This window comes from Balaenoptera musculus, chromosome 6 (assembly GCF_009873245.2).
Source record: "Balaenoptera musculus isolate JJ_BM4_2016_0621 chromosome 6, mBalMus1.pri.v3, whole genome shotgun sequence".
In the NCBI taxonomy this organism is placed as follows: Eukaryota; Metazoa; Chordata; class Mammalia; order Artiodactyla; family Balaenopteridae; genus Balaenoptera; species Balaenoptera musculus.
The window spans coordinates 79,433,674-79,554,491 of record NC_045790.1 but is presented as its reverse complement, the minus strand read 5'-3'; the positions used below and the strand labels follow the sequence as shown (position 1 = coordinate 79,554,491).

The window sequence follows — 120,818 nt, the reverse complement described above, 5'->3', positions numbered from 1 at the left end:
CTCCTGAAAACAGGTCAAACCCCCAGTATTGCTCATGTGGCCCCCTCCCCTCCCCCTCCCGACTCCCCTCACCTTCCACACAGCAGCACACAGCATGGTTCTAGACCTTGGGTTCACCTTCTCATCATATTCAATATCCCCAAAGAGCTGCTATTATTGTTTACAGGGTCAAGGGTTTTTACTTTGAATTCACACACAGTTTTCTTGTATAAGTTTAAAAAGTTTTAAAATTTAAAATATTTTCAAATCAAATCCCAGCTTCTAACTTACCTGTCTGGATATGTATTCTAAAAGTTGAAATGATACATACTGTGAGGGCCACAAATATCAGTTTTGTGAAAAGAAGGTCCAGAAGAGCAGTTTTTTTCATGGAAAATGCTTCATGGAGAGCCAACGATTCCTAAGAAGCAATTTAAGAATTGTCAAGAGAAGTCACCATATACGTTTATCTCCATGATGATTCAAACTCCAGGTGAACCCATTTTTTCACCCATCTGCTCCCTCCAAGCCTGGACCAGCACCTCTGTGAGTGTCCAAGAAGGTCCCAGTGGTTCCCATTGCTCTTCCACACTTGACCTGTTCTCCCAGGTTTATATACTGCTTCCCTATGTTCCTGTTCCCACCCTTCACCATTGTTAACATACCCAGTAATGACTTACCACCCCTTGGGAGCATCTGATGCCATAAAGTCTTAAATATAATATTCTCGGTTATATTTCCTTCTCTACTCTACTTAAAATTATACTTTCTTTGCAAAATCTTTCACTGAGAAAAAGTGGCATGTGTTCCCTCACCTTTTAAGTCCTGCTCAATTTACAAATATCTCATAAAAAGAAGCAAAGGAAACATAATCTTCTCGATCTAAACAACAGCTTCTAGAGAACGGAAATGTATTAATCCCTATTTTAATCTTCTGCTCTGCTTAGAATTTTCTAGAGAAGCCAAAGACTGGGACAGGAGGAGAAACCTGAAGCAAGATTTGACAAAACTATATTCTTTTTACGTGGCTGAATTATGTCATAGAAAACAAAAAGAGTAGCTACAGTGGCAATGTAGGATTGGTTGGCAGACAGACTGAAAGCAAGAAGGTAAGTTAAGAGGCTCCTGGAGAAATCTAAGCATGAAATGCTAAGCACCTGGTCTAAGATGATGGAATAGTAATGGAGAGAGAGAAACAAATACAAGATGATTTGAAGGAAAAAACAACAGGACTTGGTGGCAGACTGGATCCACAGGTGAAGAGGAAAGAGTCAAAGATTCCTCTAAGGCTGGGGTCACAAAGGCACAGGCCCTCCAGGGCCACGCAGGAAGTGTAAATGTGAGAGGCAGCTGGATGGGGATTTACAAACCATGAAGGCCTGGCTCCTTCTAAAGTGGATGCTGCCACTCTAGGATGGAGCCCAGAGTCGCCAGTTCTTACAGTTTTTCCTTTGGACTGTTTCAATGCCTCTGTGACAGGTCTCTGGACCTCCAGTCTCACCTCTCTCCAATTCATCCTCTGCGATGACATGTTCAGATGCCAGAATGACCCTTTTGAAACAAAAACCTAATTATGTCACTTCTCTGCTTGAACTTCTTCAATGGTTCCCCATGGAAGCTGTGCTTTTCAAAGTGATATTTTTAGCAGCAAAACCCTTCCTTCAAACAAAAGTTTAAATGTGAAACAGAAAAGAAGCCCAGGTGCTCCAGGAGAAGTAGTAGAAGTGAGCCCAGAAATCCACATCCCCTGCCCTTCGTGCTCTCTCAGAGAGAGCTTCTGAGCCCTGAACTTCTGGGCGGTAGCCTTCAAGCAAGGGGAGTAGAGAAAGATTTTCCAAGGGCTATGTATATACAGATCATTTCAAAGGAATCCATTTCCGGACCCTAGTCTTCCATGTGTACTCTTTCCTAAAATTCATCTTCTGGAGAATGGACTTGGGCTCACACAGTCCTTCCCCCACTCTACAAAAGAAAAGCGTGTCCCTTGCCGCCAAACCTTACTATGATGAATTGTTCCAGAGTGTAAATACTGGGGCACCCAACAAAGGGATATATAAATGAAGATATTGGTCTAGGGAAATGTTTAAAGATTAATCAAGGGGCCTTAAACTAATGGGGCTTCCTGCCTTCCTTACCATATACATACTTCTGTTAAGGGTAAAACTTGGCATTGGAAATGGGGTGTTTAGCCCATGCTGGGATTCTCTACAACTGGCACAGCCAAAGGAAAATACATTAGTGACATACTTTCTTTTAAAAGTAACTGGGGTACACATTTGAGTTTTACCATATATAAATTATACCTCAATAACCTGACTTAAAAAAAAGTGTAATTGGAAAGTCTTACAGGCCACGAAGAAATTCAGATACACTGAAAAAACCCATGGATAAAAAATTCAGTAACTTATTTTGTATTTGGCGTGCTCTATTCAGTAAGATAGTTCAAAGTCTAATTTGTCAAATCATCATGAAATATTTTTTATGATTACAGTCAATCCTCAGCTTATTTCAACTTATAAAATGATTAATATTTTCTATCTCCTGTTAACAATATATAAATGTAAACTTGGATAATAAATGTTAGGTTTCAACTTAAAACTGTGTGAGGGGGTTATTGTTATTTTAGGGATCTCATGAGCAAAACATCTGAGCTCTGTGGCTCCAAACAACACTTTGGAAACCAATGGCTACATAGTGGCTCTCGATCCTATCAGGCCTAAGTCTTCCTTCTTCTAATAAATATTTTAAATAACAGCACCTTTACTAACCTAAAACGAAATTCATAGATAATACAAGCTATCTATACACATAATTTCAAAACACCAATAAAATGTCCTAAATCTAATACAAAAGAGAAATAAAAAACAATAACTTATAATAAAATAATAGGTATTTCAATACATAAATGATTGGACATGACCATCATAGAAGACTTACCGAAGCACTCAGATTCTTGCACCTAATTGTAAGGAATGAGTAAGTTAGGATTTAAGAGAAGTAACATGAGAAGCAGTTCCATTAAAAAAAAAAACAACCAGATTAAACACCAGTGTTAGGATAAGTAACAACAGACCAGATTTATTTATATATGACACCCTACACAAATGTTTGGTGGAACATTCAAAAATCATGCAGAACTCAAGTCATTTGACATCCAAAATGTATTGCCAGTGTTGAAGTACAAAGATTAACAAGATAAAAAGTCCTTCTCAGACTTCCCTTGGTGGTCCAGGGGTTAAGACTCTGCACTTCCACTGCAGGGGGCACGGGTTCAATCTCTGGTCAGGGAACTAAGATCCCAGGTGCTGTGCAGTGCAGCCAAAAAAAAAAAAAAAAAAGGTCCTTCTCTCATAAAATACATGACCTAGTGGGGTAGGCAGGTATCTACTTAAAGACAGTATATTCTTTTTTTTTTTTTTTAATTTATTTTACTTATTTATCTTTGGCTGTGTTGGGTCTTCGTTTCTGCACGGGCTTTCTCTAGTTGCAGCGAGCGGGGACTACTCTTCATTGCGGTGCATGGGCGTCTCATTGCGGTGGCTTCTCTTGTTGCAGAGCAGGGCTCTAGGCGCGCGGGCTTCCGTAGTTGTGGTGCATGGGCTCAGTAGTTGTGGCTCGCGGGCTCTAGAGCTTAGTTGCTCCGCGGCATGTGGGATCTTCCCAGACCAGGGCTCGAACCTGTGTCCCCTGCATTGGCAGGCGGATTCTTTTTTTTTTTTTTTTTTTATAAGTTTAAGCTAACTTTTATTTATTTATTTTTGGCTGTGTTGGGTCTTCGTTTCTGTGCGAGGGCTTTCTCCAGTTACGGCAAGCAGGGGTCACTCTTCATCGCGGTGCGCGGGCCTCTCACTATCGCGGCCTCTCTTGTTGCGGAGAACAGGCTCCAGCCGCGCAGGCTCAGTAGTTGTGGCTCACGGACCCAGTTGCTCCACGGCACGTGGGATCTTCCCAGACCAGGGCTCGAACCCGTGTCCCCTGCATTGGCAGGCAGATTCTCAACCGCTGCGCCACCAGGGAAGCCCGGCAGGCGGATTCTTAACCACTGTGCCACCAGGGAAGCCCTAAAACAATATATTCTTAATTATGTGGAACTGTTCTCACATTGCAGAGTCTAGCACCTGTGGCCCCTAACTACTAAAATGCCAGTAGCACCCACCTTCAATCACTATCACAATGAAAAATGCCCCACAAATGTCCAAAATGCCCCTCCAGGGGCAGTACCACTGCTGTGAAGAACCACTCGCCTACAGAATAGAGAACAAGCACATTAGCCCATCAGGATCTGGCTCCTACCTTTCTCTCCAGCTTCCTCGGCTGCCACATCTGCCTTCCGAACATACAGAACTATCTGTAGTACCCTAAGTGGGCCGCATTAGTCCATGCCCACTGCTTTTCCATCAGCCTGAAATGTCTTCTCTTCTTTTGCCTTCCAACTACTACTCTTCTTTGAAGCCCTCCAGGCCACTTTTTATTACCCTTAAGATGTTGTTTTTAAGGCAGGTAGTTACTTTCTACCCTACCCGGCTAGTTTGTGTATTCTACAAGGGAAAAAATTCTTTCATGTTTAATCTTTGTACCTCAACAGGGGCAATACATTTAAGATGTCAAATAAATGTTTTCTCAATGAATAAACAAGAGTACAGATGAAGGGATTCACTTTACAGAAAAAGAAATATATCCTCTTAGACTGCAGGGGAAGATGGAACAATGAATTCAGGGATGGATTTAGTGATAGATAAATGTAACTATTGGTTGAGCATTGAACTCAGCTAGGTATAAACATTGCCACCCACCCCATCACAGTCTTCATCTGTGCCTTGACATGTCTCCTTCCCACTCCTCACAATAGCACAGACAGATTCCACAGCTCTCCGCTCCTTTTTAGTTATGTGACAATTCAGTACAATCCAATTGATTTAAACTCCAATCTCAGGTCCAACACAGAACTCATCTGCTCCCCTCTTCCAGCCCAAGCCTGAGCCATGGCTGAAGGAACCTGAAGTGGGGAGGAGAGCATGCTCCCTCCTGTGGCTTCTCCTCCTCTTCTACTTCTCTAGAAGGTTCTCTACAAGGGGTCTAGCTCTACAGGGGTTGGGAACCAGGAGGAGAGCAGAGAGGGAAGAGATAACTGTCTCCTCACTTAATAAGGTAGTTGTCATCACAAACCACTGGTGGCTGTGGATGACAGGCCACCCAAGCCTGTTGTTTGACAGATGTCAAAATGCCAGCTCTCTTATAGGGCACTGTGAGGCCTCTCCACTGAGCTGTGCCCTAATGGAAACAATCCCACTCCAGGTCACCTCCTTTAACCCTCCTAGCTTCTGTCCAGCAGGCAGCCTCTTGCATGGACTACCAACAAGATGGCTCAAGCCCAGCTATCTTCCTCAGTATCCCCGGAACCACGAGAAACTCACATGTCCTTGCTAAGCCAAACAGAAGGAATACAGGCTATTCTACCGCTAAGCCCCTGTCTTTCACACCTAATTGCCTTTCTTCTTCTCAGATAAATGCAGAGCTAAACAAGTCCACTGTCCAAACACAGAGTCTAGCCAGGGAATGAGAAATCAGTCTCTCTTTCATGTAGACTCTCTTTGATACCTTCCTGCTTGGTTTGGGGGGCAAAAGGAGGGGGAGGTACTCCCTGGTAGGCTCATGACTCCCTTCCTTGAGTCCTCTTACATCTCACACAGACTGGGAACAAGGTGAGGTGATGAGGGATGGGTAGGGTTAGTGGTTAGAGGTACCAGGGCCAGTTCTGCTATCTCTTTGTAAGCCCTCAAGAGGGTGACTGACCCCAGCCATTAGCAGCTCTCTCCAGAATGTGTGGTGCTTAGTGTTTCTTTGTCCCCATTTTTAGATCCTAGTCACCAATTCCAGGGCAACAGGAAAAATTCGACTCAATATCTTCTACAATATGCTGAAGTGAAGGAAAAATTCTATGAAATAAGGGGCTCCACTGCATGCCTAAATGAAGATGCAAAAGCATCTTCTGAGTGAGGGAAAGAACTAGGAGTTGAAGGTTCAGGCAGAATAAAGAAAGAAGACAGAGATAGGCTGGGGGTAGAACATTGAATGAAAGCCATGGACACGTTCTTTCCCTACCCCCCACCCCCAAAAGGCACATATATATATTACACACAAAAGTTTGCATATCATTTTGGGGACACGTGAACCCAGGATATTCTGAGACCCTTGAAGGCCAAAGGACCCCAGATTAACAATTCTTAGGCTAAGAGAAAGCAAGCAGGAGGTGAGAGTCCAGTGTTCTCTATGTAGGAGGAAGGAGTGGTATTTATGAGAATAAGGCAAATCCTGAACGGTCAGACATTTAGGGACGTGCATACACCCAGAAGCAATCCACACCAGATGCCAGTTTTCTAAATGACATGTTTAGTCCAAACTATTCTGATTGGTTAACACTGTTCAACTTATTTTTCCATATCATGCCATGATACCCACTTATACACAGATTTTTTTTTTCAATTAAATAGGTACTACAGTACTATATGGTTGGTTGAATCCGCAGATGAGGAACCATGTATGGAGGGCCACCTCTACAATTATACATGAAGTTTAGACTGCCTGGAGGGTTGGTGCCCCTAAACCCCACATTACTCAAGGGTCAACTGTACATATATACATATTTGGATGAGAATAGGGCTCTAAAAACAACAGGTGTGCTACAGATGACTACAAAGACCCCGTGTGAGCAGATGAGATGGTCACTGTCTTCAAACACCTGCTAGGTCCCTGAGGGAGAAAAACGGAGCAGTAATGTGATGCCAGTCTCTCCCAACAAACGGCAGCTGAGAACATGTCCATCAGCTACTGAAAGTAACTAAACTGTCTAACAAAAAGGGCCAAGAAGGTTGCCCACTATCTGCGATTCAGAAGAGAACAAGAAAAGAACCCTGATGCTTTTCTTTCAAATCTAAGCTTTATGCTAGTCTGACAGAGGACAAATAAACGGATTCCAGGATCCCCAGATTAAAACCTACTTATGATGAAAATAAATGTAAAAGTACTTTGTAAGTTGTAAGGCATTATATAAATGTTAATTATTATGGTAATTATTACAGATATTTCCTACCCAAAAAGGAACTAGACCCCACCATCAGCAGTTTGAGGTCACAGTCTGGAAAGGTGAAATGTTTGAAGAAAATGAGTCTGCTTGTTTTCACAGCAACTGTGCAAAGATCTTCAAAATTTTCATCTCCTCACTGAAAAGTCTAAGAAGAGGAGCCAGTCAGTGATACATGACCAAAAGAGAGTTTAGAAATTCGGTTAAATTCGGTTCAATATAACAAATATTTATTGAGAGGACTTCAGAGGACACAAAAATAAGTCAGAATATAGTTCCCTGCCTCACCCACCCTGAAGACGTGTACTAACTAGGAAGGGACAAAAGCCATTTTATGTGGCAAAGTGGTGACGTGCTCCTTCCTGCACCCACTGGCCCTACCCACCCATTCAGTCCTTGGCCTGTTTCTTATCAGATCGACGCCACTCCCTCTCCAGCGAGGCTGACATTCACAGACTGAGCCCTTGGCTCCCGGATCCCTGCTGAATGCCGTCAGTGAGGGGCACGGACAGAAGAATGTCACAAGGAAGCCGGAGCCAGTGTTTCCTCCCCTTCTCCCTCTGCCTTGGCCAGCATCTCCCGCAGAAGCTGTGTGTCCCCTGTGGCTGCAGCCGCCCTCAGGCAGGCACTCCCAAGTTCCAGCTTCTAACTCATCCTTGTTCCTTCAGCCCAGGGATGATAGACGATTCCTGCTGTTGCTAATCTCTGGGTTGCCTCGCCTTCCCTTGAATGACTTCCCAGCTCTTTCTTCACTTTTATAGCTAATTTTCTGGATGAAATTCCCTCTGATTTAAATACTTAGAGTGATTTCTGTTTTCCTGGCTGGACTTGAAATGTGGCAGCTAAGCCAAAAATGAACTGACTGCTATTGAGAGCAAAGACCCCGATTCCAACATTGCTAAACTCAAAGCTCACTGCTACTGGTGTGAGTTCAGACTGAGTTACACAGAGGAATGAAGAGAAAGACTTGATTTTCCTCTTCTTCCAAAAGAACACAGGAAATCAGGAGAGAAAAAGAGTTGGGGAAAAGAGAGAGAAAGGAGCATTATGGACTTCCTACTTCTCTGTCCTCAGTATAATTTGGGGAAGGGGCCGCTGACAAGGGCAAGGATAATCCCCCCCTTAAAATTCAGATGAGTCAAAGAGGAGACTAGACCTGCACAGGGCCAAATTAGGGTCTTTAGAAACCCAAAACACCGAAAGATTACGGTATTCCACCTGCCAAAAAAATTAATAAAAATAAAATGAGTCCTTTACACTTACAATATAATACAATGTAAGTATAAAGAAGTACAATAAATTTGATTTTTTTCCCACAGTAACTACTTTCACATTTAAAAAAATATATCAAAATCTTTTCCTCCAAATCTATTTTGTGGCCCTGCTTTGCTGGTGCCCTAAGCACACATCTAGTCTACCCATCGGATCATCCAGTGATGGACCTGGGCAGCCTGCCTTGTCCAGAGCTCCAGTGGCCAGCCTCTCAGGGATGGTGCATGTACTATTAGTGGGGGTGCGGGATGCTGGAGGCTGAGTCTCCTAAGGACCCGGCAGTGGAGAGAAAGGATTCTTAAATTCACATGGGCCCAGAGGGAACTGTAGGCTTTAGAAGGGAAAGTGAGCTGGAGTGCCAACCCTAAGAGTCTCTGAAAGAGCAAGAGGATGTGCAGGGTTCACCTGCTGGTGGTGAGGTAGACAGTGGATGTGTCTCCAAGGAGTTATCTATGCACCATCCATCAAAACCACCACTGGCCATCATCTTCTTAGAACCAGCTATGGGCACTCAGCCATAAAAAAGAATGAAATAATGCCCTTTGCAGCAACATGGATGGACCTAGAGATTTTCATACTGAGTGAATGAAGTCATACAGAGCAAGGCAAATACCATATGATACCGCTTATATGTGGAATCTAAAAAAGTGGTACAAATGAACTTATTTACAAAACAGAAATAGAGTCACAGATGTAGAAAACAAACTTATGGTCACCGGGGGGAAAAAGGGAAGAGGGATAAATTGGGAGACTGGGATTGACATATGCACACACTACTGTATATAAAATAGATAACTAATAAGGACCTACTGTATAGCACAGGGAACTCTTCTCAATACTCTGTAATGACCTGTATGGGAAAAGAATCTAAAAAAGAGTGGATATATGTATATGTATAACTGATCCACTTTGCTGTACACCTGAAACTAATACAACATTGTAAATCAACTAGACTCCAATAAAAATTAAAAAAAGGACCAGCTATGGGGAGAGGAGAACATGACAAGCTGTTGCAGAGGGAGGAAATGACCAAGATGAGACCCATAACAAGGATACAAGCCTCCCTACAAGTGCCTGGCTTGCATCCTTGAATTCAAATTCTGAAGGATAGAACTAAACTGGTAGAATGCCCAGAGATATACACCTGAAATGTACAAGAGTAAGCTTTCCTCTCTCTTGGTGGAGAGGGAGTATACCAGTTCTAAAAACAAAAGTTAAAATCCCTACACCTCCAAGTCTGTGACTTGTGCAATTTATACCAGTTACACATTTATCCACTTCCACGATTTTAGCTAGTGCCAGAGGTTGATAACACCTAGATTTCTATGTCCAGCTTTACTTGCCTTCATGCTCAGGTGATTCCTTCTGCCAAGAAAACCCTCCCCACTCCCATCCCATATTTCACAAATTCAAATCCTAACCCTTCTTCAAGGTCTGGTTCAAATATTGCTGCCATCTGTTAGAGAACTGTCTCTCACCTGAACCCTCATGGTGCTCTATCTGATCTCTTCTGTGAGGCTTTCGCTCTCTGCATCATATTAGAGTAATGAGGGTGCATCTCATCCCTCCTGTGAGGCAGTAAGCTACTTGAAAACAGAAGACATGTTTTATTCATTTTTGGATCCTCTCAGCACCTACAGTATTTGTTGATGGAAAGAACAGTATCCTTCGGAGTCTAGATGATCACTCCCAAGATGATGCCTTTAAAAAACTGTTTCTGAAACTTCACTTTTGATGCTGCCTTCAGCCAGTTTGAGACCACACGAGAAAATCAGGCTCATCAATGACTACTGCTAATATTTATTCTGTGCCGTATGCCAACTACCGGGCCATGCGTTTTGCATCTAGTTGCCTCATTTAATCTGCCTAACAACTCTCTAAGACAGGTACTATTATAGTGCTCATTTGGTAAAGACTCTGAGGCCTAGAGGCGTTAACCAATTGCCCAAGACTATCCAGTTAGTAAGTGACAGAACTGGGATATGGCCACTGCAGGGTCACATCTACATTCAGTCAAAAACTGTACTACCAAGATGGATCATTCACCTTGTTAAAACACTTCTGTTTTAATAAAATTTATCTTCGAAGAATAAGTATTTGCCACCAATAAATATATATATGCATACACACACACACACACACACATAAAATGGCTATAAAACTGAAATAACAATGAAGGACTATTTTTTCACCTATAAAAAAGGTTTTTTGAAGTAATAATACCTGACGCTAGCAAGTGTGTAGGAAAATGGTACTCTCACATACTACTAGTGGGAGTACAATCTGGAACAACTTTAGAGAGCAACTTGGTGATTTCCATCAAAAGCCTTTAAAATATTTTTACCATTAACCCATCAATTCCACTTCAAGAATTTTAGCTAAAGAAAACAATCATAGATTTAGCTTCAAAGATACTCAATACAGCACTGTTTGTAATAATGAAAAATTAGGGGGGCTTCCCTGGTGGCGCGGTGGTTGAGAGTCCGCCTGCCAATGCAGGGGACACGGGTTCGAGCCCTGGTCTGGGAGGATCCCACATGCCGCGGAGCAGCTGGGCCCGTGAGCCACAATTACTGAGCCTGCGCGTCTGGAGCCTGTGCTCCGCGACAAGAGAGGCCGCGATAGTGAGAGGCCTGCGCACTGCGATGAAGAGTGGTCCCCACTTGCCGCAATTGGAGAGAGCCCTCGCACAGAAACGAAGACCCAGGACAGCCATAAATAAATTAAAAAAAAAAAATTAGGAAAGATCTTAAGTTTCTAATAATAGGACATTGTATAATTAAATTATGTTACACTCATACATAAAAATCCAAGCAGCCCACTAAACATTGTTTCAGAGATGTGTGATATCAAAGATTGTTCACGATATATCGTTAAGTGAAAACAGAAAGTTGAAAACTGTATGGAATGAGCCCAGTTTCATTAAACACACACACACACACACACACACACACATATAAATACATAGTAGACACCTGGGATGATATAAATCAAAATGTTAATAATCACTATCTTTTGGGGATGAGTCAGAATTTTATATATAACTGTATTTTCAATGATTACGTATCACTTTTATAATAAGAAAAAATTAGATGAGGATTAAAAAAAAAAAGGTATCACAGGGATGAAAGGATACCAAAAGATGTTTTTTCAAATGTCACTGAAATAGGTCTGTAGTTTCCATTTAACAAATATACCATTCCAAACTGATGGAGCTTTTATGTACAATTAACCAGTATATTTATTTATAAAGACATATTACTTTAAAACATTTTCTACCTCTTTTATACAACCCCACCACAGTTAGTATGCAGCTCAGTAAATACTTGTTGAATAGAATTGAATAGTCTAGTGTAAAATTTTTATAAATAATCGAGATGAGGGGCTTCCCTGGTGGCACAGTGGTTGAGAATCTGCCTGCCAGTGCAGGGGACACAGGTTCGAGCCCTGGTCTGGGAAGATCCCACATGCCGCGGAGCAACTGGGCCCGTGAGCCACAATTACTGAGCCTGCGCGTCTGGAGCCTGTGCTCCGCAACAAGAGAGGCCCGCACACCGCGATGAAGAGCGGCCCCCGCTTGCCGCAACTGGAGAGGGCCCTCACACGGAGGCGAAGACCCAACACAGCCATTAAATAAATAAATAAATAAATAAATAAATAAATAAATAAATAAATAAAATAATTGAGATGAGGAAGAACCCAGTGAAGTTCCTACTTTACAGGGGACGGTAAGTTCCTCCACTGTACTTCGAACACATTTGACACTGTCGGCCAGCACCTTCCTCTTAAATCTCTTACCATGGCTTCCACCACAGCTCATCCTCCTAGTCATCCTTCCATCTCAGTGTCCACTGATCGCTCACTGTGGTGCAGATCCTCTTCCTCCTCTGAACTGTGGCCATCCACCCCCACCCCCATCCCCCACCAACGCTCTGGTCCTCCGCTTTTGGCATTCTTCTTCCCATAGTCATTTCCTCGGAGAGTTCATCCACGATCATGGCATGATCTATCACTTCAATGGAGATAATTTCAGGTGGAATATGACCTTGTTTCCCTGGGTGTGGGCATGTGTGCTGTCATTGCTACATATATAAGGCATTTTGATATTGCACAACAGTAATGATTAGAATTTTACAGTATAACTTACCAAGGAAAAGACTGCTTGGAGGAACTGAGGAAGAGTTGTTGGCATCAATGGCAGTAAACTCCTTCCCCCGTCCCATAAAGTAAACCAAATAAAAATACACAAATAAGGACTTCCCTGGTGGTTCAGTGGGTAAGACTCCACGTTCCCAATGCAGGGAGCCCGGGTTCAAGCCCTGGTTGGGGAACTAGATCCCTCATGCATGCCACAACTATAAGCCCGCATGCTGCAACTAAGATCTGGTGCAGCCTAAATAAATAAATAAATAAATATCTTTTAAAAATACAAACAGAAAAAGTCAGCAAAGCATGTGTTTAAAATTCTCAGGTTAATGGTATCATACTTTGTTTGGGGAAGGAAGAAACTAAGTAAATGAAATAATTGGCCTACAAAATATTTTTTAAAGGCCCTAGATCTTATATTTGTAAAACTCACTTATTGAACAAAGTACATATTTTTATTAATCATATCTCTGTTTTTTATTTTTCTGGTGGTCAGTCTTAGTCAGCTGATCACATTACTCTTATGGACTCAGCTTCAAGATGAATCTTCTAACCGCCTCCCTCCCCTTCCAATCAGATTTCTGCCCTTAAGCTTCTATATAGAAATTACAAGCCACCACTGGGCTTACAAATTCATTATTTAGACCCAGGGTATGTTAATCACGGGTCCTGAAATAAGCTAAGGGCTACAGTCATCCCTCAGACCCAATACATGGAACATAAAGGTTACAGACTTTTGGAATAGGAGGGTAGCAATTTGGGGCTAATTTTTTTACTAATCTTGGCAGGAAAGAAAGCCCATGGTAGAAAGCTCCACAGAATATTACTCCACAGGAAAAGCCATCAAAAGCCTTAAGGCCATGAACAAGACTGGGCCCAGATACTAGCCCAGAATAATAGAGATAAAAGCCAAGTTTCACTGAAAGGTAGAACCACCTTAAAATCTAGCTAATAAATATGCTTCAGCCAAGCAAAACAGAAGAGAAGGAGATGACTGAGAACTGAACTTCCAAGGCTCAGAGCAACTAACACCTCTAGAGGGGGTAAAGGAAGCATCTACACTTATTTAGGCCTATAAAACTGGGCTGTGCTCGGTGGTGACTGCTTATGATAAGCACAAGGAGGCAGCTTCCAGGGCTTGCCAGTCAAGCAGAGGGGTTATTAGAAGTATGTATATATGTACACACTGCTACATTTAAAATAGATAACCAATACTGTAGAGCCAGGGAACTCTGCTCAATATTCTTTAATAACCTAAATGGGAAAAGAACTTGAAAAAGAATAGATACATGGGGGGCTCCCCTGCCCCTGGTGGCGCAGTGGTTAAGAGTCCGCCTGCCAGTGCTGGGGACACGGGTTCGAGCCCTGGTCTGGGGAAGATTCCACATGCCGTGGAGCAACTAAGCCCATGTGCCACAGCTACTAAGCCTGCGCTCTACAGCCTGCAAGCCACAACTACTGAGCCCGCAAGCCACAACTACTGAGCCCGTGTGCCACAACTACTGAAGCCCGTGCACCTAGAGCCCGTGCTCTGCAACAAGAGAAGCTACTGCAATGAGAAGCCTGCACACCGCAACGAAGAGTAGCCCCCGCTCACCCCGCAACTAGAGAAAGCCTGTGCACAGCAACGAAGACCCAGTGCAGCCAAAAATAAAATAAATAAATTAAAAAAAAAATTTTTTTAAATACTTAAAAAAAAAGAATAGATACATGTGTATGTATAACTGAATCACTTTGCTGTATACCTGAAACTAACACATTGTTAATCAACTATACTCCAATATAAAATTAAAATTAAAAAAAAAGAAGTATGTATGTATGAAAGCTACTCCTCAGAAAGGGAGAGCAAGCCAAACTAAATCAAAGATCAAGAACCAAGGGGAACCTACTGGGCATCAGAATCAGAGTGGCAAAGACAGAAAAAAAAAAAAAAGATGAGGATACACTTCTAAGAAGTGATAAGAATGCAACAAAATCTGTGGGAGGGATCAGGTCCATAGACTGGGATTCACTCTGATCCTTCCGAACCTCACCAGGCTAAAGGCAGAGGCTTGATGGTAATACATCTGTGTGAGAACCATTTCCTTCCTCTGAGCCCCTCCTACCTCCTGGAGTCCAGGTTTCTTCAGATTCGACAGGCAGAAGGCTGCCGGGTTATTAAGGTAGGTGGGGAGCTCCAGGTGTGCTCCTCTGGTCCTCTGTAGCCCACCCACCCCAGCAAACATTACAGGTAACTTCAGCACCATCAGGCGTCCACCCAAACGCTCTGACACATCTCTAGAGCAAACCGTAGTGGCACACCTTCTGTGACACCACACTGCCGGTTCCTTCCAACCACCTGGCAGTTCTCTCTCAGTCTCTGACCGACTCTTTCTTCTCTACCTGTCCCTTGGGTTGACTGGTGTTCCTTGAGGCTCTAGATTTTCTCCACCTAACTCTCTTGTCTACAATTATATCTATACCCGTAACTCCAATGACCATTTCTATAGGCCAAGAATGAATCACCAGTCCATTTCTGTCAGCTCTAAACTAATATATCCAATTGCCTACTGGATCTCTTCACTTGATGGCCTTGCAAGCACTTCGAACTCCTGTGTCCAAAACCTGACACGTGATTTTCCCCCCAAATATCTTCCCACCCCATTGTTCTCTTACTCAGTAAATGACCCACCATCCACCCACATGCTCAAGCCAAAACCTGAGTCATCCTTGAATTCTCCATCTCCCTTACTCTCCACATCCATGTCTTGCTGGATATACCTCCAAAATATGCCCTCAAGGCCATCCACTTCTCCATTGCCTCTACCCTATGGAGTCCAAACCACCATCGTCTTTCACCTGGACCAATGTAACAGCCCCTTAACTGGTCTCCCAGCATCTAGTGTTGATCCTCTCCAGTCTTCTGTCCATAGAACAGCCATAATGCAGTGCTGGCAACGTCATTCCTCTGCATAAAAACACTTGAATGGCCTCCATAGTAGGATGAACTATGAACACCTTATTATGGATTTCACAGTGCTCAATGATTTGGTCCCTGCCTATCTCTTCAGCTTCATCTCACATCACATCCCTCCCCTCCCCCTCTAGGCTCCAGATACACTGAACTTCTTTCATTCCTTTCATATCTGTCACCTTTGCACATACTGTTCCCTCTGCCTGAAACATTCTTCCCACCTTTCACCTGATAACCTCAAAATCATTCTAAAGGTCACAGCGTAAACATCACTACTTCCTTTGTAGACGAGGTCTCCCCAAAATGTGTATTCCAATAATGTTCTGTACTTTCTTAGTAATATTTTTCAAACTTAACATTGCTCAAACTTCATTATAGTTATTTGTGTTTATTTCCTTACTGCTACAAAATACTGTATCCTCAGTGCCTAGCACAGTGTATGGCATAACAGACTCAACTGGTATTAGAGTAAATGAGAAAATGAGTAAATGACAAAATCCAAGAAATTTGGATGACTCCCCAAAAAATGGTCTCCTCAGGATGAGTGAGGTCAGATAAAAGGTAGATGCCAATGGAAATAGCAGATCACAGGAATCTGTCCTCACAGGTTTGATCAGGCCAGGTGTAGTGGATGTGTTCCAGTCACATGGTTCTTCCTTGGCCATGGGTCCAGCCAGTGCTGGGACATTGGTGGTGCTAAGGCCGGTACACATGGGTAAGCAGTCCCCCTGAATCTGAGTGCACTAAGCATCCATCCTAACCTACCTCAGATGGGCCCAATTAGCCCCTCTTGGAAACGTGTACACAGGCCTGCATCATTCCTCATTCAGTCCTGCCTTACCTCGTCAAAGGTGGTAGATGAGCTGACTGACACCTTCTACTCACATAAAGGTTTTGTACATCTTCACAGTTGCTGACACCACATCCTTCAGAAGTCCCTGAACCAGTTTAATGTAGTCTGGTCTGATCATTTAAACAGTCTTTAAGGTACTGCTTAGACTCTCTTGAATAAAAATTGCTCAGTCTCTCACATAGCCACCTCTCCCCTGCTTCTCTAGCTGGAGATGGATCTGGATGTATGAGGGGAAGGGGACTTTGTAGCAGCAGGAGAAAGTTGAACTCCTTGAACTGGTGGTCCTCTGGCTTCCTAGATCTCCAGAGCAATGTTCCTTTGCCCCTGTTTGCTGCTTATTCTGCTGGCTGGTATAACTCTAGGGTCTCTCCCAGCCTAGAAACATCCTGAATGGCCCCCTCCAGCAAACTAAACTGCACTGTCTTCCCCGGCACCATCTTTCTTCTTATGATTATTATTTATTTTATTTATTTATTTTTTGGCTGTCAGGTCTTAGTTGCCACACGTGGGATCTTTCATTGCAGTGCGCGGGCTTCTCTCTACTTGTGGCGCTCGGGCTCCAGAGCGCGTGGGCTCAGAAGTTGCAGCACGTGAGCTCTCTAGTTGTGGCACGCGAGCTCCAGAGCGCATAGGCTCAGTAGTTGCGGCGCACGGGCTTAGTTGCCCCACGGCATGTGGGAATTTTAGTTCCCCGACCAGGTATCGAACCCACGTACCCTGCATTGAAAGGCAGGTTCTTAACCACCAGACCACCAGGGAAGTCCCCTGGCACTATCTTTCTGAGCCTGGTTGTGATGCTTATCACACCCCTCAGATGCTTGTATTTTCAGCACAGATGCAACAGAAACCCTTCACAGTCCCTGTACTAAGGACTTCTCGGTTGCACATGGGAGATGCCCCACATCTTAACCTCCAGGGTCAGACATTTTCACTGATACCTCTTTCAAAATATCTCTCCATTTAATGTCTACATTTTTTTTTCCTATTATCTATTTCTAGTCTTACTGGGCTGTGTCCAGGCTCAGTAAGAATGAGTGCCACGATGGACTAATGACATTTGCTATGGCTAGATGATAGGGAAGTTATACCATGAATGGTGTATGGGCTGGTCCTTAATCTCTTCTTCCTCAAATCCATTAATCCAAATTAATCCACCCTCCTTACTTAATCCACCCTCTTTATTATCAACCAAAATCCTACTTATCTTTCAGGACTAATTCAAGCTTTATTTCTTCTTTAGAGGTCAATGTAGGCCACAGTGATCTCATCCTACTCTGAATTAACACCACTTATTATCTGGTTATCTAATGTTAGTACTAGTTTATAAATGTTAATAGTAAATAGCACTTATTACTGATTACTTGAGGTGGCTTGAACAATGGTGGTATAATTAACACAAATAAATTATGACTGGTTTTAAAGAACATACGAATGGTTATTTATAGAAGACACCTGGCATTCTGGCTATCAGGAAAGAGATCGAGAAGTTCTCTGAAGATACAATCAGTGAACTCTTTTTGGCAAAAAGACATTAAAAATAGGATTAGAGACAAAAACAAAATGCTGAGCTTAAACCAAGGAAGAGAGCATTAAGTCCAGTCACTATACCTCAGCAGTAACAGGAGCATGAGACCATTTACTACCATTTTCCATCCTGTACTGCTATACCACTTCCCCTACTGCATTATAGCCGGCTGTATGCAGCCCAAGATTCCCTTTTCTCTACAGATTAGTGACCCTTCGTGGAAAGAGGTTCCTGCTCTACCATACAATAAGATTAAGCAGATTGCCAAGGATCTGAAATACTTCCTTCAATTGAGGAATCACAGATAGAGGCAGTAACATCTTCTTGACTTTGCCATGCATACAATGGATGCTCACTAAAACCCAACCTCTCCCATTAACATGTAAACTCCACAGAGCAAGGACAGTGTCTAGTGTGTTCATTGTTGTATCTCAGTGCCTGACTCACAGTAGCTGATGATACATATTTTACTAATGAATAGTTAATACATAGTATTAGATGAAGATAACAATACACAGAAGAAAAGTTTAATATTTTGTTCTACAATATATCTGTTTTTGAGAGAGGTTATCATCTTTATTTTAGATTCCCCCTTTCCTACTGCCTCTGTTGTGCAGTGAGGACAAAGTTAAGGAAGTGACCAAAATGGATCATAAACATAAATAGACCTAAATGTGAAAGTCAAAACTATAAAACTTCTGGATATAGAAGAAAACACAAGAGAAAATCTTTGTGACTTTGATTTCTTATGCAGGGCACAAAAAGGACTAACTAGACAAGAAAAAAGTAAGAAATCACACTTCACCAAAATTTAATACTTCTGCTCTTCCAAAGACACCGTAGAGAAAATAAAAAGGCAAGCCACTGAATGTGAGGAAATATTTTCAATTCATATACTCACAAAGGACTTGTATCCAGAATATATTAAAACCTTTATAATAACAAGAATATATAAAGAACTCTTACAATGCAATAACAAGAAGCCAAACATTCTAATTCTTTAAATGGGCAAAAGATTTAAAAAGACTTCACCAGATATAAGATACAGGTGGCAACTAAGCACATGAAAAGATGTTCAGTATCACTAATCGTTGAGAAAATGCAAACTAAAACCACAATGAGATATCACTACACACCTACTAGAATGATTTTTTTTTTAACTAACAATACTAAGTGCTGATGGAGATGCAGAACACTGGAGTTTTCATACAATGCTAGTAAATGTAAAATTGAACAGCCACTTTGGAAAAGTTGGGCAGTTTTTTCTTTATCAAGTTAAAAACATTCACTTACCACAGGACCTAAGATTTCACTCCAAGGTATTTATCCAAGAAACATGTGTACATATCTTCAAAGACTTGTATGTGAATGTTCACAGCTCAAAGTGGAAAATAAATGTCCATCACCAGGTGAATGGATAAACTAATTGTGGTATATCCAACAATGAAGTACTACTCAGCAATAAAGGGATGAACTACTGATATACACAAAACCATGGATGGATAGCAAAAACATAATGCTGAATTAAAGAAGCCATACACAGGATACATACCATATGATTCCATTTATACGAAGCTCTACAGTAGGCAAAACATCTACGGTGAAATCTGATCAGTGGATGTCTGGGGTGGGGTGGGGAGAGACTGACTGCAATGGGCAACAGGAGAATTTGGGGAGGGTGAGAGAAATGTTCTACATATTGACTGCAGACATGATTACACGGGTGTAAACATCTGTCAAAACTCAGTGATTACACATTTAAAATGTGTGCATTGGACTTCCCTGGTGGCGCAGTGGTTAAGAATCTGCCTGCCAATGCAGGAGACACAGGTTCGAGCCCTGGTCCAGGAAGATCCCACATGCCGCAGAGCAACTAAGCCCGTGCGCCACAGCTACTGAGCCTGCGCTCTAGAGCCCGCGAGCTACAACTATTGAGCCCATGTGCCACAACTACTGAAGCCCGTGCACCTAGAGCCCATGCTCTGCAACAAGAGAAGCCACCGCAATGAGAAGCCCGCGCACCACAACGAAGAGTAGCCCCTGCTCGCCACAACTAGAGAAAGCCCGCGCGCAGCAACGGAGACCCAACGCAGCCAAAAATAAAATACAATTTTTTAAAAATAAATAAAATGTGTGCATCATCTTGTCATTTCAATAAAGTTGAAAAAATAATTATTCTGCAACAGTTAAGGAGTTATTTAAGTCTTTTTTTGTCATCAATGGTAGCTGGCCAAAAAGTCATTACAGAGGTTAATCAGTCCATTGTGGTATAAGATTATCCTTGATCCATCAGCCTTCTGAAACATACCAGAGGAATGGATTCTCTGACCAGCAGAAATAGAGTAGGTCAGGGAATTTGCTTTCCAATTCACAGAAGTTAGAGTGTGAATTTGCACACTCTCTTGTGATTAACTCAAGTTAATTTTCAAAAAGTCAGGCCTAAGCTATGTTAAGAGGTGAAGAAAGGTATTTTTTATCAGAAGGTTAATGCTTCAAAAGTGAAGAATCCCCACTGTGAGAAAACAAAATGATTTTGGCACATACTCTGATTGGGGTCTGGACCTTCCAAACACGGCAGACAGTCATCTAGTGTGTGTGCTGGCAGGGACACATACACGGGAGAGGGACAGAAATGCCTCCCTGGCCACAGTCTACATGACACAGGGGAAGAACGGCTCCTCCATCAGAGGAGCAGGTTGTTAGAACAGCCAGAGGGATAAGGTTTTTATTTGTAACTGGACTCACAAATGTTTATTATGATCATTTTTTTAACTGTCAGTCACTGAAAAGGCTTTCTGTGCAAGCACAGGAAGGGGAGAAAGCAAAGTAAAACCTGCTAACTGCCCTCTCTACCTGCCCTACCTTACCCTTCTCCTCTGCCCCATCCCCTTAACTCACTGCCCCTCATTCTCTAGCAAAGGTTAAAACCACACCAGAGGGACTTCCCTAGCGGTCCAGTGGTTAAGACTTCCACAGCAGAGGGCATGGGTTCGATCACTGGTCGGGGAACTAAGATCCCACATGCTGTGCGGTGTGGCCAAAAAATCCTCAATACATAATTGAGAGGTAAACGCTTCCATCTTAAAAAAACAAAAAACAAAAAAACAAACCACACCAGAGGTCTTGGCTGAGCCAAAAGAAAAGGCAGGCCTGGGATCCAGATGCAGATAGGTGGGGGAGGGGTGATGAAGTCAATGGACATTTGTCATTTCTAGCCCCCAGCATCCTAAGACTACTCTGATGTCCTTTCAGGCAATTGACTCTCCAGCTCTGTGTACAGCCCTGTTGGGAGAGTTAAAATCCAATGTTTGCCCTCCCTCGAGAGAAACCAAGGAGCTTCCCTAGGGGGTCCTTCCCCCAGATCCTTTCTCTCTATATCCTGATAGGGCCATAGATGGCCCTTGACTTAAGCTTGACCAATCAAATAATCTCATGCAACTTTATTTCTTTCAAAGAGTGATGCAAGAGGCAAAGAAATGCCTTGCAGTGGAGCCAGGCAAGACAACTGAGCAGTTCTTTCTCTTGTCAGTTCCAAGCCTGGTTCCTTAGGTTTCCCTTCCACCCTGTGAGGCTTTCCTCAGTGGAGAAATACATATTTTAAGTTCTCACCTTCCTCCCCTACTCCCCAACTTTTCTTAATCCCCCTCATCAGAGTTAATGTCTGTCACCAGTTTGGTGTGTTTTTTTCCAGTTTCTATATATCTCATTTTTGTTTTTAAAAAATGCATGTGTCATATAAATTGGATTATATTATACGTATTGTTACACAACTTGCTTTTTATTAGCTGTGATCTTCTATTTCTTTTGTATCTTATCATCATCCCTGATTAAAAATGTACATAAAAATCCTACCAAAGTTGGAGTCTAGGGATAGGGTGGGACTTAGTTAATCTCACTATTACACAGCCCATAAGAGAATGGGCTCAAGTTCAGCTGGCTGAACAACAAGGATCCTAAGGAATGCTAACATGTGCCAGGCTGTAAAGTTCTCACAGGCGACATAAAGGTTCTTGAGCAGGGAAATCTCATGATGAAGACAATGTTTCATGAAGAGTAACTTGGCAACAGTGAAGATAATATAGACAAGAAGAAGGAGAGATTGGACAGCAGGGAGACTAGTTCAGTGGCTAATAGAGAAGAGTAGATCTGAAGAAATAAAATTCTGGATTACTGCAGTGGTCAGAAAAATGGAGAGAAAATTTCCTGAATTATAATAAGGTAGACTAGTAGAGTGGAAGAAACAAATGATTGGAATTAGAAGAGTTAGATTTGAATTCCAGCTCTGAAATTTATTAGCTGTGTGACATTTGGTAAGACACGTCCCTGCTCCATATCTTTTTCCCTGTCAGTAAGATGAAGAAACTGGAATATCAGGGCCTTTAAGTTTTGGGGTTTTTGCCAGCAGAACCCCCGCTCCCCGCATAGGTAAAGGGCTCAGAGCCCCAGCTCTCCTTCATTACACCTCTCAGGCACCTCTGAGGCATTCCTGAGGAATCAACAGAGGACTAGTGCACAGCATTAGAGAAGTCTCTAAACACTCTACTACCAAATCTAATATTCAATGACTTGAGTAAACTTGGCAGAAGTATCTAGGAAAATCGTACTGACCACGATAGTTGCTACATAATCATATTAGAAAGGGTGAATTGACTTCTGATAAATCTGCCTGTTTCTCTTTATAGGTCAAATCCAATTAAATGTCCAAAATCTCATCCAAAGCTTCTGCAAATGGTAATCTGACCTATATATAAACAATACAGTCACAAATAATTCACTGCCTAACAATTCAGCTCATTCCAATCTGAGGTCCTCTAACTATTCAACTGTTCTTCCTTATTAAGTCAAAATTTGTCCGCCATCACTGCCATCTGAAATAAAGGTCCTTATTCCACCTTGTGAAGCTAAACCAAGTAAATCTAACCCCTCTTCCATAGGACAGTCCTGCAATTGTTTGAGAAGAGCTCTCAAGTCTACCTTATCCCCCCTTATTCTCTCTTGCTCTAGCCTACCAGGAATGTTCCACAGAAGTGGCCTGCTCCAGTTTTGGATCAGTTCAACATTCTCTGAGCATCTAAGTACAAGTAGATCTGCACTTATTCACGGCTTTAAAGACTTAATCAAATCAGATGGTCTTCCTTGAAACAAATGACTAGCTTTAAAATAAAGTGTAAATAGAACCTAAATTCATTATCTGGTAACCATTATTTTCTTACTAAACATTAGCTGGTGCCAGTGTATCAGAAGTAGATTGCTATATCTTTTAACCCAAAGCAAATTGTGAAAACATCTACTCAGGGATCCAAAAAGATCCAAGACTCAAGGTCCAGTGTAGCAAGTATAAATAACATAAATAAAGCTTATACTCTCATCAGCTCTCAGGGGAATGTAATTCTCACTGGTACAAAAGTTAATTATCACCAAGGTGACTTGGAATATCAGTGTTAGTAAGAAAGCTTCATTCACCATTCCTCATCCCACCCATTCCATATTCCACCACCAGGTCTACAAAATCAGGGGTCTGTGACTTAGGCCTGGGTATCCTCCAGTCTGGGTAATTTGGGGATGGGGATTAGGAAGTGTGACTGAGTCCCTAAGGAGAAAGCGAGCTGGCACAGCCAGTCTGTGATGCCTGTGGGAGTGCTGGGCCTTTACGGTTTCCTGTGCCCTGGTTGTCCTAGTAACCTGAGGCCTCCCTATTTGTGTTGGCATCGTGGGGTCAAGAGCGGAAGCAAAGCTGAAACACCAGGAAGACTTGCAGGGAAAAAATGCGGGTAATGCAGCAGTTATGCCACAGGAAGGTCAAGCCTAGGGCATAAGAATTACCTCTCCCTAAGGGGAGCTAGAGGAAGAGGAGCACACCCAAGAACCCTTCTCCAAGGGGAAGGGGGCAGAGGTGTGCTCAAAGAGTGTGGAGGAGGAAGGCTCAAGGAAGAGGGGGAAAGATGTTTCTGAGAAGGAAGGGAAGAGAAGGGAGAGGGACCTTAGGGACTCTCAGGGAGAGAGATTAAATGAGGGATTTTTTTTAAGTGTTGCTTTTGAGATATGGGAGATGAGATATAACCTTCATCTTCTACCCCTTCTAAGAAACTTCCAACAAAAACTGACATTACTCATCAGGGCTTTGGGGGTTGGAGTTGTGTTTTCTTCTAGTCGTGACAACATGTAAGACTGGCCTCCAGACAGATCAAGAGCCCAGTTACATATGTTTTTACCAGGTCTGAGGTGACCATAAGATTTCTGGAGCAGCCAAAAGACAGCCATGTGACAGGGTACTAACTCCCAGAGTTTAGAGCTATGCTAACACAAGACTCACTCACCTCATCCAGCTATTTAAATTTAAATTAACTAAAATTTAAAATTCCATTCCTCAGTCACACTAGCCACATTTCAAGTGCTCAATAGCCACATGTGGCTAGTGGCTACTGTTTAGACAGGACAGGTAGAGAACATTTCCATCATCATAGTAAGTTCTATTGAACAGTGTTGGAGTAAAGAAAAAAGCTTAGATAAATAGCTAACAAAATACAAACCTTTTCAAATCTTTAAAGAGCTGCCACATTGAAAAACAAGTAGACTTTTCCCATATGTTTCAAGGAGCAGAACTACGGGGAAAAAAATGAGATGCTATAGCAAGGCAGATTTAGCTGAACAACCCTCTAGTACCTAAAGCTAGACGACAATAGAATGGGCCACCTTCACCACAGGTGGCAGTAATCCATTGCATTCAGTAGAGACAGTTAAGCAAAGACCTCCTTGGTCATATTTCAGAGATAACAAAGAACTAGATGCCTTCTCAGTATCTAGTTTTGAGTCTACAATTTTAAGAAAAGAGCAATTTACAAATGAGATAAAAGTGAGAGTCATAAACACCATTTTAAAAGTCACTACTACCACAAGTAGACTGTGGGGCAGACAGGCAAAATTAAAGCACATAAGTAGATAAGGAATTTAGTCAAAATTAATGATGGTTAGCTGGGGGTTAATTATTAGCGGTGGGGCTATCATTTATGTACCGATTTATAAGCAGAAAAAAATTAAAAAGAAAAAATTGGTAAGAACGGTTCTAATGGTGCAGAGACAAGGCCGGAAAACTTCAACACAGGTTATCAAGAGAAACTTGACTATAGTTGAAACCGGTACCACAACCAAAGAATCTTTTATATTCTCTGCCAGAGAGAATATGAGCTGTTTGGGTACAGCAACTGTCTGTTCTTGGGACTCTGGCCCCTTCATCCCATCCTCCTGCCATTCACCACAGCCTTACAAGTCATCTCTCTCAACTCCTGAAACTCAGCCACCTTCAAACAGTCTCTTGATCTCCACAGGCAAGACTCTCTCCTCTCCTTCTCATCTGAATACAGAATGCCAAAGGATACTGTCTCTTAACCTTCTATCCTAGCTATGAATCTACTCATCCTCATCTTCCACCCCAAAATGTATTTGGCTTGATTATAATGTAATATACTGAATATACATATTCATAGTCATTTACTGACTTATGGTTCTATTATCTGTGTACTTTGGTGTGTATACATATATGAGAACATTCACGCACACACATGTGATAACATCCATTATTGGTAAGCATTTAGGAATCTGGCACCAGGATTATGAAATGCACTATACAGTGCCTAGCACGACACCAAGCTTAAGTGGTCACTCAATGGACTTTACAATAATAGCCACGTCATGATTCTGGATGCAAAATGTTGGAAGATGAGACTGAAGTAGATGTGAATTTGATGACTTTTTTTTCTTGTAGAAAACAGGATGGAAGCATAAGCATCTTGTGCTGTATCTAGAGGAAGAATGTTTAATCACAAGGAGAAGGTTGAAGCCTTGCTGAAAGCAAGCATAATAGAGTGTACAAAGAGTCCAGAATAAGAAAAAAGTGATAGAAGAGGAAGCAAGACAGAAGTGGATCATGCAGAGTAAATAAAGCCTAACCTTTTAAAAATCTGAGGTCTTACCAAAGAGAAAGGAAGAAAAAGAGATTTCAACATAAGAGAGTTTAAGATGGAAAAGAGCCAGAAAGGGCTGTAGGCTTAATAAAAACAAAATCAATGAAGAAGCAGTGGTGTATGTTGGCAAAGAGAAGTGTAGAGTTGAGGGGAGGGAGAGAATTTATGGTAGAGGAAGTTGGTGTGAAGTTTTCCTCTAAAGATGCCCAGCAGAGCAAAGAAGGAATGAAGGCAAAGGCCACTAGGAATAAAGTAGGGCTGGGGCTGAAACAGCACAGGAGAAAACAACAGGGCCCAGAGTGGGAAATTATATTCTTTTTAAAAAATTAACTGACCCAGATTTTCTTGCTTGAGGCCAAAGGTAACTGGAATTTAAGGATCTTTAAAATAAATTATAACAACCCTAATCCTTGCAATTGCCTTTGGCCCAAGATAACATCAATTTAAAAGATCATGATAGAATTAGTGTCAGTTTCTGACACTGTAGAGTTGATTTTAGAAAAGAAATAAGACTAATAAATTGCTCTGTTTATAGAAATACTATCCTGAATAACAACTTTAGCTGTATCTATCAGCCACAGGGTAAATATAGAAACTTTATAGTTACATACATGTCCACAGAAAATAATAAGTAACCTAACATATATGGTAAAGCTGAGTTACTTATCTTTCTATACTGTAGCCCAATGAAATGTTTTACTGGATTTAGGATACATAGTGCAAGTTAAAGGGCTGCACAGACAAAAGTTAAGGTTAAAAGTAAAGACCATAAGATGAGGGAGAGGAAAACTAGAACTGCTATGCTACTGACATAGAACTGAAGCAGTAACAACACAAGAACTCCCACGCATCAGTGAGGGGAAAATGGCACAAAAGCAAGACAAAGGAAAAGACTCGATGCCATATAACTAATCTTGGTAGCCTCACTTTTGGGTTTTAAATCAAATACTGAATCAGATTCTTCAACTTTTCTATTTTTAAAAATTCAACGAAATTACTTAAATCGTTTGATAAATGTAGTCATGCAATTTTAAATGACTAAAAAATTAGAGGATCAATGCCTAATCCTTTGGCAAAGACTGAAGGCGACAGTAGTGCTAGACACAGATAACCTTGCGTTTAAGCTCCTCACTACTGCTTAGAGACCATCGATTCTGCCTGCGAGGCCAATCCGAATTCCTCATCTCGGAATTCAAAGCCTTTAGTGACCTCGCCACAACTGTACCCAAAGAGCCCTAACTCCCGCTACTCCCTAACCTACCTCTCACTCTCGGAGCGCACCGGCCTCTGGACAGACCTGATCTCTGGGGGGATGGCCATTTCCCCTTTCCCGCCTGGGTGGAAGTCTCCTTCCATCTAAGGCTCTGGCTGGCCCAGGCCTATCCAGCACTCCAGCCAACAGCACTCTCGCTCCGCAGCCCCGCACTCCTCCCGGCCCTTTCCGGGCCTCTCCTCCCCGACTCTCTCGATGTTGCCCCGGGGCCCCTCTCCCTCGGCTCCAGTGTTCCCCCGGGGACTCGCCCGCCTCCCCGGGCAGTCACAAGCTCTGCGGGTCGGTGGGTGTCTGTTAGGTGCTTCGTGCCTGGGCGAAACCCAGACCCGGACCCCTCGGGGCCCTCCCCCCAACTCTCTCGGGCGCTTCCACGACCCTCCCCGGGCTCCCCACGCCGGCCCAGCTGTTCCTCGGGGCTCCAGCCCCCAGACCTCCCCGCCGCCGCTGCCAGTCCTTCCTATCCTATCCGGCGGGGGTCGGCGGTGACTCACCGAAGGGCCAGCGGCTGGGGGGTCGGAATGCGCTCACTTCCTCCCCGCGCGCACCTGCCCGGAGCTGTTGGAGCGCCGCCCAGCCGAGCCTCCGGCGGATGTTTTTCTGTCCCCGCGTGGGCAGCGCTCGCCAGCCGCCCCCTCCCGGCCCAAGAGCCAGCCGCCGCGCCCCCCACCAACTGGCATCGCGGAGTTGAGCCCTGACCACAGAACCCCCAGCCCCCAACACACGCGGCAACCACAAGCGTGGCCTCTGGCCCCGAGAAGCTAGGCAGATGCACACGCGAGCGCGCACACCAGCAGGCGTGCAAGAAGCGGGTTCAACCAACACCTCCCCGCCGCCCTCTCCCCCAACCAACTTATGGGAAAGGGCTCCTGGCTCTGCCCCGGCCTTCCTTTCCAGAAGCCCCCTACTCCTGCCCCTATATGCCTACCTCATCTTCATTACAGGCGGCTCTCACCTCTCCTGTCCCATGACCTCACACACGCCAATCCCCATCAGGCCCCCTCTGCCTACAGCATGACCACCACCACCACCTTCAAGCTCCCTAGCTCCCCCCCTAGTGTCCGCCCCCTATTGGTTTGGCTCCAGGATGCAGGAGCAGAAGGTAGTCTATGGTCCAAACATCAAGGGTGCCAGCTGGTGCCCCACAAAGGCACCAGCAGGGCTATAGACCACTGACAAGACTTCTGGGCCCTTCTATTAGTCAGGCCTTCTAATCCACCTGCTCCGGCGCAGAGCAATCCAAGGCCATGCCTCCCACACGCCAGCCTACATCAGGGCACCTTGCTCCTCTGTGAGTTTTCTTTTTTTCTCTTGGTGCTCCTCTGAAATGGAAAGGATATCAGACCTGACTGGGGTGAAGGTGCGGTGCAGTCCGCATCTCCAGCCACTTAAGCTGTCTTCTTGGAAAAAAACAGATAGGGAGTTTGGGGTGGACTGGCGAAGTTGTTTCTGAATGGTGAGGAGGTGAGAGGCAGGGTAGCCCTCTAGAAAAGTCAGCCAGAAGTAGTTGGATCTGAACCACTGAGTGGCAGGGAGTAGGAGTCTTGGGGTAAATGGAACTAGAGACTTACAAGGAAAAATAGAATAAATGCCAAAGTGATTGGCCCTGTGGGTAGGAGGGGAATAGCTGGAACAGGGGTCTTTTAAGTGTGAAAAAGTGAAAGAAATCCAGCTTGATTGGGGCAATTAGTACCAATGAGATGGCCAGCATTAGACTGGTCAGAAAGGAGAACCTGAGAGTTCACTTGAGTGGGGATGGGAGGAAGTGGATCAGAATCCTTACCAGAAAAAGCAGGAGTCCTAAAGTTAGCTGGAAGGATGGAAAAAGGATACCTCTCCCCAGGGTAGAAGTGAGGGTAATGACCTAGGAAAAGTAGGCTTATTAGCAACACTGTTTCTCAAAGCAGACATTTAGAATTTCAAGGATACAGGAACCAAAAGCAAAATGTTGCTGAAGGCAGGTTTTGAAGGTGGCAGGGATGACAAGAAGCATAAGTGTGAAAGGGGCAGAAGTCTGTGCCAGGAGATAGCAGCCCCAGCAGAAGCTTTCAGCTGTGCACACAGAGCTGCTCACCATCATTCAAAGAAAGGAACGTCTAGCACCAGCCACAGTAGTTACTCTTTTCGGAGGGCTATGTGCCAGGGACAGTACTAGGAGCATTACACGCATTATCTCATTTCATCCTCTTGACAACCCTATGAGTTGATATTGCTATCCCAATTTATAGATAAGAAAACAGGTTTAGAGAGGTGAACTAACTTGCCCAATGTCACACAGCTCTTAAGTAGAATCAGGATCTAAATCCAGAGTCTGACTCTATAACCTATACTCTTAATCACCCATCTTTAGGTTCTCCAGAACCTGCAGGAGACCCAAAAAAGGATGTCAGAGGATAAGTTCCTAAATTCTCATTCCATAATGTACAGGAGATAAGAGGGGTATCTCTGTGAAACTGGAGTGACCCATACCATTAGGGCATTTAGAGATGTTCTTCTTTGAAAGAACCATCCCCAGACATGGGGAGAACCTTTATTTGCACTATGTTTGGGGGTGATGAACAATGGATAATCTCTGGGATGCCTGTAAAAAAGAGACACCCGCCCCCCAGCCCCCCAGCCCTAACCTCTGAGGGGCAGCCATATCTCTAGGACACTGCAGGGAGACCCTGCCCTAGGGTCTGAGAGAAACATTCTCCACTCCAGGTGCCTGTTCGCTCTCCTGGAGCCTCTGGCTGTCGCACCCTACTGCATCTCCTCGGTTTGGCTGGGGCACAGGATTAGCCATCCCCAGGAAATGCCTCCCTCCGGTCCAGGCAGGGATCCCAGCATACACACCCCTGGAGTGTGTGAGTGAGTGAGTGTGTGTGTGTGTGTGTGTGTGTGTTACAGGGCGGGGGGAGATGGTGGAATGCTTCCTCTCCAGGCCAGGGAAGAGTTCTGGAGACCACCTGGGGGCCCTCACCCCTCCCACCTCCTTGCTGGGGAAGTGCCCAGGCCAGTGCCCCTTCCATGGCCACCTCCCTCCCCCTAGCTGTGTGGGGCATGAATCAGCTCTCACAGCTTGTTAAAGCTAGACCTCTTGTTTTCATGCCCTCACCTCAGGAAACAGAGTTACAGCTTTTCCAGCTCTACTCAGCAGGGGGCCAGGGTCCTCACTTTATAAACATCCCCAAGCCTGTGAGAGGGCACGGAGATGGTGCGAGACAGGAGCCCAGGGGAGAAAGACAGAAACTAAGACTCGAGGAGAGAAACAAAGAAAAGCCAAGGAGACAAGACCAGAGCAGCCTGAACAGACGCCAAGAACGGTCCGAAAAGGCCGTACTGCAGGAATGGCCTTATGGATGCTCTGGGCTGGACAGGCTAAGGGGACCCTGGGTGGCTGGGGGATCACCTGCTTGGTGATATCTCTGCTCCTCCAGCACCCAGGAGTCCACAGCAAGTGCTACTTCCAAGCTCAAGGTAAAGCTGGGTGAGGCGTTAAGGAAGGACAGGAGCAGAGGGCACTGGGAGGAAGGGGGCTCAGGGGTGATCCTGTCAGAAGACCCAGACTCCCCGAGCTGGGAAACAGGAGAGGGTAAACGCGGGGGCGGCAGCACTTACTCCCTCCACTCTAGCACACTAACATTTCCTGCTCTTCCCTAGCGCCCTGCCACCATGAAGGGAAATATTTCACCCTGGGCGAGTCTTGGCTCCGCAAGGACTGTTTCCACTGCACCTGTCTGCATCCCGTCGGTGTGGGCTGCTGTGACACGTGAGTGACCACTGAGGGCGAGAGAGAATGGCTCTGATGTGAGTGACTAAGAGATGGCCAGGGCATGACTAGATTGCTGCGGTGTGAGAATGAACAAAGTAGCAGTATGAAGCTGGCCGAACCTGAAGGTACCAACAAAAATGTGAGAGAGAAGGCTTCAGGCTACAAAGTAAGGGGAGTTGGGGTGGATCTGGAGGGAAAATATTCCTGCTATGAAACGAAAAAAATCCATATATGGCAGGCAAGAGCTCGGTTAGGGGGGACAGGGGCACTGGGGGAAGATATGGGAGGAATGCTGGGAGGGGGGATGCGAGACAGGGATAAAGGCGGACCTTCACTGTCCTGACTCCTTCCCCGTCCTTTGGTTCCCCAGGTCCCAGCATCCTATCGACTTCCCCGCTGGGTGTGAGGTACGTCAGGAGGCAGGAACGTGCCAGTTCTCCCTGGTGCAAAAATCTGACCCTCAGCTGCCCTGCAAAGGGGGAGGGCCCGACTCAGAGTGGGGCTCAGCTAACACCCCTATTCCTGCGGCTCCTGCTCCCCACTCCAGCTAAACTCAACTGACCGCCCTTTTGCTGACTGCCCACTGCTGCTGCCACTTCCAGGGAAACCACTAGCAGCTGCCGATTTATTCTGAATAAATAAATTAATGCTACAGCCGAAAGCCTGCCTCTCATTATCTGTGCCACTGGACCCCAGGTGGAAAAAATGGGTCCTACTAGAGTCCAGGTGCTGAGTTCTCAGGATCCCGAAGAAAGTAGTGCCACGTGGGCCAGTTTCAGATGGTTGTGGTACTGGTGCTGGGGCCTGGGGCCGCATATGAGGCCAGGGTAGGGCTTGTAGGCAGCACCTTGATGGGGAGGTCCCAGCTGAAGGTGTCCACGGGCACTTGCTCAGGCCCTGTCCAGGTGACAGGCTCGGGCTGTTCCATGGGAGGTAGAAGCACCAAACCTGGTTCTCGGGATGTTACAAATTCAAAATGCAAACGCCACTTCAGGGATACTGTGGGAAAAAAGATAAAGGTAGAAGCATTAGAAGCCAGAAGTAAAACCCAATGACAGGATGTGGTTAGCAAATGAGAAAAAAAAAACATCCCTGTATTCAGGAAGAGCGGGGAGGTGTGGGGCAGGGAGCTAGGATCGAGAGTTTGGCTGAAGAAATCTAGTGTGTAAACTGGAACCGTGACAGTAAGGACAACAGCATCAACTACCTAATAACCCAAGTGTGGGACAGTCAAGACTTGGTAGCTTGAAGTAAATGCAATGGCGAGTCAGAGATCAGTGCATCACAGGGTCCCAGTGGGTAGGGGGAGTGAAGATGTGCAAAGCTGTTAAGAATTTAGGGGTCAGTGCACCCAGGAAACAGGTTGAAGGTCTGAGAAAGTGTTGAGGGTCAGAGGCTGGATGTGAGTATGTCTGGGAGTTTGTTAGGAATCAGGATTCATTATACGCTACCTAAGCGCAGCATCTTACTGTGCCCCCCACCCCTGGTAATAGTCAGGGTCTCACCAACGGCTGTGCAGAAGCCTGGTGTGGAGCTGAGAGGGATGGGGAGGGAGAAGCTCGTTCTGGTTGTATGTAGGCAGGACTCCTGGTGCCGGGCATGAGTGACATGAGACACAGAGGGGGCACCCCCTGCCCCGCGGCGCCGCTGGTACTCAGGCTGCACACGCTCCTCCGTCTGTAAGCTCACTGAAAACTGGGAGCAAGAAGAGAAGTGCATGTTGGCAGGCGCTGGGATGCGCTGACTCCGGGTGGGAGGGCAGCCCAACCTCACGCTGTTTTACCAGAGGGACCCTGGCTGACCTCACTGCCCATTTCTACCTGCCACCCCTCTTTATGCAGGCCCTCTCTTTCCACCCTAGACCTTCAGACCCAGTTCCCCCAAAGTCCTCTCCTTTCTCACCTGCAAACAAGCTACAGTTCCTTCCCCTAAGTTTAAGGTCCCCACCACGTCCTCGCCAAGTCTGTATACAGATTTGAAGATGCCAAATGTCCCAACTTTTCCTCGGCCATCACTGATGTTGTACAGATCTGGGGAGAATGGGACACAGTAAGCCTGGGGTCCACACTGGGGAACGTCTAGGGCTGGAAGCCAGAGGCCAAAAGGTGGGGCTTTTCCTTTAGAATCTGGGGTGAGGTATCACTGGATCCTCAGGAGAATGTGGCAGTTAGGAGACTCCGTCTCTGAGACAGGAATGCTATGAGGGGAGGATGGGGTGCGTCAACTGTGAAGGGCTTCTCACGGAGGCTGCGGCAGGATGTGGCAGCCATGAGGCGCTCCCCAGCCAGCTCAGCGAGCCATGAGTCCTTCTTGCCACATTCATCCTCTTCCAAGAATGGACTGGATGGGGCTACTGCCTCCTCCTGGGGAAAGCGGACATCTTGAAGGCCTGGAGAGAAAATGAGTGGAGAAGTGGTGGGAGAGAACAGAGAGAAGAGTAGTGGTTAGGGTTTTAGACTCCAATCTGAGAGGGCTGTAGGTTAAGGTGTGCCACGGCTGAGGTACACATCTCACCTATGCTCCAGAACCTTCTCTCCCCAACCCCCTCACACCTTCACTAAGACCAGGAAGCTTCCCTCCAGCCCCTCTCACAAACCCTCTAAGGATCATTTTGGTGAGGCTCTTCTCCAGCCCTTCCCTCCAGGAACCCTTACTTACCAGTCAGCACAAGAACCCTCAGAGGGACCCTGAGTAAAGTGATGGGTGAGTTGACACGCTGGCAGCCAATGGTCAGTTTGTAGACATACTTGACTGACTGACCCCGAAAGGAGGGTGGTCCCTCTATAGGCAGCACTTCGCTGTAGGAGTCTGGTTGGGAGGTAGTAGTCAGGGCAGCCAGAAGCAGCCAGAGAGGTCCTCCCTCCAGGAGCCTTAGAAGGCAATCGAGGGGTCAGGGGGCAGTCACTCACATGATTTCGACTCTCCAGGGTCTAGCCTCAGGTCACAGAATAGGATTTTTGGTGGAGTGGAAAGGATACACTGACCCCTCTCACCTAGAAAAGATAAGACTGCAACTTAATAACCCCATTGTCTAGTACTGGAGAAGGCTAGCACAGCAAGTGGGGGCAGTAAGCACTGCCAACAAAGGGCAACCCAAACCAAGCCACTCCTCTTTTCTCGTGAGACAGGAACAGTTTTACGCCACCAAAGCAATAATTACACTCTCCCACATCCCCAGTGCGACAGAGACTATAATGACCCACCAGAACAATCTGACAATTTCACCCTTGGGTAACAGTGATTCCATCCCCCTCCAAAGGCAAATGCCCCATCACTAACCTCGGTGTGGTAGAAAGACAGTCTGGCTCTCAGGCTGGACCTCTGGCTGACTGGAGTCAGGGGGAGGCAGTGCTACTCGACTCTCACTGGCATGGAACTGGCAGTGGATTTGGGCACTGGCCCATGCCAGAGCCTCACTGTGGGAGGAGGAAAAGAGGATATCAGAGGGCAGTTCCTGACCTCACAAATGCTCCCCCAAACTCCCTACCACACTGAGAAGACCAACACCGTGAGGCGGCTGTCCTCTGGATCAGAGAATCCAGAACCCCAAAGAGAAACCATTAAACAAAGAAAAGTATACTGGGTAAAAGGGGGAGTGGGGGAGGAGAGAGGAAAGGAGAGTGGAGGGCTATGTCACCCACATCTTCTGTTAAATAGCCTTTCCTACAATGAGAGCACAATGAGCAAGAAGGTGGTGCTGTAGTCACAGGACAACCTGAGCTCTGGCTCAGCACTATAGATACCAGGCTTCCTTCCAGAAGGACCACCTTCTTCAGTACCAGCATCCCCACCTGGATGCGGAAGTGGCCGTGGGGGGCAGGGGGTTGGTGACGGTCACCACACACTCCAGCGCCTCCCCTGCCAGAAACACAGGACCTCTGCTCAGCTCTGCTACCACTTCAATCATGGCAGCTCCGGAATCGGATCTAGAAGGAAACAAGGGGTATCAGAGGTCAGTACCACGGCCCGGAGGGGCGTCTCAGGTGAGCTTGGGGGTGAGGACCCGGGGAATGGGCGTTCAGCACCAGGGTGTCAGAGGGAAGCGCCCAGATTTGGGATGTGGGAAGGCGGAAGGGAGGTATGGCGGCAGCTGACTCGGCACTGCGGAGGGAGAGGGAGTCGCTCTGGATCCCAGCCTCCCGCCCCTCTCAGCGCCGAATATTCCCCCTACCCCGCCGGGACCCCCCAGGCCGCCTCCGCCCCCTTCCCTCGAGGTTCCACGTCCCAGCCCAGGGCCGCGGCCGCCCGGCATCTCGCGCCCCTAGCCCGGACACCTCGCACGGTCAAAACTGGGGGCTCGGTGCACCGAGGCCCTCGGTCGCCCGCCCCTCCGGGCCGGGACCTTAGTGCGTGGCTGCGGCCGCGGCAGAGGCGGGACTTCCCTCGGCCCCCCACACCTCTTCCCCCTCGGAGCCCCTTCCGGCCGGAAGCGTCCGGCCGGCAGGGCCGGAAGGGGCTCGAGTGGTCCCGCCGCCCTGGGTCACCTTCCCACAGCCTGGCACCCGGGTGCGAGCGCCGTCCCGGACACTGGCCGGCGGGACCCGGCGCCCACCCCTGGGGGGCCTGGTGCCACGGCCCAGGGACTGGGCCGGGGCTTCCGCGAGCTCCCAGGCCGGCCCCGGGGGCGGTGCCTGGCGGGCTGGTCCCGGGGGCTCCTCCCCTCTCCGCGGGCCCAGTCGCCCTTTGGCAGGGCCAGCTAATCACCGCGGCCCAATGACGTCGAGGCCCGATCCTTCCCGCCCAGGACCCAGAGAGACGACCGAGGGGGAGACCGTGGCGGCTTTATTGCTGTCGCCGCCACCGCAGCAGCAGCAACAGTTACCCGGCTCCACGGAGACACCAGCTCACCTCAGCTTTCCCCAGAGGCCGGCCCTCCGAGAGAACACCTAACAATAATCCGCGCCCACATCTGGGCTTGGCTGGCCAGATACTTTGTACCAGAAAGCTCGGGAACCGAGACCACCGAGGTCGTGGGGACCCAGAATCCAGGGAATATGAGAACCGGAGTCCCAGCCTCGGAACAGACCAGCTGTGCCAAAGGGGATCCACAGGCTTACTGCCCTGAAAATACTGGAGGCACTGAGGCTGTGCAGGTTACAGACTGCCAGAACCCTGAGGACAGTCAACCCCAGAATGAGCAGGGCTACAGCAATCCGCAGGACTTTGGGCAGCTGATGGCTTCCTATGAGGGTAAAGCCAAGGGCTACCAGGTGCCTCCCTTTGGCTGGCGCATCTGCCTGGCTCACGAGTTTGCAGAGAAGAGGAAACCCTTTAATGCCAACAATGTCTCACTAAGCAACCTAATGAAGCATTTGGGTATGGGCTTGAGGTGAGTAGATCCCATTGCCTAGACTACCTTATACCTCACTTTGTTCCAGCAGAGGCAGGAAAGGGTGAGAAAGTAGGTGGATACCTTGTCCTAGTCAGGTGGCCCCCATTCCCAACATAATTCTTAAGCCCATGGTTTTGGAGGGGGAGACCAGGTCACATCTCTTTGCAACCCCCTTCCTTCCAGTACCTTGTCTTTTTAGCAAGAAAGAGCAGGAGCGTTTGCGCCTTGTAGTCATTTGGGCTCCCTCTCACATGCACCCTCTCTTCCAGAGTTTGTTCTTTGGGGTTAGCTATACTTTGTGACAGGTAGGAAGGGATACTCTGGCAGCTGTGGTACTGATACAATGTTGTTTTCTGGGGAGGGGGCGGGATTCTTAGCCCCAGATTCTCCTGAGCAGCTGGAGTATTCATTGAACCTTTTTTAGGCACAGCATTTAATAGTCCCAACACCCATCAGCTTCTTTCCTCAAGCTTTGGCTCCAGGGAGAGGGTGAGAGCCTTCCTGCTCTCAACCCTAAGGAGAGAGCGATAAGAGGTGCTGTTCACTCTATTCCGGAATAGACGGCCCGTTATATAAAAAGCAAAGACCTTTGACCAGAGAGGCACTGCCTTAGGTGTCCCCAGAGCTTAGTAATAATCTTCCAGAGCATTTCCTGGTCTCCCCCCACACAAGGCTGGCAGACACTCCAAGAGCTTATCCTGGGCTGTAGAACTCCTCCAGATCCCTCCAGATCCCCACTGAGTTCAAAGACTAGTGATGGGGCCAAGACCTATTAACAGGAACAGGTGGATGTGAGAACAGAAAGCATCACCCAGAGGTCATCCTGAGTCAGTCCACACAGTAAACACAGAGCTGGGGAGGGAGGCTTAAAGTTCGGGAAACCCAGCCCTGGCAACCTCTTAAATAGGGGCTCCTTCTCTTCTGCAGTCAGTGCTCTGGGGCTGGGGTGGGGAGCCCATGTACCTAACCCAAGCCCTAGGCAGTGGGAAGGGCCTGTCGCTGCTTGGGTATCTGACTCCTTTGCCAGTTCCCCTGGGTGGCCTGTACCAGACAAAAATAATCCCTCCAGGCTGCTTCTGAAATTGACCCAGCCTAGTTTTGACCCCCAAAGGCTTTGGGTCAAAAGAGGATCTAGGGCTGGGGTACTGAGAGCAGCACATTGGGGTGCATGTGGTGGGGACATTGAGGTCAAGAGCCCATCTGTAGGCATCCTAGCCCCCCAGTCCCTAAGTATGAGCCGAATCACAGAGGCCTGAAGCTGTGCTCAGCTCCTGGACTTGGCTCTGCATCCCAGGACAGGGTGGGGATCACTGACACAGGGGTTTTGGAATGAGATGAGGTCCTGCATTGAGGAGAAAGCAGGGGTGAGACAAGGAAGAATTCTGAATGATTATTCTTAAGTGGGGGCTGAAATAATGGAAAAGGCCAAATAGGTCAGGAATGGCCAGCAGCTAAGTTGAGTGAGAGAAAGGTGGGCTCTGAGAGGGAGCTGAACTGGGGGTAGGTACTGTGGTCAGGAGCTCCAGCAAGACAGAGTTCTCTTGGCCTTAGAGCGGTAAGAACTCAATTTTGGTTGCTCTCCCTTTCAGCCAGAATCCATTCATTCAGTAAATATGTATTGAGTGCTTGTTCTGCGCCTGATACTCCTTTGTTCTGCCTATCTTCATATCTTGCATTTCTCCCTCACTGCCCTAATCCGCGCTGTGCCCTCCCTCCCTTCACCAATCCTTTGTGGCCTCTAGTTTCAAAGTCCAGTTTCCTCTAAGCTGGCAAAGAAGATCTGCCTTCCCATCATCCCATCCTTCGTCTTCCCTCCCTCTCCTCTCACCCCCAGAATGTACCCTCCCTGTTCTTTAGTCAGATTTTCCCTCCCCTTGCTCCTGTCCCTGTTCATTTCTCTTATGCCCCATTGTCTGTACATACGTTCTTTGTAAATTCAGCAAATAGTTACTGAATGCAGACCATGTGCCCTGCCCTGTGCTTGAAGCTGTGGGTAATAATCAACTAGGCTGTCACTGTCCCTTTCCCCAAGAAACTTAAAAGTATGTCAGACTCACATGAGGAACACTAAAATAACAGGACAGTGTCTGATTGGGAGTTGAGACAGTGCATGCATGGATATTCCACTTTGTGGCTTTCCTATCTACTGTGCCATTTACCCTTCCAACCATTCCTTGAGGTAGGAAGGGCAAGAGGTATCCCCATTTTGTAGATGAGGAAACTAAGCCTCAGCAGGGTTACCCAATTACATGGTTACAAGTGGTGTGCTTGAACAATGTGTATAAACTAGCTGGTGAGGGAGAAGAGTGGAATTGGGAGAGAGTTTGGCAGGGCAGGGGTTGCTTAACGAGGACCCACTCTGAATGGGAATTTGTACGAAGGAAGATTAGAAAATAGACTGAGAGAGATGTCAAAGCCTTGAATCCCAAACAGAATCATTTGCCTATTGGATACAGAGCTGTGATAAGACCAGGAAAATGTTGGGGTTTTTAGAAGGCTTTACTGGGATATTATGAGAGAGCAAAATTAGAAAGCTTACAGTTTAAATGCTGAACTTAAAAGAAAAAGAAAAAAAAAGAGAAAAAGACTTAAAAGGAAATGCCCCAAAATGTAAACACTGGTTGTATATGGGTGGGATTTTTTTCACCTTCCACCTAGTGCATTCTCCAGATTTTCACCTTTCATAATCAGGAAGAAAAATCATCATTTTAAAAAGAAGAAAGTTATCACAGCAGCCTATGCCTGTATGTGGGGTGGGAGTGATTATAAATCAGGAAACCATAACTGGCCCTTTCAGCACCTCAGACGAAAGTTCCTGGAGCAAATTAAAGCAGTGGTGGTGGAGTTAGTGGTGTGGAAAGATCAGAAAGCTCCTTCTAAGGAGAGTAGAGAGGAGAAACAAAGACAGTCTCATACTGTGACCCGGGGTGACTGGGAAGATGAGAGGACCTTGAATTGTAGAGATGTTGAGAGTAGGAGAGGTTTGGAAGTGAAGGCAATGGGTCCTCGGGACATTTAATGGGAAGTCACAGCTGGGTGTCCAAAGAGAGGCCGGTGACTGCCGCCCGCCACCCCTCCGCTCACACTGCCCCTTGCTCCTTAGGTACTTGCAGTGGTGGTACCGGAAGACCCAGGTGGAGAAGAAGACACCTTTCATCGACCTCATCAACTCTGTGCCCCTGAGACAGATCTATGGTGAGCCTCACTCCAGCTCCCCCCAGTCAGAGAGGGCCCAGCGTCCAGGCCTACTGCAGAGCTAGGCAAAGAGGCTTTCAGCTTATTTAAGTTGCACTGACCCATCCCCTAGGGTTTTTTCCCCAGCTTTATTGAGATATAACTGACATATAACATCGTGTAAGTTTAAAATGTACAATGTGTCGATTTGATATCCCCATGGTGTTTAGAGGAACCCATCTTTATAGTCTAGAAAGTGAGAAATGGGCTCGTTTTCCTCTCCCATGCCCCACTAACCATCCTGATTCTTTCTCTAGGTTGTCCCTTGGGTGGCATTGGGGGAGGCACTATCACCCGAGGCTGGAGAGGCCAGTTCTGTCGTTGGCAGCTTAATCCTGGAATGTACCAGCACCAAACAGTCATTGCTGATCAAGTAAGAGCCAGGAGGTGGAGGAGAGGTCCAGGCAGTACTTCCCAGGCCAGGAAGGGTCTCTTCGCTAGTGTAGGATGTGGCAATTAGAGATGTACATGATTCAGTCCAGTAAGTACTTTCAGGATGCTTTCCGTGTGCCCAGCCCTGTGCTAGGATGTACTATAGGAACGAGACACTCAGAGCACACGTTCCCTGAAAGAAAAAAGGTACCCCTGTGCCCTTCATTTTTCTAGTAAATGCCTCCTACCTACTTCGCTGCCCCAGTTTCACTAGCTGAGCCAGAACCCAGCCACAGAGAGTCAGAGAATTCCAGGATCACTTAACCTGGTTGAAAGATCAGAAGGGAAAACAAACCAGCAGTCTACAAATGCACAGGAAGACAGGATGCACAGAGCGCCCACTGCTCGCCCTGATTTGCCAGGCTTCAGCCAGAGGCCAGCTTCTCTGCTGGTGGTCACTCCTCTGGAGGTCTCTCTGGCTGGGGGCCTGGGAAGCCCCTCTCCCAGGCATAGGTCTCCAGACTTCTTCCCTTTTCTGAAGCTTCATTTCTTTTCCCTGTGTTCCTTCATCAAGGAGTGATGAAGGCCTTTGATTGCCAGAGGCATGTGGTCTACCTTTCATCATATCTCTCTAGTGCCCTCCCATGTTGAGTTGTCCACCAAGTTCCTATTTCCTGTCTGAGGGAGGCCTCCAGCTTTCAGCTTACCTTCAAAGGAGAAATGACTAGCAGACCTTGAGTCCTGTTAATGATAGTGCCCTTCCTAGTTCAGGTTTACCAGCCTTGCCCAATGCCCCAAGGGTCCTCTGTGGCTCATCCCTGAGGTATCCCGGGGGAATGTCTTCCAACCTTGTGACTCTTTCGTATAATATTTAATATTTAAAGACAGTCCTACAAGGGAAGTACCATTATTAGGCCCATTTTACACATGAGGAAACTAAGATTCAAAGAGATTTAGTAGCGTGCCCAAGGTCACATGGTTGGTAAATGGAAGCACAGGGATTCAGAAACAGTTTTCTCTGCGGTTAAAAGCCCGTGGTCTTAACCATTACCTACTATTCCAACAACATAAAAGAATTATTTGATATATACATTATAGATAACAGGCATATAAACATTAAAGATATGAGGCATACTTTGAACCAAGGAAGAGATATTAATCCCTCATAGCCCTCCCTTCCAGGGGAGTCAGGGCGTCAGAATGTGAGCACATTATAACATGCTAGACTAGAGGGGTAGGGGGACACGCAGGAGAATGACTCACTGCTTGAGGAGAGGAGAGGGCATTTGTCCTAGGCCTTGAAGGATGAGGGGTTTTACCAAATGGAGAATGAACATGAGCAAAAGCGTGGAGGAGGAAATGTAGTGTTCTCAAGGAACAGTATTTGATATGAGCAGAATATAAGGGCTCGAACAGGTAATGAGTCTGATGGGCGGGGAGAGGCCCCATCAAGAAGGGTCTTGAAAGCCAGGTAGATTTTAGCCTGAGGGCCACGGGGAGTCACTGAAACATTGTAAACACAGACTAACATATCTTGATTTCTCTGTAAGAAAGAGCAGTCTGAAATCCAAATGAGAAGAGGCAGAGGGTAAAAGCAGAGATGGTGAGGGCCTGGCTTAGGGCACTAAGACCGCAGTAGTGAGAAGGGAGCTAGATGGGGGAGGCACGACTCGGTGGTTACCCCGAGCTTGGGGGGAAGGCCTGGGGGATGAGTGAGGCTGCGGTGCGTTGGTCGCCACTGCGGGCTCTGGCAGGGCAGGAGCTACTCTGAGGAGAGGGAGACTTGTTTGAGGTACCTGTGGGTTACCCCGTTCCAGCCCATGTACCTTCTTGGTTTAGTTCACAGTGTGTTTGCGCCGGAAAGGGCAGACTGTGTACCAGCAAGTCCTGTCTGTGGAGCGCCCGAGTGTCCTGCACAGCTGGAACTGGGGCCTGTGTGGGTACTTTGCATTCTACCACGCCCTGTATCCCCGAGCCTGGACTGTCTATCAGCTTCCTGGCCAAAATGTCACCCTCACCTGCCGCCAGATCACACCCATCTTGCCCCATGACTACCAGGTGAGGCTCCCCTTCTGTGTTTCTTCCATTGCTCTCCCTTCCCCAGGATCTGTCTCTCCTGGAAGTTCCATGACCTATGCAAGAGGGGGTGGAGAGTGAACATCATGCTGGTTTCCCAGGACCACCGCCCAATTGGTCTTCTGTCTCCTGGCAGACAGCCTGCCAGGCAATATGGGGAGATGCAAGTGGAAGACAGAGTATATTGCTGGGTATTTGAGTCAGATCCTCGGTGCCAAGGACTGATCCTGGGGAGTGGGGCCAGAAGGGATACGCTGGGACCATCTGAGTCTGATCTTCTGCTCCCAGGACAGCAGCCTGCCTGTAGGAGTCTTTGTGTGGGATGTGGAAAATGAAGGGGATGAAGCCCTGGATGTGTCCATCATGTTCTCCATGCGGAATGGACTGGGGGGTGAAGACGATGCCCCAGGGGGGTTGTGGAATGAGCCCTTCTGTCTGGAGCGTGATGGGGAGACTGTACAGGGGCTGCTTCTGCATCATCCAACCCCTCCAAACCCCTACACGATGGCTGTGGCAGCACGACTCACGGTATGGAGGGGCCTGCCCCATACCATAGCCTCTGAACCCCTACTCTCAGCCTGGCCCGAGCCCACCCCCATGCCACCATGGTCTCTTCACTTCCTCAACTCCTGAGTCCCACCCTCACCACCCTAGCCTCTGGAACTTGGAGGCGGGAATATATTCAGGAGAGTTAGTCAGGAGCCGGCATACCTGTGGAGTTTCTCCTCACAGAGTCTTTGGCCCTTTAACAGGCAGATACCATGGTAACCCACCTCACAGCCTTTGACCCTGACAGCGCTGGGCAGCAGGTGTGGCAGGATCTACTTCAGGATGGACAGCTGGACTCCCTTGCTGGTGATGGGGGTTCTGACAGGGAGGTGGTGGGAAGAGGTTGTCCCTGCCTTGGGAGCAGGGGTGGGAGGCCTGGTAATAAGCAGGCTTTATTCCCATGTTAGGGACCCCTGCGGCTGAAGGGGGTGCCTGTGCTGATTCATCTTGCGCTTCTCTCAGGCCAAAGCCTCCCCTCGCAGAAAGGAGTAGGCATCGCTGGGGCTGTGTGTGTTATGGGCAAGCTGCCACCTCGAGGCCAGCGCCGCTTGGAGTTCTCACTGGCTTGGGACATGCCCAGAATCATGTTCGGAGCAAAGGGCCAGGTCTACTACAGGTGATGGGAATGAGAGAGCACACGGTCCATGGTGCTGGGGCTCTGAGCTGGAGCCCACACCCTCATCCCTCCCCTTTCTCTCCACCGCAGGCGGTACACAAGGTTCTTTGGCCCAGATGGTGACGCAGCACCCACCCTTAGCCACTATGCACTGTGCCGATATGCAGACTGGGAAGAGAGGATCTCGGCTTGGCAGAGCCCGGTATTGGATGACAGGTGCCAATGGGGCCCATCTCTTGCCTTTCTCCCAGGCACTCACACCTCAACTGGGACTCCTTGATTCAGTCTCCACCCACCAAAGTCAGCAGAGTTGGGCTGGGATTCACTTGGGACCCCTACTCTGCTGAACCCCAGAATCCGTCCTTTCCTGGGAGGTCCACACTCATTAGACCATTCCCTCCTCCTGACTCCCCAGATCCTTGCCTGCCTGGTACAAATCTGCGCTGTTCAATGAACTATACTTCCTGGCTGATGGGGGCACAGTATGGCTGGAAGTTCCTGAGGACTGCCTACGAGAGGAGCCGGTGGAGAGCATGTGTCAGCTCCGCCCCCTCCTACGAGAGTACGGTCGATTCGGCTACCTTGAAGGTATGGGCTGCTGGTGCGCGCAGTATGGCAGGCCACATCCATGAGGCCAGTTGGTGCCCTGCCCCCAGGCGGGATGATGGGTTTTGCCTATCCCAGGGTGCTGGTTGGGATGAGGGGGTAAGTGCCAGGTATGGAGTGTGACGGTGCCCCACCCCCAATGCTAGAGGAGCAGCTAGGCAGGGCAATATGAAGGAGCAGCAGGAATCCTGGCAACAGTGTGTCTCCCTCATTCCTCCAGGCCAGGAATATCGCATGTACAACACATATGATGTCCACTTTTACGCTTCCTTTGCCCTCGTCATGCTCTGGCCCAAACTCGAGCTCAGCCTGCAGTATGACATGGGTAAGGGTCCCTTTTGTGCCTCTTCTGCCCTCTTAGCTCCCCACGCCCCTGAACCTTTGTGGTCCCTCACACTGTCTCTTCCACCCAAACATAATGTGGATCCTGCTTATTGGTTCCCCTCTGGAATCACACACACACAGTTCTGTGCCCTACCCCAAGCCTACCCATTCCCTGCCCCGCCGCCCCCGCTTGTGTATCTGCTCCCCCAGCTCTGGCCACTCTCAGGGAGGACCTGGCACAGCAACGGTACCTGATGAGTGGGATAATAGCACCTGTGAAAAGGAGGAACGTCGTGCCTCATGATGTTGGGGATCCAGGTAAAAGTCCCTCCACCACAAGTGAGCTTCTCTTCCTCAATTTTTGCACCCTCTACCCTACCCTGCAGTGCAGATGAACCAGGTTTTCTCCCCTGCCCAGATGACGAGCCATGGCTCCGGGTCAATGCATATGTGGTCCATGATACTGCGGACTGGAAGGACCTGAACCTGAAGTTTGTGCTGCAGGTTTATCGGGACTATTACCTGACGGGTGACCACTGCTTCCTGAGGGACATGTGGCCTGTGTGTCTGGTAAGGGATGCATGTGCAGTGGTCATGCCAGGGGCATGCTGCCTGGTGTTTGGGGAGAGCCCAGCTGGCTACTGTTGTCTTTTCTTAGCATCTAGGTCTTCAGTATCTTGGTCCCTCTCTAGGCCGTGATGGAGTCTGAAATGAAGTTTGACAAGGACCAAGATGGACTCATTGAGAATGGAGGCTATGCAGACCAAACCTATGATGGATGGGTCACCACAGGCCCCAGGTTGGGGGGTAGGGATTTCCAGGGGCCTGAGGTGGGGAACTGGGCATCAAGAGATTGTGGGCTAAAGGAAGAGTGACTGCCTATTATTTGTACGTGGGAGCGGCTAGAGCTGCCAGGCTAATTCCCTGAACCTGTGTCTCTGATCAGTGCTTACTGTGGAGGACTGTGGCTGGCAGCTGTGGCTGTGATGGTCAAGATGGCTGCTCTGTGTGGGGCACAGGAGGTCCAGGATAAATTTTCTTCCATCCTTAGCCGGGGCCAAGAAGCCTATGAGAGACTGCTGTGGAATGGTGAGTTGGGGGACCCTAAGGAATCTTAAGGAAGCTCTGGGGAGGCAAGGAGCCTTACTTTGTCCTTCCCCTCCTCCAGGCCGCTATTACAACTATGACTGCAGCTCTCAGCCTCAGTCCCATAGCATCATGTCTGACCAGTGTGCTGGCCAGTGGTTCCTGAGGGCCAGTGGCCTAGGAGAAGGAGACAGTGAGGTGAGAGACTAGGAGGAGGAACCGGAGAGAAAGGTAAGGGTTTTTCCTGGAGGTGGGAACCAAGTTTAAGAGACTGTGTTTCTTCCCTTGCCCCACTAGGTATTTCCTACCCCACATGTGGTCCGTGCTCTCCAAACTATCTTTGAGTTCAATGTCCAGGGCTTTGCAGGAGGGGCCATGGGGGCTGTGAATGGAATGCAGCCCCACGGTGTTCCTGACAGATCCAGTGTCCAGTCTGATGAAGTCTGGGTGGGTGTGGTCTACGGGCTGGCAGCCACCATGATCCAAGAGGTAACTCACTCCCTTCCCCATCTCTCTGCCATCTGTACCTTGGCCTAGCAAACTTCCTCAGCCATCAAACTTCTGTACAGCCTAATTCAATGTCATCTTATCCATCCAGAGAGCCTCCCCCTTTTCCCTGGCATGCATTCTATCTCCTGCCTTCAGGCCTGCCTGTGAGTCAAGTTTATCTCCCCCACTGGCTGGGAACTCCCTGAGGGCACAGACCCTATTCTCTCCGTCTGTCCAGCTGAAATAGCTACTCAGGGGTTGCCAAGTTATATGACTGCCATGTCTCCCGACAGGGCCTGACTTGGGAGGGCTTCCGGACAGCTGAAGGCTGCTACCGTACCGTGTGGGAGCGCCTGGGCCTGGCCTTCCAGACGCCGGAGGCGTACTGCCAGCAGCAGGTGTTCCGCTCGCTGGCCTACATGCGGCCGCTGAGCATCTGGGCCATGCAGCTGGCCCTGCAGCAGCAGCAGCAGCAGCAGCATAAAAAGGCCCCTGGGCCAATCGCCAAACAGGACACGGGACTAAGCACCAGGCCCAAACTTGGACCAAAGGAAGCCGTGGCAAACCCAAGCCCAGAGTGCGCCTCGTGAACTGTGGAAGGAGGCGCTAACAGCCCAGCCTTCAGCCTGGCCCTTCCTCCTCCTCCACACCCGCCCCCACTCTCCTGCAGCCCTGAGCCACCAGGACAATCATGCCCTCCCTTCTCCCCACCCAACCGCGCCAGTAAAGAGGGGTTGAGGGTGACCCATGCATCAGAATCACTTATTTATTTCTTTCTTCACCCTACCCCCTCACTGCATGAAGTGTTCAAGGAGGTCAGTTGATACCCCCAGGCCCATTCATGGGGTGACAGACATACTTGGGTACAAATAAAAGACCCAGAAAGCCAGTAAGTGTGGTGTGTTTGAGTCCTCAGGCTTCCTGACAGGGCACCAGGACCTGAGGCGAGCCTCCTCCCGCCCCTTTTCCTCTGAACACAGACTGGGGGCAGCAGACCATGACTGAGGCCCCCACATCCTCACACCTAGCCTGAATATCTGCCCAGCAAGATAACAGACGTGGAGCTGTGGGTAGAGAGCCATCCTCCCTCACTTGTGAGATTTGCATGCAGGGGAGAGATGGGACCTGGGCAGGAGGACGTTGAGAAACTGTCAGGCAGTGGCAACTTCAGGGGAGGCTGTGCGCTAGGAGCTTGAGGCATGTGATAGAAGAGGCAGCAAGAATTGCTAAGAGCCTGGAGCTCATGGTCCAAGCTGTCCTTTGGTACCTCTGACTGCAGGGCAGGCAGCTCCAGCTGGGGAGGGTCCTTGCTGGGGAGGGCACGAAGCTGGCGGGACAACACTGAGGAGACAAATGCTGTTCAGGGCAGGCCGGGCTTCTCCCCTAGTCCTTCCTTAATGGTATCCTCAAGGCTCTCACCTCCATGCTCAGCTGGCAGGCTCCCCCTTGTGTCCGACGAGTACATCACAGGTACGAAAAGGAGACAGAAAGAGAACAGCAGGACCTAGAACACAGGAGAAAAGAGATGAAGAAGGGCTTTGCATTGCACCCCTATCCCTGCCACCTGAGAAGAGAATGTCTCCTTCCATCACCATCCTCACCAAGACACAGGTGCTGCCGCTGCTGGCTTTGTTTGCTGTCTGAATCATGATGGCCTGGAGTCTCCTCAACTGATCCAAAAGGGACCTAGAGGAAGAGAGGGGACAGACAGCAGCCCCTGGCCTGGCACCCTGACATACAACAAAACCCTCCTGTTAAGTTCATCCCCTCCATCTGTGCACTGGATCCTCTCTTACTTTTGGACCTATTTTTGCAAGTGATCTCTTCCTCTCTCTGCACAAAATGCCTGACCTCACTAAAACAAACATACACGTCTCTGCCCGGATTTAAACTCCTTTTGCAAACCCCTTCAGTGGTTCTACACTGCCTGATCAGCTCTGCACACAATCCTCACCAGGGATTATACGTTCTCTACCTTCCAGCCCAACTCACCCGTGTTAGGGTTCCAGCCAGACTGGACTATGCTGTGTTCTCTCTGCCTAGAATGCTCCCCACACCTCCACCCCAGAATCCTATCTGCTATCAAATGCCATCCACCACATGAGGTCTTTCTTATTCCTTCCTTTCTCCTTCTTGATACTTATCCATAGTTACTTGTAAATTTATTCCCCGCTACTATGAGCTTCTTAGAATCAGAGACCCACTAAAGGCCAAGCACCAGACCTTACACGTGGGAGCTGCCTAGTTAGAAATCAAGTGTGGAGCAGGAGAAAGACTGAGACAGTATTAAATGGGAGGGATGAGAAAGGACTGATGTCGAAGAGCTGCTTACAGATTCTCTTCCTCCAGGAGCTGTACTTTGTTCTGTAGCTCCAGATTCTGGGCTGTGTACTTCAGGACCCTGGAGGAATAACAGGGATGTGGGGGCATGGCCTGTATCCTCCCTTCAAAAACCTAACACTTCCAATTACCTCTGTTCTCCCCACCCCCGAGTCCCACTCCCTTTTATACCTGCTCTCTAAACGCCCCACATACACCTTCTTCTTCCTGCGGCTCTCCTGAGCAGACTTTTTGTTTCGAATCTTCCTCCGCACTCGTTTCAGAACTTGTTCCTCCATCTGAGAGAAGACAGGAAAAGGGGTATCATCCGAGGAACATTAGACCAAAGAGTTAGAAGGCAACTGAATTCGATCTTCCCAATGCGGAAATTCCTTCTACAGCTTCCCTGACCAACAGGCACTCTGCTTCTGTCTGAGTGCCTCCGAGGACCAGTTGTTAATGCCCTCACAAGCCAAACCACTGTAACAATTTTATTAACTAAAAAAAAAACTTCCTTATCGTGAGCCAACATCTGCCTCTATTATTTCTACCTATTGGACTTACCTAGCACCTGATCTCTGGGGCCGTAATAGAACAAAGGTCTTTAGCTATTTCAAAGCACTTGACATTTCTTCAGAATTTAAAAAAAACTGGACAAAAAACTCATCATCTTATCTACTCTTCTCAGGATGGACTGCATCCTCTTAATATCTGTCAAAGATCTGGGCTCAAAACTGGACACTAAGATGCTTTCTGGCCAGTAAAAAGGAGAGCAAGATGGTTACTGCCCTTCTAGCAGCAACGCTGTTAGATAACTGGTATCCGACGATACAGCTTCCAAACCCCATTCACTTTCTTAGTAGCCATATCACACTATTGACTCAACCTGTACTTTTTTTTTTCGCAGCTTGTGGAATCTTAGTTCCCCAACCAGGGATTGAACCCTGGCCCTCGGCAGTGAAAGCACAGAGTCCTAACCACTGGACTGCCAGGGAATTCCCTCAATTTGTACTTTTAAGAACTTAAAATTCTTTTAACCTTTCTGTTAATGAACATTGATTTCATCACAGTATCACAATGCTGTGCATGTGAAGCCGCCACTCACTGCTTGAAAATCGGGATTTTACACTTATTCTTGTTATACTACTCAATCCAGCCTTGATGAACCCTAATACTTAATTCTACTATTCAGCTATAGGTAGATTAGCGCGAAACCAGTGAAATATAAGTGTCAGGGCCCCATGCTTGCACAGTACTTTCCAAATTCCTTTACTAATATTACCCTGATAATTTTGAATTCTTACTTAAAAAGAACACCAAAATTTGTACAAGCCCTACAAAACCACCATCTGCCCTTGCACCCAGCACACTAACTACATGCTCCAGCTTCCTAGTAACAACAAATGTGCTAATCTCTCACCTCAGCTCTTTTTCAAGTTACTGATATAAAATTAACAGAACTGGCCTACTTGGGACTCACAACCCTCCTCCAATGGGAGTCTTACCTTAGTGAGAGGAAGCGTCCCAGGCAGGGTAAGCCCCTCCTTCTCCAAGAGCCTCTTCTCCTCCTCAGTCAGTATTAGCCTAGCAGTCTCCTGGGGTTCCTGAGAGATGGGCAGCAGAGTTGCAAAGGGATGTCAGAAAGGAATGGGGAATCCGGCCCCAATCCGTGCAATGCGGGAATAATCCTCCTGTAAATCAAGTCAAGTACCTGCTCTGCCGGCTCCTCCACATGCAATGGAGTCATCTGAGCCCCCTCTTCTCCATATCTCTCATTATCTGCAAAAGGGAAAGTATGAATAGCCAGGCCCGTGAGTCCTCTCCTCCCCCAAAACTTCACTTATTTCAGACTTACCTAGATCTATGGAGACATGCTCCTGTGAGAGAGAATAGGTGTGATCATGGTGGACAAAACAGGGGTTAGAGTTGCTGAAAACGTTCAACGATGCTGGGGGACTCGGCAAGCAGCTCAGGAAATCCTCTACGTCCCAATTGCTCAGAGCCTGCACAGGGTTCAGATTAACAGGCTTTAACCTATCACCACCCACTGCCTCAGGGACACACCCCACAACCGGCCCCGGGCCTCCCCGACTCAGACCCCTACCCACCTCAAAAAGTGGCAGCTCCCAACCCAGCGGAGCCTCCAAGGCCTCATCGGGCGCCGCCCCCAAACCTCCGCTTTCCTCTAGCAGGAAGCCCAGCAGGTCATGGTCACCCGGGTCCAACGCCAGCTCCATATGAGACATCTACGGAAAAGATGTGCAGAAACGCAGGAGTTCACCCCTCCACCCGGCCCCAATCCCCAACCCTATGCGCGACCCGGACCGTCAGTCGACCCCACCTATAGGCTCCTCAGCGGGGTTTTCCTCCTAGCTGCTAGCAGGGTCTCTGAAAACGGACCCGCATCCCAGACTCGATTCCCCGCAACTTCCAACACAACACAAGTGACGCACCTACCCGAGAGGCATTCCGGGACTTGGAGTTTCCCCCGACGCGGAAGCGGCGTCGGTGCGCGCCACGTCCCGGGCGCTATGCAAATAGAGGGTACGTGCCTGCCGCCCCCTCACTCCCTGAGGGCGGGCATTCTGGGGAACCGCCCTCGCCTTCTCCCCGGGCTAGAAGAAGGAAGGATTAGAGCCTAAAAGGGAACTCCGGCGCAGTTTGGGCGCTTTCTCTGACTGCGCCGCACCCTCGCTTCCTGCCGAGGAGGGGCTGCCGGTAGTCGGCGGGCTCCTGAGCATCGAGAGCTGGAGCCAGAGCAGCTTCCTGCAGCCCCCGCGACCATAGAGCGCGGGCCCAGGGCGCCGCCCGCGGGTGGGGGACGTTCCCGGGACGGAAGTGGCCGAGTGAGTGTCGAAGAGAGGGCGAGGCCGGAGCCTGAGAGCCACCGGGAGAACGAGCGGGTTAGCGGACCAGCGGGCGGGGCACAGAGCCGGGCAGCGCAGGTAGGGAGGACCGGGCGAGCTGGGGCTTCAGGGTGGGGCTGCGAGGCCAGGTCTGGGAGGCGGGTGGGCGGGCGGGGCCGCTGACTCTTCTGTGTCTGTTTCGGATCCTGTTGGAGAGGTCAGCGTCCAGTGTATCTCCGCTTGTGCTCGGAGTTAAATAGGCCGTTTTTCGGGAGCCAGGCCCTTCCTGGGAGCAGATAGGTTTGGGGGAGGGTGAGGAGTGGGTGGCAGTGTGGCGCAGGGCGGGGATCGGCTTTGAGGTTAGTTGATAGCGGGTGAGTAGGAACACATTGGGTGAGTTGCGGATTAGGTGGAGTTGGGTTTAGGAGTTAAGGTTAGCTTTTGGAGTTATAAAACTGGGGTTAAAATTTAGACTTATTAGTGTGAGTCAGGTGCGTTTTGTGTAGGTGAAGTTTGGATTAAGGGCATTATTTTGTTTTCTAGGATAGCCAACATAAGTCAAAGTTAGAGTTCAGGGTCAGGTTAAGGGTCACCAACAGGAACTAGGTTAGAAGTCCAGTTTTAGGGATTAGAGAAGGTTGGCATAGTCAGTATTAGGGATAAACAGGGAAGGGGTGAATCAGGAATCAAGTGACAAATGAGCTTTAGGTTTAGGGGTCAAGATTTAGGGTTAAGGTCGGGATTTGGTGCTAAAGGTAAAAATTAGATCAAAATTAGGGATCAGGGATTGGGTTCAGGTGTGTGCTAAGACAGGGATGAGTGTCAAAGCCAGTACTGGGAATCAGGAGACAGATTAGGGTCAGGGTTAATGTTAGGAATTTCAGGCAGTTTTCGGTGTTGTAGTTGAGGTCGGGGTGGTTGACCTCGGGCAGGTAAAATTTAAGAGATTGGCAGTAAGTAGATGCCCTTGTTTTGCGGGGAGGGCTCTTATGCCTGTGTAGTCACGGGGGCTTCTTTGGCCCAGAGAAATGACAAACTAATTTCAGGCAGGGGTTCTGGGCTTCAGCTAGAATTGCAAGCATCTGGGATTCCAGCTTCATTCTACTGTCTAAGCCTAGGGCTCTTGCTGTGACCACCACAGTTGAGGGGCAGGGGTTTCTGGACCATGTTGTTTACAAGATAGGAGGTGGGAAAGGGTTAGGGACTCAGGAGGTGTACAAGGCTTAGTAACAAGTGGGGGACTGCCTAGGGGAGAAGGGATGGTGATTAAGGGGGAAGCAGACCAAGGAAACTGCTCCCATGGGAGAAGGGGATGGCTTAATCCTCTGAAAGTTCAGCCCTACTGCCTCCCTCTTCCCTCATTCCCTGGATATTAAGCCTTCCCCTCCAACTCTCCTCCCTGGCCCTGCATTTCACACCCTTCAGGCCTACCCACTTACAGAATACTTCCCTTGCCTTTAATGCTCCCATGTTGTTCACCTTACCATCCGTTCTCAGTGTGAATTCTGCCTCCCTTCCCACCCCTGAATCCGCACATCCTACTCTCGTGCAAATCTGAGCTTTCCCATCATTTTAAAGCACTCTCCCACCATTTTCACCCACTCATTCAAGTGCATACCTCCTGGTCATCTGCTGAATACCCCACCACCAGTCCAACACTACTGCCAAGTCCTTATGGTCCCTGCTATGTGCCATTCCCTGATTCTAAGCCTCCTTAATTTCTTGGTCCAGTTATAGATCCCCTTCCCCCACTCCCCCAAGAGAAAAGAGGAAATGAGACCCAAAGAGGAAACTGGATCTTGCTGATCCCACGCCCAGCCAGGCCACTGACCACACCCCCATTTCACTCCCAGCCTGACCCTGCCACTGACCACAACACTATCCCCTACCCAGCCTGACCCGGCCACTGGCTGCACCCCATTCCCCTCAACTCCATCTTTACTTAGACACTGCCAACGTCCCTTCGCTCTCCCCCCACATCCCACTAATGTAGCCTAATTTAGCCACTTACCACATCTCTTCTCGACGTCCTGCAGCCTGACTTGGCCTCTGACCTCACTCCATCATTCCCTGTCTTAGCCACCATCCACATAATTATTCTTCCTCTTCCCCCAGCCTGATCCAGTGACTAACTATAGACGTATTTTTCCTACTGTTATCTTCCCCAGTCTTTCTTTACACTTTGTCTTCCCCATTTCCAGGCTGATACAGTCACTAACCCCATCCCTTCTGCCCCTACCTGGCTGCTAACCACATCCCCTAACTGCAGCCTCATCTTCACATTCTCAGCTCCACCTGCTCCTTTCTTTCCCCCTTTCCCAGTTCCTTGCCTAAACTCAAGCTCTCCCAGCCACTCTGAGTGCCTACTGATGACGTGAAGCAATGGGACCCCAGCCTGACTTCGGGCCTTGGTTTCTGAGGACAGACTGTCATCAGGTCCTGTCAGTTCTACCTCTTAAAATTTCTAATGAGTGACGTCCTGCTCTCCACTATTCTAACTCTGGCTTCATTACCTCCCACTTGTGCTAATGCAGTGTCTTTATAACCAATCTCCAAGGTAGATGCCAGAGTTATTTTCCTAAAGTTTAGTTCTGATTATGCCCCTTCTCTGATCAAAGCCTCCCTTTGCCTCCTGTTGCCCTCCGGTAGGTGAAATTCCGCATACTCCTGCTGAGTTCTCCCCTGCCTTTCCGCCCTAACCGTGACTTCCCCATCACTGCTCACTTGCAGGTACCCTGTGCTTCAACCAGACTGCCTCCTCACTTCCCTGAATGCCCCTCCGTGATTTCCTGCTTCTCCACCTTTGCTTATGCTATTCTCTCTGCCTGGAATGCCACCCCTGACTCATCTCCGGCTGGCTGGAATAGTGGAGAGAGCTTGGGCTTCGGAGTCAGAGACCTGGGTTTGGATCCTGGCTTCACAACTTATTAGTTTGTGTGACTTATTAGCTGTGTGACTTGTTCAAGTTAAACACTTGAACAAGTGTTTAACTTCTTTGAGCCTCAGTTTCCTAATCTGTAAAAATGGAAATAACGACACCTACCTTGCAGGGTTGCTGTAAGGATTAAATGAAATTATGTACACAAAGCAATTGACATATAGTCAATAAAAGATAGATCATTGTTATTTTTTATTATTTTTATTTTTTTTAATTCTAACTTCAAATGACACTCTTCGTGAAGACATTTTAGTCCCCGTTCCCTGACCTAAAGGGATCTCTCCCATGAGCACATACCACCTGGTTCTTACCACATCCTGCCTTCTGTAACTTTGTATGTAGCTCATCCACTCTGCTGACTGGGAGCCCATTGAGGGCATAGGCTAGGGCTTACCCGCCACTGAGAGTTTGGCCCAGGGCCTTCCCATAACACGCCCTCGAAAATGCTCGCTGGATGGATGGAAGGAGAATGTCTGTATAACGGGAGGAGAGGTGTTGGGGCCGAGTGCTGTGTGCTTGCCGATAGAGGTGTATTTGTACGTCCCAGCTGTGTGCGTGGGGTGGAGTCCATAGGAAGATGACGTGGTTGTGATGGATCTGTGTAGGGCTGTGTGTTTGAGATAATGCGTATGTAGAGACTGTGTAAGTAGCTTTGTGGGAAAGAGCTCTGTGCATAGGCTGGGGTACATAGGCTCTGTGCATAGGGAGAATGAATATGCATGGATCTGGATGTAGGTGGGGAAGGGTTGTGCTGGGGGAAGTCAGGTCCAGCCCTTCAGCTGCCCAGTCCAGCCCTAAATGAGCCTCCAGCAGCCTGAGGCCGGATATGTCAGTCTCACCCACAACCCTCCCCTCCCTCTCAGCGGTTACAGACTCAGAGGCCAAATTTGGTAACAGACTGAGTGTTACTCCCCCAGCCCTCTTACATTCTGACTCTGTCTTCAGCTTTCTGTCTCCCTTTGTCCCTCTCTGTAACTCCCTGTCTTTCTGCAGCTCCCTTTGTGGGTACCTGCTCTGACTGTATTCTCTATGTACCCCAAATTCCTTACCCCCAGTACATTTACATTCCATTCCTTGCTGGGGATTTGACCTCCTGTCCTCTATCCCCCCCCCCCCCCCCCCCCCCCCCCCCCCCCGCTCCAATTGCCCAACTCCTCTGGAATGCATCTCAGGAATGTCTTGAGGGAGGAGGAGTTCTCTGGGAGGGGGACACAGAGGGGGGGGGCATTGTTGCTGTTCCATAAAACATGATAGAAAGGGGAGCAAAGTTCTCAGTCCGGAACAGGAATTGGACAGCTTCTCCCCATACTTCCAGGGGCCTGGTTCTGTGCTATCATCGCCCCCAACTCGCTCAATTCCCTTTCCTCCCTCACCCTCTTGTAGCCATGTGGATGTCCACTGAGGACCAGCCTGAAAGTGAGGGTAGCCATGACTCAACTCCCTTATCGGGGTCTCACCAGAGGTTTCCGTGCTTGAGGAAGAAGGGGGTGTCCATATGTCCGGAGGAAATGGGGGGAGACATGCAATTTCAGCTTAGGGTCTAAGGTCTTTTCAGTGTGCCCTCAGCTTCGCAGACCTTCCAGCGACCCAACAGCCAGGTCTGTCCAGCTATGGGGAGAGGTGCTCCAGGAATGGGGAGGGGAGTAGAGACCTAGTAGTGGGGAGACTGGGAGAGTCCGCTCTTGGGAGTAAAGATAGAGGACGAGCTATGACTGCTTCTTTTTTGAGACTCTGTACTATTTATAAGGTTAGAAATTGTCTATCAGATCCCTGGTCCAGACCTTTCCCACATCTGCCTCCCGCCTCCTGTTTCTACCTAGATTTTCAATCCCTCCTAATCTCTTCACCCTCCAAAAACATACCCCTTGCCAAGTTCCCTGGTCCCCAGCTGCTGTTTCCTAACACCCCCACCTCTGCTTCCAGCCTTCTCTCTAGTCTGCTTTCTCCCCTTTGGGGCTAGCAGTTTGCAGAGAGGGCAATGGGCAGCCTGGATTTGCTCACTCTCTTAGGTAAGAGGCACCAATCTCTGTGCAGAGCTGGGTCACATCATCAGCTGTCAGGCAGACTTGTGGTCTGGTACACTCTGCACTGCCTGCCGCCTCCACTGAGAGGTGGTGCCGGGAGGGCTGGGTGAGACTGGTGTCCCTGGCCGCAATGAAAATACTGTCAGGAGAGGCAGCTGAGATGGAGGGCAGAGTTTCAGAAGGACTAACTGAAGATGAGAGAGCATAGGAGGAGTTACGGTGAGAACTGGGTAGTAACTTGGTGACTTAGAAGGAGCAAGGACTGAGTTAGAAGGACTGGGCTCTTTCTCTGACCTGCTTTGAAACACACACACACACACACACACACACACACACACACACACACACACACACACACACACACACACACACACACACACACACACACACACACACACACACACACACACACACACACACACACACACACACACACACACACACACACACTCTGATTCCCCTTCAGCAAAATTAAAGAGTTGATTAGATCACTTCGGAGATCCCTACGGATTAGAAAATCATGATTCTAGCTTGACTGCTGGGGAACCAAACATGGGCCAAGCTCCTCCGGGAGGCCCCTAGCACGTCAGGTTAGAGGAAAGCTGAGACAAGTGGGCCTGGATGGATTGAACAGCAAGTGTTTGGCCTCCCTGCTGGACTAGCTAGAGACAGTGTTTGCAGGTCTCAAGAGCCCTTGGGGATTATCTAATATAACGTCTTCATTCTGCAGAGGAGGAGGCTAAAGCTGTGAGAGGGAAGATCATATGATGAGTCAGGGCAGAGCTCTGAAAATTCCAGACAGGATGAAGCCAGCAGGGTATAGTAAGAGACAAAGAGAGAAGAAGACTGAACCAGGAAGGATGAAAACAGGGCAGAGGCGGGGCTGGGAAAGGAGGTGAGCAGGGACAAGGGTAAGAGAGAAACACTTGGAAGAAAAAAGGGAGGCACAGATTCCAGTGCTGGGGGCGGGGCGGTGTCCTCGCGTAACACTGCGTTTCAGACCTGCTTTTGTACCTTGCAGACCAGCCTCTCCTTCAGATGTCTTAGACACCTTAGACATCCATCTGATGCAACTCATCTTTCATTCTTTAAAATTATTATATAAAACAAAAACAACTTCACTGCTATCTGTTTTGGTGACTCCCTTTCCTGGGGCTCCATCTGGGGGGCCTCCTCTCCTCCAACAAGGGTGTATTCTAATGCCCTGATGCCATAGGTCAGGTATAGCCAGGCTGGAGAGGAGAAGCCGCCACCATGGTTGCACTTTCGCTGAAGATCAGCATTGGGAATGTGGTGAAGACGATGCAGTTCGAGCCGTCTACCATGGTGTATGACGCCTGTCGCATCATCCGTGAGCGGATCCCAGAGGCCCTGGCTGGCCCTCGTGAGTCTGACTACCCAGATGGCTGGGGCAGGAGTCCTTGATCCCTTCTCATTCCCAGGCTCTTGGCCTTGGGGGATGACTTTGTTGTCCCCCAAGGCTTCTCATCGCTCAGGTCTGTGCTCCTTGGTTCCCTCCCTCCCCTTTAGGCCCCGGATCACTGAGAAAATAATAAGGGGCAATGGTGCAGCCATTCAGCCACACTGGGGTCCTTATAAGTCTGAGGTGATCCATCCTCTCTTTTAGCCAGCGACTTTGGGCTATTTCTGTCAGACGATGACCCCAAAAAGGGTATATGGCTGGAGGCCGGGAAAGCTTTGGATTACTACATGCTCCGAAATGGGGTGAGTATGACTTCATCAAGGACCACCAATATCCTCTTCCATCACTTCCCTCCTTCCACTTCCTATTTTCAACACCCGCGTCTGTTGTCTCTGACCTCCCCCATGCTTTTTTTCTATTACAGGCAGTCATAATACCCTGCTTTCGAGCGAGCCACCATAGTCTTCCTTTTAGTAATCTACTTTCCTCCTGCCTCTGGCTGCCTAAAAAGGAAGTAATACCTTTAGCTTAAAGTGGGCCCCTGCCTCCTATTCCTGCCCCAATAGGACACCATGGAGTACAGGAAGAAACAGAGGCCCTTGAAGATCCGTATGCTGGATGGCACTGTGAAGACTGTCATGGTGGACGACTCTAAGACCGTCACTGACATGCTCATGACCATCTGTGCCCGCATTGGTAAGGGGCTCGTGGGGCCGGAGGCTCAGGGGGAGGCCCCAGCTCTGCCGGAAGACCTGGCTGCAGTGCCTGGGATGCTGCCAACCCACCCCCTCCCCCAGGCATCACCAACCATGATGAATATTCACTGGTTCGAGAGCTCATGGAAGAGAAGAAGGAGGAGGTGACAGGGACCTTACGAAAGGACAAGACACTGCTGCGAGATGAAAAGAAGATGGAGAAACTAAAGCAGAAGTTGCACACAGATGACGAGCGTAAGCAGAAAGGGACAGAAGAGGGCATTCGAAACAAGCAGGGTGGCAGGGGCAGCCGTTTCTGTGTTATTTACTGAATACTTGCTTTTGCAAGGCACTGTTTAAACACTGGGGATGCATCTGTAGTAAAACAGAGTCCTACACTCACGGAACTTAACATATTAGTGAGAGAGGGTAGGAAATGAAGAAACAAACAGCCAGAGATTAGATGGCACAGGGGCTCTAGGGGCTTGACATTGAGGGGACTCTCCGTGTCCCAGTGAACTGGCTGGACCATGGCCGGACGCTGAGGGAACAGGGAGTGGAGGAGCACGAGACGCTTCTGCTCCGGAGGAAGTTCTTCTACTCAGACCAGAATGTGGACTCCCGGGACCCTGTCCAGCTGAACCTTCTCTATGTGCAGGTAGGGAGAGGACTTGCCTGGCATGGGGTGGTAGGGAGAGAGGCAGAAGCGCAGTGGGGGTATCTCTGTACCCCAGACAACATTCGCCTCCTTTCGCTGTGCTCTGCAGGCACGAGATGACATCCTGAATGGCTCCCACCCTGTCTCCTTCGACAAGGCCTGTGAGTTCGCTGGCTTCCAATGCCAGATCCAGTTTGGGCCCCACAATGAGCAGAAGCACAAGGCTGGTTTCCTCGAGTGAGTGACCCTCATCCCATACCCTGTCAGGGCCCAGGACTCCCTCCCACTGTGGCCCCAGCACAATGGGCCTGTCTCCATCCCAGACCTTCTCCCCTATTTCCTCTTCTCAGGTCCCAGGGTCTGACCCATATGGGTACCTTTGCAGCCTCCATCGTCCATTTGTCTCCTCCCTGGCCTCATGTGGAATATAAATGTAGTCCAGAATCTCTGCCCCTGCCCCCTACCTCTGAAGTAAGCATGTAACTTTTCTGAGATGCTCTGAAGAATTGTACTGCAATAGCCAGAGGGAAACTACATTTTCGTCACAGGGAACATCAGATTTCAAAAGTCTCACAGGTCTCATCCACTGGTATTTCTCAGAATATACACAGTTTGGTGTGGCTTTCTCAGCTTCCTACAAGCATGGTCATCCTTCTAGTGAACTCCTTCTGCTCTTGGTTCCCTAAAATTGTGCTCTCGACCCTCTTTTCCTGAAGGAATGAGCCTCCAACTCAAGTTGCCTTAGTCTCTTTCTCTGTAAGGAGGGACACAGGCTGTATTCAAGAGTTAGTACTAAGTCATCTCGATTTCAGGGACGATCCAGACTCTAGTCCCTTGAGTCTTCCTTCTCCCCAAAGATAATACTCTCCTAGACATTTCCTTACAACCCTAGGCCCACAGTCCATGGCCCACATAGCCCTGATGCTGTCCACTACATGCTGACCCTCCCTTTTCTGGTGTAGCCTGAAGGACTTCCTGCCCAAGGAATATGTGAAGCAGAAGGGAGAGCGTAAGATCTTCCAGGTGAATGGGGATGGGGAAAGTGTTTGGGATGACCCGGGAGCTTTGCTGCTTAATCCTACTAACTAAATGGACCCCCGCCCCCTCCTCATCACCCCTACCCTGCTTCCACCCTCCAAGCTGTTCTCCCACCCCTCCTGCACCAAGAAAGCAGAAGACCTGGGCTTCTGGTCTCCACCTGCACACTGCATCTGCTGTGGAACTCAGTTCAGTAATCTTGTTTTCTTTTCTTTACCTCTAACATGGGATAACTATCTTTCCTGAGTAGGATTGATAGGGGAATCAAACGAGATAGTATGCCCAGATTACTGTGAAGAGTATATATCTTCGTACAGACGGAAGGTGTTATCCCCACTCTTTGAATCCCCAGCCCAAAAGGCCTTGTGTTTGACCTTCTACTTCCTAACCATCCATTCACTTCTACAGAATGTCTGCAAGTTCCTTAACTGTATCCCTGGCTTCTTGAATAATCGCTTCTGCATATCCTTTATCAGCCCCATCCCCTCACCTTCTAATTTTTTATAGCCTGCATCCCCTAACCTTTCCTCTGTTCCCATAATGCTCTCCCATCATAGTTCACATCCCAACTTAACTCCTCATCTGCGATATCATCCTCCCCACATTTTGCTAAATGTTTCCCCATTTCATACTCGAAGGCACACAAGAACTGTGGACAGATGAGTGAGATCGAGGCCAAGGTACGCTACGTGAAGCTAGCCCGTTCCCTCAAGACGTACGGCGTCTCCTTCTTCCTGGTCAAGGTGGGTTACGGATTCTTCTCTCTGCCTGCCCTTATTTCCACTCTTACCCTTTCCTCTCTGAGTCTCTAACCCTGCCCCCAGTCACATTTCCCGTTGTTCCCCAAGAATCCCATTCTCTTCCTTGTGAAAACTTGCCCCTTTGTCAGTTCTCCACCATCACTTCCCTCCTTACCCTGCATTTTCCTTCCCTTTCCCTTTATCCTAACATAGCCTTGTCCCGGGTCCATCCATAGACACCCTGGTTTAGCTCTCCTGCCCACCTCAGCACCCCACTGTGGTCTGGATCTGATCCCCTGACCAACAACACCAATGACAACCTCTGCCCCACAGGAAAAGATGAAAGGAAAAAACAAGTTGGTGCCCAGGCTTCTGGGCATCACTAAGGAGTGTGTGATGCGAGTGGACGAGAAGACTAAAGAGGTGATCCAGGAATGGAACCTCACCAACATCAAACGCTGGGCTGCCTCTCCCAAGAGCTTCACCCTGGTGAGCTGGGGTCTCGGGGGAGAAAGGGCTTTGGAGTTTTCAGAGAAGGGACAGCCACAGAGGTCTCCCCCACGCCCCTGCTCAGGGATAGGTGCACTGAATGCAACTCCAGAAAAAAGGAAAACTTTGGAACTATTGCAGGAACGTGGAGATTAGAATAGAGGGGAAACTCTCCTGGAGAATGAGGGAAGCTTAAATGAAACAATTTTTTAAAAATCAACAGAACAAAACCGTAACCAGCAAGCTGAGATCACAGGAAACTTGGGGAGAGGGAAGAAAAAGGTGACAGAAAGAAAAATAAGCCTCCCCTCTTTCAGCAACAGCTACTTATAGTAGTTTCCTCCTCTAGCTTTATGTTTTGGCATTATGAATTGAAAACTGATCCCACCTTGAGGAAGTGGCCCACTGAGAAGGGAAATTAGTAAAGGTGGTTTTTCCATTTTGGATACTAGTACTAATCCTTAACTATGGTCACTTAATGATAAATGATAAATGTGTCCTCCCAATTCAGAGTGAGAGAAGAGAGATTTCCTAAATGCCACACATCTGAAACTATGCAGCATAAAGAGCACTCCTCGGAAATAAAATATTTCCCTCCAAGGAAAATGAAATAGGAGGTTGAAGAAAGGCTGTTGTCCTAGAGGCTGTTGGCACGGGGTGGGGAAGCGCCCCTCATCAGCTCGACCTTGGGCTTCCGCCCCACCCTTTCCCATCCTGGGTGGATTCAGGCTTTCCCACTGAGTCCCCACCTTGTCCCCCTAGGATTTCGGGGACTACCAAGATGGCTACTACTCGGTGCAGACAACCGAGGGGGAGCAGATCGCACAGCTCATTGCTGGCTACATCGATATCATCCTTAAGAAGGTGAGCACTGCCTGACCCCCACCTTCTCCTTCTCCTCCCTTACCTTGTCCCCAAGCCGATCCTTTAGAAATGGGGACCCAGGTTCCGGAAGATGGCTGACTGCAGAATGAGAAGGCTGCCTTTTCCACTTCCCTCTTCTTTAACTCTTGTTCTTTTTTTCTCCCTACAGAAAAAAAGCAAGGATCACTTTGGGCTGGAGGGAGACGAGGAGTCTACTATGCTGGAGGACTCGGTGTCCCCCAAGAAGTACGAGGGGAACTGGGCTGACCCCATCCCTCGGGCAGGGAAGGCAAGGCATGACCCCAAGGACTGTGGGAGGTGGGGAGTCCTTAGGATGCCTCTGACCAGTCGCAGGCTGTGGTGAGACCTCACGCACCGCCCAGACCATAGGACGTGCGGAGGCGGTAGAGCGGGGCGGGAAGGGATGACAGGAGGGGGTCCTCGGAGTGCTCCCCGTACGTCCCCTCTCTAGGTCAACAGTCCTTCAGCAGCAGTGTAACCGGGTGGGGAAGGTGGAGCATGGCTCCGTGGCCCTGCCTGCCATCATGCGCTCCGGAGCCTCTGGTCCTGAAAATTTCCAGGTGGGCAGCATGCCACCTGCCCAGCAGCAGATTACCAGTGGCCAGATGCACCGAGGACACATGCCTCCTTTGGTAAGAGTGCCCCCACTGCCGCCGTGATTCCGGGCCTAGCCCCCCTTGGCTGGGCCTAGCCAGGGGTTCGGCAGTCTTTCCCATGTCCCTATTTGTCTCCTTCTCGGCCTCAGGCTCTCTTTTACCTTCTCTCTCCTCTAAATGTTCCCTGTTACTTCTCTCTTTGTCTCGTAGACGTCAGCCCAGCAGGCGCTCACTGGAACCATCAACTCCAGCATGCAGGCTGTGCAGGCTGCCCAGGCCACTCTGGATGACTTTGACACTCTGCCCCCTCTGGGCCAGGATGCTGTGAGTATGGGATGGAGGAGAGGCCGATGGCGCTGAAGCTGGGACTCCAAGGAACAGGGTTGGGGTTAACTGCAGCAGAGCAGATCCTGAGGTTTTCTTCTCTTTCCTCTCAGGCCTCGAAAGCCTGGCGTAAGAACAAGATGGATGAATCAAAGCATGAAATCCACTCCCAGGTAGACGCCATCACAGCCGGTACTGCCTCCGTGGTGAACCTGACAGCAGGTAGACCGGATGCCCAGCCCTCTGTGTGCGGTGGTGGAGGGGAGGGCGAGCACGTGCAAGCATGAGTGTGACTGGCTCGGTGTGACCGCACCTTGACTCATGGAAGGGACTTTGTGTGTACGTCTCTCTCAGGACGTGTGTGTGACTAACTGCCTGTGACTGGCCTCCTCTTCTTCCTTCTCCCGCCAGGGGACCCTGCCGAGACAGACTACACCGCAGTGGGCTGTGCAGTCACCACAATCTCCTCCAACCTGACGGAGATGTCCCGTGGCGTGAAGCTGCTGGCTGCCCTGCTGGAGGACGAAGGTGGCAGTGGCCGGCCCCTGCTGCAGGCAGCAAAGGGCCTGGCGGGGGCGGTGTCAGAACTGCTGCGCAGTGCCCAGCCGGCCAGTGCCGAGGTCAGGGGCCAGGGGTTGGCTCTAGGGAGAGGGGAGGGTTCGAGCCCAAGGAGAAGGGGGCGGTCCAGGTTGCAGGATGGAAGTGTGAGACCCATGGGTGTGTAGGACGCGTGGACATGTGGGCAGGGATTAGGCAGCTTCTGACCGGTGTTCACTCTCCACAGCCCCGTCAGAACCTGCTGCAAGCAGCTGGGAACGTGGGCCAGGCCAGTGGGGAGCTGTTGCAGCAAATTGGGGAAAGTGATACTGACCCCCACTTCCAGGTTGGTGACTTACCCAAGCCCCAGAACCCCAGCTTCTAGGAGGCAACCTCTGGTCCTGAATCCAGCTCCAGTCCTGCTACTGTAAATTGACCCCTCAGAGCCAACCTGAACCTCTGTTTCCAGGGATGACCCTGGGAACCCCCAGTCCCTTTTTTGGGGATAAGAATTCAGAACCCCTGAATCCAAACTTAACCTGTTAGTTCACCCTTGGCCCTTATTGGTGATATGTTTTTGGCCACCTGTCATCTTTCCCGGTCTTCCCCATATGTAGCCCTCACCCCAACTTGAGGGCATCTTGAAGCCCCACTTCCAGTCCTTTAGACCACACACCCGGAGGATGCTGTCCTCTCGCTCCCCCTTCCCACCCCATGCCCATCTCCTCAGCTGACTTGTCATCCTGGATTTCCCATGCAGATCTGTGCGCCCAGAGGGGCTGGGGTTCCATCTCCCCCCGATCCCCCCACGGTAACGGCCTCTGGCCTGGGCCTTCCCAGCTTTGTCCTCTCTGAGCCGCATACACTCGCTCTGCCCCCTCCCCTGGCCTCCTGGGGGAGCAGAACATGACGGGAGCTGGGGAGGCACAGCACAGGCAGGACTTGAGAAAATGGGGTCCGAAGGGTAGTACAGGGACTTGTTCCCAAGACTCCAGGGTGACTGCTTCCGACCAAGATTGAGAAGAAATGGAGAAAAGACGCTGCGGGTGGGAGGGACCCCTCCCTCCACCCCATTGTAACAGTGCGGCCCACCCTCCCTCCCCATTGCCGTCCGAGTGTATCCGCCTCATGCGTTTCTCCCTTTGGTGTAGACACTGTTTCTCTCGGTGTGGGTTTGTTCCTTGGTGGGGGTTCTGTCCCACTTGGTGCTCGAGGCAGGGGCTTGGGGTAGGTTCTGGTTGCTTCTGCACACACTGTTCTGTGATTGGAGTCGGTGGGACTAATGAAACAGCTTATGCCTCTGAGAAGCGTCCGTGGATCCCAAGCTGGATCTCAGGCCATGCTGACTGCTGTTTTCTCACAGGAGGTGCTCATGCAACTAGCCAAGGCCGTGGCAAGTGCTGCAGCTGCCTTGGTCCTCAAGGCCAAGAGTGTGGCCCAGCGAACAGAGGACTCAGGGCTTCAGACCCAGGTTATTGCTGCAGCAACACAGTGTGCCCTGTCCACCTCCCAGCTGGTGGCCTGTACCAAGGTGAGCCCCGAAGGTTGCTGCAGCCTGTGCCTAGGGGTGATGCTACCACACACACAGAGCCTCTCATTTTATCTCTTTGGCCCCCAAGGCCTCACTACCCAACCTAATAACTATTGTGAATACCACAGACACCCCTACCTCACGACCCCTTTCCCTCCCCTCCATCTCTGACACTCACTGTGCCCACAGGTGGTGGCTCCTACTATCAGCTCCCCTGTCTGCCAAGAGCAGCTGGTGGAGGCCGGACGGCTAGTGGCCAAAGCCGTGGAGGGCTGCGTGTCCGCCTCCCAGGCCGCCACAGAGGACGGGCAGCTATTGCGGGGAGTGGGAGCAGCGGCTACAGCTGTCACCCAGGCCCTGAATGAGCTGCTGCAGCACGTGAGGGCCCACGCCACAGGGGCTGGGCCTGCTGGCCGCTATGACCAGGCCACTGACACCATCCTCACTGTCACCGAGAACATCTTTAGCTCCATGGGTGATGCTGGTAAGGACAGCCCCCTGGGAAGACAGAGAATCCATCCCAGTGAGGTTCCCCGAGTCCACTGGAAATTCCCTTGTAGACCCATCACCCCCCCCACCAAGGACTCAGCACAGTGGGCTGGGTGTTTAATCTCTGAAATCTCCAGTTCCCCATCTGTAAAGCAGGAATATGATATCTGCTCTGCCTTCCTTGGTGTATTTAAAGAACATACCAAAGTATACACAAAAATAGATGGAAAATGGTATTAAGAGATAGCATCCCCATTCTACTCCCTAACCCCCAAAATCCTTCACAAGGAGTCTCATCCTCTCAAGACTACTTGTGGAAAATACCCATTGGAGACTGCCCCCCCGCCCCTCCCCCCATCAAAATGCACCAGGAAATCCGTTCCTTTCCAAGATCCTAAACCCAGGAAACAGTAACTCCAGGGAAATCACCTCAAGAACTTTTGTGTCTCCTTACTGTCCCTAAAAGCCCTACCTACCTTGTCTGCACCACTTTCCTCCACCACGACACCCTCTCAGTGTCTCTGGCTCCCTTCGCTGACTGTGCCTTCGCTCTCAGGTGAGATGGTGCGACAGGCCCGCATCCTAGCCCAAGCCACCTCTGACTTGGTCAATGCCATCAAGGCGGATGCCGAGGGGGAGAGTGATCTGGAGAATTCCCGCAAGCTCTTAAGCGCCGCTAAGATCCTGGCCGATGCCACAGCCAAGATGGTGGAGGCTGCCAAGGTAGAGAGCCTTCTGTGCAGACCCCCAGACTGGGCCCTGTAGGGAAGTAGAAGGGTCCAGATAGTCACCCTCATTTATGGGAAGTGAAAAGTAGAAGATACAAGAGAACAAAAAACAGGAGCACTGAGGAAATAAATACACCCCTAGGCGGTGAGTGGATGGCGCCAGGCTTCCAGCCAGTGTGACTCCCAGAGTCCTTGCTGACTGACAGGAAACTGTACCCTTTTTCTTCCTCTAAGTCCAAGGCCTGCGGTTCCTACTTTGCTGCCACCACCTGTCTGCTTCCTGGATCCCTCTGCTTCCTGGTCTCCTGTGAATGCACGCGGGCATTCAGTCCCAGGGGATCCGCTGCTAGCAGCACAGAGAAAGACAAGGCAGCGGGACACAGGGACACAAGGGTGCAGAGGACTGTCAGGAAGAAGCCAATAGATTCCCAGGCTCCCTGGGCTCTGGGGCTCTTCATTTTGCAGGAGTAACCAGGGCCCCTGCTTTGGTATCCCTGAGGTCCCTGCTCTAAACTGCATCCTTCTTGTCCCAGAGAGCCCTGCTCACCCCCATTTGCTAGTGGTATTTTGTGGGGAGGGGGGGGAAGAAATACGGCCGCTTCCCCAGAGAGGGGAAGCAGAAACAATTCTACCTAAGGAAGGGATTTCAGCATCCCAGACGGAAGCCAGAACCCCTTTAGGCTCCCCTTTTGCCTGCCTGAGGTAGCTCATCTCAACTATGATTACCTTTCAGTGGGGGTGGTTAGAAATGACTTCAGGAAAATACCTCTGAGTTTGGAGGGGTCAGGGAAGAGCTTATTTCGGGTCCACAGGGACGCAGGGTGGTAACTGTCCCCTGGCCACTTCTCAGGGGGCAGCCGCCCACCCTGACAGTGAGGAGCAGCAGCAGCGGCTGCGGGAGGCAGCTGAGGGTCTCCGCATGGCGACCAACGCAGCCGCACAGAACGCCATCAAGAAAAAGCTGGTGCAGCGCCTGGAGGTGAGGCTGGGAACCAAGCCAGTGTAGGTGCTGTGGGAGGAGTGAAACTAGGAGGGATGTGCGGGGACGCTGATGTTTCCTTGGGGGATAGCACGGGCAGGGTAAGCCAGGGACAGGGTATAGGAATGTCTGGGCCTCGTCCTCACTATTCTGTCCTTAAAGCACGCAGCCAAGCAGGCTGCAGCCTCAGCTACACAGACCATCGCTGCGGCCCAACATGCAGCCTCCACCCCCAAGGCCTCTGCCGGCCCCCAGCCACAGCTGATGCAGAGCTGCAAGGTGAGACTCCAGGAAGCGCCTGGGGGCGGGAGGAGGCGTGGGAGATGGGGGACTTTTCCCCCAGCTTGCGGAGAGGTGACTCTGATGACATTTTCACCTACAGGCTGTGGCAGAGCAGATTCCACTGCTGGTGCAGGGCGTCCGAGGGAGCCAAGCCCAGCCTGACAGTCCCAGTGCGCAGCTAGCCCTCATCGCTGCCAGCCAGAGCTTCCTGCAGGCAAGGCACCTTCCACTCACCACTCAGACCAGACCCTTCCCACTCCTCAATAAGACCTTATATTTAATCAATTTCAATCTCTGCCAATAGCCTCTCTCCCAGTACTGAGCCCCAGTGCTCACCACATCCTGACCGTCATCAGTCCCTGTACCCAAGCCCAGAGGGCGTATGGTACACTTCATCTGCCCACCTGTTCCCCAACAGCCAGGTGGGAAGATGGTGGCAGCCGCGAAGGCCTCAGTGCCAACAGTTCAGGACCAGGCATCGGCCATGCAGCTGAGTCAGTGTGCTAAAAACCTTGGCACCGCACTGGCTGAACTCCGTACCGCTGCCCAGAAGGTATAGGAGCTGGCTCTCTTTTTGGAAGATGAGGGGGGAGTCCTAGGATGATGGAGAATCTGTTCAGAATATCCTAAAATGGGTAATTGTGTGACCTGAGGTGTGAGGGAGACACAGTGTACCTCCTACACCTCAACCCCCCCGCCCCCCGTATCTTTGTAGGCTCAGGAAGCATGTGGGCCTCTGGAGATGGATTCTGCTCTGAGTGTGGTACAGAATCTAGAGAGAGATCTGCAGGAAGTGAAGGCAGCAGCTCGAGATGGCAAGCTTAAGCCCTTACCTGGGGAGACGGTAGGTATTCGAAAGACCTCATTCTTACTCAAACTCTGAGGTCTTCCTTGTCACCCGTGCCCCAGAGCTGCCCAGAACCTTCATTCAAACTGCCAGCTGTCCCTGAGTAGCTTCTCAGGTTCCCTCTTCCCCGTTCCTCCTGCACCTGATCCCCTGAATCTCCCCCTTCATCCCTAGATGGAGAAGTGTGCCCAGGACCTGGGCAACAGCACCAAAGCAGTGAGCTCCGCCATCGCCCAGCTGCTGGGGGAGGTTGCCCAGGGCAATGAGAATTACGCAGGTACGTGGACGGGGCTGGGAATGGGGCATGTGGTGAGGAGGATAGGGGAATGGGAGTTGGACGGAGGAAGCCACCGGCATCAGGGCCTGGCAGTGAAGGTGCCTTTTCCCCTCCTTCCTCTCTCCTTGTTTCCCCAGGTATCGCAGCTCGGGATGTGGCAGGTGGGCTGCGGTCACTGGCCCAAGCCGCCAGGGGCGTAGCTGCCCTGACATCAGATCCTGCGGTGCAAGCCATTGTGCTAGACACAGCCAGTGATGTACTGGACAAGGCCAGCAGCCTCATCGAGGAGGCGAAGAAGGCAGCTGGCCATCCAGGGGACCCTGAGAGCCAGCAGCGGCTTGCGCAGGTCAGGTATTGGGACAGGGCCACTCCCTCCCTCTCCCCCAGATCCCATCAGAAGGCCTACCCTGACGGGGGAGGAGTCTCATCGACACCGCAGCTCCTCTCTGGATTCCCCCCTTCCTTCTCAGTCTTAGTAGAAGTGTCTTAGCTAGACTGAGGCAGGGGCCTAGCTGAAAGCCACATTTGGGGAAGTTTGGTCACCATCAGTTGATATCCTAACGTGATACCCTAGTCTGTTCAGCTAAAACACCCCCTTTCTGCTTTCACTTTCAGAGTCTCCCATGGGTGGAGGAGGGGATCTCCCAGTTGTTTCCATTTTGGCAACCCCTGTCTCCTTTCCCACCTCAGGTGGCTAAAGCAGTGACCCAGGCCCTGAACCGCTGCGTCAGCTGCCTGCCTGGTCAGCGAGATGTGGACAATGCCCTGAGAGCAGTGGGAGATGCCAGCAAGCGACTCCTGAGTGACTCGGTAGGAGGACAGGGGTGTGGGGGGAACACAAGGAGGATGAAGGACTCCAAGCTTCTACCTCTGGACCTCTCCTTGACCCTGACTCCCCAGATGTATCCCCCTTCATTGCCCCCAGGCTCTGTGCCCACCTCTCAGCGCTCCTTTACCAGACTCTCCCTCACGTCATTTCCCATTCTTGCACCTGATTTTGTCTCTGACCCTGCAGCTTCCCCCCAGCACCGGGACTTTTCAAGAAGCTCAGAGCCGGCTGAATGAAGCCGCTGCTGGGCTAAATCAGGCAGCCACAGAACTGGTGCAGGCCTCTCGGGGAACCCCTCAGGACCTGGCTCGAGCCTCAGGTCGATTCGGACAGGACTTCAGCACCTTCCTGGAAGCTGGTGTGGAGATGGCAGGCCAGGCTCCGGTACGAAGAGGCACTGGGTCCTGTTCAAGGGTTAGAACAGAGGCATCTCTGTGACCACGGAGTCCTCACCTGCTCCTGGCTCACTCCCCTCCCCAGTCTCTAGCAGTACTTGAGTGTCTGGGACAGAAGATCCCTTTTAGAGACAGATAAGAAAGGACTGGACAATGTGTTGACCTTCTTGCCTCCAACAGAGCCAGGAGGACCGCGCCCAGGTTGTGTCCAACTTGAAGGGCATCTCCATGTCTTCAAGCAAACTTCTTCTGGCCGCCAAAGCCCTGTCCACAGACCCTGCAGCCCCCAACCTCAAGAGTCAGCTGGCTGCAGCTGCCCGGTACGTAGGAGCTGGGAAGCCCAGCCCTAGAATGTTGAAGAGACTGGGGAGGGGACATCTCATGAGAAGTCCCTGGCTTAGGAGTTGTTCCAGGCAAAAGAGAAATGGCTAGAGACTTCCTCCACGTACAGGATGCAGAAATGATGACCTTTGCACCCATTCACTTGACTTTCTCTTCCTCGCAGGGCAGTAACGGACAGCATCAACCAGCTCATCACCATGTGCACCCAGCAGGCGCCAGGCCAGAAAGAGTGTGACAATGCCCTGCGGGAATTGGAGGTGGGCTCTGTCAGGCTAAATGGGGTTGAGGTTGAGGAAAGGGTTCTTGGTTGGAGGGTGAGGGGGCGTCTTGGATCTCACTTCACCCTCCCCCTCTACAGACGGTCCGGGAACTCCTAGAGAACCCGGTCCAGCCCATCAATGACATGTCCTACTTTGGCTGCCTGGACAGTGTCATGGAAAACTCAAAGGTAAGTGCACCCAGGAACCCAGGAGGGCAGAGGACAGGAAGATGGAACTAACCGGGGGCTGCTCTATCCCTCTGAGGACAGGCTCTGACTCTCCTGACACACTCTGTTCCTCAGGTACTGGGTGAGGCCATGACTGGCATCTCCCAAAATGCCAAGAACGGAAACCTGCCAGAGTTTGGGGAGGCCATTGCCACAGCCTCCAAGGCCCTCTGCGGCTTCACCGAGGCAGCTGCACAGGTTATTCTCCTGAGATGGTCCCTGGAATGCCCCTGCTTTCCCTACCCCACCTCCTCGCAGCCTGACACACTTGCAGATAAGTCAAAAAGTTATGCTTGCAAAGCCAACTGTATGGAAACTGGGGATCTTTCCCCCTCCTAAAGTAGAGATATTTGTCAGCAATCATAGAACACCAGCAATTCTGATCACTGTCACTCCTGAGCCCTGGTGCTTTGAGTTATGGTTACACTGTCCAATCATTGGGCTGTTTCCAGACCCAGCTTTCTTGGTATATGCTGATTAGCATATGCAAATTATTTTCACATAATTATTACTTTGCGGGGGGGGGCGCGGAGCAGGGGGGTGTGCCGCAGGGCATGTGGGATCTTAGTTCCCTGACCAGGGATCGAACCTGGGCTTCCTGCAGTGGAAGTCTTAACCACTGGACCACCTGGAAAGTTCCCACGTAATTGTTACCTTATTAGAATAGTACCAGGGACTAAATTTCCAGTTACTTGCGTCACCACTTAACTTTGCCTTTTCTACATTATGAAGTGTAAAACGACCTATTAGCTCAGAGTATTTTACTTTCATATATGAATCCTTAAAACAAACTGGCTTGAGAGCTCATCATCTCAGACTGTTTCCCTGAAGGCCTATCATCCTGCTCCTTCAATCTCCCTACCTCCCTGTGTCCTGTTCTGTTGGGTGGCCTGCTGTATATGGTTTGACTTATTTCTGGAAAAGCATGAAGAGGAAAAAGCAAAGCTACCATGTGTTGGGTGAAGTAAGAATCAAACCTTATGATGGTCTTCCAAGCAAAAACAGATTTTGGCAACCATTATACCCATGCCTTCCCTCTTTCCAAATCTCTGAAGCTTGGAGGTATCGTAAGTGTTAATTAGCCTAACACCCTCTGTAGTTTTACAACTATCTCTAAAAGAGGTTTTGTGTGTGTGTGTATGTGGCTTTCAAACTTTTTTTTTACTGCCACTTACAGTAAGCAGTACTTTTCACCTTAAGACCCAGCATACAAACACATACACATAGAATTTTAATAAAAACCTTATTGTGTGTCTTTCCTTTTTTTTTTTGTACTTTTTTAATCTTCTGAAATGTTTGAACAAATTTAACAAAACAGGAGAGGTTTTTTTCCCTCTTATAGTGTAACTGTAGCTAATACCTCCACTCACATAGAACCCTGGCCACTAAACTTACCCCTGCTCCCCTTTGTCCCCACTATCGCTATTCGAGTCCCACCTAAGGAATATTCCTTATTCCTCACCCTACCTCTTCTCTCTCCCCAGGCTGCATATCTGGTTGGCGTCTCTGACCCCAATAGCCAAGCTGGACAGCAAGGGCTGGTGGAGCCCACGCAGTTTGCCCGAGCAAACCAGGCAATTCAGATGGCCTGTCAGAGTTTGGGAGAGCCTGGCTGCACCCAGGCCCAGGTAAGTCAAAGGGACAGGCACCACGGACAAGCCTGGGAAAGGCCGCTGAGCCAGGACAGACCAGCCCCTGGGGGGAGAGGGAGATGCAGGACACGTGGGGAAGGAGAGCTTGGGGCCCCAGCTCTGACCTCCCACCCACAGCATCTCTGGGTCATTGTCTTCTCCGGCCGTGCTTCTCATTGTTCCTTCAGTTACTGCCAAGTTCACCACCTCTTTATGGATGTTTGAGCTCACTCTCCTACAGAGCCTGTTACTATTTCTCCATTAGTGTGTCGGCTTTTCATCTTCCTTTCCCCCACACCCTGCTCATGCTCATCTTTGGGTATCTCTCTGTCTCCCAGATCTGGACTTTTCAGGTGACTTTGTCTTTCCTAATTAGACTTCCAAGGGTACGGCTATACATCCCCCAAGCTAAAGGGGCTGCTCCCTGGAGTGGACACTTCCCTCCTGCCCTCATCGTGGCTCTTGCACGTTTCTGTCTCCTCAGGTGCTCTCTGCAGCCACCATTGTGGCCAAACACACGTCTGCACTGTGTAACAGTTGCCGCCTGGCTTCTGCCCGGACTGCGAATCCTACCGCCAAGCGCCAGTTCGTACAATCGGCCAAGGAGGTGGCCAACAGCACGGCCAATCTTGTCAAGACCATCAAGGTTCCCGGTGTTTGAATTCTCAGCCTCTCCCTGACCTATCCAGTTTTCTCTCTCCTGACCCCCTGTCATTCCCTGAGGCTTTCTACCAAATCCCACCTGCCTGAGCCCAAGGCCTTTCCTATCCACGCTGGTCATCACCAGCCTCTCCCCACACCCTTTAAGCTCAGGAGGGAGACCTGGGCTGCACCGCCTTTGTCTACAGTCCGTCCTGAGGGCCTCCCCATCACTCCCTCTCCAGGCGCTGGACGGGGCCTTCACAGAGGAGAACCGTGCACAGTGCCGAGCAGCAACGGCCCCGCTGCTGGAGGCTGTGGACAATCTGAGTGCCTTTGCGTCCAACCCTGAGTTCTCCAGCGTTCCCGCCCAGATCAGCCCCGAGGTGAGGCCGGGTGAAGGCAGAACGGATGGGCCGTCTGCTGCCTCATCTTCCCAGGAGTCTTGAGATTCACCTCCCTGCTTCCCCTCTCCCCAGGGCCGGGCTGCCATGGAGCCCATTGTGATCTCTGCCAAGACGATGTTGGAGAGTGCTGGGGGCCTAATCCAGACAGCCCGGGCCCTGGCAGTCAACCCCCGGGACCCCCCGCGCTGGTCGGTGCTGGCTGGCCACTCCCGTACTGTCTCAGACTCCATCAAGAAGCTCATTACAAGCATGAGGTACAGGGGGCGGCTGGAGAACCGGTGTGACCGGGGGATACGCTGTGACAGGATGGAGGGGTGGGCACTTACATGCAATGAGATGGGATGGTGTTGGAGGACACCTGTTGTCCAAGATCTGGGGGATACAGGGAAAGGCAGGCTAGCCTTATGTTAAAGGGACGTTCTCGGTGTTGGAGCCTGTGATGTGTCTGCAGGGACAAGGCTCCAGGGCAACTGGAGTGTGAGGCGGCCATTGCAGCTCTGAACAGCTGTCTGCGGGACCTAGACCAGGCTTCCCTTGCCGCAATCAGCCAGCAGCTTGCTCCCCGTGAGGGAATCTCTCAAGAGGTAAGGGGGAAGGGGGTTCTATGAAAGGTGTCTGGGAGGAGCTATGGCAGGCTTGAGGAAGGTGGGGGATCTGGGAATGGGCTTCATAGAAACATCGAGGGTATGGAACATGCCAAGGGGGTTAGTTAGTTGGATGTGGAAGGAAGAGTGGGGTCCTGTGCAACTAGAGGGTCCCTTTGCAGGTCACAGTCAGAGCTAAAGTTCGCTTCCTCCCCAGGCCTTGCATACCCAGATGCTCACTGCAGTGCAGGAGATCTCCCATCTTATTGAGCCACTGGCCAGTGCTGCCCGGGCGGAAGCCTCCCAGCTGGGACACAAGGTACCTGGGGAGACATGTGGGGAGACCGGGATAGGGTAAACAAGGGTACCTGGCCCGGCTGACCCATTCCAATCCCTTGCCTCAGGTGTCCCAGATGGCCCAGTACTTTGAGCCACTCACCTTGGCTGCAGTGGGTGCTGCCTCCAAGACCCTGAGTCACCCTCAGCAGATGGCACTCCTGGACCAGACCAAAACCTTGGCTGAGTCTGCCCTGCAGTTGCTGTACACGGCCAAGGAGGCTGGCGGTAACCCCAAGGTACTGAGGGCCGGGTTGAGAGGCTGCTTCTAATAGTAAGAGAAGCAGGAACAGCTGGGCCCCAGCTCACTCACTCTGCCCCACAGCAAGCAGCTCACACCCAGGAAGCCCTGGAGGAGGCTGTACAGATGATGACAGAGGCCGTGGAGGACCTGACAGCCACCCTCAACGAGGCAGCCAGTGCTGCCGGGGTTGTCGGCGGCATGGTGGACTCCATCACCCAGGCCATCAACCAGGTTGGAGTCTTGGGGTGCCCATGGACAGAGCCTACTGTGGACCAGGGTCCCTGAGCCCAGTGGCAGAGACCAACAATCTTTCCCCTTCCCCCATTCTCTCCCCTTAGCTAGATGAAGGACCAATGGGTGAACCAGAAGGTTCCTTCGTGGATTACCAGACAACTATGGTGCGGACAGCCAAGGCCATTGCTGTCACCGTTCAGGAGATGGTGAGTTTGGGAGAGAATAAGAGGACTGCTCTTGGAAAGTTGAGTTTGGACATAACTTCACTTCTTCCACTGTCTCCAGGTAACGAAGTCAAACACCAGCCCTGAGGAGCTGGGCCCTCTCGCTAACCAGCTGACCAGTGACTATGGCCGTCTGGCCTCACAGGCCAAGCCTGCAGCTGTGGCTGCTGAAAATGAAGAGGTAACGTGGAGGCAGTTGTGACCTTCCCCAGCGCCTCACAGAAAACCCCAGAGGCATGCCCCTTGTCCCATGATGTCAGCCTCTGGGGCTGTCCCACCCTCGCCCCCTCTGATCTTTCATAGAAAGGGGAACTCCTCCTCAGGGCCACTCCACGAAAGAGTGATCAGGGCTCTGCATAGGGACAGCATCAAAGCCTTTGGTCACAGGCATAAAGGAGACAGCCCAGGATCTAGAGCTTTCCTGGTCTGCCGCTGTTTCTCTGCTGACCCTCCTCTGGGCCTGTGGCTGCTTTTCTGCTGTGCTGCAAGCCTGTATTCCCTTCCTAGTTCTTCCGTGTTGTAAAGCCCTGAAGCGCTTCCTTCCCTAAGCTCCTGGCTTTCCAAGAAAGCAAGTCATTGGATCTTAGCATGACACACCTAATCCCCAACCCCAAACCCCTCCACAACCGCACAGAGGCCAAATTGTAAGCCATGGCCTCTGATTCAGATACCCCAGCATGAAGTGCTTCTCCCCTCCTCCTCACTGTGCTTAACAAGGTCCTCACAGCTGGTGCCCACAAGCCAGTATTTTCCATGTGTGGGAGGTGACCTCCTGACTAAAGGCTATGAAACAGGACAAGCCTGTGCTAGGCGCTTTTCTCACTACCTCAGTCTGCAGTGCATGGTTTCTTAGGTCCTTAGTGACTCCTCTGAGCGCACTGGACGTACCTGAGCGCCTCTTGTAAAATCCATCTCCTTTTTTCATCTGCTCACAGATAGGTGCCCACATCAAGCACCGGGTTCAGGAACTGGGACACGGCTGTGCTGCTCTGGTCACCAAGGCAGGCGCCCTGCAGTGCAGCCCCAGTGACGCCTACACCAAGAAGGAGCTCATAGAGTGTGCCCGGAGAGTCTCTGAGAAGGTGACCGAGCTCATCCCCACGGACTGAGGGCCAGGCTCCCCAACCCTGCAGCCTTTCCCATCCTCCTCCAGCCTTCCCAGCCCTCTCCTCTGTCCCTTCTCTCAGACACCGGTGACCTTTCCCTTTCACGGGGCACCGGCCACAGTCGCCACATGACTCTTCTCCCCCAGGTCTCCCACGTGCTGGCTGCGCTCCAGGCCGGGAATCGTGGCACCCAGGCCTGCATCACGGCAGCCAGTGCTGTGTCCGGCATCATTGCTGACCTCGACACCACCATCATGTTCGCTACCGCTGGCACACTCAATCGAGAGGGCGCTGAAACTTTCGCTGACCACCGGTGAGGAGGGCACTGGGCCTCATGGAGGCAGGGTGGGGTTTGGGCCACAGAGGCTGGAGGGGCCGGGGGAGGCCTGAGAAGAGCTGACTAGGCCGGACCCTCCCCCAGAGAGGGCATTCTGAAGACTGCAAAGGTGCTGGTGGAGGACACCAAGGTCCTGGTGCAGAATGCAGCTGGGAGCCAGGAGAAGTTGGCACAGGCTGCCCAGTCCTCTGTGGCCACCATCACCCGCCTCGCCGATGTGGTCAAGCTGGGTGCAGCCAGCCTGGGAGCCGAGGACCCAGAGACCCAGGTATCCAACTCACACCCCTAATTCTGGCCAGAACCACTTCCTGTTCCCCCTTTTCTTCCCACAGACCAGAGCCTCTGCTCTCCCACACAGGTGGTGCTGATCAACGCAGTGAAAGATGTGGCCAAGGCCCTGGGAGACCTCATCAGTGCAACAAAGGCTGCAGCTGGCAAAGTTGGGGATGACCCTGCCGTGTGGCAGCTCAAGAACTCTGCCAAGGTCGGAGGAAATGAGAGCTGCTTCTGGGGAGGGAGCGGATCATTGTGCTTCCTCCTGTTCCTTAAAATGATCCCTCCTTCTCTCCCTCCTCTGATGCCCCCAGGTGATGGTGACCAATGTGACATCACTGCTTAAGACTGTGAAAGCTGTGGAGGATGAGGCCACCAAAGGCACACGGGCCTTGGAGGCAACCACTGAGCACATACGGCAGGAACTGGCAGTGAGTGCAAGTCTGGGGCATCGGGGACTTGGGTCGGAGAGCAGGGTCGTGATAGATTGTGAACTTGCGCCGCACACACACACACACACACACACACACACACACACACAGATGTAGATACACAGTCTCCTGCTCGTTGCCAGACTTCTTACACGAGCTGCACTCGTGTCTTCCCCTTCCTCACCTATTTCCGCCCTAGCATTTGACACCTCCCTTTCATCCCCCCACTTTCTCTGGTCACCAGTGGCCTCTTAGTTGCCACATGCAGTGGCCGCTTCTTGGCCTTCATCTTCTTCAGACATTTCCAAAGCAGTTGACTCCCTTAGCAAGCCTCTCTTTGAAAGCCTTTCTTCCTTTGGCCTTCTTGACACTGGCTTTTCTCTTGCCTCCCACGTCTCTTCTATAGTCGTCATTGAATCACCTTCAACCTAGTAAACGTAGAGGCCTTCCCAGAACTGCACACATTGCCCTCTTACTCTATCCTCTTCTTTGGCAAGTTTAACCACTCTCTTTATCATTCTCTAACAAGTTGAATTCCAATTCTGAGTTTAGTTATTTTCAACTGCCTGTTTGACATCAGCACCGAGATGCAGTGCCTCCCAACCAGCTGTTCTTCCTGACGTGCTGCTTCCCACTAATGATGGTAACAGCCTCCCGGTCCTGAAGGTTCCCTCTCAGTCATCTTTGACTTCACTGCCTTACTCACCAGATCCAGGCCATCGCCAGGTCCTGCCAGCCACCCTCCTCTGTTCTCTTTTCCTTTCATCCCTCCTCTCCAGGCCCACTGGCAGCGTTCTCCCTCACTTTGACTGCTGTGCCAGTTTTCTACCTGGTGTCCCTGCCTTCAGTCTCTATCACTTTCATCTTTCCTACTCATCTTTCTAAGCTTTTTTTTTTTTTTAATATTTATCTATTTATTTGGCTGCGTTGGGTCTTAGTTGAGGCATGCGGGATCTTTCGTTGCGGGCTCTAGAGCACATGGGCTCTCTGTAAGTTGTGGCACGCGGGTTTAGTTGCCCCACAGCATGTGGGATCTTAGTTTCCTGACCAGCGATCGAACCCGCGTCCCCTGCGTTGTAAGGCGGATTCTTAACCACTGGACCACCATGGAAGTCCCTCATCTTTCTAACTTCTAAATTTGTCTTTCTCATCTTCTGTTTTCACCTCTCCTTAGAGATGGCTAAATTGAAATTCCTAACTTTCTGCTTCCCAAACCTGATCATTCCCTCATCTTTCCCATATCAGTAAATGGCACCTCTTAGTAACTCATTTCCTAAAGACAGAAACCCAGCTTTAACATCTTTCTCTCGTTCCCTACATCTGAGCCCATCAGCAGTTCTTTTAGTGCTCCCTCCAGATAGATCTCATTTTCCCTTTGCCCCGTCTCTGCTACCACCACCTTGTCCAAACCATCATCGGTCCTTAGCTGTGTTGATGTGATAGCATTTGTCTAATCTCCCTGCTTCCCCACTCCACTCACCCACTCCAGTCCATCCTCTCTACACGGTAGCCAGAATAATCTTTTTTTTTTTTTAGGCCGTGCCGTGCAGCTTGTGGGATCTTAGTTCCCCGACCAGGGATTGAACCTGGGGCCACGGCAGTGGAAGCGCCAAGTCCTAACCACTGGACCGCCAGGGAATTCCCAGAATAATCTTTTAAAAATATATATCAGGTTATGTCACTTCAGTGCTTACAACCCTTTAGTGACTGCCCTGGCATCTGTGGTAAAATCCACTCTCCTTACCATCGCCTCCCAGGCCCCAGGGCCCCTGCATTCTCAGCTCCACCCACTGCAGGCCCTTGCTCTTGCTCTCTTCCAGCTTTTTGAACATCTGGTTCCTTCTACTCCTTTAGGCTTCAGCTTAAACATCCCCTCCTTCTGAGGCCTTCCCTGACCACCTTTCTGAAAAAGGACTTCCTTTTTCTTTCTCATCACAGCACCCTCTTTTTTTCCTTCACAGTCTAGTTTCCCTGCTCGTTTACCTATGTATAATCTGTATCCAAAACCAGAATGTAAGCTCCACGAGAACAAGGACCTTGTCTACCTTATCCCCCATTGCATTCCTAGCACCTCACACAGAATCTGCCACCTAGCTGATCTTTAGTAATTTGTTGGATGAACACATACATCAAAATATTTTTATGACTTTTACATATTATGTGAAATTCTAACTTCCTTATTCTGATATTCAAGACCCCAACAATCTTTTCTCCTCCATCCGTGTATTCTAGAACATTCCTTGATACTCTCCCACTTGACGTCCTGGTTATTCATGCTCTACCACTTACCTAAAATGCCCTCCTGTTATCTATATTTCTTAAGACCCAGCTCCTTGCCCACCTTCACCACTCACCCTGTCAAGGCTTCTCTTTAGTTTATGAATGAAAACCCAGCTCAGAGGTACTTCTTTAATTTCAAACAGATAAATTGTCCCTGATCACTTCAGTCAGAAATGACGACCAGCTGCCTTCTATTATATTAGCTGTGAATGTGTGAAAGTCTCCAAGCACTTGACCTATGATAAATATTCAGTGAATGCTTGTTGAGTGAACACATGGATGAATAAACCAATCACATGACTGCTGCGCTATCTTACAGCCTCACTCACTGTGGAATTCTTCTTCTTGTTCTACCCCCAACAGGTCTTCTGTTCCCCAGAGCCACCTGCCAAGACCTCTACCCCAGAAGATTTCATCCGCATGACCAAGGGTATCACCATGGCAACAGCCAAGGCTGTTGCCGCTGGGAACTCCTGTCGCCAGGAGGATGTCATTGCCACAGCCAATCTAAGTCGCCGTGCAATCGCAGATATGCTTCGGGCTTGCAAGGTAGACATCCTGGTGGTGAGGCAGAAGTTTGAGGCAGTGAGGCAGCTTTAGGGCAGAACATGGTAGGGAGAAACTGTAGGGACTTGGGGGACTGGGAGCTCCCAAAGGATCCTAAAGCTAACATATTACCCGGTGGTATAGGAAGCAGCCTACCACCCAGAAGTGGCCCCTGATGTGCGGCTTCGAGCCCTGCACTATGGCCGGGAATGTGCCAATGGCTACCTGGAACTGCTGGACCACGTGCTGCTGGTAAGGCGGGAGTTGTCTGCTCCTCACACCAGCCTCCCTGAACACACAGTTCCCTTCCCACAGGCCTCAGACCCCGCTCTCTAATTTTTTGTTCCAATCTCCCCCCCAACCCTACCATCTCTTCCCCAAATCTGTTCTTATTTCCAAGTCTCCTTTCCACTGGGGCCCCATCAGTCTTAGCATCTTTGGTTCTCCCACTCACCTCTTCCTCTTTTTGTTTTCTCCTCTCTCCCCACCTGACCTTCTCCTCCTCTACCTCATCATCTCTTCTTTCTTCTCATTTCATCATTCTCCTTGTTCCTTGTCAGCCGGTGAGTGACACACAGCCCCACTGTCTTCACCACGTGTGCCGTGTGATGCCTGGAGTCCACCTGGATAGGCTGTGTGGTGTTTGAGGCTGTGGTGTGGAGCGGTCTAGGAATGGGGGCGGGGTGGGGAGGGATTTGATCTGCCCTTTTTCAAAGGTCAAGGTAGAAGCTAAGATCTGATGTTCCCTGCCCCCGTCTTCCCCAGACCTTGCAGAAGCCCAGCCCAGAACTGAAGCAGCAGTTGACGGGGCACTCAAAGCGTGTGGCTGGTTCAGTCACTGAGCTCATCCAGGCTGCTGAGGCCATGAAGGGTGAGGGGCGACCAGGGGCAGGGAGGGAAGGGAGACCCTTGTCCCGGGGAGACCTCTACTTCCGGTAGTCTGCTCGGAGCTGGCCTCTGCCCATGGTCCTCACAGATGCCAAGGCCCCGGTGCTAGTAACCGTGCTGCCCAGTGCTCCTGACCTCCCTGCTCTGCCTTAGCCTCTTCCTTTCCCACTTTGTCCCACCAGGAACAGAATGGGTGGACCCAGAGGACCCCACAGTCATTGCTGAGAATGAGCTCCTGGGAGCTGCGGCTGCCATTGAGGCTGCAGCCAAAAAGCTGGAGCAGCTGAAGCCCCGGGCCAAACCCAAGGTCAGTCCTGCTCCCTCCCTCTTCCCTACCCTCAGAACATCTGCACCTTCAGCCCCCTCTTACTTTGCATCTCTCTCTGCAACCTTCGTCTGTTCTTTGCAGGAGGCGGACGAGTCCTTGAACTTCGAGGAGCAGATACTGGAAGCTGCCAAGTCCATCGCAGCAGCCACCAGTGCCCTGGTGAAGGCTGCATCCGCTGCCCAGAGGGAACTGGTGGCCCAAGGGAAGGTAAGGACTCGGATAGCCAGCAGAAAGGGGACAGCAGCAGCTTTGCCGTCCACACCTGCCTGCGTTGTAGCCGGGGGGCTCTTAGGACCTGCGGAGAGCACAGGTCCAAGCAGGCTCCCGCCTTCCTCCACAGGTGGGCGCCATTCCAGCCAATGCACTGGATGATGGGCAGTGGTCCCAGGGCCTCATTTCTGCCGTGAGTGTATAACTCCCCCTACGTCCCTCTGAGCTTCAGAGACTTGAGAAGGCTGGAGAGGGGATGGACCAGGGCAAGAGGCATATTGTAATCTAATCTCCCTGTTTCAGGCGCGGATGGTGGCTGCAGCCACCAACAATCTGTGTGAGGCAGCCAATGCAGCTGTCCAAGGCCACGCCAGCCAGGAGAAGCTCATCTCATCAGCCAAGCAGGTCGCTGCCTCCACAGCCCAGCTCCTCGTGGCCTGCAAGGTCAAGGCTGACCAGGACTCTGAGGCAATGAAACGGCTTCAGGTGAGGAACCTTGACCCATCCCATTGTACCTTGAGCTGTGCTGCTTTAAACTGTCACCCCCAAGGCATGCTTTCTGTGAGGGAGTTGAGGGACTCTCTCAGCTGGGACCCTACCTGAGTTCTCAACTCATGCTGCCTTCTCTCTACCCAGGCTGCCGGCAATGCAGTGAAACGAGCCTCGGATAACCTGGTGAAGGCGGCACAGAAGGCTGCAGCCTTTGAAGAGCAGGAGAACGAGACAGTGGTGGTGAAGGAGAAGATGGTCGGGGGCATTGCCCAGGTAAGCTCTGTCCCAGACACTCTGAGGGACACTGTCAGCAGGGCGGTCCCAGTGCCCGTGCCGGTCCCAACTACCCTAAACCCTAACGCACACACGCACTGACCCGAGTCCCTGATCTCCATCCCTCAGATCATTGCCGCCCAGGAAGAGATGCTTCGGAAGGAACGAGAGCTGGAAGAGGCGCGGAAGAAGCTGGCACAGATCCGGCAACAGCAGTACAAGTTCCTGCCTTCAGAGCTTCGAGATGAGCACTAGGGCGGCCGCTTCTGTTCGACGCAGACCTAGCCCAGAGACTGTGCCTGCCACCACCAAAGCCTTCTGGGCTATCGGGCCCAGCCTGCCACCCCAGCACTGCCCGAAGTGCCTGCCAAACCCCGGGCCTGGCCCTGCCCAGTCCCACTGCACATCCCCTGTCCCTTCCCGGATCCAAGTGCCTTCATGCCCTAGGGCCCCCTAAGTGCCTGCCCCTCCCCAGAGTATTAACGCTCCGAGAGTATTATTAACGCTGCTGTACCTCATTCTGAACCTGCCAGGGCCCCAGCCCGCTGCACCCCGCCAGCAGCTTCCAGCCAGTCCCCACAGCCTCCGCTCTTCTCCTCCTTTTTGATACTGGCGAGCCCCACCCACAGCTACCTGTGGGGGCCGTGAGGGTGCAAGCCCCCAACAGGTCATGCTCCAATAAAGGTGATTCTGCCTGCAGCCTCTGCCTGGCTTCATGAGGAGGTTCCCCCAGGGCAGGGCAGAGAGAGTGGGATTCAGTTCTGTACCCACTTGATCTGTCTCAGAAATGGAGTGGGGGCAGACCGGCAGTCTGCCCCGAGGCCCCTTCCTCCTACTTGCACGCAGATCCCTGAAGTCATCCTAGTCAGGAAGCTGTCCCCGAGGAGTCGCACTCCTGTTGTCCCCTAGCTCACTGGCCAGCGCCTGCGCCTCACCAAGTGTCATTCTTCTGTTGCTGGGACAGCAGCTGCCGCTGCTCTTTGTGGCTGCAAGGGACGCTCTGTGCTTCATCACTGCTCAGAGTATGTGAACAAATCCAGTCCCTAGCCAAATCCGAATTTTCAAAAAGCAGCTTTGCTGAAAACAGTAAGCCTATGGATACAAGTGTCTGGGCCTAAGAGAACTGTGGCCACAGATTTGGTTGAGGCAGTTAACAAGCAAAAAATCCAACCTGAGGCTGCCTCAGGTAGGCTCAACTGTTGACCGGGTTGGGCACTTCCAGGCCCTCCCAGGCCTCTGCTGCCTAGAATAGCGCTAGAAGAAAAGTAACTGATAAAGCCAGACCCAAGTGTGAGGCCGCGTAATCAGAGACCAGAGCTCCCCTAGTGGCCAGGCGGGTGCTGGCAGCCCTGTTCCAGCTGCCCTGCTAACCTGTAGGCTGAGTGGAGGGAAGCGGTCAGGGAGGTGGGTGCTGTGTGCTTCCACATCCGCCCACGCTGCCCACGCTGCATGGACCACCTGGCAGTCCTCTCAGATCTGCCGCTATTTTCATGCATGATTCTTTAACCAGCCTTGCTGCCCAGTGTTATTTCCTTGCTTCTCCGTCCAAGCAGAACACAATTACTGCCCATCTGCTGCTACTCTTGTCACCTCCTGTCACCTCCTTGAAGCCATGACATCTTCTACCCCTATCCCATTAGAGTAAGTTTAAAGTAGACAGAATGAGTTTGTCCTTCCCAGGGCTGCCCATTAGGGGAGGTGCCAACTTCCTACCATCACTCCTGTCGCCTGTGATTAATTCATTCAATATTTACTAAGCCATGCCCATGCTAAGCACTGGAAAACAGAGATGTATTATCACCTCTCTGACACAGACTGGCAACTGCAATACGTACTGCTGTGGCCCCCTAACCCCAGATTCAATGTCCTAGCATCGTTGAGGACCTTAGAGATCAAATCCCTTTTACAACTTCCCCAACAAGTGGTAGTCCAGACTGTTTGAACTCCTCCAGCTATGAGCCCAGGACAGCTGCTGACTCCTGCTACCACTTCCCTGCCATATCCTCAGGAACTGTGACCAATCACGTACCTCTCACTAGTGATGCCTCAGGGAGCCTTCTGGGGAGAGACTTGAATACCCATTAGACCAGCAGTTCTTAAAATGTGGTTAGCCCTCCAGCCCCTAGAGGTTCCCAAGACCCTTTCAGGGGTCCATAAGGTCAAGATTATTTTCATAATAATACTAAGACATTATTTTCCTTTTTCACAGTGTCAACATCTGCACTGATGGTGCAAGAACATTGGTGGGTAAACTGCCTTAGTACAAATCAAGGCAGTAGCCCAAACTGTACTACAAATAGTCATTGTAGTCTTCACCACCATGCACTAGCAATTTAAGAAATAAGTGCTGTCTTCTTACTTAAGAATGTCCTTGATGAGGCAGTAAAAAAATATTAATTTTATTAAATCTTAGTCCTTTAGTAACAAGTCTTTTCAATATTCTGTGTGATGAACTGGGAAGTATGCATAGAGCACTTCTGCTGCATACCGAAGTATGGTGGTGTCTCAAGGAAAGCACCTAGACAATTCTTTGAGTTGTGAGCTGAACTAGCTGCTTTTTTCATGGAGCACCACATTTACCTGCAGGAATGACTGACAGACAAACCATGGTTATCAGACTTGGGTATCTGGGAGATCTTTTCTCGAAAAACGAAACAAAACAGAGTGTGTCACTTCAGGGAAAAACCTGACGGTACTTGTTGCCAATGATACAATTCAAGCTTTCAAGTGAAAACTAGAATTTTAGAAAACTTGTTTCTGCCATGAGCTTTACAGCTTCCCCACACTTAAACTTGTCTGTTGAAACCATCATGATTTTTTAAATAATATATAGTGAAATGTATTGACATTTGAAACATCTGCATAGCTCAGTGAATCATTTTCCAAATGACCAATGCTTGATGTTACAAAATTATCCCTGGGTAAAAGATCCAACCAAAGTGCAATACAGACTAATTGGTTACAATGAAACATTGTACAAAAAGGTTATTGATATGGTTTCAGGTTCCTCATTGCAACTAACCCTTAAGAGCATACCATCTGTCAAGTGTTGATATAGCATCAAAGAAGAATATCCAGGATCACCCAAAAAGGCTACAAATACCAATGACCCTCGAACAACATGGGTTTGAACAGCACTAGTCCACTTATATGTGGACTAGTTTACTACAGTACTACGTGATCTGTGGTTGGTTGAATCCAGGGTTGCAGAATCATGAATACGGAGGAACCGAGCATACAGAGGGTTTTAAGTTACGGATTTTCAACTTCACAGACCCCTGTCTTGTTCAAGGGTCAGCTATATACTATTCTCTTTTCCAACTACGTATCTGTGTGAGACTAGATTCTCTTCCTATACAGTACTTTAAACAACCAACACATAGCAACAGATAGAAAGCTCAAGTAGATTTTGAGAATCCAGTTGTCCTCTATTAAGCCAGATATTAAAGAGATTTGCAAAAATGTAAAATAACTGCCATGCTCTCACTAATTTGGGGAGGTGAATATAGTTATTTTTCATTAAAAGTATGTTAACATGGTAATGTGTAATGGGTTTGTTTCTGTTACTTTTAATGAATTCATAAATATTGAAATTTTTTCTTAGTTTCCATTTTAATATGGTAAGTATCGATAGATATAACCCACTCCAACAAAAGCTTTTTGGATCTTCAAACGCCACTCTCAATTTTTAAGAGTGTATGAGGTTCTAAGATGAAAAAGTTTGAGAATTGGCCCACTAGACCATGAGTTCCCCTAGATCCACATAGTATCTTTGTGAATTCTGAACCTGGTGCACAAAAAATTCACCCGGCAAATGTTTACCAAGTGTCAACTCTATGCCTGATGCTATGCTACACTGGGGATTCAGAATTGAAAAAGACAGTCCCTGTTCTGGAGACCAGTGAAGGAGGCAAACAGGTACAAGGACAGTTATAACAGGGACTATGAGAATGTCAGTCAGGAGCCTTCACCAAAAACATGCACCTGTTAGGTGGAGAGGGTGGTCAGGACAAGTGGCTAGGGAAGGCTTCCCAGAAAAGCTGCCACTTGGTCTGTCTTTACAGCCACCAGGAATCAGGCAAGGGAAGAGCATTTTAGGGAGAGAGAACAGAATGCATAAAAGGTGGAAGCTTCAAGAAAAGTATGGTGATTTCCAGCTCCTGCACTTAGCTCAGTATGAATGCTGCACAGAAGTACAAGTCTGTGTACTGGGGGTGAGGTTGGAAATGAAAGGAGGTAGAGCTAGAGAAGTGGGCAGGAGCCAAAACAAAGGGCCTTATATACCATATTAAGAGATGTGGATTTTTCCCATCAAAAGAGGGAGGGCGAAGGGAGGGGTTTTGGAGTATTTTAGGGTCCTACTTGCACCAACTTTAAAAAAAGACTTTTGTGTAACAATGTCGAGGAGAGCTGGGGAACCAGGAGTAAGACCACAACAGACACAGGGAGGAGGTAATATAAGGAGCTGCCCAAGGCAACCCCAGAGACTTCTGAGGAGGAACCTCATTTGTAGGAAGTAGAACCTACAGGATTAAGTGGATGATGTGGGAAGTGAGGGACAGGGGAGCTCTTGATTACCCGCCAGGGGTCTGGCACTGGCTACAGGGTGGATGGAAGCGACTCTCAAGAGTTTGGGGAAACAAGGAGACGGAGTGAACACCGCGAGATCAGTTTTGTTCCATGTGTAGCAGCAGTCGCCTAAGCAGATCTAAATACATTTCAGAGCCCCTCCCTCCCCGCCCCCACCTCGCCCGGCCCGGGACCCAGGGTTCCCACGGTTCCCGCGCCGCCAGCGAAAGCCAGGCCTCCCGCCCCTCTGCCCCTGGGGAGCAAGGCTTCCTCCGCCTGGTCTCCCCTTTCCCCCCTTCCAAGGCAGCTCTCCACTTCCTCTCCCCCCACCCCACCCCGAGAAAAACGAAAACAGCCTGGCGCCCGCCCGTGCCTCTGATTTCCCGACCCTAGGCCCCGGCTCCCGGAGCTCTTTCTGGCGGCCTCGGTCCGAGGGGACACCTCACCCCCAGCTCCTGACGCCCAGCAGCTCAGTAACTCTTACCCTCGACCCTGCCTTCCTCGCCCCAGCCCGGCCCCGCCTCCCCACGGGAAACATCCCAAAAAAGGGCAGAAAAGAAATTTCAGCGTAAAGCTGGCTCACAAGGGAAGAGAGGAGAGTCCGCCGGGAGAAGGGGAGGAGAAGGGAGGGCGCGCGGGGAGGTTAGGCGAGCGCGGGGGTGGGTGGGGGTGAGTGGAGGGGCGGTGGAGCCGGTGGAGCCCGGAGGGGGGCAAGGAAGGGACGCAGAGGGACGCGTCCCGGGAGGGGATGGACTCGGCGGAGGGGAGCGCGCCGCGTCCTGCCCGGCAGAAGCCGCGTGGAAAATATGCGGGGCACGTGGGGGTGGGGCAGGCGGGGCACGGAGCTGGGTTCCGAGGCCCAGAGACCATGGAGGAGGGGCCCTGGCTCCAGAGGCAGGGGCTGGAAGGGGGTGGAAGGGGGAAGAGAGGTCAGGCCCGCCCTCGGGGGCAGCCAGCAGGGCCTCGCCCCGCACTCTGGGCTCCCCTCCTGACTCAGTTTCCCCAAGTCCCTAGAGAGACTCTCCGCTATCACTGCCACGTCGGTAACGCAAACCCAGAGTCTGGGACTCAGGGTAAACTGAGGCACTCGAAAGGCGGAGGAGCCCCGCCTTCCAAGAGACATTTAATCCGAGGGGATTTGCATGAAACTTCTAAATTAAGCGCAGCGGCTGCTGCAGCTGAGGGGGGGGACACTCCGGTCCTTGCGCCCGGGCAGCTGCTGTGAGCTCAAACCCCGAAATAGCCCCAGGGCCCCCAGCCGCAGCTGCCACTGGGCCGGGCTGTCACTCAGAAGAAGCGCGGAGCCCCCAGCCCCAGGGTCCCCTCTCCTCTGTAACGCTACGGTTTTTTCTTTCGGCAGACTCTCCATCTACTTTCCCTTCCGACGGCCGGGGGGAGGAGGGGTGGGAGGGGGGGAAGGGAGGGGGAGAGGCGGAGCCCCGAGGGGGCGGTCCCGAGGGGGTGGGCGCAGGGGGTGGCCGCGCCCCCCGACCCTGCAGTGCTTCTGCCCCTACAAGGTTTGGGCTGCGGTGGGGGAGGGTCCTGGCCCCCGGCTCCGCCCGGTCCCTCCCCGCCTTTTAGGCGCCCGCGCGGCTGGGACATCCCAGTCCCGGTTGGTCCTCCTCGCCCGCCACCCGTGCGACCATCCGCGCAGCCAGCCCAGTCAGCCCGGTCCACCACACAGCCCGCCGGCCGGCCGGTCTCCCACCGCAACCATGGACGCCATCAAGAAGAAGATGCAGATGCTAAAGCTGGACAAGGAGAATGCCATCGACCGCGCTGAGCAGGCCGAGGCCGACAAGAAGCAAGCTGAGGACCGCTGCAAGCAGGTGGGGGCCCCAGGCCCGGCGCAACCCCCGCCGCCACCCCACGATGAGGGTGGGGTAGGCCCTGCCCGGTGCCCCCTCAGCCTCTGGCCTGATGTCCAAGGCTCTCTACTGTCCAGTGTGAGGGCTGCTGGGCCTTCACAGTACCCCCCAGGGCCCTAGCCAGAGCCACGCTTCATCTCACCCACCATAGCCTGGGGAGCCCGGGTCCCCCCCTTTCCACTCCTGCCCTTGCAGAGCCATGATGGCCCTTGCTCCTTGGGGTTGGAAGCTCTCTCTCCACTCCTGCCAGGTCCCTACGACACCCCTGGCTGCACTGTCCCTCCTCTGCTATCCCTCTTCCTCCCTGACAGCCTCTACATATCTCTTAGTACCCCCTCACACGCACCCCTGCCTCCTTCCTGGGCCTGGGCCTGGCTGACTGAGGCCTTTCTCTCCCAGCTGGAGGAGGAGCAGCAGGCCCTCCAGAAGAAGCTGAAAGGGACGGAGGACGAGGTGGAAAAGTATTCTGAATCAGTGAAGGATGCCCAGGAGAAACTGGAGCAGGCTGAGAAGAAAGCCACCGATGTGAGTGTGGACCTGGGGGACGGTGGGAGAGTTAGTGCACTGGGAGGGGTCCCAGACATGGGGATGGAGGGGACCTTCAGCACCAGGACAGAAACCGTTTCCTCGCAGGAACCCAGGCTAGGGCAAAAGCTGGCACAAATAATCCAAGACAGTGGGTAAATCAAAACCACTTCCCACTTCCCCCAGAGGACACAGTGTTGTAATTCCGTTTGGTTCCAGCTCTTAGCGTGTACAGTGACCAAGCAATGAGTCACCGTGGGGGTGGGTGGTACAAGAATTTACCATCCATCTCAACTAATCCTCCAGCTGAAAATGGAGAGGAGCCTGCAGCTACCTTTTTGGGGTGCGGGTTGTGGCTGTAGGCGCCGTTGGGCAGGCGGAGGGGAGAGGAGTTCAAAGAGGGGCCCTGACTTGACCTACAGCCCCAGGGGGCCATTAGAAATTCCCTGGCCTTGACTTCTGGCTCCAGCGGCCCTGCTATGCACTGGAGCGCCAGCTCAGGTTCTGTCGGTCCCTCGCTTACCCTCATTAAGCTCTCGGCCTCGAGACCATGGCAGGCCACGGGGCAGAGGGACAGAGCCACAAACGCCACGGCAGCCACCTTGGCAAGTTCCGCTCACTCGGACATTTCTCTGCCCACCCCCCACCCCTAACCAGACTTCTCCACCTCCTGCCATTCCCAAACCACCGCCCCCCCCCGAGGTAGGAGAACGGCCATCAGACTTTGGACATGGTACTTTCTCTGCCTCATGCTCCCCGTTTTCCTTCCACCCAGGATTAAGTTTAAGATGAGCCTGCGGTTGGGTGGATGGGGGGATTCACATACGCACGGTCTGAACATCCGAGATCAGAGATGAGATTACTGTTCGTATTGACCATTATCCTTGTTCCCCATCCCCCCTAGCCCCAAGGTTGGTTTCTCTGACCTCCAGCCTTAGGTTTTGGTTCTTCACCAGACCTGGCACTTGGGAGGGAACTGACCTGCAGCTGCTAGTGAAGACGACCCTGGGCATCTGACACTCTATAAATAACTGAGGCCCAGTGCAGCTGGAGTAAGGACTGGAAACCCAAGGAGCTAGGTGGGGGCTGGAGGGAGGAGGGGAAGACAGGGACAGAGCTGGGGAAGCAGGGCAGCAGCACCAGTAGAAGATAGGAAACGGTGCCCAAACATTGTGTGACCGTGAACACAGCACTTAACTTACACGGTGCCTCAGTTTCTCCTTTCTCTCTTGCTTCTCATTTGTGCAGTGGGGATGGCACTGCCTGTCCTGCGGTTAGAGGGCAGCATCCGTAACTGGGAAGAACTTGAGAAGCAGAAAATGGCAGAAGTCATTCCTGTGATGCGGGCCCCAGGACTTCCCAGATTCTCCAAAGTCATTTGTCACCCCACTACCATGACGAGTTTCCCTTTTACAGAGTCTCATCTCTCTCTAGAATAGACCTCCAGTATCCCCCAGAGTCATTCTTCCCAACCCCAGTGCTGTCCCAGAATCCTTCCACACTGAGTCATATGGCCCTGTGCCCAGGATGGGCTCTTGTCACTCTAGGTGGCCTTCAGCACCTGGAGGATAAGCTGCAACTACTTTCTATATATGGTGTTGTTTCCCCTGCCCTACACTATCACTCAGGACCTGCTTTCTACTCCCTCTACCCCCAGTGCTGCCACCCATCTCTTCCCTCTCACTCTCTTCTTCCCCTACACTGGTCCTTTCTCCTTTCCAATCCTAAATCTCGGGGTTTCTGTGTTTTGTCCTTGAGGGAGAGACAAGGGATAACCTAACGTTATGGGGTGTGGACTCTGCAGGCACACATTCAGTTGCTTTCTGCATATTATTTTACTATTTCCCAAGATTGCTTATCATCAGAATCCCTTGGAAGCTTTAAAAAAAAAAAAAAAGATGGAAAGATTTCCAAGCCCCTGCCCTGGAGATCTCAGTTCAGTGGCTCCAGCATGGAGCTAGAGAACCTGGTATTTTTTATACACCTCCCAGATGATCCTGTTATTAATCCAGCATTAGAAGCACTGCATTATCTCAGAACAGCCTACAGAGTAGGAACTGCTATTGTCAACTCCAATTTAAAAAGGAGGAAACTGAGGCTTAGAGAGACTAAATAAGTTACCCAAGGTCACACAAGTAGCTCAAAGACAACAGTGTCACTCAGAGCTGACGCTCTTAACACAAAGTTGCACTACTTCTCTCATTTTCCTTTATTGGGGCCCTTCTTGCTCTGTCCTCTTTCTCAAGGTATCGTCTGTTTCTGTGCACGTTCTCCAAAACCACCATGATTTTGCCTCTGTACTGCAGGATCGGTGGCTGCAGGGTCAGTGTGATCTGCCACTCACACTGCCCTTGCACCGACCCCACTTGCCTTGGGCATTGGCAGGGAGCCCCTTGGTACAGCCTAGGGAGTCCTAAATAGGCCTGGCTTGCCTCCAGAGCCTCCCGCTAGGAGTCTGCCTGGCAGCGACTGACATCACAGAGCTTGATTCTGTGATTGGCGGTTTTTAGCAGCACTGCAGTCTGGTTGGCCTGATTCTTCCCCACCCCTTGCTTGGGCCAGGCTCTGCTGAGGAGGAGTCAGGGCTGCCTCAGACCTGGTCCCAGCAGTTGGAGGGCTCTCAGGAGGGATGGAGGGATTTGTGTGCAGATAACCATTGGAGATTATGCACCGTGCTAGAAGAGGCCCTGTAGCAGGGGAGTGGAGCTTGTCCAGGAGGGCATGTTTTGGGCTGGAGCACAGAGTCTGCACAGAAGATGGTTGGTTTGGGGGAAAAAAAATAGGTTGAAAGTCTGGAGGCCAGGAAGCCTAGGTTCGTTCTGACAAGAATCTTAACCATCCTCTGAAGCCTCTCTGATCCTCAAGGCAGACAAAGCCTTTCTGACCTCTGACCTTTGACTCACAGGCTGAGGCAGATGTGGCCTCCCTGAACCGCCGCATTCAGCTGGTAGAGGAGGAGTTGGACCGGGCGCAGGAGCGCCTGGCTACAGCCCTGCAAAAGCTGGAGGAGGCTGAGAAGGCAGCTGATGAGAGTGAGAGGTGGGCAGGGGGTTCCTCAGAGGGTGGACCGGGGAGGGGGCTGGGAGCCTGTCTCTGCTGGTCCTAACCCGACCCCTACCCCTCTCCCTGCCTCTCAGAGGAATGAAGGTCATCGAAAACCGAGCTATGAAGGATGAGGAAAAGATGGAGCTGCAGGAGATGCAGCTGAAGGAGGCCAAGCACATCGCTGAAGATTCAGACCGCAAATATGAGGAGGTGACAGCCCTGCCCCACTTCCTTCTCACTCCCAAGTCCCAGACACCCCCGGTCATTCACCATGGATCTCCTCCTCCTCTCTTCCCCATCCCCACAGGTGGCCAGGAAGCTAGTGATCCTGGAAGGAGAGCTGGAGCGCTCAGAAGAGAGAGCTGAGGTGGCTGAGAGGTAAGGACACCGCAGGGTGGCAAGTGAAACTCGGCTTGAGCCCATGGCTCTGGGGCAGTCTGCACAGTGGGGAGGCAGTTTCCCAGGCGTGGGACCACAGGGACAGGTCCTGCCTCTGACCCCTACCTGCTGCCCCCAGCCGAGCCAGGCAGCTGGAGGAGGAACTGCGAACCATGGACCAGGCCCTCAAGTCCCTGACGGCCTCAGAGGAGGAGGTAGTCACCTCTCTGGACCTTTCTGGGCAATGGCACCTTCTCTAGGCTCACCTTCCCCTCCATCTCAGGCTGCTCTCTCTCACCTGCTGGGGGTCGGGAAGGGCCTGGGGCTCCTAAACTCTGCCTGCTGTCACTCTCACAACTTTGCTCTTCTCTTCTCTCCTCCACCCCTCCCCCACTGTGCCATCTCCGCTGTCTCCCCCACTGTGCCCTCACACCCCACCCTGCCACACACCCCCTGCAGTAAATGTGGGGACCTAGAGGAGGAGCTGAAAATTGTTACCAACAACTTGAAATCCCTGGAAGCCCAAGCGGACAAGGTAGAGGGGGATAGAGGGGCAGTGAGGATGGGGTCCTTCAGGGGAGGGAGGCGATGGGCCCAGGCAGGGCAGGGCCGGATGTTTGATGGAGACAAAATCAGGAGTAGCCTGTGGGGCTCCGTGGAGAAATGAAGGACTTGTGGAGGCGATGAACTGATGGCATGTGTCTGTCCCTAAAAGTATTCCAGCAAAGAAGATAAATATGAAGAGGAGATCAAAGTGCTGGAGGAGAAGCTAAAGGAGGTGAGAGTCCTTCCAGTCCAAACCCCCCTCAAGCCCCCCAGTACCCGCCAGAGACCTCCTGTGGCAGGGGATTTGGGGACAGGGATGGAAGAGAAGGTTGATAGTGTCTGGGATGGCCTAAGCTCTTGTCATTTTCCCCATCTTGCCTTTATGCCCAGGCTGAGACCCGAGCGGAGTTTGCCGAAAGGTCGGTGGCAAAGTTGGAGAAAACCATTGACGACCTGGAAGGTAAAAGGGATATTCCTCTGTACCCCGGAACCTTTGAAAATAGGTCCATACTCCCCATGACTTATCTTCCCATCCCATGATACTTGCCAGTGGTAAATTAGGGTTGGACCACCTAGGACTCCACGGACTCTGGCGGTCTGTGCCTCCCATCCAAGTAGACGTAGCCCCGTCAACTCCAGTGCTTCTCAAACTTGAGCGAGCATGAAAGTCCCCTCAGAGTTTTTAAAACACAGATTCCTGGGTCCTCCTCTGAAGTGACTGCTGACTTCGGGCTGAGTCTGTGTCTAACAAGCTCCCTGGTAACGCTGATGGCTGCTGGTCCTCACACCACACTGAGTAGCACTGATCTAGACAATTCTGTTTCCAAGTGCAGCAACTTCTTCATTAAATAGAGAGCTGTTTGGTTTAATATCTAGGTTTTCATGATAACATTAATGGAAAATACTTTTTGAAGCTAGATTTGGTGAAAACAAACATCCAGGCATTTGCTAGTCTGTAGCTACTTCTCACTGTTACCGACAACACTGTGCCTAAAACTGTCTTTCCTTTTTACTTCACTTTCATAACTCCCTCTTCTCTTGCTTCCAGCCTTCTCAGGCAAGCCTCAGTTTTCTCTCCAACTTTAGGACTTTAGAACCTTCTGGCTTGAGCGCCCTCCCCTTGAAGCAAGCACTCCTGCTTATGCAAAGGACTGTGCCCCCAGGCCCCTGGGGGAAGCAGGAGCTCCTGGGGGGAAGCACCAGTTTGGGGTACAGAGAAGAGCAAAAGACATAGGGGTACAGAGAGGGGAGGAGGGGGCCCTGACAGCTGTCCAGCCTGTTCTCTGGCCTGTCTCTCTCACTCCATCTTCGTCCACCTCTCTCTGATTCTTGTTCTCTCTTTCCATTACCCTCTCTCCTTCCATTCCTCTTTCCCTCCATTCCCTCTCCCCACACTCCCACCTGGCCCCCCTCCCCTGGACCCCCCAGACGAAGTCTATGCACAGAAGATGAAGTACAAGGCCATCAGCGAGGAGCTGGACAACGCACTCAACGACATCACCTCCCTCTGAGCCTCTCACCAGTGTGGCCCGTGGCCCCTTCTCTCTTCTCCTTTCCATTCTCTGTATGGGGAGGGGGGCAAGCAGGAGGAGCAGAAATTGCCAACATTGCACAGCCAGGCTGGACGCAGCCTAGGAGAGCCCCTGTCACAGCTGCTGCCCACCCTGGCATTTGCTTCATCCTTCTATATCCATCCACTCCTTCCTCTACCCGCCAGCCTCTCCCGCTCTCTGCTGCTTAATAAACTCAACTTGGTCTCCACGCTGTTTTCCTGCCCTCCAGAGAGCACTTCCATCACCCCCACAGAGCACTGGTTCACTGCTGAGACCCTGGCTCCTACGGGCACCCCTGATCTTGTGACCCTCCTCCCCTACTGAGCTCACCCACAAAACACTGTGGCCCACACCGGAACCCCCTCTGCATGACTCTCACTGCTGCATGTGGGCACGTATGACCACGTCAGTCAACCACGGGCCCTCTGGTGCCTCTGAGACACACGCCCTTCTACAGACCCAGGCATGTCACTGCCCTTGGAGCGTTCAAGCTGTGATTCCAGGATCTAAAAGAATGACTGGAAGGGAAGTGGAATGGTGAGGTGCAGGGGAGGGGCGAGAAGGTTGTGAATGGTCTGGGATGAAGTTTGGAAAGACACTGGATGGCAGCACCATGGGGCTTTCGCTGCAGGTCTGTTTTCTGCCTCGAGTCTGTCTGTCTGTCTGTCTGACACTCCCTTTCCTGGCTCAGTCTTTGTCTTTCCTCCTGCTTCCAACTCTCTTCAACCTTTTAAAGAAGGAGGGTAAATTAGTTTATGACTCAGGCCTTCCCATCCCACCTCCTTGGCCCTGAAGCCTTGAGTGAGGCGTCCCTGTCTGCCTTGTTCAGTCCATCCATTTGTCCCACCTACAGGGTCCTCAGATCCCTGAATGTTTGGGTCTTCCTGTGTCTCCAACCCACTCCGTGTCTATTTGTCACATCCCCTGTCCATGCCTCCCCATGTTTCTCCCCGCCCCACCTCACGGGTTGCTTCCCCTCACAGAGACCTTGGCCAGTGCCAAGGAGGAGAACGTGGAGATCCACCAGACCCTCGACCAGACCCTGCTGGAGCTCAACAACCTGTGAGGGCTGGCCCTGCCCCCAGCCAGGCTACAGTTGCCACCGAATAAAACTGATGTTACCAGCATCACGGGGCCCTTTAAGCCTTTCTTGGGTGTTGGGGATGGTGGTGGTGGTTTTCCAAAGTGGAGAAGGTGGGGAGGATGCCTCAGGGGAAGAGTGGAGTTGGAAGGACCCCTGAATGAGCCAGAGGGGTGGGGCACTGGGCCTACTGAGGAGGGGTTGTGAACAGGCTGTGTGAAGCAGAGAAGCCTGGCAGGGCTGGGGGGACATCTGGCCCTTACTCCCCACAGAGCAAAGGAGCTGCTGTCAGCGGCACTGCCCCATTCCAGCAAGCGGCTGGGCCGGACGGCACGACTGGAAGGCAAAGCTGCAAAGCTACATAGGTTTTACTTGAGCAGGGTGAAAACCCAAAAGCCTTAGTGTGATTTTAAGCCTAGAGACCAAGCCTGCCCACACACACACAGTCATTCCAACAATATCGGTCGTTTCTCCCTGCTTCCTGATAACATCTACATGAGGCAGAATCATGTCCCCCCACCAAAGATGTCCATACCCTAATCCTGTGAAATGTTACCGTACATGGGAAGGGGACTTTAGTTAAGCTAAGGATTTTGAGTTGGGGAGGTTATTCTAGGTTAACTGGGTAGGCCCAACATAATCACAAGGGTCCTTATAAGAGGGTGGCAAGAAGGTTAAAAGCAGTTGTAGGAGATGTGACAAAGGAAGCAAGAGATTGGAGTGATGCAAGGAAGGGGCCACAAGCCAAGGAATGCTTGGCTTCTAGAAGCTGAAAAAGGCAAGAAAATATCCTCTCCTCAGGAGTGTCCAGAAGGAACCAGCTCTGCCAACACCTTGACTTTAGCCCATAAGATTCATTTTGAACATCTGACCTCTAGAACTCTTAAGAGAATAAATTTCCGTTACCACTGTTTGTGGTAATTTGTTACAGCAGCAATAGGAAATGAATACACCATCCTGTTGATTTGGGGAACAAGGATATGCCTTCCACAGATTTTATTAGAAATATTTATTTTAAAAAAATATCTTTGGAGGTTTAAAAGGAAGTAGTGTAATGGGCAGGACAAAGTCTCCAGCTCCCCCTCAGATTCCTCTGGCCAGCTTCTCTGCACATTCTCCAAGTTGCAGGCCTCTAGGCAACAGTCTCCGTGACCTCTGCCGGGTGGTAGCTGACACTTCCTTTGGTCCCACTTGGGTGTCTACACAACAGGGAACCCTAATCAGAAATCTCACCAAGGATGAGCTCATTTGCATGCAGTTTGCATGAAGCTGTTCTGGACTCCACTTGGGGAGCAGGGGCTGGGCCTAAGGGAGAGGGTTAGTAAAATACCTTTGCTGCCTTCTCATTTGCACAAGGAAGGCGATGCCGGTAACAGCAAAGAGAAGGCCAAAAACCAGGGCCAGGATGTCTCCTGGAGGGAGGAGGAGAGAGACTGCCTCAGGGAGTGAAGAGGAGTCTGTGGGTTCTCTCAGAGCCTCTTCCACCTGTCCCCCACCCCTGCCCCAAGTTCTCCAGCTGCCCCCAGCGTCTCCGAATCCAGCAGAGGCCAGCAAAGGGATGGGGGTGGATACACAAGGAGGGGTAAGATAAGCACTTTTTTCCTCTCTAAAAACAAAATGAAAGAGGTTGTTTGGGAAGGAGGATGCAAGGAGATTTCTGGAGCTTCATTCTGACCAAATCTTGCACTGGGGACAACAGGGGAAGCCCCCTGCCTTGATTTGACACTATCCTATTGGGGTTGGAGTGTGTTCTGCAGAAATGGAGAGGTAGCAGTGGTGGTCCTGACTAGCCCCTGAGGCTGAGCGGCGCCAAGGGATGCCCCCAGCCTCAGGAACTAGAGGAGGGGCACAGACTCACCAGCAGCAAGACAGGAATTCAGGTGGACTGAGGAGAAAAAGGAGACATTAGAGCCAGGGGTTGTGATCACCAGTGACAGACAAATGAGGACACATGGGGAGGATGAGGGACCTGTGGCTGGGGGCAGGGGGCATGACATCAGTAGACAAAGCTGCACCTGGCTCAATGGTCCCAGGGCTGCTGTCCACTCCAGCAGGGAAGGAGGCCTCAATTATTCGCCCATTCAAAGGCTGTGTAGCTCGGAAGTTCAGCTGTAGCCGAGAGTCATCAGGTCCCCACAGGGAGTCAGAGAGGGTGTGGAGCTAGGGAGGTCAGCAGACAGTGGGGGTGGGCTCATGACACAGAAGCAAAAGGGTCACAGGCTTACAGCCAGCACCTCAGGAACCCACTGTCCACGTCCCCCTCATCCCCCACACGGCCGCTTCATCTCTTTATGCCTCCTCTTTCTCACCTCCACCTACAACCCTTTCCCCCTCATCCCCTCTGTCACCACCACATCCCAGCCCCACCTGCTTAGCGCTGAGCTTTACTGTCTGGTTGAACACAGTCCAGATGACTCCCTGAGCACAGGGGGGTGTGGTGAGAGACCCCTCATATCGGAAGTAGAGGCTGAGGTCAGAGGGCAGCAGTGCAGATACATCCAGTCCTGGGACCCAAGTCTCAGAGTCTGTGGAGAGGACCTGTGCTGGAGTCCCACATAGATTGACCCCCCCCGCCATACACACAACAAAGCTTTGGGGTACAGGAATACATTTTTATCTCCCAGAAGCCAAGCTGACTCAACTCCCTGAAACCACTTCTTCACTAGGTATATCCCTTCCCATAACTCAGCACAACAAGACATGACACTTCTTCACTAGGTGTATCCCTTCCCATAACTCAGCACAACAAGACATGACTCAGAAGAAAGTAAAAGGCTTTGGGGCTCACAGAGTGAGAGAATTGCTCCCCTGGCCCTCCCTCTGAGTCTTCACTCTTACTTTGCACACTGTGATAACATGCTGGAATGCAGATTTAAGCCCAGAGTAAATCAAAAGAGAAAATGAGTTGAATAACTTGTAAATAAATACCTATAACTTTAAAAACAGACACAAAACTCAAAAAACACAGTTCTTTCTAGTTTAGCAAAACTTAAGGTCCAGTTGGGCAAGTGAGGTTTAAAATGACCTAGAGTGACTGAGAAGGAAAGAAAGATTTCCAACAAAAGTATTTACAAATTTAAAATATTTGATGCTTATGAAGGAGTAATAGACAGCTCTCAGAAAAATTTTAGCTCTCCAGACTCAACCCCTTAAGTTCCAAACACTATTTTTTTGGTCTTATTTGGTTTTTGTCTTATCTTAGTTTCTGTTTGGTTTTTAAACATAAAGCCTGTGGCCAGCAGTTTGCCTTTGCCTGTTTGCCTGTGTTCGGCTTCATAGTTATTATCAAGGTCACAGTAGGCCAGTTCACATTTCAACCCCTCTCTGTGGGAGGGAGCCCTTCTCCATCCTCAGACCTGAGGCTCCCCAAGGGCGGTTCTTTATGAACAAGGGTATCAAGGGTAGTTGCCAAACCAACAAACTGACCTTCCTCGGCGATTTCTCCCAAATGTGACAGCAACTGCTCGTAGGCGCTGTTTTCTTCGGGGCCTTCCTAGGAGATGATAGTGCAAGATGGATTCATACATGTATTTAGGGTCATGGCTGGAGGCCTGAAGGTGAGGTGGGTTCCCATAGTCCTCCCCCAGTTCCCAGCTCTGAGAATGCTGGGGGAACACAATATTTCATGTGTTATTACTCAAGGTCGATATACTCCTACTTTGCAAACTGACATAACTAGGCAGACTAGTTTTCAATGGCAAACTGGAGGAAGAGGAGGATGGTGGGTCACTTTACCAGGATACAAGGTTCTCAATGATGGGCTCTACTTACTTTTCCAATCTCACTCATCATTAACTCCACACACATTCTGTGTCCCCACCACAGAAAACCCCAATAACCTTTGTATTCATGTTACCTCTGCATTCACCTTAATAATTCATGTGTTTGAGTTTTGGAGCCAGGACATGCTATTTCCAAGGTGCTTCTCTGAACTTTGTGCTGTGAGGCTGGCTTTAATGAGTCAGGGAGGGAGTGAGCCTAACAGGGAGGGAGTGAGCCTAACAGGTGTTTCACCATCCACAGGTGTCTCACCATCCCTCCAACCTACTGGCCTCCTCTAATCATTGTGTATGTACTCTTGATCAGTACAGGTCCAAAGAGGTCACTAAATGCTTCTCTAGACAATATTGCATTTCGCAAAGGGGAAATTATGGGTTATAAGAGTATTAGAGAAATGACTCTTCCTGATGTCCATTCTACTGCATCTGCCATTCCCCGAATGGGCCATATTCTGAGTCTTTACATGTACTGTTCGCTCTGCATGGAATAACTCCTTTTCTTTCCCACTAGTGAAGGCTTCAAGTTTCACCTCCTCTGTGAGGCCTTCCCTGACTACCTTGTTGACTCTGCATCCTGTGTATATGTCTATCCTGTCAGCCTCCCTCACTGGCTGTGGGGAGACAAGGATCCACAGTTTCGAAATCTTTTGTTGGGGCCCAGCTCACAGTGGGTGTTAATGAAAGAACTAATGAGTAAATGAAGATGATAGCCAGGTGCGGGGTGGGGTCTCTGGGGCAAGCTACTCTGAGCCCGCCGAGGGCTGGGGAAGCAGGGGTGGGGGGCGTCCAGGGCTGGTACCTGCAGAAAGGCGGCCAGCACGGCCAAGCCCCCCGGGCGCCCCAAGGCCTCGTCAACTTTGGCAAATGCCGTGCTGAGGTGAACCACATGGATCTGGAGAGGACACGGTAGGAGTGGGCGAGATCCCCTACCCCGCGCCCCACTTCGACCCTCCGCGGACAGCTGCGCGCTCACCTCGGCAGGGAAACGGTGACCGCCAACCGTGTGCTCCGAGCCCGGGCGACCCGCAGCCCCCCAGTGCAGATGCAACTGCAGGGCCCGGTACTCCTGCCCGGGACCCAGGGCCATCTCCAGCCCGGGAGGCAGACTCAGCTGCACTGCGTGGTGAGAGGCAGGTGAGCCGGGCCCGCCCCTCTCTCCGGAGAGCGCGAGCCTAACTCCCAGACACAGTCCCTCATCCCCAGATAGCCTCCGCCCCTTCCCCGAGGCTCCGCCCCGAGACCGCCTCACCGGTGTGGCCATTGTTGCGCAGGCGCAGTTCTGGTTGTGGCGGGAGCTCAAAGCCAAGGAGTTCCAGGGGTCGCAGGGCTGGGCAAAACGCGGTGAGCTCTGGACGGATATCTACCGGGGATTGAAAACGGCCAGCGCAGGCGGGGGACACCTGGGGCCATGGCGGAGCGCCTGGAGTGGGAGAGTATGTACAGGAAGTTTGATGACAAGATCAGGAACTTTTAGGGAAGCTGAGTAGAAAAAGTGATGGGGTCGAGTCAGGAGGCATCCGAACGGGAGACAGAAAGAAGGGATGTGGAGGGAGAGAGGCAGCGGGTGGTGTCAGGGACTGGCAGACGTGGATGCGGGGGAAGAGGGCGCGGGGTGCGGGCATCAGCAGAGCTGGGTGCCCAGATTGGGTCTGTGCAGGGGGTGGGTGTCTCACCTCCATAACGCCAGTGACTGTGGTCATCCCCTGCATAAATGAGAAGAATGAAGAGGCTGATCTTTGAGCCCAGTCCCTCCCCAGCGGCCAAAAGGAGGTGGGTCTCCTTCACTAGCAGAGGTTCACAAACTCAGATGTCTTACAGAAGCGTAGCAGGTAACAGAAATGCCTGAAGCAGGCCAGGTGTAAAGCACTATAGATGGCAGCCAAATAAAACGCCACAGCTTGATGGGCCACACAAAGATCCTACTGGCCCCGGAGATACCAGTTTGCGACCACTGTCTTAGGGTCTGTAAAATGGGTGGAGGCCTCAGTTCCCAGGCCCAAATCAGTAGACCTTTTTCTCCCTTATTCATCCCTCCTCCCCACTCATCCTGTTCCCTTTCTGGTCTCCAGCTCGTTTTCCAGTTCCTGGCTTGAGAGTCAAGATACCAGGTTCCCCTACCTGCTGTTTCCTTAGTCCTAGGTCTCAGTTTCCTCATCTGTAGACTGAAGATGAGGTGATTTCTACAAGCCCTTCCTGCTGTTCCTCTGGTACACCCCCATCCTTCCTCTTCTCTCCCCTCATACTCTTAATTCTCTCCACCTTTGTTTTCTCTCCACATTCCTATTTTTCTCCTCTCCAGCCTCCCCGTTTCTTCTTTCCCATCTCTTCCTGCTTACCTCTCTCCATCTGTGCCCCTTTTTGTCTCCCCATCTGTGCCCCTTTTTGTCTCCCCATTTAGCTCTGAAAGGGGGTAAAGGGCTAGTGGCATGGGAGCCCCTGGGGTTGGGAAAAACTACCGTCAGAGTACAGGCTCCTCTCCTTCCCTGAATAATCCCTACCTGGGTTGGGGTTTAATGAGGGGAAGCATCAACCTCCTGGAGCCTAGATTTGCAGAGCTGATGACCACTTACCTTTTTTGTCTCTGTGGGCATTATTCTGGGGGCCTTGAGTATCCCTGGGAGTCTCAACAGTAGGTAGATCCTCTAACTTCAGAGAATCCTCTTCTCCTGCTTCAGTCTTCATTCCAGGTGGATCCAACTCTCCAGGTGGGTCCTCCTCTCCAGGTATATCCTCTTCACTGGGCAGGTCCTCCTCACCCAGTGGATCGTCTTCCCCAGATGAATCTCCTCCTGTGGTGGGAGCCTCCTGCATCCTGAGCAGGCTCTGGGGATGGGCAGGCACCAGGAGGAGCAGTAACAGCAGCAATTGCACAGCGGGGCCTGGGGCAGGGGCCGGGATCAACAGAGGGAGCCAGGGGCTGGGGCACAGGGAAGCCATGTGGCTGACTGTGGGGTGTCCCGGGACACGGTGTGTACGGGCTGTACGTGCATCAGAAACAGGAGCTGGATGGGGGAGGAGCAAGCCTAGAGGGGAGCAGACTGGCTCACAGAAGGCCCTTTTGTAGAGATGGAGCCGAAGCCCTGCAGGTCTGTCTGGCCCTGTGCCCCCTCCCTGATAGCAAAGTGGGCATGGGGTGGAGTGAGCGGCAGGTATGTGCGCAGGCAGAAGGTTATCAGGGTCATGGGCTCAGCCTGGAACCCAAGGCACCACCTGGCACTATACAGGTTCTCCCTGGCACTGCCCGGCTGCTCGCCAGCCAACCTCAGCTAACCCTGGCCTGCTTCCCAGTCCCAGGCAGCTGGGGCCCCCACGTCCTCTGACTGAGAGGGGAAGCAGCCCATATATACACCCCTGGCCCAGCCAGGGAGCAGGTGAAGGGGTAGGGCAAGCTGCTGGGGGAGTCTGGGGGTGGGAGGGTGGATGGATGGGTAGGTGGGAGGCGAATTTGAGAATGAATGGAAAACTGTATATACTTATGAGAGAGTCTGATAGGTTTAAACTGAACGTATTATTCATCATATTACACCTTTGCTCAAAAACCTTCATTGGCTTTCCACACTCTACCCAAGTATCTTCTATCTGCCCATCTTCTCCCTCTAGTTGACTTCCAAGTCCCTTCAAAATCTTACCAAAGAGACTTTTCCATCTTTTCTCCTACTACTCTCCCTCATACCCTAGCCAAATTAAACTATTCATTTTTTACCCAAACCTTTGACCACCTTTGTTCATTTAGTTCTCACTGCTGGGAATGCCTTTCACTCTTCTCTTTATTTAGCATCTACCGTATGTCAGGCACTGAGCTAATGGACTAGATGTATGGAAATGAATAAGACACAGTCCCTGTCCTGAGGAGCTTGCTCTCTTGTGAGTGAGGGCAAAAATTATCATAATATTTGGGGGAGAGAGATGAATTCTGCCTCAGAAAGTAATACAGAAGTAGGCAAAATTTGATCAGGGCTTAAAGAAGTAGCAGTTCAATTGGTTTAAAAAAAAATGGGGAAAATGGCATTCTGGGCAAAAGGGAGGCACCAAATATTTTGAGCAGAAGAATGACAGAATCCAAATCTCATTCTAGGTTATGTTGAAGGGTAGTGTGGAGCACAGATTGGAGGGGGAAAGTGGGTGCAAGGAGATGAATAGTGAGAGGACCCCAACAATGGGCTGGGATTCCCAGTCTGCCTATTCACTTAACATTTGGTAAGCTTCCTCCAGTCCTCCAGGCACTGTTCTAGACCCTAGGGATGCAGCATTGAACTGGAGAACAGCCTCTGCTGTTCTACAGCTCACATTCTAATAAGGCCCCTATGGCTTCAACAAACCAGAAGAGAGTAAGGCCATCTCAGGAGATTCTTATCTGGGGCTAACATTCAGTAGGTACATACACCAGTATGGTTGTATAGGTTAATTAAATATATTGAAATATTTATAATCTGGTTTGTAACTAGCCCCTAACTCCAGGGTGCTCCTGCTACCCCACTCCTCCCTAGGGACCGTCCTGACCTTATGAACTCACTAAAGAAGTAATGCTTGACACAGCAGGGGCTCCAGGACACCACTTGAATGCCCCAACCAGTTTCCACTCTGATAGGTCAGTACTTGTGCACGAATGCACCCACTAACATGTTAAACAGTTTTACTATCTCCTCTGTCTAAATCCCTTCTATTATTCAAGACTCAGCTCATACAACCACTATGGAGAACAGTATGGAGGTTCCTTAGAAAACTAAAAATAGAACTACTATATGATCCAGCAATCCCACTCCTGGGCATATATCTGGAGAAAACCATAATTTGAAAAGATACATGCACCCCAATGTTCATTGCAGCACTATTTACAATAGCCAAGACATGGAAGCAACCTAAATGTCCATCGACAGAGGAATGGATAAAGAAGATGTGGTCCACATATACAGTGGAATGTTACTCAGCCATTAAAAAGGAATGAAATAATGCCATTTGCAGCAACATGGATAGACCTAGAGATTATCATAGTAAGTGAAGTAAGTCAGACGGAGAAAGACAAATATCATATGATATCACTTATATGTGGAATTAAAAAAAAATGATACTAACGAACTTATTTACAAAACAGAAACAGACTCACAGACCAGAAAACAAATTTATGGTTACAAAGGGGAAGGTGAAGGTGAGGGGTAAATTAGGAGTTTGGGATTAACCTATACACACTACTATATATAAACTAGATAACCAACAAGGACCTACTATATAGCACAGGGAACTCTACTCAATATTCTGTAATACCCTATATGGGAAAAGAATCTGAAAAAGAATGGATATATGTATATGTATAACTGAGTCACTTTGCTGTACCCCTGAAACTAACACAACATTGTAACTCAACTATACTCCAATATAAAATAAAAATTAAATAATAAGAAAAAAAAAGACCAGCTCCAAGGCCATCTCTTCTAGGAGGTCTTGCTTGACCAACTCTACACCTCAGGAAGAGATTTCTGGTGCCTCTGAACCACCACAGTTCTTTGCCCTCACTAAAAACCTTGTCTAGCATCCAATTCATATTAAGGTGATTTATGACATTATATCTGCTTTAATAGCCTTGAGGTCCATAAGGGCAGGGTCCAGTATTTGATTGATTGACTCTGTCTTTTGTTCAGTAGTCTTTTATTATTGATCATTTTTCTCTCTGCAGATCACCAAGACAGGGCTTGAGAAAAACCAAACTAAAAGCCTTCCCTGCCCTCAGGGAGCCCATTGTCAATGGCCTGTGTGTGTCAAACCACAATTGTTCCAGGAGCAGGACATCACATTTCTACAGCACCCCAAACTGTCTGCCTTGTCAGAGTGACTGTCATACTGTATGCCAAAACTTGTATGGCTGAACAAGCAGTCTTCTTAGGAGGTAGTCAGCCTAACGATCTAGGTTGCTATTTCTGGAGCTAAATTAAGAGCCATCCACGGCAATCTGATCCAGTGTGCACTCCTGATGGTCAGCTCATTGTCTTGGTCAGCTGTGTTGTCAGAACCTTGGTTGGACCCAGACACATGGAAAGTACATGGTACTATCTAAATTGGATGGGCCTGGACAAGACAGAATGTGGTAACGACTAATCTAGTTGAGGTGGAGGAGGTCATGGGAAGCGTGGAGGACAGAAACACCATGCTAACTGAAGTCTGGAGTCTGTATGTCTAGAACTTTCTCCAACGCCAATCTTAGTTTTATTTCATATTCCCTCTTTCCAAACATTTTGAATGTTTCCACCTTTTTCCTTTTTAGATCTCCATCAGGGTCTCCTTGTACAATTCTCCTTGGCACTTCTATGTGTCCACATGTCTCCCCTCCATCTCCGCTGCTTTTTCTCAGTATTTCAGAGTCCAGATTGCATCTAGGTACAGCTCTCTCTGTGTTACAGCTCCCTAATTTCCAAAGTGCCATTCTCCATTGTACTGTCTCTTTCTTGAGCTCTCTGTCTCTGTGTGTGACTGTGTCTCTGGTCTGGGTGGGGAATGTGGACTCTGACCCAAGATCGTGCTTTTGCAACTGGGAGTCTGCCAAACCCTAAAACAGGTTTGAGCTCCCAGACTTTTGTTTCCTGGTCTCCCCAGGTTGGGACAGAGTGTACTCAGGACTGATTGACTAGGACACCCCCCTCCCCCCACCCCAGGCTAACACACGACCTCTCTGTGGTTGTTTAAGGCCAAGTTTTTGGTCATTAGGGTCTGTGTCTTAAGACATCGAGGGCCATGTCTCTGCTTATCCCAGGGCTGCAGAGGAAGGAGCTATTTGCTGGTGAAGTAGGAGGAAAAAGAGCCTCCTATTCCCCAGACATGGATTGGAAGCAAAGACAAATCACAGCCCTTCTGGGGCCCTGGGGACTTACCTGTAGTTCTGGCCCAGCTCACCATCAGTATTATTTTCCTAGGACTGCTGTAACAAATTAACACAAACTGGGTGGCATAAAACAACAGAGATTTATTCTTTCACAGTTCTGGAGGCTAGAAGTCTGAAATTAAGGTGTTGGCAGGGCCCTGTTCCTTCTGAAGGCTCTAAGGCCTCTTCTAGCTTCTGGTGGCTCCAGGCATTCCTTGGCTTGTGGCTGCATAACTTCAGTCTCTGCTTCTGACTTCACATGGCCTTCTCTTGTCCTTATGTCTTCTACTGGATGTCTCTTATAGGAACACTTATCATTGGATTTAGGGCCCACCAGGATAATCCAGGATGATCTTAAGATTCTTAATTTAACTACATCTGCAAAGACCCTTTTTCCAAATAAGGTCACATTCACAGGTCCTAGGGGTTAGGACATGGACACATCTTTATGGGGGCCACCATTTAGCCCACTACACCATCAGCCACTTTGGAACTGAAGTGGGTGCACGGGATGAGAAGGAATGAGCTTGTGTTGGGGACCCTCATGGCTTCTGCCCATATCCCTCTTCATGTCCTTTGTAGGCAGTTTCATCTACTCCCATGGCTTCTATACTTGATGACAGCCAAGTATCCCCAGGTTGGACTCTCCCCCATGTCAGATCTATAACCACCTGCCAAATGGATATCCCCACTTGGATGTCCCACAAGTATCTCAAATTCAACAGGCCTCTAGCGGAATTTATTTGTCCCCAAACCTCTTCTTCCATACTCCACCAAGTGGTCTGAGCCAGAAACCTGGTGCCATCTTTCATCTTTTCCTTCACGTCTGACATTAAGTCATCAAGCACTATGGATTCTACCTTCTAAACTTTTCATCCTCATTTTTCATCCTAGTCCACACTTCCATCACCTCTTACCTGGGTAACTGCACCTGCCTCCTAATGGGTCTTGATGAGTCCAGCTAGCCAGGGTGATCTCTCTAAAATGCACATATAATCTCACTCCCTATTTAAGACCCTTGAATGTTTCCCATTGCCCTTAGGATAAAGTCCATAGTACTACTTGACATGGCCTTCAGAAGGCTGCAATTGCCCTGTTCTCCTTGATGGGTTTGCAACCTACGTGGGTCCAGTCAGAGTGAAGCTCTCTGTCGCAAGTATCTGATAACTGACGGAACTCACTTTCACTTTGTCCAGACATGGATAAGGAAACACACAGCCTCTGGAACTGTGGGCAGCCACCTTGTAACCCCAGTGGAAGCCAGCCTTAAGATGAAGATAAAACCATGGAAGGCAGAGTGGAATGGTAGAAAGCAGTCCTTGGTGATTTGACTGAGCTGCTGGATTAAGCTAACCCAAGTCCCCCCCCCCCCACCCCATATCTGGACTTTTCAGTTGCATGAGCCGATAAATTATCTTATTGTTTAGCCACTTTGATTTACGATTACTTGTGACACAGTCTTACTGATATAAATTCCCTCTATGGTTTGGCCTGTGTCTACCTCTCCAGTCTCCTTTCTCATCACACTTTTCCTTTGCAATCTGTGCTCTAGTCTTACTAAACTTCTAGCAGTTCCTTGAATGCACTGCATGCGTGTGCATGTGTGTTTTATCTCCAAGCCTTTGTCCATGCTATTTGTCTCTCTGTCCACCGCACCCACATTGCTGGCCCTGCCTAGCCAGGTTATGTTTTGTTTATCCTCCTGGCATCCTTCAGTTCACATGTCCCTTCCTCTGAGAAGCCTCCCTGACTCCTAGGCTAGGGTCAGTCCCTTCACTCCTGCATGCATAGAAGCCTGTATTTCCTTTGTAACGTGTATCTCACTTTATGGTGACTCCTTACCATGTGTGTCATGCTGGATTAAAAGCATTCATAAGGGCAGGGGTCACATTTCTCTTGTCCCCCATTTCATCTCCATGCCTAGCATAAGACCTGGTGAGTGAGAGGCATTTAATTTTTGTAGAATGACTGGTAATTATTGTTCAAAGCATCCCTAGGGCTTCTCCAGCAGCCAGTGAGTTGAAAGCAGAGGTTGAGGGTAATTAAAGGACAGAGAAAAAAAATTTTTTTGGGGCCGAGCTACGGGGATTGAGGGATCTTAGTTCCCTGACCAGGGACTGAACCTGGGCCCCCAGCAGTGAAAGCACCGAGTCCTAACCACTGGACTGCCAGGGACTTCCACCCCCCCCCCAATTTTTTTAAATTTTTTAAATTTATTTTTTAAAATTTATTTATTTATTTATGGCTGCGTTGGGTCTTTGCTGCTGTGCGCGGGCTTTCTCTAATCGCATTGAGCGGTGGCTACTCTTCGCTGCGATACGAGGGCTTCTTATTGCGGTGGCTTCTCTTGTTGTGGAACACAGGCTCTAGGTGCACGGGCTTCAGTAGTTGTGGCTCGCGGGCGCTAAAGCACAGGCTCAGTAGTTGTGGCACATGGGCTTAGTTGCTCCACGGCATGTGGGATCTTCCCAGACCAGGGCTCGAACCCATGTCCCCTGCATTGGCAGGCGGATTCTTAACCGTCTTCCCTGGCCCCTCTTTCCTTTGGCTTTAGGGGAGAGGGGCGGGCAGAGTATGGTGTGCCTGACTTGCTCTGTGGGACCCTTGGTCCCCAGGGAATGAGTTGTCTCCGAGTGTCCTCACTGTGTCTTACTCAGCTCTGCCCTCTTCTTCCTCAAAGCTGAGTGATTTCCCAACCTGAGCTCACAGCAGGCTCTATTCCCCTCTCCTCTTCCATCCACCTAGAGCACATTCACACGCTGGCAGGATGCCCAAACACACCCATCACTGACTGCGCCCTGGGAGTGTGCTCTGTTCCCATTACCTGGGCTCATGGTGATACCAATTATCATGAGATTATCTGCCCCCTTCCACCCTTGAGCTCTTAGTTTGGACTGTCCCACATTCACCTGAGACAGTGTAACCAGTCCTCCACCTATGTGGTATCACCAGTTCCTGTGACCCATCCAAGGTACAGTCTGACCCAAACTCTCTCTTGCCTCCATCGAGCCCTTCAAGTATTTCCCTGATTAAGTCCAGCATTTCTCCATCCTCAGAATACTTAGAATGTCAGAGAGCTAGAGGCGACCTCAGAATCCTGACAATACCCTGGCTCTTGGCTTCGGGCCCAGATTCTTAAGAGTCCTCAGTGGTAGGAATAGGGTCTAAAGTTTCTAACATTTTGCTTTTTAATAGCACTTTTTTTTCTAATTACAAAGTAATGCATGCATGCTCAAGCAGAAAACTTCGGAAAAGCAGAAAAGTATAAGGGAATTTAAAAAATCACCCTATTTATCCCATTTACCCCCTCAGTGGTCCAGTGCCTGGAACAGATTAGGTGCTTAATAAATATTTGTTGAATGAATTATCTTTGATCCCATCACCCAGAGATAAAAGCCACAATCACCTTTTGATTGTTTATCCTTCCAGTCATAGATATGTTATCCTACCTAAATAAGATCATATTGTACACAGTTTTATGGCCTGCTTTTTTTCTCTCGGCAATATACTATGTGTTTTCCCATATTGATAGCTTTTTTACATCATTAATGCTTTCATATTATTCTTCTAATGGCTGTACCATAATTTTCCCAGCCAATTCTCTACCATTGGGCATTTAAGTGATTTCCAGTTTTCTGTTGTTACAACATCTTGCCACTCATCCTAGTACATATATTTTTGTCCACATATCTATTTTTTAGGATGCATTCCTAGAAGTGGAATTGCTGGGTTAGAAGAGTAGGCACATTTTAAGATATCTCATGCATACTGACAAAATGGCACTGCTAATTTACCCTCCAGGGCTATTGCCAGTTTTCAAAAAGACCTAACTAAGTAAAGAAAATCTGGTACATTTTATCTCTGACTAGGTAACACAGACTCATCAACTCTAAGCTTTTGGCCAGAATTACAGCAATTCCGACCCACCATGTTAGTTATTGACACTTGCTGACCGGAAGCTAACTGGCTATCAGGTTTTGGATCAGTATGGAAAGAGAAAGCGAGTTAGTGACTTAAAACCTATCAACTCTTCCGGGGGCCAAAATATTCAAAACCTGGTGACCCGTGAGGATTCCTAGTCATGAAAGCATTGGGGACAACTGGACCCCGGTGTTTGGCATGGGCCCAGGACAGAATCTTAATTCTACAGGTGGGACACTGTGACCCTGCCAGTGTCTAAACCCCCAACTCTCCTGACTCAAAGTCCACGCTGCTGCCCCAACTTAGTGCTACTCAAAGGAGGGCCACCCACTTGCCCCAACCTGCCCTGCCCCGGAAGGCGCCGCACACCGGCAGCGCCGCCCTGGCGGTGACCTGATGCGGTTCAGCTGGCAGCTGCGCACGCTCCGTCCTGCGCGCAGCCTCCAGGCGCCAGAGGGCGCGCTCCTCTCCAAGGCCCTGCCCCCACGGCCCCGCCCCCGGAGCCGTTGGAATTTGAATCTCCGGCGGGCTGCGGCTGCAGGTGTCGACCCCTCAGTCCGGCATGGAGAGCCCGGGCCCCAGCGCACGGTGCCCGGTGCAAGAGCAGCGTGCTCGTTGGGAGCGGAAACGCGCCTGCACTGCCCGGGAGCTGCTGGAGACCGAGCGGCGCTACCAGGAACAGCTGGGGCTGGTGGCCACGGTGCGGGGCCCGCACACCCTCCCGTAGGGGCGGGAACCCCAGGGTGTGGGAGGGCCCCTACGAGGTCGGTGACCCTGACTGGGGTATCGTGGGTCCTGACCTGGACGCCTGCACGTAGGGAGCTCAGGCCGACTTACAACAGAGTTTCTAGCGGCGCCTTGGCACTGGCTTCACGTTTCTGCGGACTGCATACCGGTATTCTCTCCTTCCGCAGTACTTCGTGGGGATTCTGAGAGCCAAGGGCACCCTGCGACCACCAGAGCGCCAGGCCCTGTTTGGGCCCTGGGAGCTCATTTACGGCGCCAGCCAGTGAGTAGAAGGGGCGTGGGAAAGGAGAAGGAGGGAGAGCTCTGGCCTCTGGCAGTGCACGGAGCTCAGAGTCGGAGCGACCCCGGTTCACATTCGGAGTCTGCCAGTTACCTCGCTTGTGGTCTTGGCCCAGTGCCTTACTCTGCCCCAGTTCTCCACCCGTAAAATGGCGTAATAGCACTACCTCCGGGGCAGGGGTAGGAGAATTAAAAGAGGTGGTGCTTGAGTAGTTCTTGGGCTGCTCTTTTATTGTCCTGACCTACGCAGAGAGCTGCTTCCCTACCTCGAAGGAGGGCGCTGGGGACAGGGGCTGGAGGGCTTCTGCCCCCACCTGGAGCTCTACACCCAATTTGCTGCCAACGCTGAGAGGTCCCGGACCACCCTGCAGGTAACCTGAAGATGACCTCAAGTCCTCCTTCCCCTCTTCCTCCATACATTGCCTCTTCATCTGGAGACCCAAACTTCATTCACACTGCTCCTGCGTTTATAGAGCCCTGTGGGTGCCCAGCTCTGTACTAAGTTCCCTGTAGGGAGACGGGGTTCTCTCAGGAGCACACAGCTTCCTGAGGGCTGGGGATGTGTACACCGAAGAATACAGTAGTAGGAGAGGCTTCTCTCCCTGCTGCCAACCCTTTCCCCGTCACTCTAGGAGCAATTAAAGAAGAACAAACGTTTCCGGAGGTTTGTGCGACTTCAGGAAGGTCGCCCTGAGTTTGGGGGCCTTCAGCTCCAGGACCTGCTCCCTCTGCCTCTGCAGAGGCTCCAGCAGTGAGTGAACTCACCCTGACTCAGCCAACTTCTCTTAGAATTCTGAGTCTGTATGATTGCTGCTCTCAGCCTTGTGGGATTCCATGGGATCTGTCCCACTGTGTCTCTCCTGTGACAAGTTGCTCCCAAAAACTTTTTGCAAGAGTAAATGTGAACCCACTGGAGTACCCGGGCTGTGCAGCCTCAGGCCCTTAGCTGGGATTGTGGAACACAATACACTGAAGTGAGGGGCCTGTAATAAGGATAGCAACAGGGTTTCTGGAGATGAAAGGCTCGCCTAGCTTAGAATTTGTCCCTGCGGATGAGTTAAGAACTTACAGTCAGTTGTCTGTAGCATCCTCCTTAAGTTGATTAACTTTCACCTTGGGATCTGGCCTCCTGAATCTTGGTCAGTCTGCCCCTCTGACTCTTCAATGTGGAATGGAAGAGGGCCATGTGGTGTGAACCCAGGTTCTGAGTCTCAGATGAAAGAGGGGAATAAAATAGCCACAAGCAGGTCTTTCCTGGCTTTGCAACTGAAGTTTGTATAGGGGGGTGATCTGTGTGTCAGGCAGAGGAAACTCTGCCCAGCTCTACTTCCCCTCATAACTTCCAACTGTCTAATTCCAGGTATGAGAATCTTGCCATTGCTTTGGCTGAAAACACAGGTCCCAACAGCCCTGACCATGAACAGCTCACAAGTATGTTTTTGCTCCTCCACAGCAGTCCTTGGAGACTGCTTCTCTTGTATCCATTGCTGGTTCTGACCTCCAACAATGTCTGATATGCCCCTGTCTTCCAATGACTTGTATACAATGTTCCTATTGCCCTGCATACTCTTCAAGAAGTTAGACTCTGACCCTGGTCCTCTCTGGAATAGCCTGTCTTTCACCACCACCATTCACCCAAAGTCAAAGTTGTGCTGGGAGTGGGGCATGGAATATTATTGCAGGGGCTGCCCGGCGGATAAGTGAGACTGCCCAGAGAGTCCACACCATCAGTCAGAAACAGAAGAATGACCAGCACCTCCAGCGTGTCCAGGCTCTGCTCAGTGGACGGCAGGCAAAGGGGCTTGTCTCAGGTAGTCTGTGTGCTTCCCCTCAATCCTCAAACTGCCCTTTTCCCACCCCCCCATCCTCTCTTTTGCCAGCACATAACCCCCCATTTCCTCAGCCTCCCTTTCCTTCTATTCCGTGCATCATGGTCCTGAAGCTGCATCAGAATAACAGCTCTCCCATCCCCCAGGTCGCTGGTTCCTACGCCAGGGTTGGCTGCTGGTGGTGCCTCCCCGAGGGGAGCCTCGGCCCCGAATGTTCTTCCTCTTCTCTGATGCACTCCTCATGGCCAAGCCTCGACCCCCATTGCATCTGCTGCAGAGTGGCACCTTTGCTTGCCAGGCCCTCTACCCTATGGCCGAGTGTCAACTCCACAGGGTCTTTGGCCACTCAGGAGGCCCCTGTGGTGGACTGCTCAGCGTAAGTAACAGGCGAGAGCCCTAGGTGAGGTAGGAGAGGCCCAAAATATACCTCAAGTGCCTGTGCACCATTCATCTCCTAGGCCTGGGCCCCCCTCACAGGAACTGAGCCACCTACATTGAGAGCATAGTAGGGCTTGGGGTTCATAGCTGGTTCTCACTTCAGCCCTAAATTACCTCAATGGAAACAGCAGGGCCTTTAGCTTAAGGCTGGACCTTTCTGAGCCATGTGCTAAGAGGTGGTCTCTCCCTAGCTGTCCTTTCCCCACGAGAAGCTACTGCTTATGTCCACAGACCAGGAGGAGCTGTCGCACTGGCACCACAGTCTGACTTTGGCCAGCAGGTAAGTTACTGTCCCTCAGGAAGAGTGCTGTGGCGAGGCCCACGAGCTGGAGGCAGCAGTCTGGAGCCTCTCTCACGTCTGGAGCTCACCCCCACCTCACCCCACTCCCCCATCCAACACCCTGGGTGGTTTTGTCAGAATAGCGTGCTCATGCCAGTGCCTGAACTGTCTTCTCTCCACAGCAGCCAGAAGAACTAGAGGAATCTTACAAATTCGAGTCCAGGATACCTCAGGGAGAGGTCAGAGTCGGAAGTACAAAGGAATCTTCTTCAGTACTAACAAAACACAGACTCTTCATGGTTTGAGAAGGGTCATTCTGTGTTTGCGTGAGACTGAGACACGCCATGTCATTTGACCAGCTCTTAAGAATCAGGACACCAAACCTGACCCAACTGAACCTCAGCTGAACCAGCTATTTTTATGTTGTATGTAGTTTCTATAATTTATTTTCCCACAGGATTTTAGTAAAGTTTTTTCTTTTTTGGAGAAGCCTTTTTATCTCACTCAGCTATGCAATATGAGAAAAGGGATTTTTGTGCCCTGAAGGCTGGCATGACGGTGGCCTCAGGAATACAAAGAGAAGGACTGGAGCTCCCTCTGTCTTCTCAGCTCCTGCACTGGAAGACAGCCTCTTTGTGTCCTAATAAGGGAAGCGTTTCAAGAAGGCCCGGTTGTTTTCAGGCACCTAGTATGGGTGTGTGTGTGTGTGTGTGTGTGTGTGTGTGTGTGTGTGTGTGACCAGCTGGAATGGAAAAAGCACACAGGAGCATCCAGTCACAAAAACAGACTCTGTTTTACTAAACTGTCAGCTGTTGTCCCTCCTTCCCGGTGGGGGCGGTGACTGGGGCCCTTTGCTGCAGCCTTCCGGCATCTTCTCCTTAGCCCCTGCTCCATTTCCCTGGGAGTAGCTAGCTTCCTCGTCCCTGTGCTCCAGTTTAGGGGCTCCTCCCAGGCCTGACTGTCACCAGCCTCTTCCTCGTCCTCCTCTATACGTAAGTCCTCAGGAAAGGGTGTGCTGGCCTCTGTGAAGAGGAAGATCAGGCACGTTCAAGTTTCAGAGGCTTTGTCTCTACCTCCACCAGACTCTCACCTCCCAACCCTGTACCTGGTTCTGGAACCTCCACACCCTTGTTTGGTTTGCTCTCTTGTAGCAGCTGGTGGATGGCCTGTAGCTTCATGTGCAAAAGCTCCTGCTGGGCTCCAGCCAGGGTAGTCACACTGCAGATTATGTCCACTCAGAGGCTGCCCAATCTCTGTGCCCACCTCTCCCACCTACCACAAGTTCCCCTGGCCACAGGGTCATTGCTCTCCTTACCGCTCAAAAAGGGGCTCCAGCTGGGCCATCAGACTGTTCAGGTGTTGTTCTGTCTGGGCCAGCTGTTGTGTCAGCTGGGCCAGCTGTTGCTCTGGGGGTATGGGAGAAAAGAAGAGCAATGGTTACCTACCTTCTGCTGTCCCTTAATCCCCCCCAAGTACAGACTTCTGCAAAACCCACCTGACTGCAGTGAATCCTTCTTGCCTGCCTCCTCTTGGAGAAAAGTAGCCTCATCTTTCCCCTGCTGTGGAAAAAGGCAAGGGCAACGAGGTTCTCAATAACCTCAGTCCTGGGGCTTCCCTGGTGGCGCAGTGGTTAGGAATCCGCCTGCCAGTGCAGGGGACGTGGGTTCGAGCCCTGGTCCGGGAAGATCCCACATGCCACGGAGCAACTAAGCCCGTGCGCCACAACTACTGAGCCTGCACTCGAGCCCGTGAGCCACAACTACTGAGCCCACATGCCACAACTACTGAAGGCTGGGCACCTAGAGCCTGTCCTCTGCAACAAGAAGCCACCACAGTGAGAAGCCCGCGCACCACAACAAAGAGCAGCCCCCGCTTGCCGCAACCAGAGAAAGCCCACGTGCAGTAACGAAGACCCAATGCAGCCAAAAATAAAATAAATAAATTTATAAAAAAATAAGTAAATAAATAACCTCAGTCTCCAAAGCCAGAAAGAGGAGGAGGACAATTTCAGGTAGACAAAGCTAGCGGGGTTTTACCTCAGAGAATCACAATCACATCTAGTCCAGCTCCTCACCCAGGACAGGAAGCAACATGTCAGTATGCCCCACACATGGTTGTTTAGTCTACTGAAACACCTCCAGGAAGGAGCAGCTGTCATCAGTTTGATAACGTTCTGGTTGTTAGTTTATACACAAAGCCAGAAACTGTCCTGCGCGTATCTTCTTTTCATGGTACTGATCAGAGCCTTCCAAAATCAAATCTTTTCAACGTGATAGCCCCTCAGGAATTTGAAGAAATTGGTCATACCCCCTGTCTTCTCTGGTTTAATAGTGCCAGTCTTTTGCAGTCAGTGCTCATTTGACACGCTTTTCTTTGGTTGCTTTACTCTGGTTTGTTTTAAGAGCATGTACTGCTCTTAAAACAGTGCCCTCAAGAGAGTAAAATTCTCCAGGAGTGTTCTGATCAGAAGATAAAGCACAATACCTCGTTCCTAGCATTGATTTGGGAAGTGGGTTATCACATCACAAAACTGAACTTTGTCAACTAATAAACTGCTGCCAAATTATGTTTCTTTCAGACTATACTTGGGTCCAAGAATAGAATTTATTATCTCTCCTTGTAAAATTTCATCATTAAATTCAGTCCCTCATTCTAGCCTGTCAAGTCTATTTTGGATCACGATTAGCCATCCCTCCTAGTTTCATATCATTTCCAAATTGGCTCAGCCCTCTATTTTCCAATGCAAGTAAGTGATAGGGCCAGGGCTTAAGGGAGAGCCCTGGGAGGTACTACTTTCTATTTCAACAGTTTCAATCAACCACAATATACTGTCAGTTCACATTGCAGGGCCTCCTTCCCAAGGAGAACTTGAGACTGCTTGTTACCTCGAACTCCAAAAGCACTTTGGCTACAGTAATCAACTGCTCGTGCCAAGGTTGGAATCTCACCGGGAACTACACTTACTGTAGTATGGACATTTGCTGGGTTCAAATCCCAGCTCCACCAGTTACTAGCTCTGGGTGGTCTTGAGCAAGTGACTAAACCTCTTCATTGGATTGTTGGGAGGATTAAATGTGATGATCATTATTTATTTACAATTTACCAAGGGTCCTTCACAGCCACTACCACGCTGAATGCTCAAAATAACCCCATAATCTTAGAAAGCCAAGGAACTCTTGTCATTTTACAGACTGACGGGAAAATGTGTCTTCTTCTTGGTACCATAGCGCCCCCGTGGGAGATTCAAGCTCGGGGCATCCCCACCCCTGGTCGTCCCGCACCTGTAAGCACTTGTACAGCACAAAAGCCACGGCGGCTGCGGTGTACAGCGCCCCCAAGGGCAGCGCCCCGGCCCAGGCCCGCTCGCGCTGGTTCTTGGGCGGCGGCGGCGGCGGCTGCCGCCGCCGGGTTTCCGTGGCCCCAGGGCCGACCTGGGCGGCGTCCCCTGAGGAGGAGGGCAGAAGCGGTCAGTACAGCTGGGGCCTGGGGGCCTGTGGGCAGTCCCAGCCTCCCTCCAGCTGCCCTCGCTGGTACCTGAGTGTGCCCGGCGGTCGGGGCTGGGGCGGTCTCCGAGCACCTCGGGCAGCGCAGACACAAGAAGCAGCCCCAGCGAACCCACGAGCGACACCACGCTCGCCATTGCAGGCCGACACCGCGAGAACCGGGACGGCGCCGGCGTAGGTCGGACGCACCCGAGCGCTCCCGAGCCCGTTCAGCTCCGGGCTTCCCAGGAAGGTCACGCCCACCTAGTGTGTGGGCGGGGTCAGGCCGTATTTGCATAGCACTGTGGGTCCAGCTTAGTTCATCTAAGAAATTAGTTCATTTCTTACTTCTGTATAGGTATTCTGTTAGCCAGAATGTCTCCAGAAGCGTACAGTCTTAGAAGATTATAACTGGAAGTGGTTTTTATTTGCCACGCCACCAATTTCCTCACCCTAACCGAGAAATAAATTTCCCCATGGAGCTATAAAAGGTTAGAGCGCGCCTCTTATAACGTAAGCTCGTGCTGAAGGCCTGTTTCCTAGGCTACGAACGGGGGACTAGTTCCTTACTTGCGCCTAGGGGAAAGTCCCCGGACCTCGGGCAGAGAGTGCCACGTGCGCGTGCACGTAGACCTTTCCTGCTTCTCACGGATAAGCCCGCTAAGAAGCGATCCCGCAGCTGGTGGGGGAGCTGAGCGGCGTGTTGCTGGGGGTGTCATCCGTCTACTTCTATAGTTACGCAGGCAGTGCGCCTCCGCGCGCACCAACCACACGGGGCTCATTCTCAGCGCGGCTGCTTTTGTACCTTTTAGAAAGTAGCAAGCAACACCCCTGAACTACTTGTTCCGCCTGTGGCCTAATACATCACTGTATCATTTAGTGCAACGACTTCCTCTTCCCCGCCCTTTCCATCTGGCAAGTGACTGTAATAGCCACCATTTATTGTGTAGCATGGTAACACGATAAAATTTGATCTCTGCCTAGGCTAGAATCCTGCCTCCCCTATTTGACTAGCCGACCACCCAAAGGCAGCCTGGGCTGCAGAGCAGAGTAGTCCAAACCTCGACTCTAAGCCAGGTGACATAATCAATGTAAATAAGTGGTTCAGGCCAGGTGTAATAGGATAAATGGGCCCCAGCTGATCGTTGCCTTTAGGGAATTTGGGCCCACTATCGCCAGCTCTTCTGATTTTTTCCCAATAGATCAACAAATAGGGATTTCAAAATTTGGAAATCTCCAGTTTTTAAATGTTGACGAGGAATCAGTGGCAGACTTCGCATATTTGACACCTGAGAGATTTTTAAAAAGTCTCCTCTTCTATATGACAAAATTATTTTCAGTAATAATCAGGAAATGAAACAAATAATAGGGTCCAGAAAAGAAACTAATAATAATAAGGGCCAGAAATTCAAACAGTGAATTATTTCTTTTATTGAACTCTGTAGATACAAACTTGACAATATAAAAAAAATAGTTAAAATTAAATATACATTACAGAACAAGAAAGGGTAATGGGTTAATATTTCTTAGTTACATTACTGTATTTTTTGAGAAAGGGGCAAAAAACTTACACCTACATTTAACCTGTCTGAGTAATGGATAACTCTAATTTCTTTTTTAAAGTTAGCTTCTTCAAATTCGTCAAAAGTAATTTTTGCATATTCCTATTTAATAGAGAATATAGCTAGATTTGTCCATCTCCACGTAGTTGATTAAAGAATGTCTTTTACTAATTTGCATTTCAAAAAAGTTTCTTTCACATGAAGCAACAGACATACAAATAGGAAAAGAAAGTCTTAAACATAAGGATGTTTGGCAAAGATTCATAAAAATTCCATTTGTCAGTAAATTCCAGAAATTTTCAATACAAATAAAAACTACGTGGTCACCTAGAATGACAGAATTAAAGTAACTCAACGTCAATTTATTTGACTTTTTAATCACTGTGCTACCATTGTTCATTGTAAATCTACTGGTTAAATGCAGGACTGTGTAATACCATAGGAGACAGAAATTGTGCCCAAACCAAAGAACAACTCCAAATTGTTAAGAACTAATTCTGGCTATAAACACATGTAGATGAACCTGTTTGTGTCAGGAGCCAGTTGTATAACTGGGCGTTCTACAGATTAACTTCCATGTAGATTAAAATAGTTTTCTTTTTTTTTTTCCTGGCCGCGCCACACCGCACGAAGGATCTTAATTCCCCTGACCAGGGATGGAACCCTCATCCCCTGCGGTGGAAGCATGGAGTCTTAACCACTGGACGGCCAGGGAAGTCGTAGATTAGAAAACTTCTAAAGGATAAGTAATATAAATGTGCTAATTTGAAGCTTATATAGTAGTATTAAAACTCATCAGTAACTACAACAATTCAGAATGTAGAGCTACAAAATATTTTTGAGAAAGGAATATTTTATCACTGACATTTTTTAGAATTGCTGAAACTTGGTGATAATAAAAAGGAGACTGATTTTTAGTCAGTTTTGTTTTTAAATTCTCTACAGACAATACCCTCTTATTGCCTGGAGGGGCAGGATCTCTCCTGCCATCCCCATCCTTGGCACATCACTGCAATGATTTTAAATTTTTAAAAAACATTGTATGGGCCAGACAAAACAGATCTCTGACCTCTGGTCTAAGGTTTATATTTGGAACTTAAAATCCCTCTTCCCACATCAACAGCCTCCCATGTGGTTGGGCTGTTTCTGGGCAGGGCAGGTACTCTGCTGCTCCCTGAAGCGAACAAGTGCAAACACAGGGCTGTTTCCCAGGACAGATCTGGGGCAGAGGTTTCTCTCATTCAGCTAACTTTTTTTTTTAAACCCATCTTTAAATTTATTTTCCAAATATAAATCTCAGTCAATGTTCATACACTGTTATTTAGCTTCAGGCTTTTTTAACCTAGAAAAAAATTCTGACTCTTTTTAAAAATACATCTATTGAGGTATAAATGACAAACAATAAAGTACAAACAAAGGTGCACAATTTCATGATTGCTGACAGAGGTATAATGCATGAAAGCACGAGCATCACCAAGGCAATGAAAACATCCATCAGCCCCCACTCATCTTCAACCTAGAACACTGCTCCTGTCCCTCCCCGTCTCTGTCTTTCATGATATTGACTTTTAGGAAAGCTTAAGGTCACTTGTCTGGTGGAGTGTCCCCCATTCTAGATTTGCCTAATTGTTTCTTCATAATTTGATTCCCATTGAACATTTTTGTCCAGGACATCACATGGGCAATGTAGAGTTCCTCCCACTGCATCCCATTAGGGACACAGAACATCACTTTGGGCACTTGGTTCAAGAGGTGTCTGTGAATGTCTCCATGATAAAGGTCCCTTTCCCTGTCATCATCACAAGTGGTCTGTCTCTGGTACCCTGTTCCTTAACAAAGGCTTTGACCACCAGTGAGGATTCTTGCTGGCTCAGTGATGGCATTGTGGGTAGCAGATGGTGGTTCTCTAATTCTGCACAACTACACTTCACAGCTGGCATCTTCTCTAAAGAAGACCTTTCCTTCCCTGACTCCCGCTCCTGTGTTTTTAAAGGTACCCTTGGGTTCATGAATTCTTTTCCTCCATCCAATGTGTATAACCCAATATCCTCCTTTTTGAGGTCCAAAGTGTGCTGCAATGTGCCAGTAGTGCCCTTCACCCTGCCTCTGCATCCTTCTGGGTCCTAACTAGTTTTCAAGTACATCACTGCTGTCAGACATGAGCTTTCATTCTCCTTCTTTCCTGAGAGTGGACCCAGAGCCAACCATTTCTCCATGACACCCTGACTGCCTTTATTGGTGAAGGACATTGAAAAATCAAGATCTGGGGAAGTAAACCCTTTTCAATGTTTGATGTAAAACATTTGAGGGTGTACATGTTAAGAACTATGAAGGATCTGAATCAGCTAACTTTTGAGCTTGACAGTTCCTAGGGACAGTTTGGATGAAGTGGACCAGGGGGAGGGAATCAAGCTTCCTCTACCCCCCAAACTATTAGACCAATAATA

At 50.1% G+C, this 120,818-nt stretch overlaps 9 protein-coding genes across 28 annotated transcripts; 5 read left to right on the top strand and 4 right to left on the bottom strand.

Annotated features, from left to right (window-relative positions):
* Positions 1–29,543: 29,543 nt before the first annotated feature.
* RGP1 (RGP1 homolog, RAB6A GEF complex partner 1) lies at positions 29,544–35,622 on the bottom strand. 4 transcript variants are annotated; one of them, XM_036855049.1, is made up of 9 exons: positions 35,069–35,178; positions 34,586–34,720; positions 34,074–34,210; positions 33,704–33,787; positions 33,453–33,602; positions 33,037–33,183; positions 32,697–32,824; positions 32,300–32,489; positions 29,544–31,793 (listed from the first exon to the last, which is right to left on the bottom strand). In XM_036855049.1, the coding sequence occupies exons 2-9, from the start codon at positions 34,699–34,701 to the stop codon at positions 31,570–31,572; spliced, it is 1,176 nt and encodes a 391-aa protein (XP_036710944.1). In that variant the 5' UTR covers positions 34,702–34,720; positions 35,069–35,178; the 3' UTR covers positions 29,544–31,569. The 4 variants fall into 4 exon arrangements, with proteins under 4 accessions (XP_036710944.1, XP_036710945.1, XP_036710948.1 ...); XM_036855050.1 differs by lacking the exon at positions 35,069–35,178 and adding an exon at positions 35,279–35,622 and having other exon boundaries at positions 31,538–31,793; XM_036855053.1 differs by having other exon boundaries at positions 31,538–31,793; positions 35,137–35,166.
* LOC118896764 (microseminoprotein, prostate associated) lies at positions 30,352–31,377 on the top strand. Its single transcript, XM_036855058.1, has 3 exons — positions 30,352–30,499; positions 30,683–30,791; positions 31,165–31,377. Exons 1-3 carry the CDS (start codon positions 30,370–30,372, stop codon positions 31,343–31,345), a joined length of 420 nt encoding a protein of 139 aa, XP_036710953.1. The 5' UTR covers positions 30,352–30,369; the 3' UTR covers positions 31,346–31,377.
* On the top strand, positions 34,648–46,367 carry GBA2 (glucosylceramidase beta 2). Its single transcript, XM_036855048.1, has 18 exons — positions 34,648–34,746; positions 35,539–36,123; positions 39,230–39,321; positions 39,618–39,733; positions 41,572–41,790; positions 42,097–42,336; positions 42,561–42,663; positions 42,820–42,973; positions 43,064–43,189; positions 43,389–43,561; positions 43,800–43,904; positions 44,114–44,221; positions 44,322–44,473; positions 44,596–44,702; positions 44,850–44,992; positions 45,072–45,187; positions 45,287–45,478; positions 45,772–46,367. Exons 1-18 carry the CDS (start codon positions 34,700–34,702, stop codon positions 46,066–46,068), a joined length of 3,075 nt encoding a protein of 1,024 aa, XP_036710943.1. The 5' UTR covers positions 34,648–34,699; the 3' UTR covers positions 46,069–46,367.
* CREB3 (cAMP responsive element binding protein 3) lies at positions 46,231–50,536 on the bottom strand. Of its 4 annotated transcripts, none has more exons than XM_036855055.1 (10): positions 50,255–50,536; positions 49,906–50,043; positions 49,653–49,800; positions 49,509–49,576; positions 49,303–49,401; positions 47,990–48,096; positions 47,811–47,879; positions 47,080–47,164; positions 46,898–46,982; positions 46,231–46,819 (listed from the first exon to the last, which is right to left on the bottom strand). In XM_036855055.1, the coding sequence occupies exons 2-10, from the start codon at positions 50,041–50,043 to the stop codon at positions 46,503–46,505; spliced, it is 1,116 nt and encodes a 371-aa protein (XP_036710950.1). In that variant the 5' UTR covers positions 50,255–50,536; the 3' UTR covers positions 46,231–46,502. The 4 variants fall into 4 exon arrangements, with proteins under 4 accessions (XP_036710950.1, XP_036710951.1, XP_036710949.1 ...); XM_036855056.1 differs by having other exon boundaries at positions 50,251–50,391; XM_036855054.1 differs by lacking the exon at positions 50,255–50,536 and adding an exon at positions 50,139–50,243.
* TLN1 (talin 1) lies at positions 50,363–82,338 on the top strand. Of its 4 annotated transcripts, XM_036855044.1 has the most exons (59): positions 50,420–50,643; positions 56,822–56,989; positions 57,233–57,330; positions 57,595–57,724; positions 57,826–57,978; positions 58,239–58,381; positions 58,491–58,618; positions 59,344–59,404; positions 60,058–60,162; positions 60,493–60,648; positions 61,411–61,512; positions 61,682–61,758; positions 61,985–62,165; positions 62,340–62,453; positions 62,567–62,675; positions 62,865–63,073; positions 63,238–63,336; positions 63,751–63,801; positions 64,354–64,521; positions 64,711–65,005; positions 65,567–65,733; positions 66,589–66,717; positions 66,880–66,996; positions 67,100–67,213; positions 67,418–67,552; positions 67,715–67,843; positions 68,021–68,123; positions 68,261–68,469; positions 68,814–68,933; positions 69,139–69,336; positions 69,528–69,667; positions 69,853–69,946; positions 70,048–70,137; positions 70,252–70,374; positions 71,661–71,804; positions 72,292–72,453; positions 72,692–72,832; positions 72,926–73,107; positions 73,305–73,437; positions 73,655–73,756; positions 73,842–74,012; positions 74,099–74,248; positions 74,356–74,457; positions 74,537–74,656; positions 75,411–75,557; positions 75,728–75,894; positions 76,003–76,186; positions 76,277–76,402; positions 76,506–76,622; positions 79,266–79,451; positions 79,593–79,700; positions 80,009–80,011; positions 80,214–80,319; positions 80,519–80,643; positions 80,746–80,871; positions 81,005–81,067; positions 81,178–81,360; positions 81,511–81,639; positions 81,769–82,338. In XM_036855044.1, exons 2-59 carry the CDS (start codon positions 56,860–56,862, stop codon positions 81,892–81,894), a joined length of 7,680 nt encoding a protein of 2,559 aa, XP_036710939.1. In that variant the 5' UTR covers positions 50,420–50,643; positions 56,822–56,859; the 3' UTR covers positions 81,895–82,338. The 4 variants fall into 4 exon arrangements, with proteins under 4 accessions (XP_036710942.1, XP_036710939.1, XP_036710941.1 ...); XM_036855046.1 differs by lacking the exon at positions 63,751–63,801 and having other exon boundaries at positions 50,604–50,742; XM_036855045.1 differs by lacking the exon at positions 80,009–80,011 and having other exon boundaries at positions 50,604–50,742.
* Positions 82,339–87,702: 5,364 nt separating this feature from the next.
* Positions 87,703–95,253, top strand: TPM2 (tropomyosin 2). Of its 4 annotated transcripts, none has more exons than XM_036856059.1 (9): positions 87,703–88,037; positions 88,476–88,601; positions 91,507–91,640; positions 91,739–91,856; positions 91,954–92,024; positions 92,164–92,239; positions 92,740–92,802; positions 92,961–93,030; positions 95,107–95,253. In XM_036856059.1, the coding sequence occupies exons 1-9, from the start codon at positions 87,924–87,926 to the stop codon at positions 95,187–95,189; spliced, it is 855 nt and encodes a 284-aa protein (XP_036711954.1). In that variant the 5' UTR covers positions 87,703–87,923; the 3' UTR covers positions 95,190–95,253. The 4 variants fall into 4 exon arrangements, with proteins under 4 accessions (XP_036711954.1, XP_036711953.1, XP_036711952.1 ...); XM_036856058.1 differs by having other exon boundaries at positions 87,739–88,037; positions 93,999–95,250; XM_036856057.1 differs by lacking the exon at positions 92,164–92,239 and adding an exon at positions 92,484–92,559 and having other exon boundaries at positions 87,740–88,037; positions 95,107–95,250.
* Positions 95,254–96,176: 923 nt separating this feature from the next.
* CA9 (carbonic anhydrase 9) lies at positions 96,177–103,693 on the bottom strand. 2 transcript variants are annotated; one of them, XM_036856785.1, is made up of 11 exons: positions 101,554–103,693; positions 100,657–100,686; positions 100,233–100,403; positions 99,957–100,099; positions 99,783–99,875; positions 98,631–98,697; positions 97,572–97,729; positions 97,220–97,364; positions 97,063–97,089; positions 96,535–96,616; positions 96,177–96,403 (listed from the first exon to the last, which is right to left on the bottom strand). In XM_036856785.1, exons 1-11 carry the CDS (start codon positions 101,918–101,920, stop codon positions 96,337–96,339), a joined length of 1,350 nt encoding a protein of 449 aa, XP_036712680.1. In that variant the 5' UTR covers positions 101,921–103,693; the 3' UTR covers positions 96,177–96,336. The 2 variants fall into 2 exon arrangements, with proteins under 2 accessions (XP_036712680.1, XP_036712681.1); XM_036856786.1 differs by lacking the exon at positions 99,783–99,875 and having other exon boundaries at positions 101,554–103,692.
* Positions 103,694–108,347: 4,654 nt separating this feature from the next.
* ARHGEF39 (Rho guanine nucleotide exchange factor 39) lies at positions 108,348–114,016 on the top strand. 6 transcript variants are annotated; one of them, XM_036856669.1, is made up of 9 exons: positions 108,348–110,477; positions 110,669–110,763; positions 111,031–111,151; positions 111,413–111,531; positions 112,141–112,211; positions 112,463–112,591; positions 112,756–112,985; positions 113,239–113,327; positions 113,513–113,660. In XM_036856669.1, exons 1-9 carry the CDS (start codon positions 110,151–110,153, stop codon positions 113,523–113,525), a joined length of 1,194 nt encoding a protein of 397 aa, XP_036712564.1. In that variant the 5' UTR covers positions 108,348–110,150; the 3' UTR covers positions 113,526–113,660. The 6 variants fall into 6 exon arrangements, with proteins under 6 accessions (XP_036712564.1, XP_036712563.1, XP_036712562.1 ...); XM_036856668.1 differs by having other exon boundaries at positions 113,510–113,660; XM_036856673.1 differs by having other exon boundaries at positions 110,248–110,454; positions 113,510–114,016.
* A 65-nt stretch (positions 114,017–114,081) lies between these two features.
* On the bottom strand, positions 114,082–117,061 carry CCDC107 (coiled-coil domain containing 107). 2 transcript variants are annotated; one of them, XM_036856675.1, is made up of 6 exons: positions 116,862–117,061; positions 116,609–116,772; positions 114,823–114,883; positions 114,643–114,733; positions 114,433–114,545; positions 114,082–114,349 (listed from the first exon to the last, which is right to left on the bottom strand). In XM_036856675.1, the coding sequence occupies exons 1-6, from the start codon at positions 116,965–116,967 to the stop codon at positions 114,102–114,104; spliced, it is 783 nt and encodes a 260-aa protein (XP_036712570.1). In that variant the 5' UTR covers positions 116,968–117,061; the 3' UTR covers positions 114,082–114,101. The 2 variants fall into 2 exon arrangements, with proteins under 2 accessions (XP_036712570.1, XP_036712569.1); XM_036856674.1 differs by having other exon boundaries at positions 114,083–114,349; positions 114,823–114,886.
* Between the last annotated feature and the right edge of the window lie 3,757 nt (positions 117,062–120,818).

Coding starts and splice junctions, on each gene's coding strand:
- LOC118896764 (XM_036855058.1), top strand. CDS start 30,370: ATGGCCTTATGGATGCTCTGGGCTGGACAGGCTAAGGGGACCCTGGGT. Junction 30,500..30,682: donor GTGCTACTTCCAAGCTCAAG/GTAAAGCTGGGT, acceptor GCTCTTCCCTAG/CGCCCTGCCACCATGAAGGG. Junction 30,792..31,164: donor GGTGTGGGCTGCTGTGACAC/GTGAGTGACCAC, acceptor TTGGTTCCCCAG/GTCCCAGCATCCTATCGACT.
- GBA2 (XM_036855048.1), top strand. CDS start 34,700: ATGGCAGCTCCGGAATCGGATCTAGAAGGAAACAAGGGGTATCAGAG. Junction 36,124..39,229: donor CATTTGGGTATGGGCTTGAG/GTGAGTAGATCC, acceptor CTTGCTCCTTAG/GTACTTGCAGTGGTGGTACC. Junction 45,188..45,286: donor TAGGAGAAGGAGACAGTGAG/GTGAGAGACTAG, acceptor TTGCCCCACTAG/GTATTTCCTACCCCACATGT.
- RGP1 (XM_036855050.1), bottom strand. CDS start 34,701: ATGATTGAAGTGGTAGCAGAGCTGAGCAGAGGTCCTGTGTTTCTGGCA. Junction 33,788..34,073: donor TGTCTTTCTACCACACCGAG/GTTAGTGATGGG, acceptor TATCTTTTCTAG/GTGAGAGGGGTCAGTGTATC. Junction 33,603..33,703: donor CCCTGGAGAGTCGAAATCAT/GTGAGTGACTGC, acceptor CCTCCCAACCAG/ACTCCTACAGCGAAGTGCTG.
- CREB3 (XM_036855055.1), bottom strand. CDS start 50,043: ATGTCTCATATGGAGCTGGCGTTGGACCCGGGTGACCATGACCTGCTG. Junction 49,577..49,652: donor GCATGTCTCCATAGATCTAG/GTAAGTCTGAAA, acceptor TCCCTTTTGCAG/ATAATGAGAGATATGGAGAA. Junction 47,165..47,810: donor CTCCTGGAGGAAGAGAATCT/GTAAGCAGCTCT, acceptor CTCTTCCTCTAG/GTCCCTTTTGGATCAGTTGA.
- TLN1 (XM_036855044.1), top strand. CDS start 56,860: ATGGTTGCACTTTCGCTGAAGATCAGCATTGGGAATGTGGTGAAGACG. Junction 73,108..73,304: donor AAGCTCATTACAAGCATGAG/GTACAGGGGGCG, acceptor ATGTGTCTGCAG/GGACAAGGCTCCAGGGCAAC. Junction 80,644..80,745: donor AGCCCCGGGCCAAACCCAAG/GTCAGTCCTGCT, acceptor TGTTCTTTGCAG/GAGGCGGACGAGTCCTTGAA.
- TPM2 (XM_036856059.1), top strand. CDS start 87,924: ATGGACGCCATCAAGAAGAAGATGCAGATGCTAAAGCTGGACAAGGAG. Junction 88,038..88,475: donor CTGAGGACCGCTGCAAGCAG/GTGGGGGCCCCA, acceptor TTTCTCTCCCAG/CTGGAGGAGGAGCAGCAGGC. Junction 88,602..91,506: donor CTGAGAAGAAAGCCACCGAT/GTGAGTGTGGAC, acceptor TTTGACTCACAG/GCTGAGGCAGATGTGGCCTC.
- CA9 (XM_036856785.1), bottom strand. CDS start 101,920: ATGGCTTCCCTGTGCCCCAGCCCCTGGCTCCCTCTGTTGATCCCGGCC. Junction 98,698..99,782: donor TGCTGGCCGCCTTTCTGCAG/GTACCAGCCCTG, acceptor ATCATCTCCTAG/GAAGGCCCCGAAGAAAACAG. Junction 96,404..96,534: donor CAAATGAGAAGGCAGCAAAG/GTATTTTACTAA, acceptor CCTGTTGTGTAG/ACACCCAAGTGGGACCAAAG.
- ARHGEF39 (XM_036856667.1), top strand. CDS start 110,151: ATGCGGTTCAGCTGGCAGCTGCGCACGCTCCGTCCTGCGCGCAGCCTC. Junction 110,478..110,668: donor CGGGGCCCGCACACCCTCCC/GTAGGGGCGGGA, acceptor CTCCTTCCGCAG/TACTTCGTGGGGATTCTGAG. Junction 112,212..112,462: donor TGACCATGAACAGCTCACAA/GTATGTTTTTGC, acceptor ATATTATTGCAG/GGGCTGCCCGGCGGATAAGT.
- CCDC107 (XM_036856674.1), bottom strand. CDS start 116,967: ATGGCGAGCGTGGTGTCGCTCGTGGGTTCGCTGGGGCTGCTTCTTGTG. Junction 114,887..116,608: donor TGCTGTACAAGTGCTTACAG/GTGCGGGACGAC, acceptor CTTTTTCCACAG/CAGGGGAAAGATGAGGCTAC. Junction 114,350..114,432: donor TGTGGAGGTTCCAGAACCAG/GTACAGGGTTGG, acceptor TCCTCTTCACAG/AGGCCAGCACACCCTTTCCT.